Below are 144,179 nucleotides of genomic sequence, written 5' to 3'. Positions count from 1 at the left end.
TTAATTTTAGAGTCTATAAAGCCAAAATATTTTTACTGCGGTGGTTATTCTTGATTTCATTTTCATATTTTAAAAATCATTTTACATATTTCAACTAATGTAAGTAGTATCTAATTTTCCTTTATCAAATTCTAGCAAAGTAAAATGTCTCACAAGTAGTCAATGTTACTGCGTGATTTCAAAATTTAAATTTAAAATGTGAAAACGTTGTATGCAAAGATCAAAGCCTTTGAGATGATACATTGATTTTCAAACTAAATTGCCTGTATTGATTTCCCAGGACTGCTATAATAAACTTGGTGCCTTATAATAACAGATATGTATTATGTGAGAGGTGTCAGCAAGGCTAGTCTCCTTATAAAGGCACCTGGGAACGAACGCTCCCATGCCTCTCTTCCAGCTTTTGGTGACATTAGGCATCTTTTGCTTGTAGATGTACCACTTTAATCCTTGGTCTTCACATAATACTCCTTGTGTGTCTTCACACCATCTTCTTTTTGTGTGTGTTTGTGTTCAAATGCCCCTATTTTAAAAGGACACCAGTCATATTGGTTTTAGACTCACTCTAATTCATCTTAACCTTGTTAAATCTGCAAAGACCGTATTTTCAAATAAGTTACCTTCTGAGGGACTAGTGTTAGAACTTCAACCTATATTTTTCTGGATGACGCAGTTCAGCTGCGTGCCCATGTTGGAATATCATTTCTGCCACTGACCATTTCTGTAGCCTTAAGCAAGTTATACAGTCTCTGTGAGCCTCCATTTATGAGCTGTTATGAGGAATAAAGACTCTAATACAGGTATATGAAAAGTACTTAGAAATATTGGCTATTATTAGTCTTACCCAACAATAATGTCTGTTCTTTTCCAACGGCTTTTTACTATTCAGTTTTTTAAATCAATATTCTACTCTTTGATAGTAGATAAAAATTTATGTTCAACACTTTCATCTGGCTTAGAAAATCTAAGTTACATTGGCTTGTCAGGAATTGCCAACAACAATGGCACAGTATATCCTGACCCAGTTCTCCACCAAATCAGCATAGATCCTGACTGTCAGGTCAGTCACCACTTCAGATTACTTCCTATCCTTTCACTGTATATGGCCTTAGTCAGGTCACCCTAATGTTCTCGTAAGAATGAGACAAAATAACTAGAAATCTAAGTCACGTTTGCCTTTCTGTATTAGTCTTTTCTCACACTGCTATAAAGAACTACCTGAGACTGGGTAATTTATGAAGAAAAGAGGTTTAATTCACTCACAGTTTCACAGGCTTAACAGGAAGCATAACTGTGAGGCCTCAGGAAACTTACAATTCTGGCAGAAGGCAAAATGGAAGCTCGCATGTCTTACCACGGTGGAGCAGGAGAGAGAGAGAGAGTAAAGGGACAAGTGCCATAAACTTTTACACTGTCAGACCTCATGAGAAATCACTCACTATCATGAGGACTGCGTGGGAGAAATCCACACCTTAATCCAATCACCTCCCATCAGGTCCCTCCCCCAACTTTGGAAATTACAGTTCAACGTGAGATTTGGGTGGAGACACAGAATCACACCATATCATTCTACCCCTGGCCCCTCCTAAATTTCATTTTCTTCTCACATTTCAAAACAAACCATGCCTTTCCAAAAGTCCCCAATGTTTTAACTCGCTCTAACATTAGCACAAAAGTCTAAGTCTAAAGTCTCATCTGAGACAAGGCAAGTCCCTTCTGCCTATTAACCTATAAAATTAAAAACCAGTTAGTTATTTCCAAGATACAGTGGGAGTACATGCATTGGATAAATGCTCCCCTTCCAAAAGGGAGAAATTGGACAACTCAAGTGGGCTACAGGCCCCATGCAAGTCTGGAATCCAGCAGGGCAGTTATTCAATCTTAAAGCTTCAAAATAATCTTTTTTGACTCCATGTCTCACATGCAGGCCACAGTGATGCCAAAGACCAACTCCCAAGGCCTTGTGCAGCTCTGCCTCTGCGGCTCCGCAGGGTACAGCCCATGCAGCTGGTTCACAGGCTGGTGTTGAGTGCCTGTGGCATTTCCAGGTGCATGGCACAAGCTGTTGATGGGTCTACCATTCCAGGGTCTGGAGGACAGTGACCCTCTCACAGCTCCACTAGGCAGTATCCCAGTGGGGACTCTGTGTGGGGGCTACCACCCCACATTTCCCTTATGCACTGTCCTAGTAGAGGTTTTCCATGAGGGCTCTGCCCCTGCAGCAGACTTTTGCTTGGACATCCAGGCGTTTTCATACATCCTATGATATCTAGGTGGTAGTTCTCAAACCTCAACTCTTGCCTTCTGCACATCCACAGGCCCAACACCACAAGGAATCTGCCAAGGCTTGTGGCTTGCACCCTCTGAAGACATGACACAAGCTGTACTTTGGCTCCTTTTAGCCACGGCTGGAGCTGGAGCAGCTGAGATGCTGGATGCCATGTCCCCAGGCTGCACCAAGCAACTGGGCCCTGGGTCTGACCTACAAAATCATTTTTCCCTCTTATTCTTCTGGGTCTGTGATGGGATGGGCTGCCATGAAGGTCTCTGAAATGCTCTGGATACATTTTCCCATTGTCTTGGCTATAACATTTGGCTCCTTGTTACTCACGCAAATTTCTGCAGCTACCATGAATTTCTCCCCAGAAAATGGGTTTTTCTTTTCTATTACATGATCAGGCTGCAAATTTTCCAAACTTTTATGCTCTGCTTTCATTTTAAAAATAAGATCCAGTTTCAGATAATCTGTTTATGCATCTGAGTGTACATTTTCAGAAACAGTCAGGTAACATCATGAATGCTTTGTTACTTAGAAATTTCCTCCAACAGATATCCTAAATCATCTCGCTCAAGTTCAAAGTTCCACAGGTCTCTAAGACAGGGGCATAATGCAGCCAGTCTTTTTCGCTGAAGCATAGCAAGACTGACCTTTACTCCAGTTCCCAAGAAGTTCCTCATCTCCATCTGAGACCACTTCAGCCTGGACTTCATTGCCCATATCACTATCAGCATGTTGGCCAAAATCATTCAACAAGTCTCTAGGACATTCCAGATTTTCCCACATCTTCCTATCTTCTTCTGAGCCCTGCAACCAATTTCAACCTCTGCTCATTACCCAATTCCAAAGTTGCTTCCACATTTTCAAATATCTTTATAGCAGTACCTGACTCCTGGTACCAATTTTCTGTATTAATTCATTCTCATACTGCTATAAGGAACTATCGGAGACTGAGCAATTTATAAAGAAAGGAGGTTTAATTGACTCAAAGTTTTGCAGTTTTGCAGGAAGCATTAACAGAAGGCCTAAGGAAACTTAGAATCATGGCAGAAGGTGCAGGGGAAGTTTTTTTTTTTTTTTTTTTTTTTGAGATGAGAGTCTTGCTTTATTCCCCAGGCTGGAATGCAGTGGCGCAATCTCTGCTCACCGCAAGCTCCGCCTCCCAGGTTTGCACCATTCTCCTGCCTCAGCCTCTGGAGTAGCCGGGACTAGAGGCACCTGCTACCACGCTCGGCTAATTTTTTTTAATTTTTATTTTTAGTAGAGACGGGGTTTCACTGTGTTAGCCACGATGGTCTCAACATCGTGACCTTGTGACCTGCCCTCCTCAGCCTCCCGAAGTGTTGGGATTATAAGCATGAGCCACTGTGTCCGGCCAGGGGAAGCAAGCATTTCTTACCATGGTGGAGCATGAGAGAAAGAGCGAGCCAGGTGGAGAATGAGAGAAAGAGCAAAGGCCAAAGTGCCACACACTTTTAAACCATCAGCTCTTTTGAGAACTCACTCACTATCATGAGAACAACATGAGGGTAATCTGCCCTCATGATCTAATCACCTCCCACCACGTCCTGCCCCCAACATTGGGAATTCAAATTCGACATGAGATTTGGATTGAGACATAGAGCGAAACCATATTACTCTTTCAGAAATGTCATTAACACTATGAAAATGGACCAACACAAATGAAGTTTGGAAACATACTTCTTAAAACCATATAAAAATATTAAATTATGAGATATAAAAATAACATGATATAATTTTAATCACTTAATAAGTCTTCCATAAAGAATCAAAAAAGTGGATACATTTTTTAAGGTAATTGAACCAATAAAACAAATCTTCCCAGTTTAAGAAGAGCATAAATTATTGAAATACCCACATTAAACTGAAATTTATTAAAGTTTCTAAAATGTCCCACAGTAACAGAACATCTTTAAATTGACCTGAGTTAAATAAACGTTTATCCTCGGGAGAAGATTTTGTTCACTGTTTCTTTGAAAACAATCTAGTAGCATCCCTTTAATAGCAATTTGAGAAGTGCTATATATATACCTTTGAAATTATACTTCCTATATGACTGAAATTTTGTATTCTTTCCTACCCTTCTCCACCATTCCGATTTATAACTTTCAAAAGTTAAAATTATGGCTGACATAATATTAAAATGAACTTGTGTCAAAACTTTTTCTTTTCAATGGGGTGATCAGACAATATTAAATCTAATTCAAGGAAAATTCAAGGGGAACTACAAAAATAATGCTGGAATAAGCTTGCTGCCTTACACACAAAACTACTTAGTGTCCCACGAATTTGGGGGTTATATTTTCTATTGAACAGTAATAATGTCCTTCCACATATGAACGCAATAAAGAGCAATAACACACTATTTTTTCTACTTACCAGTTACTTTCCTCAATATAAAGTAAGATATATGGACAAAGAGTTACTTGTTAACATTGATTATGCTGATACTGTGTCCAGAATTGGTGGGTTTTTGGTCTCGCTGACCTCAAGAATGAAGGCATGGACCAGCACGGTGAATCTTACAGTTCTTAAATGCGGTGTGTCTGGAGTTTCTTCTTACTAGTGGGTTCGTGGTCTCACTGACTTCAGAAGTGAAGCTGCAGACCTTCGCAGTGAGTGTTACAACTCTCAAAGGGGGCGCATCTGACTTCTTCGTTCCTTCCCATGGGGTCACGGTATCGCTGGCCTCAGGAGTGAAGCTGCAGCCCTTCACGTTTAGTGTTACAGCTCACAGGTGGACCCAAAGAGTGAGCAGCAGCAAGAGGCATTGCAAAGAGCAAAAGAACAAACCTTCCACCTCATGGAAGGAGACCCCACTGGCTTGCTGCTGCTGGCTTGGGCAGCCTGCTTTTATTCCCTTATCTGGCCCCACCCACATCCTGCCAATTGGTCCATTTTACAGAGAGCTGATTGGTCCACTTTATGGAGAGCTGATTGGTCTGTTTTGACAGAGTGCTGATTGGTACATTTACAATCCCCTAGCTAGAAATAAAAGTTCTGCACGTCCCCACCAGGCTAGATACAGAGTGCTGATTGGTGTATACATGAACCCTGAGCTAGACACAGAGTGCTGATTGGTGCATATACAATTCTCCAGCTGGACATAAAAATTCTCCAAATCCCCACCCAACTCAGGAGCCCAGCTGGCTTTGCTTTGTGGATCACGCTCCAGGGCTGTGGGTGCAGCTGCCTGCCAGTCCTGTGCCGCGCGCCGGAACTCTTCAGACCTAGGGTAATTGATGGGACCTGGCGCCCCGGAGCAGGGGGCGGAGCAGGGGGTGGCGCCCGTCGGGGAGGCTCCGGCCGCGCGGGAGCCCACCACGGGGCGGGGGGCGCTGGGCATGGCGGACTGCGGGTCCTCAGCCCTGCCAAGCGGAGGTGGCTGAGGCCCGGGGCGAGAATTCGAGCGCGGCGTGGGCGGGCCGGCAGTGCTGGGGGACCTGGCGCACCCTCTGCAGCTGCTGGCCCGGGTGTTAAACCCCTCACTGCCCGGGGCCAGCGGCGCCAGCCGGCCACTCCAAGTGCGGGTCCGCGGAGGCTGCACCCACCCAGAACTCGGGCTGGCCCGCGAGCGCTACGTGCAGCCCCAGTTCCCGCCCTCGCCATCTCCCCTCAAGCAGAGGGAGCCGGTGCCGGCCTCGGCCAGCCCAGAGAGGGCTCCCACAGTGCAGCAGCGGGCTGAAGGACGGAAGGGCTCCTCAAGCGTGGCCAGAGTGGACACCGGGGCCGAGGAGGCGCCGCGAGCGAGCTAGGGCTGCTAGCATGTTGTCACCTCTCAATATGACAATGCAAATATTAGTTACAAATTATCAAATGGGTGTTTTATTATATTTACCTGGGAATAGACTTTAAAGTTTTACAAACAAATACCCAAATACAAACAAGAAATAAGGCGGCCTTGGTATATAAAACTATGCATTTATTGATTCATTAAAATCCTGTATCTTTCCTGTGATTCAGTATGGACATTGGATTACATATGACTTTATGTTCCAAGTATGCATGTGTCTAACATCAATTACAACAGTTTACGTACATGAAGAGTTCAATGTAAACAGGCATGTTTGTAATTAAACTTATAAGCAAAAAAAAAAAAAAATCTTTCAACTTGTTTAAAATAGGCAGTCTAAAATTGCCTTTAGGTTTTATTCTCTAATATACATAAAATTAAAAAAACTGGTTTCTAGTCTACAAATATGCATTGATTATAATCTTTTATTATGAGGCTTAATTTATATCCAGTAGATATCAGAAGACAGAAGGAATGGAGATTAATGATAATGATAACATAGATTATCTTAATCATTGTTAAACAAGTATTCCTAGGTATACACATATAAGTAAAACCAAGTTTTTGAAAAAAAAAAGACATTGCAATACAGTGATAATATGCTGCTGTTACATATGAATCATGTTATTCTTTAATATATTCTGGGTGAGTTCTCTTACTTTCTATTTATTTTGTTATAATTATAGGTGCAGAGAAAAGTTGGTGGGTTCAGCCTTGCCAGATAAAAAGTAATCAAAGGTAAAAATGAATCAAGATTACTTTTGCATAAACACGTCTTCTTTAAATCAACGTGATCTCTCTTTGAAACGTAATATCTCATATGAATTTAAACATCTTTTTTTCTTGCATTCTTCTTTTCATAGACAAAGGAATTTTTAAAAAGTTTCTAGTAGCAATTCTTTGATATATAGGGTCTATTCTCTTCAAAAATTAAAGTACATAAATAAATTACAAATTTAGGTTATAAATTTAATAAGTTTATCTTCTACTTGTTGGGAAAATATTGAGAATAATCAAAAATTAAGAAGGAATAAATCTGAAAATTATAAACATAGATATTGTGAAGCAGTAAAAACAAAACATAAAAACTTTAGATAGTCTAAAAATTAACTTTTCTCTGAATTTAAAGATGTTAGAACACATTTGCTAAACTAAATGAAGAAGATTAATTGAAAACATATCTAAAGTGGATTTTTTAATAATTTGGAAAATAGCACATGATACCTTATGGCTGGTATATAGCTACACTGACACATTTAAGCCTATTTTGGGAAAAATAAACCAAAAATAGGATATTGATCTATGGCTTAAAGACGTTGGATATAAAGAGACAATTATGCAGCTAAAAACACATGGGTATTTATTATTTGTGAAGTGACTTTATTTCAGAATTGAAGTTTATGAAAATGGCATATCACTTTTATTTAATTAGTTATACTTTACCAACTTTCATTGTGACAGTTTTTCTTCAAATTGTTTCCATAGAAATTGCAAAACATAAATAAAAATATTTAGTATAACTAAAATTCCTACACGTTTAAGTATGTTCTTTTAAATAATTTATTTTTAAATAAAATTACATATATTTATCATGTGCCGACATAATGTTTTGAAGTACATACACGTTGTTGAAGGCCTAAATTGTGCTCACTAACATATGCATTACCTGATATACTCATCTTTTGTGTGCGTGTGTGTGTGTGTTTGGTGAAAATACTTGAAATTTACTCTAGTAGTGATTTTCAAGTATACAATGCATTGTAATTGACCGTAGTTGCCATGTTGTCCAATATATCTTTGAATTTATACTTCGTATATGAGTGACATTTTGTATTCTTTCCTACCCTTCTCCCCCAGTTCTTAGTAACCAACATTATACTCTATCCTTTTGTGAGTGAAACTTTTAAAAATTCCACATATATGTGAATTTGCCTTTCTGTGCCTAGCTCATTTTACATAACATGATGTCCTCCAGGTTCATCCATGTTGTAACAAATGATAGAATTTCTTTCTTTTATAAAGTGAGATAGTATTTCGTTGTGTATATGTACCACATTTTATCCTATGATAGATACTTAGGTTGACTCCATTTCTTGGCTACTATGGATAATGTTGCAATGAATATTTCTTTAAAGTACTGATTTCATTTCCTTTGGATATATACCCAGTATTTGGATTGCTGGATTATATGTTAGCTCTGTTTTTAAGTTTTGAGGAACTTCCTTGCAGTTTTCCATAATAGCTTTACTAATTTACATTGTCACCAACAACATGCAAGTGTTCCCTTTTCTCCACATCCTTGCCAGTACTTTTTATCTTTCATCTGATTATAAAAAACATTGTAACAGGGTGAGATAATATTGGGATTTTAATTAGCTCTGATGATTAGTGAGGGTGAGCATTTTTTTATACACGTATTTACCATTTATGTGTCTTGTTTTGAGAAAAATCTTTTCAACTCCTTTGCCCATTTTTGTAATTGTGTTGTTTGTTTTCTCTCTGTATAGTTGTGTGAGTTCCTTATATATTCAGGATATTAACCCACTATCAGATGTATAGTTTGCAAATATATTTTCCCATTATATAGGTTGTCTCTTCACTTTGCTGATTGTTTCCTTAGCTGTGCAGTAATGTTTTAGTTTGTATAATCTCATTTGTAGATTTTTTTGATTTTGTTGTCTGTATTTTTTGGGTTATATCCAAAAAGTAATTTCCCAGACCAACACCATGGATCTTTTCCCCTGTTTTCTTCTAGTAGTTTTATGGTTTCAGGTCATATGTTTAGGGATTTAATCTATTTTGAGTTGATTTGTATATGGGGTGTGAGATTAGGGCTTAATTTCATTCTTCTGCATGTGGATATCCAGTTTTCTCAAAACCATTTATTAAAGAAAATGTCCTTCCTCTATGGTTTGTTCTTGGCACCTTTGTCTAAAATCAATTGACAACAAATGTGTGGATTTATTTCTGGGTTCTCTATTCTGTTCTGTTGGTCTACATGTATGCTTTTGTGCCATTACTATGCTGTTTTGATTACCATAGCTTCATAGTATATTTTGAAGTTAGGTAGTATGACACCTTCAGCTTTTTTCTTTTTGCTCAAGCTTTGGCTACTTAAATATGGAGAAAGTAGTATGTTCCATTCTCCCTCCATATGAAATATGTTCTTATTCCAGTGCTTAAATGGACCATTCCCTTTTAAATAAAGCATGATCCATGGACTGTCAGCAGGAATATCAGCTGTTAGTGTGTGAGAAAGGCAAAATTTCAAGTCCCACCTCACGTTTTTAAATCAGAATCTGAATGTTAACAAGATGGCCAGTGGTACCTATGTGCATTAAATTTTGAGCAGAGCTGGAATGTGCAATAATTTAAACTGTTGCTCTCACAAGCATCATTTTTTAAACTCTTGATTTTCAATTCTTCATTTTGTGGTGACAATGACAAAAGAGACTTGCAGTTTAACTGTGAGCCTTGCAACATACTTATACATTAATAAATTGATAAGAATTTATTATTATACCCCGTTTGGCTTTTTTTAGTTTCAAACCAGTCTCGCCATATGAAAAAACATGGGCTATCTGCATAATAACTATAAACTAGTTTGTGATTAAAATAAGACAATAAACATAATCTACAGAACAATATCAAAGTTGAGAAAGCATGAGTGAAAAAAAGTGCTCTGAGGTTTTGAAGTTGTTTGAGATTTCATTAGTGATTAAATTAAACGTTTCTTTTTTCAGTGTAATACTTTATTTTCTATTGTAGTAAACAAACGCCAGGAAAAACATTATACATTTTAATAATTTAAGTACTTATGTTGACATTTTTGAGTTAACCAATAAAGTAATATCAATAATTATCCAATTAGTTAACACAGAAATACACGCACACACACACACACACAAAGATTTCAGAGAAAAATCAACTAACCCAAATGAAGAAAGGATAAGAAAGAGAAAAAAAATCAAAGAAACAGAAAGTGAATGCTAAGTAAAAAGCATAAAATAAAATGGTTGGAAAGTCCAAATAATAGTTATTAAGACAGATATAAATGGCTAACAATACAATTAAAAAGAACTTTGCAAAATCCAGCTATTTTAAAGGGACACCTAAAAAAGGAATAAGGATCAAAGATAGTCCAGGAAAACTTTAAGCACATAAGTGAATGTAGCTATTTCAATATTAGATAAAGCCTTAGAAGAAAGGTCCTTAAAAATAATGAAACATTTAATTCAGCCGGTAGATATTACAAATATAAATTTTTATGAACTTACATGCAAAAGCTCAGAGAGTAAGGCTGCTGTTAAGAAGAGCTGCCCAAGTTCTTTAAAGGATGGAAAAACAAATAAATAAATAATAACAAGAATACATTATATTTTTATGACTGAAAGGTGGTACCTGGTTTACTTAGAACTGCATGCACAGCTAGCAGACATAGGGGACAGTTCAGATTGTCAACAAAGTAGATGAGCTAATGCATATAGCTGGAATAGATTTTAAAGCTTTTGTGGATCAAAGACAGACCAGCCAATGGGCTGATACATGGCTGTTACCTGGAATTAATGCAGAGAATTATGGAAACAAGATAAACCAAGACGAAGATAAGATTTGGGGAAATGTCTGAGGTCATGAATCTCTGAAATTAATAAAGGGAAAGAATTTATGAGGCTATGATTTTGTATTTTGTATCTGGACTATATATACTGTTTTTCTGTCAGTCTTTGTGGTTTATGAAGATATTCTGGGTAGTCATCACATGGACATACTGATTAGGATGAATTCATTGACACCTCTGTTTTTGGACTCTATAAAGGTCAGCCAAACATATGGCTCCAAACAGCTTATATTCCTAAATCTTGCCAAGTTTGGAAAATTGAACCTACATTGTATATCAGAAAAAGACAATTTTATTCAGCAACTCATAAGTATTTTGTACAGACCAGGGTACTGTACAATATTATCTTCTAACTTAATAGCCCAGTTTTCTCTGTGGAAGCCAGGTATGCTTAGAGTATTACAGTGATACCAGCTACTGAGGTTTAAACATGAAAAAGGTTGATATTGTTTCAAAAATGTCTAATATCGTAACAGGACTGAAATAAGTCATGCCTAGTTGGAAGTGTATGCAGCCTTCGATCTTGCTAATGCATCTTTATTAGTTCTCTTCAGTTGCCTTCATTAGTCCTCTTCAGTTTGCCTTCACTTGGCAAAGCATATATTATGTGTTTTCAGTCTCCTGTGTGTCGAGCTAATCCTAGCTCAATGAAAAATGTTGATAACATGCAAATATTTTATTATAATGATGATATTTTGCTAAGGGTTTACATTGAAAATACATATTTACATATTACTTTGATTACTACCAAAAGAACTAGAATGAAGACAAAATCAGTGGTTTAGCCTCTCCCAGCCTATGTTAAGCTCTATGTATGCTGAAGCACACAGCCTATTAAGAACAAACTTTTCATCTACAGTTACCAACCACAAACAAGAATTTTCAACTGGAATCTTACATCTGGGAATTTTACTGTGAACTCTATCCTAAGTCATTAGCTAACTACCAAAATTGAGTGCTTCATACAAGTAAAGCACAAAAGCAGTGAAAATACAATAAAACAAGCCTTGCCATGAAAACTGCTACCTTCTCAAGACTCCACAGAATTAGAAAAACATCTGTAGCTAATTTCACATCTTGGTTGAATGTTTGGTAAAAAAATGCTAAGGAGACTGAACACTTCACTGAAATTTCTTCAACTGTTAGGTATAAGTTGGTAGCCTATTTGTGGGCTCAAAGGGAAACAAATTATTTTACTGTCTTATTGATAAAACAAAACAAAAACAAAACAAACGTCATGTCCCTTCAACCCTACATTATTATCTTATAACAAGTCTTTTCTGAAACAAGCTTAAGATTGAACAATACCTCAGATTTTCACTAAAGAAATGACACTTCAGATTAAGAAATAATTCTTATCCAAAACAACTCAGCCATTTTTATGGCCATGTGTCTCTCCACCCATTATATCCAGAGACTTACAGTATTAGTTATTACACTGCTGATAAAGACATACCCGAGACTGGGCAATTTACAAAAGAGAGGTTTAAGTTTAACTGGACTCACAGTTCCATGTGGCTGGGGAGGCCTCACAATCATGGCAGAAAGCAAGAAGGAACAAGTCACATCTTACGTGGATGGTGGGAGGCAAAGAGAGCATGTGTAGGGAAACTCTCATTTTTAAAACCATCAGATCTTTTGAGACATATTCAGTATCACGAGAACAGCACAAGACAGACCCACCCCCATGATTCAGTTACCTCCTACGTGGTTCTTTCCATAATATGTGAAAATTGTGGGAGTTACAATTCAAGATGAGATTTGGGTGGGGACACGGCCAAAGCATATCACTTACTGTTTTATTAAAACTTAAACTTTTGGCGCAAGTTGCACCTTTATTTACAAGACTCATCTGTTGAAAAGAAAACATGGATAAATACAAATTTGTGTCAAGCTGTGTAATAACATCATGATGCTAAACTACTGCTAACATATAACACATATTATCCCTAAGCACTGGAATGGGACTTGTGTGCAATTCTTAGCCATAGAGTGTAAAACCATGAGTTAAATGAAATATATTTTACTTGGATTTATAGGCCATAGTAATTATTTACTATATAATTAGGTCATTGAGGCCTCTAATACTGGATGATAAACACACACCGAATAAGGTACTTCCTTATGAAAACAGGTATGACAATTTAATCATAAACTTATTTATGCTATGTAGGAACATATCCATAGGAAGCAACCCTATCAAGAGTAAGGCAGACAGCTTGCATGTAGTCACCATACTTTCTTCTCCAAAGAAGAGCTCTCCAGGGCAAGCTGACTCAGCCATTCTTAAGTACCTAAACATGGTTATATTTCCCTCTGACTTTGAAACAGAGCCAGTTGTCCCATAGAACTAATGTTTATTGTTTTCTGATAAATGTAGATATTGACCTCCTGGTCTTAAAGCTTGAAACTTGTATCTGTCTTATCTGAGTTCCTTCCTCAGGAAACTGACCATCAAGCCTCCCAGATGGTATCAGGGAACTGAAACTCACCAGATCCTTGAATCTGGACAATGAGATGTCAGACCCCTCACCCATCACGATTGCCTAACTGACCACCTCCTTCCTGTTGGCTAACTTATCTTCCTTAACCCTCCTTAATTCCTGTTTTCCCACACTTAAGTTACAATCATTCCCTGCTAAATCAACCCCCAATTGTAGTCAGTTGGGGAGATGCATTTGAGACTGATCTCCCATTCTGCTTGGCTGCAGCACTTGAATAAAGCATGTCAATATCCATTGTCTTTGTGATTGGCTTTCTGTGGGGAGACCAACAGGACCTAGACTGAACTCCTGGTGTTTAGGTGACAACTTGTCTGAATCTATACACATCTAGTATTCAAGGGATTAGAAACAAGAAGTATTTCATCAGGAACAGTCACAAGACTCTCTCTTTTTCAAATAGCATGCATTTTCAGAAGACTGGTGCATTGTTCTCCCTTTCTATTGCACCTGGTTTCACCACAGCATACAGATAGACTGCTTTGTAGAGCTAATATTGAGGATAACAGGATAGATGACCTGAGACACTGACTTTCATTCAGATGGTACCAGGGCCTTATAGTCATTTCGTAGGATTGCCACAACAAACTACCACAAACTGGCTGGCTTATAAAACTCATACATTTACTTTCTCACATTTCTAGAGGCTAGAAGTCTGAAATCAAGATGTGAGTAAGACTATGCACTGTCATCAAGCTTCTGTAGGTTGTCAGTAATCTTTGTCATTCCTTGGTTTGCAGCTGCATAATTCCAATCTGTTTCCATAGTCATATGGCCATCTTCCATCTGTGTATTTGTTTTCACATGTGGTTCCCTTTTCTGTGTTTCTGTTTGTGTATCTCTTCTCCTCTTATGAGGACACCAGTCATGCTGGATGAAAGACATACCCTACTCAAGTATGACCCCATTTAAGTTACATCTAGTTATATCTCAAAAGGCACTATTCTAGATAAGGTCACCTTAACAGGTACTAGTGAGTAGGACTTCAGCATACCTTTCTGAGGAGCTCAGTTGAATGCACCACAGTGCTCTCTCCACTAACATGAGTACATCCATTATAAAAATAGGTTGACTATGGAGAATTGGTAGAGTTCATCACTTTGAAAAATCAGTGCTCATACAGGCATACCTCAGAGATAATGTGGGTTCAGTTCCAGACCACTGCAATAAAGCAAATAGGACAATAAAACTAGTCCTACAATATTTTTGGTATCCCATTGCATATAAAAGTTAAGTTTACACTGTACTATAGTTTATTGAGTGTGCAGCATAATTATGTCTACATTAAAAGTGTACACACCTTAATTTAAAAATACCTTATTTCTAAAAAATGCTAATGATCATGTGAGCCTTCAACAAGTCATAATCTTTTTGCTGGTGGAGGGTCTTGCCTTTCTGTTAATGGCTGCTGATTGATTAGAACGGTGGTTGCTAAAGGTTGAGGTGGCTATGACAATTTCTTAAAATAAGTTAACAATGAAGTTTGCCTCATGGATGGACTTTTTCTTTCATAAAAGTTTTCTCTGTAGCCTGTGATGCTGTTTGGTAGCATTTTACCCACAGTAGAACTTCTTTCAAAATTAGAGATAATTCTCTCAAATTCTCTTGCTATTTATCAACTAAGTTTATATAGTATTCTAAAGCCTTTGTTGTCATTTCCACAATGTTCACAGGATCTTCAGCAGGAGTAGATTGCATCTGAAGAAACCACTTGCTTTTTAATCCATAAGAAACAACTGCTTATCCTTTAAATTTTTACCATAAGATTACAGTAATTCATATCTTCAAGTTTCACTTCTAATTCTAGTTCTCTTGCTATTATCACCACATCTGAAGTTACTTCTTCCACTGAATTCTTGAACCCTTCAAAATCATCCATGATAGTTGGAGTTAACTTCTGTACTCCTGTTAATGTTGATATTTTGACCTTGCCACACATTATAAATACTCTTAATTGCATCTAGAATGGGGAATTCTTTCCAAAAGGTTCTCAATTTACCTTGTCAAAATCCATCAGAGTAATCTAGTCTAGAGTAGGTATAGCCTTAGAAAATGCATTTCTTAGATAATAAGACCTGAAAGTCAAAATTACTGCTTGATGCATGGGTTAGAGCGTAGGTGTTGTGTTAGCAGGCATAAAAACAGCATTGATCTTGTACATCTCCAGCAGAGCTTTTGGGTGAGGAGGTGTATTTTCAATGAACAGTAATAATTTGAAAGGATTCTTTTTTTCTGAGCAGTAAGTCTCAACAGTGGGCTTAAAATATTCAATAACTATGCTTGAAACAGATGTGCTGTCATCCAGGCTTTGTTGCTCAATTTTTAGAGCACAGGAAGAGGAGATTTAGCACAATTCTTAAAGACCCTATGATTTTCATAATAAACTAACACTGGCTTCAGCTGAATGGCCCCAGCTGCATTAGCCACTAACAAGAGAGCCAGCCTGTCCTTTGAAGCTTTGAAGTCAGGCATTAACTCCTCCTCTCTAGCTATGAAAGTCTTAGATGGCATCTTCTTCCAGTACAAGGTTGTTTCATGTACAATAAAAATTTGTTGTTTAGTGTAACCAACTCCTTGAATTATTTTAGCTAAATCTTCTGGATAATTTGTTGCAGCTTCTACATCACCACTTGTTGGTTCATCTTGCACTTTTATGTTTTGGGGACAACTGATTTTTTAAAAACTCATGAACTAACCTCTGTTCACTTCAGACTGTTCTTCTGCAGCTTCTTCACCCCTCTCAGCATTTATAGAATTGAAGAGAGTTAGTGTCTTGCACTGGATTAGATTTGGGCTTAAGGGAATATTGTGGCTGGTTTTATTTTCTAAATAGGTAACTAAAACTTTCTCCATATCAGCAATAAGGCTGTTTTGCCTTCTTATCATATGCGTGCTTACAAAAATTACACTTTCAATTTCCTTCATTAACTTTTCCTTTGGGCTAACTGGCACAAGAGGCCTAGCTTTTGGCCTAGATCAGTTGTTGACATGCCTTCCTCATTAAGCTTAATCATTTCTAGATTTGTATTTACAGTGACAGACATGTGACTCTTCCTTTCATTTGAACACTTACGAGGCCAGTGAAGGGTTGATAATTGGCCTAATGTCAACAAAGTTGTTCTCAGAAAATCAGGGAGACCCAAGGAGGGAAAGAGTGATGGGGACAGCCCATCTGAGGAACAGCCAGAACAAACACATTTACAGATGAAATTCAACCTCTTATATGGGCACGGTTCCTGGTACTCTCAAACAATTACAATAGTAACCTCAAAAATCACTGATCACAGATCACCATAACAGATATAATAATAAAAGTTTAAAATATTACAAGAATTACCAAAATGTGACACACATGCACAAAGCGAGCAATGGGAAAATGTCACTGATAGGCTTGCTCAACATAGAGTTGCCACAAACCTTCAATTTGTTTAAAAAAAAAAATCACACTATGTGCTAAATGGAATACAGCAAAGCACAATAAAATGAGGCATACCTGTAACTTAAATCACTACTTTTTGTTGCTAATATTATCGTAATGTTTTCAGATTTCGTATGTAAGTCATTTTTTTTTTTTTTTTGAGACGGAGTCTCACTCTGTTGCCAGGCTGGAGTGCAGTAGTGCAATCTCAGCTCACTACAAACTCTGCCTCCCAGGTTCAAGTGATTCCCCTGCCTCAGCCTCCCGAGTAATTGGGACTACAGGTGCATGCCATCATGCCCAGCTAATTTTTTTTGTATTTTTAGTAGAGATGGTGTTTCGTCATGTTGGCCAGGGTGGTCTCAATCTCATGACCTTGTGATCCACCTGCCTTGGCCTCCCAAAGTGCTAGGATTACAGGAGTGAGCCACCGAGCCCAGCGATAATTTTTTTTTTTTAAACAGTCTTGCTCTGTCACCCAGGCTTAAGTGCAGTGGGGCAATCTTGGGTCACTGTAGCCTCCACCTCCCAGGTTGAAGTGATTCTCCTGCCTCAGCCTCCTGAGTAACTGGAATTACAGGCACCCGCCACCATGCCCAGATAATTTTTGTGTTTTCAGTAGAGATAGATTTCATCATGGTGGCCAGGCTGGTGTTGAACTAGGCCTCAAGTGATAGGCCAGCCTTGGCTTCCCCAGGTGTTGGGATTACAAGCATGAGTCACCGCACCTGGCCCTAATATAAGTAATTGAACAGTAAAAGCTAGTTTAAACTTTAAGGTATATTAATACAAAGAAATTCCATCCTAGCTCTACTTTTGTTGCCTCTATTGTATATAGTAGAGTGTAGCAGTGCAAATAAAAAGTTATATATGTATTAAGGTAAAAATAAAGTCTCCCTTTGAAATGCTTTATTTTAAATGATGTGCCATCTTACAAACATTCAATAGTATAGGACTTAGAAGCTTAGTCACTGAAAAAAAACTTATTTAGGTCTAACATTTGGGCCTACTTCTGTTTCTTTCTTCCATATTCCAAAGCCTGAGATTTGTGCAGGTCTTTAAATGTAGAGAATGAAGTATGTGAAATTTTACTGTGCATTTCCTTTGATGAGACAGAACATATCAGAGGCTAAATCAATAGAAAACTTGTATCATAAATACTTGATAAATATTTTTAAAATAAGTTCTAAACCTGGGATTACATTGGCTAGGAAATAAGAAACTAAAACCTTACATCGATTTAATGTTTCTCTCTGAACCTGTAACTGAAACGTGATAGAAGTTTACCATTATTTCTTATGAAGGCCCTGTTTTCTCTTTACCTCAAATTAAGCACTAAACTATAATTACAGATAGCTTTTGTTTTTAATTAAAGAGTTAATGTTACTGATCAAGCATCATGACAGAGATTGCACACTAGATTTTCTGAGTGATTTCATACACAAAGTCTTAATTGATAACATCTAATCTCTTTTTACTTTAGTATCATCAATGTAATTCATATAGGCATGGCAATTAGATGTTAAATGTGTGATTAAAGCAGTCAGTACATTTTATCAAATTTAAAAGAAAATTCCTTAAATCACCATGACGTGTATGTAAGCATGTCTGTTTGTATATATGTGTATCTATTTTCTTCACTATTGTCAACATAGCTAGATTTATTCTTTATTTATTGGGTTATGCATTAGGTAAAGTACATGATATTAAATCCATGTTGCATGAAAATTGCATGTCTGAATTAATGCCAAACTCATAGGCAATTTGTCAAGATGCCCAATTTAGAAGAAGGTTATAGGAAAAAATATTGTCAAAGCAATTGCAACATTTGTGTTTCCATTGGCCAAAGGTCAAACAGCCATTGAAATGTTTGGGACACAGATTAATGATCATTATTTAAATATTTCCTCCTCTCCAGCTTCACATTTTTAATATGCATGTACTTACACATTCACATTTAAAATATTATTAAAATATGTTATTAAATATATTTTACTGTAAAATATTAAAATATAAAGTATTTTAAATTATAAAATAAAGTGTAATTAAAATATAATAACATTATATATAAATGTATAAAATATAATAATATTATATATAAAGAAACCCAAGCACAGACACACACAACCAAAGTTAATTATGTAAAATATATGTCAAATGAAATAGAGAAAATAAACCACTGAGTTTTAGTCCACTTCTGTCTGCTATATGTCATCCTCTTCATCAGTTATGCCCAGCATTGTGGAATACAGCAATCATTTATAGAACTTAAAGTTTGAAGTTACCTAATATTATGTGTAGGTATTAGATGTAAAATAGAAATATAAAATCATACACAAAATATATTTTGAAAAGGTTGCTATATTAACATGAGCATTTAGAATTTAAAATGTACTATATTTCCTATGGATACTTGATTATGCAGAGTCTGTATATCCAGTCTCTGTACAAATTAGTATAAAAGCCAAAAAGCTAATTATGTTTTAATTTAATATAACCTTTCTCCTAATTCATAATTCAACCACGCAACTGCATATAGTATTGAATTTCATATTATTTGTGCTGCTTTTATTACATAACCTAATGTTAAATTAGACACATATTACATAAGTAAAAATATTTAATGAAATAAATATTTAAATAAGACTTATGAATTAAATCCAGCTTTTGGAAATTTCCTCAAACTCCTTCACTAAAATAATGGACTTGAAAGAACAACAAATCCCCATGGGAAGTTTTCTTTATTGTGCTCATATATATTTGGATGATGATACCAGTTTAATGTAAATGAATGATCATTTCAATTATCATTGAAATTTATTTCACTTTAAATATACCTGATATTTATCATTTTATTCAAGGACAAAAATTATGATGACATCTCAGTTCTTTATCTTAGTATTTCTCTTCTATTATTGAATTCAGAAATCTTTGTAATCTATTAAGGAAGATAGTGCTTGACTGAGACACATTTTTATATCCAGGTAGAACATATTTCTCTCCTTGTCCTAGAAAACATTGGTCTTACTTGACAAGATCAAAACATTGCAAAAGCTTAGAAACAAAAACATACCTAGATAGCAATATAAGTCTGGCTTACAGAATTATGCATTCATTTTTTACATATTGAAGCCTATTACTGCACTGCTTATATATAAGTAAACTGCAATGAAACCGCTAGCAAATCTCATGCTCAATTTCTTTATCAATACTGAACATTTACTTTGTTGACTCTTCAAATTAAAGAAAGTAGACTTTTGAAAATTACAAAGGTAACGAGTAAATATTTTATTAGAAGTCAGTCAACATCAAAGCATGTAGAATAAATGTGAAATCAAAGGTTACCTGACCAGGCTGGGTGCAGTGGTTCACCGCTGTAATCCCAGCACTTTGCGAGGCCGAGGCGGCCGATCATTTGAGGCCAGTAGTTCAAGATGAGCCTGACCAACATGGCAAAACCCCGAAACTCTGTCTCTACTGAAAATACACACAAAAATTTAGCCGGGTGTGATGGCGGGCGCCTGTAATCTCAGCTACTTGGGAGACTGAGGCAGGAAAACCACTTGAACCTGGGAGGCGGAGGTTACAGTGAGCCAGGATTGAGCTACTGCACTCCAGCCTGGGCAACAGAGCGAGACTCCATCTCAAAAACAAAAAACAAACAAAAAAACCCACAAAGTTTACCCAACCATATTCATATGATCTCTCTTCTTCAATATTAATGATTACTCACAATTTGGAAAAAAAATGGTTAGAGCTGTTTATATCCAGACAATTACATAATTGTTTGAGAGGTAACTAGATAATAACATTTTCATTCATCAGCTTCCTAGAAGTTCCTTGTGCGTCAGGCACTCTACAGATTTTGGTAATGCAGTAGAAGGCATAATAGAAAATTTCCTACAGGAGTTTACCTGGAAATTGTAAAGGAACAATATAGATATACTAAGTAAACTAAACAAATACAAAGCTGATGAGCAGTGCAAAATAAACCAAGAAAAAGGAATTGCCCATATATATGTTCTCAAAACAATTTGCATGTTCTTGATTACTGTAATGGCTGATTGTTCCTCCTATATTTTGATCCTTTATATATTTTTATGCATCTTTTCATGTTCTTTACTGGAATAAACAGTCTGATTCCATTTTTGTTTTTTATACTGCTATTAGCTTTCAAGCCCAACCACCTTCCCTTTCACTCTGTCACACATCTGAGTGAGATGATAAGAAAGATCAAGTGTTCCCTTATATGCATGGGAACTCTAATACAAGCTCCACCAATTACATACCATAAAATCCTAAAGTAGCCACCCCTCCTGCTCTCCAGTGAAACTCGTTTGCAGACCTGCAAGACAGCCTGCCTGTTCACCCCAGAAAGCCTTTGCATGTGAATCTAAATTTGTTCTTACACTCTTGGTATATACATGGTATCCATTAGTCTCAACATCAGAACCACATTTTGTTGGGGGTGGGAGGTCCAGTTCACCTCCATGAAGTGACCACAAATTCACCCTCTTTTACAAAGGGGTTCTATTATGTTATCTAAATATAAACTCAACATTCTGATATCTATTTCCATCTGTATTTTATTCTTGCTTTGGAAGATATCCTGGTTTGCCTTACATCCACATAGTATAATGAAATTACTTTACTGTTATTTGAACACCATTAATGTGCTGTACCACATCCATTCTCCACCCTGCTCTGTGCTCTGGTAGACTCATCTGTGTGGACAATGCCAGGCATCCTTAGCCTTGGACTTCCATTAGATTTTGGTTAATAGGAGATGCTTGCATGAGATTTCATGCTGGAGAGAACGTTCAGGATATTAATATTTTTAACTTTTATTTTAGATTTAGGGGTACATGTGCAGGCTTGTTATACAGGTAAACTCATGTCACAGGGATCTGTCGTACAGATCATTTCATCACCCAGGTATTAAGCCTAGTGCCCATTCATTATTTTTCCTGATTCTCTGCCTCTTCCTACCCTCCACTGTGTGGTAGTCTGTTGTTCTGGTCTCTGTGTCCGTATGTTCTCATCATTTAGCTCCTATTTATAAGTGAGAACATTTGGTATTTGGTTTTCTGTTCCTGCATTAGTTTGCTAAGGATAACACCCTCCGGCTCCATCCATCTCCCTGTAAAAGACATGGTCTCATTTATATTTATGGCTGCATATTATTTCATAGTATATATGTACCAGATTTTCTTAATCCAACCTATCATTGATGAGCATTTAGGTTGAATCCATGTCTTTGCTATTATTAATAGTGCTTTAATGAACATATGCATGCCTGTGTCCTTATGATACAACAATCTATATTCCTTTGGGTATATCCAGTAATGGCATTGCTGGGTCGAATGGTAGAGTTCTCTTTTTAGCTATATGAGGAATCATCACACTGCTTCCCACAGTGGTTGAACTAATTTACACTCCTTCCAACAATGTACAAGCATTTTTTTCCTCCACAACATCGCCAGCACCTGTTATTGTATTCCCCAAATTTCTGCTCATCTTTTGTAATTAGTCCTTTATTAGTCCATTTTCGTACTGCTATGAAGAAATACCTGAGAGTGGATAATTTATAAAGAAAAAGAGGCTTAATGAACTCACTGTTCCATATGGCTGGGGAGGCTTCACAATCATGGCAGAAGGTGAACAAGGAGCAAAAGCACTTGTTACATGGCAGCAGGCAACAGAGTGTGTGCAGGGGAACTGCCCTTTATAAAACCATAAGATCTCATGAGACTTATTCACTATCATGAGATAAGCATATCATGAGCATGGGAAAACCTGCCCATGATTCAATTGCCTCCCATCCAGTCCGTCCCACAACACATGGGGATTATGGGAGCTACAATACAAGATGAGATTTGGGTGGAGACACAGCCACACCATATCAAGTTCCTTTATTAAACTTCCATTAAAATCCAGTCTAAGTGAAAAATTTGTTTCCTGCCGGTACCTGATATGTAAGCTCTAAATATTTTGTACAGTCTTCCATTAAACATAATTCCTATACCATCTGGATTAGCGGCTTTTTGCATAAACAGTACTAATGCATGTTATTTATTTATTTTATTTTATTTTTATTTTTTTGAGACGGAGTCTCTCTCTGTCCCCCAGGCTGGAGTGCAGTGGCACGATCTCAGCTCACTGCAACCTCTGCCTCCTGGGTTGAAGTGATTCTCCTGCCTCAGCCTCCTGAGTAGCTGGGATTACAGGCACAGGCCATGATGCCCGGCTAATTTTTGTATTTTTAGTAGAGACGGGGTTTCACCATGTTGGTCAGGCTGGTCTTGAACTCCCTACCTCGTGATCCTCCCTTTCAGCAAGATATAGTCCAACTTCAGTTACAAGGATATGTAACCAATTTGACTTAATTTTAGCACTTATTCATTTAATTATAACCATATTTTAACTATTTGTGCTCTCCAGTGTTCTCCGAACTGCCTCATTTCATTCTTTGTGGTGTCTTTGTCCAATGTTGAGTTTTGCAGGTTTTCTAACAGTGAAGCCAAAATTTGTTTTGTTCTATATAAGAAATTATATCTGAATACTTAAAATGCTTTATTTATGACTTAGAATTTATATCCTAATATATGAGAATATTTCCAAAATATTCCAAAATAGCATTATCGTAAGTCTCAGGATTCTAACCCTATGTTCATTATGACTATTGTTAAGTTCTCTTCTATTAAACATATGAAATGGATTGTTTAGAATGTTTTATTTGGCACTCCACATTCTTCACGTACGCCCAATCCAACATTCTTTCCTGATATTTGGGAATAGATTTTTGGATAAACTGCTCAACTTTTACAATAACATCGACAGGGTTAATTTTTTTTTCTTTCCAGCTGCATCTTTTTTTTTACTTTGGAAGATGTCCTGTTTTTTTTTTTTTCCTTTTATCCAAACAGTATTTTAATGTGGTCACATGAGAAACTTCACCAATTAAACTCACAAAAACACAATTTTATGTTATGTGTCCATTAAAGTCTAGTGTATTGTGAAGATATTATCTTAGATTTATCTCTTTGCAAGGAAATGTGAAACGGATCAAACAGTTCTAGGCTCAATGCGAATGGGTAGTTCTCAAATGGCATTTAAAATCTCTTGTATAAAACTTACGATATTCTGCTTAGTAAATAAAGTGATATATAACACTTAATTCTAAGAAAAAATCAGAAACAAAAAATTATAATCAACTGGTATAAAAGGAAAGGCGTAGCGGTATATGTCTGTTACAGAAAGTTAAAAGTAAGAATGAGAGGAATTTGATATTACAATATTATATTGTGTTGCTAAAAATATGAAAGGCCAGATGGGGTGCATCACAGGGACTACAAGGCAATTGGCAGTAGAAATCTTATACTTGAACCATTAACAACATTTGACAAAGTTTACCAAGTAAGTGATATGTTCAATAACTGTAACACAATTATGTAATTCTGGTTGTAGGAAGAAAAATGAGAGCATGATTAGCAATTAAAAAACTGTCAATCATGAATGCTATCTCAGATTAAGAGGAAAAACACACAAGAGATGATCTATGATCCCCTTATGCTGATTTAGCCTAACAATACCTAACTAGATGAAGGGGGCATGATGTTTGACAACTGTTTTTGAATCTTTAATGCACAGTTGGTGACGGACACACCAGATAGTTATCTCTTGACACAGAAAGAAAGACAAGGCTAATTGTTCTTCATAAGGAAACATAATAGAGATTTGTTTGTATATAAGCCATCTTTGGAGAGAATACCAAGTTTCTTACCTCTTCAAGAGTAATTAAAGAAACTATGATTGCCTCTAAAGTTAAATGTCAAAAGTGGTAATCTACTCAGAGGATATGTTAATACAGCTGCTTTGAACATCTAAAACTATTAACTGTGAACTCTAAAAGTGTAGTTTGTCCCAAATAAAAAAATAGAGTTAACTCTGAACACTTACAGGTTATGATATCAACTACAGAAATGTTGTTAATTCATTCATGCCTATAAGAAATATTCAAATACTGAAAGAATTTATGTAGTCACTAGTTTACTAATACTCTCAGTGCCCATAATGCTTGACAGCCTACAGCTTCCAGCTGGGATGACATTGCCAATTATTCTCCATTTCAGTGTAATGAAGTGATGCCTGATAAAGATATGATATTTTATGCTGTAGTAGAAAAGATATGATATTTTTATGCTGTAGTAGAAACTAAGAAGGCAATGATAATCTACTACTTCAATATTTGAAGCCACTATGTCTTTAGGTGACAAATTGATGTCTAATATATAAAGCCATTATGTCCTTAGGTGACAAATTGATGTCTAATATGTAAAGGCACTATGTCTTTAGGTGACTCTGTCACTAATTCTAATATGCTTTACGTATTAGAATTTTCCATTGCTATCTCCCAGTAAAACATGCTATATTTGAAGATTTTTACTCAATGTAATATATTCCATGCTTTAGGCATATTCCATACGTTAGTTACATGATGTACATGTTCCATACATTTGGCAAATAATGACTCTATTTGCTGCACTGAGGTTCAAACCCAGGCTTTTTTTTCTGTTTTTAAAGATGGAGGATGCGCATGTCTTGCTATGTTGTCCAGGATGGTCTCAAACTCCTGGGCTCAGGCGATCCTCCTGCCTAGGCCTCCAAGGTGCTAGAATTACAGGCATGGGCCACCACACGCAGTGATATTTTTTGATTATTCTCACAATCTCATAATCTTTTACTTGTCCATTTTTTATTAAGAAATTTTTCTGTTATCCAAATCATATGTTAAAGTTTATTTTCTTTATAATATTATTCCTATTTCTTTGGTTCTGCTGTTAAAAAATTTGCTTTTTGACATTTTACCTCTATACTTCTTACCAAAGCCTTATAAAGAAAACCAATTTGTTGGACAGTAAATTCAATGAAATAATTTTATTTTTCTTGACTACTGTCTTCAGTTATGTTTTTTCCAACTTCCATTACAGCAACATAGGTATATCCCATTGGTTACTATCCACTTGTACCTATAAAGTAGAGTGATCAAAGTTTATTTTATCTTAAGTTTCAATTTTGTACATTATTAACATCCCAGTGGTAGACAGTCTTGACATTAATGACTAGGCATGGAGAGGAAGTATATCATTATTTTTCGGTTTCCATCAGCTAATCTTTTTTTCACTTGTATCTTCAAATCACAGCACTTAAGTGGGGTAGAAAGGAAAGAGGAAAAAAAATGTCCTACATAAGATGGTATTTTTGCAATTCTTGACTTGACCATCCATGCTCAGATTCTGGCTCTTTCATGAGTGCTTGTATGACTTTAATAGGTGGAATGTCATAGAACATCCCATTGTGTATTTCTCTGACACAGAAAATGTGTTGTGATGTGACCTTCTCTGTGAACACTCTCTATTTCTTCTGGTTTCCTTATGAAAGTTGCTACATTCTGTCCTAGTAAGAAAGCTCAAGCTAACCTTCTTGAAACACTTAGACGTTCGGGAAAATCACATATTCTTTTCATGCCAAATGGCTCTCACTAATGAATCCTGTCTCTTTTCTCTGATATTGTTGACTTATCTTCCTGTAAACAAAAGTAGGCACACAATGCAGATCACCAAGTCACTTAATTTAGCAGCATTCAATTAGAGAATTAAATGTCAGCCCCTTCTTTCTACAGGAACGTCCTAACACTGTAGAACATTTTAAAACCTCCTCACTATGTTTGGGGAAATATAGACCTTTTTTCTCCATGGTAAAGAACTTTTTACCATGAATGAAGTCCTCCTGAAAACTCCAGACTTATCCATCCAATTTTTCAGGTGATACCTTCTGTAAGTGTGAGGAGTAGTGATTGGGCAAAGTTATACTTGCGGTTGCTGGGTTATTCTGCTATTCCTTGTTACATCCAAATAAGTCATATCTATCAGTTATCTTTAGAATGTAAACTTTGTGTTTTCACCTATGGTGATTACTTGGAATGAAACAGTAAAAATTTTGTTAAACATCTATTTACATTAAAACTGTTAGATTAGCCATAGCCTTAAAAAATTACCTTCAGTGATTTTCTCTGCTTCGTTGTAGTGTAGAATGTATTATTAATAAAAAAAATTAACTCAAGATGGATTAATGACTTAAACATAAGACCCAAAACCATAAAAACCCTAGAAGAAAATGTAGGCAATACGATTCAGGAAATAGACATAGGCAAAGACTTCATGACTAAAACACCAAAAGCAATGGCAACAAAAGCCAAAATTGACAAATGGGATCTAATTAAACTAAAGAGCTTCTGCACAACAAAAGAAACTATCATCAGAATGAACAGGCAAGCTACAGAATGGGAGAAAATTTTTGTAATCTATCCATCTGACAAAGGGCTAATATCCAGAATCTACAAGGAACTTAAACAAATTTACAAGAAAAAAACAAACAACCCCATCAACAAGTGGGCGAAGAATATGAACAGACACTTCAGAAAAGAAGACATTTATGCAGCCAACAAACATATGAATAAAACCTCATCATCACTGGTCATTAGAGAAATGAAAATCAAAACCGCAATGAGATACCATCTCCTGCTAGTTAGAATGGCGATCATTAAAAAGTCAGGAAACAACAGATGCTGGAGAGGATGTGCAGAAATAGGAATGCTTTTACACTGATGGTGGGAGTGTAAATTAGTTCAACCATTCTGGAAGACAGTTTGGCAATTCCTCAAGGTTCTAGAACCAGAAATACCATCTGACCCAGCAATCCCATTACTGGGTATATACCCAAAGGATTGTAAATCATTCTACTTTAAAGATACATGCACACATATGTTTATTGCAGCACTGCAATAAACTAGGCAATAGCAAAGACTAGGAACCAACGCAAAAGCCCATCAATGATAGACTGGATAAAGAAAATGTGGCACATATACACCCTGGAATACTATGCGGCCATAAAAAAAGAATGAGTTCACGTCCTTTGCAGGGATATGGATAAAGCTGGAAACCATCATTCTCAGCAATATAACACAGGAAGAGAAAAGTCAAACACTGCATGTTCTCACTCATAAGTGGGAGTCGAACGATGAGAACTCATGGACACAAGGAGGGGAACATCAAACACTGGGGCCTGTCGGGGGGCGGAGGGCTAAGGGAGGGATAGCATTAGGAGAAATACCTAATGTAGATGACAGGTTGATGGATGCAGCAAACCACTATGGCACATGCATACCTATGTAAAAAACCTGCATGTTCTGCACATGTATCCCAGAAAAGTATAATAAAAATTTTTTAAAAAGAATGTATTATTTATTGTGTAAAATTATTGTCTCCATTTCCTCTGCACTGAGAAGTCATATCACATTATTGAACCTATTTCCTTGTAAGTAGCCAATATTTAATTGCTAAATCTAGCGAGTTTATATATTTACTGTTCTCTCTTCCTTCTCCGTGAACACTTCAGGTTCTGTAATATATAATTTTACTTGCAAATTAGCCAAAATTCTCTTGACTAGTCTCCCTGTTGTTCACATTCATGTGGCTGCATACTCACATGGGTATGGGTGAGCACAGCTGTCTACTCCTTTTGTACTTACATCATAGGCACAAGGCATCAATTTTTTTAAAGGTATCATAAATTAATCCCACTATACATTTGAAATCAGAAATTTTAACCAGATTCAAAAACCTGTGCCACATTTCTAATATATTACTTAAGCCACTAAATTTTCCATCAAATAATTCTCCTTTAAATTTTGTCTACTACACTAATCATCCTTGTAAGCAATACTACACCCAAGGTAACAGGACATTCTCTCATGTACAGGATAACAAACATTAAATTAGAACTTTCTATTGGCCTAGTCTCAACTGAGGAATTACTGTCACTTGCATTATCTGGAATACTCATTACATTACAAACTGGATTAAGATTTTTTTCCTGCATAATGAAAGAAATAAGGACAGTTTTTCAGTCTTTCTCTTTATTTTTCGTGTCCTTAATTCTGTTTAAGGGTATTGGTCAGTAGTTTTAGAACACCTCTTAGTTTGGTTTGTCTGTGTTTTCTTATGGTTATGGGGTTTTACGGAAAAAAATCCAGTGTTTTCTTCTGAGATGTCATACTGTATCAAAGGATACGTGATGTCAACATGGCTTATTACCAGTGATGTTAACTTTGATCACTTGATTAAGATGGTGTCTGCCAGAACTCTCCACTGTAAAATTACTATTTTCTCAGTCCATATGCTCCATTTTTCCCTTTTCATGTTGACAGTGCATCACTAAATCTTACCCATACTTCTTGAAGGGGAGAGGAGTTAATCTCCACCTTGCAGAGGAGGATGCTACACGTATTAGTCTGTTTTAACACTGCTATAAAGAACTACCTGAGACTGGGTAATTTATGAAGAAAAGAGGATTAATTCACTCACAGTTCCAAGGGTTTAACAGGATGCGTGGCTGAGATGCCTTAGGAAACTTACAATTATGGCGAAAGTTGAAGGGGAAGCAAGCACATCTTACCGTGGTGAAGCAGGAGAGAGAGAGAGAAGGAGAAAGTGCCACACACACTTAAACCATCAGATCTCATGAGAACTCATGCACTATCATGAGAATAGCAAGTGGGAATTCCACCCTCATGATACAATCACTTCTCCCTAGCCTCCTCCCTTGACTCATGGGGATTACAAGTCAACGTGAGATTTGGGTGGGGACACAGAGCCAAACCATATTCCACTCCTGGCCCCTCCCAAATCTCATGTTCTTCTCACATTTCAAAACCCAATTATGCTTTCCCAACATACCCCAAAGTCTGAACTCATTCCAGCACTAACACAAAAGTTCAAGTTCAAAGTCTTATCCAAGACAAGGGAAGTCCCTTCCACCTATGAGCCGGCAAAATCAAAAATGAGTTAATTACTTCCATGATACAATGGAAGTAAGGGCATTGGGTAAATGTTCCCATTCTAAAAAAGAGAAATTGTCCAAATCAAACGAACTACAGGCCTCATGAAAGTCTGAAACCCAACAGGGCAGTCATTAAATCTTAAAGCTCCAAAATAATCTCCTTTGACTACATGTCTCCCATCCAGGGCATGCTGATGTAAGAGGTGAGTCACCTCCCAAGGCCTTGGTTCTGCAGGGTACAGCCCTCATGGTTCTGCAAGGTACAACCTCCTTGACTGTTTTCACAAGCTGGCATTAAGTGCCTGCAGCTTTTCCAGGTACATGGTGCAAACTGTCAGTGGACCTACCATTCCAGGGTCTAGAAGACACTGGTCCTCTTCTCACAGCTCCACTAGGCAGTGCCCCAGTAAGGACTCTGTGTGGGAGTTCCAACCCTACATTTTCCCTTTGCAATGCCCTAGTAGAGGTTTTCCATGAGGACCGTACCCCTGCAGCAGACTTCTGCCTGGACATCCAGGTATTTCAATACATCCTCTGAAATCTAGGCAAAGGTTCTCAAACCTTAACTCTTGCTGTCTGCATACCTTCAGGCCCAACACCACATGGAAGCCACAAAGGCTTAGGGCTTGCACCCTCTGAAGCAATGGCCTGAGCTGTACCTTGGCCCCTTTTAGCCACAGCTGGAGCTGGAGCATCTGGGACACAGAATGGCACGTTCTGAGATGCCACAGAGTAGTGGGGCCCTGGGCCTGGCCCATGAAACCATTTTTCTCTCCTAGGCCTCTGTGCCTATAACAGGAGGGGCTGTGGCAAAGGTCTCTTAAATGCCCTGGAGATATTTTTCCCATGGTCTTGGCTCTTAACATTTGGTTCCCCATTATTTATGCAAATTTTGGCAGCCAGCTTGAATTTCTCCCCAGAAAATGGGCTTTTATTTTTTACCACATGGCCAGAGTGCAAATTTTCCAAACTTTTTTTTTTTTTGGCTCTTCCTCCTTTTTAAATACAATTATAATTTCAGACTATCTATTTCTTCATGCATATGAATGCACACTTTTAGAAACAACCAGGCCATGCTGCTTAGAAATTCATTCTGCCAGATACCCTGCATCATCTCTCTCAAGTTCAAAGCTCCAAAAATGTCTAAGACGGGGCAAAATGCTGCTAATGCATAGCAAGAGTGACTCTTGTTCCAGTTCCTAGTAAGTTCCTCATCTCCATCTGAGACCACCTCAGCCTGGATTTCATTGTCCATATCACTATTGGCATGTTGGCCAAAACCATTCAACAATTTTCTAGGAAGTTCCAAATTTCCCAAATCACCCTGTCTTCTTCAGAGGCCTCCAAACTGTTCCAACATCTTCCCATTACCCAGTTACAAAGTTGCTTCCTGATATGGTTTAGCTGTGTCCCCCTCCAATCTCATCTTGAATTTTAACTCCCACAATTCCCATGTGTCGTGGGGGGAACCCAGTGGGGTGATTGAATTATGGGGGTGGGTCTTTCCTGCGCTGTTCTCATGAAGTGAATGAGTCTCATGAGATCTGATGGTTTTAAAAATGGGAGTTTCCCTGTACAACCTCTCTCTTTGCCTGCTGCCATCCACATAAGATGTGACTAGCTCCTCCTTGCCTTCTGCCATGATTGTGAGGCCTCCACACCCGTGTGGAACTGTAAGTCCAATAAACACATTATTTTGTAAATTGCCCAGTCTTGGGTATGTCTTTGTCAGCAGCGTGAAAGCAAACTAATACAGTAAATTGGTACCTGTAGAGTAGGGCACTGCTGAAAAGATACTTGAAAATGTGGAAGTAAGTGACTTTGGAACTTGGTAACAGGCAGAGGTTGGAACAGTCTGGAAGGCTCAGAAGAAGAGAGTAAAATGTGTGGAAGCTTGGAATTCCCTCGATACTTGTTGAATGGCTTTGGCCAAAATGCTGATAATGATATGGACAATGAAATCCAGGCTGAGGTGGTATCAGATGGAGATGAAAACTGGGGTACTGGAGCAAAGGTGACTCTTGTTATGTTTTAGCAAAGAGGCTGGCAGCATTTTGCCCCTGCCCTAGAGATATGTGGAACTTTGAACTTGAGAGAGATGATTTGGGGTAACTGGCAGAAAAAAATTCCAAGCAGCAAAGCATTCAAGAGGTGACTTGGATGCTGTTAAAGGAATTCAGTTTTATAAGGAAAACAGAGCATAAAAGTTTGGGAAATTTGCAGCCTGACAATGTGATATGAAAGGAAATCCCATATTCTGGGGAGAAATTCAAGCCAGATGTAGAAATTTGCATAACGAGGAGCCAAATGTTAATCCCGAAGACAATGGGAAAAATGTCTCGGCATGTCAGAGGTCTCCATGGCAGCCCCTCCCATCACAGGCCCAGAGGCCTAGGAGGAAAATATGGGCAGGTCCAGGGTCACCATGCTGTGTATAGTCTAGGGAATTGGTACCGTGTGTCCCAGTTGCTCCAGCCATGACTTAAAGGGGCCAAGGTACAGCTTATGCTGTGGCTTCAGAGGATGAAAGCCACATGGTGTTTAGCCTGTGGGTGCACAGAAGTCAAGAATTGAGGTTTGGGAACCTCTGCCTAGATTTCAGAAGATGTATGGAAATCCCTGAATGCGCCTGCAAAAGTTTGCTGCAGGGGCGAGGTGCTCATGGAGAACCTCTACTAGGGCACTGCAGAAGGGAAATGTGGGGTGACAGCCCCAACACAGAGTCCTTACTGGGGTGCTGCCTAGTGGAGCTGTGAGAGGAGGGCCACTGTCCTCCAGACCCCAGAATGGTAGATCCACCAACAGCTTGCGTTTTGCACCTGGAAAAGCCATAGACACTCAACACCAGCCCGTTGAAAGCAGCTGGCAGGGAGCCTGTGCTCTGCAGAGCTACAGAGGTGGAGATGCCCAAGATCATGAAAACCCTCCTCTTGCATCAGCGTGACCTGGATGTGATACATGACATCAAAAGAGATCATTTTGGATCTTTAAGGTTTGACTGCCCTGCTGGATTTTGGATTTGCTTGGGCCCTGTAGCTCCTTGGTTTTGGCCAATTTCTCCCATTTGGAATGGGTATATTTACCCAATGCCTGGACTCCAGTTGTATTTAGGAAGTAACTAACTTGCTTTTGATTTTACAGGTTCACAGGCAGAAAGGACTTTCCTTGTCTCATCTGAGACTTTGGACTATTGAATTTTGAGTTAATGCTGAAATGAGTTAAGACTTTGGGGGACTGTTGGGAAGGCAAGATTGAGTTTGAAATTTGAAGGCATGAGATTTGGGAGGGGCAGGGGTGGAATGTTATGGTTTGGCTCTGTGTCCCCACCCAAATCTCATCTTGAATTGTAACTCCCACAATTCCCACGTGTTATGGGAGGAACCTAGTGGAAGGTGATTGAATTATGGGGGTGGGTGTTTCCTTTGCTGTTCTCATGGTAGTGAATTAGTCTTGCGAGATCAGATAGTTTTAAAAATGGGAGTGTCCCTGTGCAAGTTCTCTCTTTGCCTGATGCCACCCACATGAGATGTGACTTGCTCATCCTTGCCTTCCGCCATGATTGTGAGGCCTCCCCAGCCATATGGAACTGTAAGTACAATAAACCACATTCTTTTGTAAATTGCCCAGTCTTGGATATGTCTTTATCAACAGTGCAAAAGGAAACTTACACACTTCCATATTTTCAGGTATCTTTATAGTAGTGCCCTGCTCCTGGTACAAATTTTCTGTATTAGTCTGTTCTCATAGTGCTATAGAAAACTACCTGAGACTGAGTAATTTACGAAAAAAAAAGAGGTTTAATTGACTCACAGTTCCACAGACTTAACAGCATGGTTGAGAGACCTCAGGAAACTTACAACCATAGCAGAAGGCAAAGGGAAGCAAGCACTTCTCATCATGGCAAAGCACGGGAGACAGAGGGGAGGAGGAAGCACCATACACCTTTAAACCATCAGATCTCATGAAAACTCACAATCATGAGAACAGCAAGGAAGAAATCTGCCCTCATTACCCAATCACCTCCCACCAGGCCCCTCTTCTAATATGTGGGGATTACAATTTGACATGAGATTTGAGTGGGGACACAGAGCCAAATCATATCACTACCTAAATGTATTGTTTGGAAACTTCTTTATGAAACATATGTCCCTGTTGTTTTCTATTAATTATATCTTAAATGTGTCTCTCTATTCTGTTCATATGTCTTCATTTCCACCACTAAATATCTTTTCCAAACTACCACTCTCTCTCAACTGGATAATTTCTTTAGCTTTTCCCCAATATACTCAGAGTAATCTCTGTAAAACCTCAGTTCATTCCCATTAAGAAGGTTAGAAGCTGCTGCTTGCTTTGACTCCTACTGTCCTTTCCAACTATCACTGGCTTCATAATTCTCTTTTTATTTATCTTTTCCACTTATTCTGACTTTCCATGAGTTCAGATACTTATATTTATTCTTGCAAAGAGTTACACATGTTCATTCCATATGTTGAATACTTCTCCCATTCTATTCACTGAGAAAATGATTGTCCTTTATTCTAATGGAAGGGCACACTTTCCTGAATTTCGTAGTCAGATCATAGCACCTAATGTCTCTCCTTAATTGCAGTTGTGTCATTGCAATATCAGATTATTGTGTTTGATGATTTAGTCAATATGTATTTCCCCACAGAAGCAGGAGTTTTTGTTGTTGTTGTTGTTTTCTAGCATTATACAGAGCATGACACATAGAGTTTGTCCTTTTGGTGTACTCAATAAATTTTGGTTATATTAATTGAATGAATGAATGAAGATTAGCTAGTAAAATTTAGATCAAACTTATTTAGGAATTGTTATCTAGGGAGTATCAAGGAAGGATAAGGTAAATATTAAGTCATTTAATTGATTCGCTATTATAGTTCATATGTTTGTTGCTTTTTTCCTCTTCCTCGTGTTCCAAGATTCTTCCAGTCCCTCACTATTTGCTTAATCTCTTTTCTCTTTATTCTTCTATAACTGTTGTATTAGTCAGGGTTCTCTAGAGGAACAGAACTAATGGGAAATATGTATATATATATAAAGGTGACTTTATTAGAATTGACTCACACAATCACAAGATGAAGTCCCACAGTAGGCCATCTGCAAGCTGAGGAGCAAGGAAGCCAGTCCAAGTCCGAAAACCTCAAAAGTAGGGAAGCTCAGAGTGCAGCCTTTGGTCTGCAAGGCCCGAGATCCCCTGGCAAACCACTGGTGTAAGTCCAAAGAGCCCAAAAGCTGAATAATTTGGAGTTCAATGTTTGAGGGCAGGAAGTATCCAACATGGGAGAATGATGAAAGTTGGAAGACTCAGCCAGTCTAGTCCTTCCATGTTCTTCTGCCTGCTTTATTCTAGCCATGCTAGCCAATGATTAGATGGTACCCACCCAGATTGAGGGTGAGTCTGCCTCTCCCAGTCTACTGACTCAAATGCTAATCTCCGCTGGCAACATCCTTACAGACGCACCCGGGAACAATACTTTGCATCCTTCAATCCAACCAAATTGATAGTCGATATTAACCATCACAACATACCATTGTAGGTTGTTTGCCATTTGCAGCCCATTTGGTTTAGTTCATGATTACCTGCCGTTTGTCTCACCATTTAATAGAAATTCGTATTTCTCCTCAATTTACTTTTTTTTAAATCTTGAATGCCTTTTTTGGACTGTTCAGATTATAAGTTACAAAAGCCAACTTAAAGTACCTACATATAAGGAGGGATATTTTGAAATATAATAGATGTGCAGTGTGACTCTATAAAACACAAGAACCCACAAAGAATGAGTGGATTAAGGACCTCGATCGATCTCCAAATCATGGCAATTACCTCCTCGTGTCTTATCTCCTCTGTGCATATCCGTTATTATTCAGTGTGTGCTCTCTCTCTAGGCACGCCCTTCCTCATTCTTCTTCAGCAGATTTCACCACATAGTAGACATCTTGGATTTGCAATTCCACCTTTCTTTCCTAATGTTAAAAATTATTATAGGTGAAGAAATTGTTTATCTTAATTAATTTGTTGACTTAAGAGAGCCTCTGTCAGGCAGTAATCTGGAAAACGTATTGAGTAAATTCTCAGGAATAAAAAATGTTAATGACAAATCTTGTTCCAATTACAGCTTTCTACATTTCTACCTAAACTCAGTGTTCTCGGATAACTTGACCATTCCATCCATAACATGAGGAGAAAGCATCTTTCACACGGTTATGGATAGAATTAAATTAAGTAACCTATGTATAGCAACTTTTACCATAGCTGAATGAGAGTAACCACCATATATATTGACCATTATTTAAATTAAAAACATGTCAGAATCATGGAAATACATTTTACCGTAAATTATATAGTCACCTGACTGAAAGTGCTTTTGTATATTATTTTGAATATTAAATTGTTTTAAATATACAGAAGAAAAATTTTATGAGAAAAACAAAAACAATGTAGATAAATGATTTATTCATGAGGGTAAATTGGAAATAATATGAAAAATTGAAATAATTACCTTGTTACTGGCAAAATATGTTGCATCTGTTTGCTATCGTCTCAGTGATAGTAAAATGAAGATTGGTGACTTTAATTCCAATTTCAGAATAAAAATGAACTTTATGAGGTGAATATTTTTCACTTTGACACATATAATTAGAAATACAATTTTCATATTTATGGTAATAAATAACTTACATTTCAATGTGTATTCCCTTAAATTCATATTTGTGTGCACTAGTCTTTGTCTGGATAAGAACTGTATTCTGATGCAGCTCTCCTTTGAACTTTATTTTAAATATTTATTTATTTATTTGTTTGTTTATTTATTTGTTTATTTTTGAGACAGGGTCTTACTCCTGTCACCCAGGAGTGCAGTGGCATGATCACGGCTCACTGCAGCCTTGACCTCCTGGACCAAAGAGATCTTCCCACCTCAGACTCCTGAGTAGCTGGGACCATAGGTGTATGACACCGTGCCTGGATAATTTTTTAATCATTGTAGAGATGAGGTCTTGTTGTGTTGCCCAAGCTAATCTGGAACTCCTGGGCTCAAGTGATCCTCCTGCCTTAGCCTCCCAATATGTTAGGATTACCCAGGCATGAGCTACTATGCCCAGCCTAAACATTCATAAACAAAATACCATGGACTCTTTTCTATGGACCCACCTGGAGATGAACATATATCCAGACATTACTAAACAGCTATTTTTCCTAAGGCACATATTCCCCACACTTTGTATTGATTTGAGATATGCCCTGCAATGAACTAGAACAGAAAAGCAAATGCACTTTTACATGAGTGGAATTGTAGTGTTACATAAATTGCTTGGATGATTATCCATTTCATATTCATAGCTCTAAATCTTTAGAGAATCTGTCTCTCAAAGGGTATCTGGTACATTGCAAGGGTAAACAAGTGAAAAAGATAGGAAATAGTGATTTCAGGAAAGTTTCTGGAAACGGACACTTCACAGAGGTTGTAGCTGAGACGGGATGATATTGTGGGAAAAAAGATTAATTAATGTTAGTGAAAATTCCTTTTTGGTGTTTTTGTTTTGTTTTGGTTTGGTTTTGGTTTTTTTTTTTTTTGACACGGAGTCTCGCTTTGTCACCCAGGCGGGAGTGCAGTGGCATGATCTCAGCTCACTGCAACCTCCACCTCCTGCGTTCAAGTGATTCTCCTGCTTCAGCCTTCCAAGTAGCTGGGATTACAGGTGCGTGCCACCACGCCCAGCTGATTTTTGTAATTTTTAGAAGAGACGGGGTTTCAACATGTTGGCCAGGCTACTCTTAAACTCCTGACCTCAAGTGATCCACCTGCCTCAGCCTCCTAAAGTGCTGGGATTACAGGCGTGAGCCACCACGCCCAGCCACATTAGTGAAAATTTCTAAAAGGCATGTGGGTATTATAATTCCACCTGTCTAAGAATCACTATAGGATCTTTTAGTACTTCTATTTAGGTAAAGCCTTTTTCAGATTAATAATGTTAAAAATAATAATGATAATGGTACTAGATTAAAGAAGTCTGGTGAAGTCTGTTTTTAAGACTTTTGGATTGCTTAATTTGCCTCCTTAACATAACACTTCCATCTAAGCTCCATCTAACAACAGTGAAGCTTAATCTGGAATCCCAAAATGTATGTAAATATGAACTCCTGTTTGGCATCCATCTAGCTACATGACACACTCAGAGAATAAATTTTGTTTATTTGCAAATTATTTCCCAGGACAAAGTCGGTCAAAAAATGAGCCTGTGATTTTTACAAGATTGTGCCAAATGTAAAAAATACGTAAAGACAGGTTTCCACGCAAAAGAAAACATTGTACTTAAAAACACACACATTGATATATATAATGGAGAAAAGATAAAAGAAAAATCTCTAAAAAATGTAATGAAGTATCAAAATGGCATTGACGTTTTTTGATTTTCATGTTTTCTAATTTTGTGCACAATTTATGTGTTTTTTTCCTTTTTTTTTTTTTTTTTTTTTGAGACGGAGTCTTGCTCTGTCACCAGGCTGGAGTGCAGTGGCGCGATCTCGGCTCACTGCAAACTCCACCTCCCGGGTTCAAGCCATTCCCCAGCCTCAGCCTCCCAAGCAGCTGGGATTACAGGCACCTACCACCACGCCTGGCTAATTTTTTGTATTTTTAGTAGAGACAGGGTTTCACTGTGTTAGCCAGGATGGTCTTGATCTCCTGACCTCGTGATCCATCCAGCTCGGCCTCCCAAAGTGCTGGGATTGCAGGCGTGAGCCACCGTGCCTGGGCTGTGTTTTTTTACTTAATTGCTTTCACTTTTGTGAAATTAGTTACAAAATCCATATATTAGATTGGAAGTGTGATATGTCTTTTTTTAATTTGCATGACAATTTGGATCCTATATAATCAAAATCTAATAAATCAACAACTTTTGCTATAAGCATACCATCATATGAGTTTTGTGTTGAATTAATACATTGAATAAATTTGGGAGATTTTAGAATTTTAGTCTAAGTATATACTTTTTTTCTCATAAGGAATGTATATAATTCTGTCTAAATGTTGTCTAATGATACACTCTTCATAAATTTCCACTGAAATATCACTATAAAAATGAAACCTCATTATTCTCAAAAAGCATGTGGTGTACCATCTAATGCTATGATTCAGGTTAGTAACCTCCTACTACACAGCCAACAAAGTCAGATGCAGAATAGTACTCATTGTCCTATACACCCTCTCAATCAAAAGAAAATATGTTTGTAAGTAGACAGGAAAAATACTTTGGGCCTTATATACTGTCTATGTGTAGGCACAGAGTTCAATATTTGCCAGACATAAAACCCTGTATAAAAATAGTAGAGTTTTTGAAATAGCCAAGGTTTTCTCCTGTATTCTCCCACCTTAAAAGCTGTCAAATACAGTAACCATACAATTCATCAATCCCAATACTGGGTATATGTCCAAAGAAAAGGAAATCAGTATATAAAAGAGATCTGTGCATTCCCATATTTAATGCAGCACTCTTCACAATAGCCAAGATATGGAATCAGCCCGGATGTGAATGAGGAAATGTGGCCCATATATAGGATTAATACATATATACAATGGAATATAATTCAGCCATTAAAAAGAATGAACTCTTGTCATTTGCAACAGTGTGGATGTACCTAGAGGAGGTTATGTTAAGTAAAATAAGTCAGGCACCAAAAGACTAATTTTGTGGTTCTCACTCATATGTGCAAGCTAAAATTTTTTTAAAACATTGAAGTCATAGAGATAGGGTAGTATGATAGTTACTAGAGGCTGGGAAGGGTAGCAGAGAGGGGGTGGATAAGAGAGGGTTGGTTAATGGCTATGAATACAGTTCGTTAGAATTAATAAGATAGAATATTTGGTAGTACAGCAGGGACTAGAATTAATTATTCGTTGTACATTTTTAAATAACCAAAATTAGAATTAGGAATATTTCCAACACAAAGAAATAACAAATGCTTGAAATGGTGGATACCCTAATTACCCTGATTTAATTATTACGCGTTGTATGTGTTTATAAAAATATTGTACGTACTCCACAAAAATATAAAATATGATGTTTTTATCATAATTACTTTTAAAAAAAATTAAGCTTGCCATCATTTTCTTTTAAATAATACATAAAAATAGGCTTTATTAAAATTAGGTAAATAGATGTATAGTCTATACGGTGTATGGTATAATTCTCAAAGACAAATGCTGGAAGTGTGGCTGCTCATATTTTGCAAGAGATAATTTTTCATATAAACAGTTTTTGTCAAAATCTCAGAGGACCAAGCATGGGAAAGAGGAGATTATAGGATTTTCCTAAATGAAGGGCATTAAGGTATTATTAGACAAAGAGCCATGTTAAAAGTGAAAATTATGAAACACAATTGGTGTGTGACATTTTAACATATCCTATGTTTTAACAAAATGATATAAGAATAAATAAGAACAAATAAATAGAAACTTTTACATTTATAATTAAACCTAATACCACAGAAATCAAGTACACAATTCCTTTTTTAAGCTATTGGTCTCTGATAGTTCTAGACTTTTAGTTTTCCTCTCAAAGTCCGTAAGTAATATTAATCTGTTCTTCATCTTCCTGGACCTCATGAATTCCTCCCTCTTTCATTACCTTGCACATGTATGGGAAGTATTTCCTAAGCAATGCTTACACATCACAAAGCTGCCCTGCTTGTCTTCCTGCCACCTGTCAGTGAACAGGCACTTGATGGCTGCAGCTCTCCTGTGTATTACATAAAGATCACAGGATTGGCAACTTGTGAGCTGCTTTATCTCTCCCTAAAGCCTTTCACAGCATTCGTGGCCATCCATTAAATCTCCAACGCACATCTTATAAGGGATTGTAACGTTTTCAAAACTTTGCTGAAATTTGGTGATAACAGAATTACATCACAGTAGGGAGTGATTAAAGCAGTTATGATTCTCACTAATACCTGTCAAATGTGCCAACTATCTCTCTAGGGTTTCTCCCACTTTACTATCTCCTTAGCCTTTCTATCAATATTACCTTCAACTATATGCTTCCTAACTAAAATCTTGGCCACAAATCCTGTGAACACCAAGAAGAGAGAAACAGTCATCACTGTCTTCCCAATCTCACAGCAGCAACTACCCTTTTAACAAACATAATCTCAGGCAGGCTTTTCTCCCAAAAGAAAGAAAAACCTCCTTTTTCTTTTCTTTTCATTGATTGGAATTTTTCTGAACGAGAAAGTGAATTTTAGCTTGCACAGCGAACAGTTCCATTAAAGTGATTTTGCTTGTTTTACATTGTTTTGTTTTCTTTCCCAAAAATAATAACATTTATTCAAAGATAAGTTTAGCTCTCATCTCTCAATAACCAGGAAATCTACTAAAAGTTTTTAAAGATAATGAAAAGTGCTTGCATATATCTAAAGATCAATATTTCAGAAATGTGAGAATTAAATTTAGGCAGAACACTCAGTTTAGCATTTTTAGTAGAATCTTTACTATAATTAATTATGTCTCATTCTCAGTCCAACGCTATCTCAACACTAGGGTGATACCTTAAAGATGGTGACTCTCTCATAGGAGTTAGTGCTGGACAGTCTGGTATCTTCTCTTCCCCGGAAGTATGGTAAATAAACATGAATACCTGGGAACAAAACAAAGGAGGGGTAGTTATTATTTAAATCAGTTGGTCATAAGAGTTGTCTTTTAGGAAGTAAGTTTTTAATTTTGGTCTAAAAATGCAAAAACATTTACACCTACTTGAAGACAATGCAAAAAAAATGCTAAAACATGTTCACCTACTTAAAGACATTATGGACAAGTCCAGGCATAAACAAAACCATGTGAAAACCCGTTAGAGCAAGAAGGGTTTTTGTATTGTAGAAACTGAGAAGAACACTAGAACATATGAGAGGTAAGGGGGAAGCACAGTATGATAATTTTTTATTTGGGGAGGAAGGAAGATTGTGCTGGGCTTTGAAGTTTGTGATGAAATATTTGAATTCAGTCCAAGTGAAGGGAACGTTATAAAAATTTTGATAAAGGACATGATCTGATGTACTTTTTTAAAAAAACATCACTCTGGCTTCTGCCACTTTTCTTCTGGGGAAGAAATGAAGGCAGGGAGTTTGCTTTGGAAACAACTGTGCTATCATCCACAAGATACAGTAGAATATTGGGCCAGGAAGATTGCATTGGATATGAAGAAGATATTTTAAAGGTAAGATGTACATGACTTATGGATTAGCTGAATATTGATATAAAAAATAAAAGTATCAAGATAATTGCCTCATTTAAGAATTAGATAAAGCGCTGAACTAGATATATAATTTTTGAACTTGGCAACATATTGTTGACATTTAATGTTGTGGAAATAATTGAGAGTACATAGAAGTGCTAATTCATTTTTCCTGAAAATCAGTTGCCTTTTGTGCTTTATGAATTTCCAAATCTAGTTACAAGCTAATGAACACGTGCTAGCATGTAAACTATTTTGCTGTACATTTCATCTACTACTTTAACAGATTGATGTTTTCAATGTTATGGCAACACAAACCTAATTATACTAAATGCTTCCCATCTGTAAATCTAATGCAGTTTCAAATCTTGGGAATAAAGCTTGAACTTGAGACACCCTTGACTTCTATCTTTGCCACTATTCATATGAATATCTGATTCATCAAAAAAATCAGTGGTCTGTCTTCAAAATGTGTTCATAAGTGGTCTAATTCTCATTGTATAACCTTGGTTAAAGCTACAGTTAATTCTTGCTTACACTGATGTAGTCGTCCAAGTGGTGATGAAGTAGTCTGAGTGGTCTCCCTACTTCCACCATTGCTACTTTTTAGTCTGTTAGCAAGAGGGAAGCCTAATTGATTCAGATATGTAACTCCTCTACTTAAAATCTTTCACTGAGTTTAAAATGCAAACTTCTTACAATCATCGAAAAGTCTTTCCCCTTCTATTTTCACCTTCCTTCTCTGTTTCTTCCACTTCAGCAAGGTTGGCCATGGCCAGCATCAGCCATGCTCCTACCTCAGGGCCTTTGTACCAGCTCTTTTCATTACCTGAAATGCTCTTCCCCCAGATATCTACATGTCTGAAATGACTTCTTCAGGTATTGTCAACCATCATTTTCATAGTGAGGTCTTCTGAGACATGCAAATTACAACTGCCACCATATCTTTATCCCATTTTCTCTGCCTTTGCTGCATAACTCTTACTATTAAAACACTTAATTGGGGCCAGGCATGGTGACTCACTCCTGTAATCCCAGCACTTTGGGAGGCTGATGCGGGTGGATCACGAGGTCAGGAGTTCAAGACCACCCTGGCCAAGATGGTGGAACTCCGTCTCTACTAAAAAAACACACACACACACACAAATTAGCCAGGTGCGGTGGCAGGCGCCTGTAATCCCAGCTACTTGGGAGGCTGAGGCAGGAGAATCGTTTGAATCTGGGGGGCGGAGGTTGCAGTGAGCCAAGTTCACGTCACTGCACTCCAGCCTGGGCAACAGAGTGAGACTCTATCTCAAAAAAACAAGCAAACAAACATTTATTTGGATTGTTTCTTTTTACCAACCACTAGAAGTTTAGTGAGTTCCATAAGGGCAGGTATTTTTGCCAGCTTTGCTCTTGGATATAAGCCTAATGTATGGATGAAGTTTCTGCCACCTAAAAAAAAATTTAAGTGAGTGGCTACAGATCTTTCAACTTCACTATTTTCCCCATAATTGTATATTCTTTTAATAACAAGAACTGAAATACAATAAAAATGCATGTAATTATAATTTTTAAATTAAGAGATAATGCCAAACAGTATAAATTAGTAAAAGAGTAGTGTATCTGAAAAAATTACTGAAACATCTCTGTAATAATAATAATGCTAACATGTATTGTTTGCTTATTTAGTGTCTCATGTTTCACTTAGAACTTTTTTTCTCTCTTTTAGATTAATGAAACTTCTTCAAATCCACAGCCAATGAGTTGTACAGTTAGAACACAATCCTCTATTTCTGATCCCAGAACCTGAGCTGGTAAATACTCTTCCATTCTGCCTCATGTTTAAGAATTTGTTTTCAAGCTTGGTTCCAAATAAAGATTAACCTTGGGCTCCTTTGAAAAACATGTTGCTAGTCTTCTTTCCTCACATATGAAATCTGAATCCTTTGGGGTTAGTGAACAGGAGTCTTTTTAAACAGACAAGTAAAAAAAAGTTTCCAAGTGAAACTGATATGTTGCCAGCTTTAAGAATCGTGGATACAGAGCATCAAAAAATAATTCAGCCAGAAAATAAACCATCTAGAAAAAAATGTTTTATTCATTGGAAGATGCAGAAGTTACGGGAACTAGGAAACAATTTTTTTGCTGTCTGATAGATGTATAACTTCACAAAAAACATTTCACTGGTCTCTGAAGTAGCAAACTAATTTCTAACAAAAACTTAGATAATAGGGTATGAAATCAGCAATCATGAAAACAATGTGTATAGTAAGAGCACCAACACTGCCAGGAATGTTTTTAAATAGTTCATATCTACTTTTTAATGAAAATTCACCAAAATATATGTTTACATGATAGAATATGCAATGTAGTTCAAAAGTTTTTTAAGTGCAAGTGGTTTCTTTTTCTATCCTGCCCAAATTAACAGAAAACAACAATAATGAAACTGTACTGAGGAATATGATCACTCAGGCAACAAGTGTATTCATTTTAATTCGTGGTTTAATTAGGTACATATTTTAAGTAGTGTCAGGGAATGTGAAATATATATATGTGTGTATATATATATGCACACACACAAATGTATATATATACATATATACTCTGTGCTCAAAAATTAAGCAGCAAAGGGGAGAAAACAGGGCCAGGGATAATTAATGCTAAAGAACACGGGAATAATATACTGACCATTGGAATCAGATGGGATGTGAGTGCAAAGAAGTAAGTGGAATTAGTGTGGTGTAGAGATTAAATAGCACTGGGAGTTTCAGATATCTGCACTCCCCAACCCACCACCACCATTTTGACTGAAGTATGGTTGACAGCCTAAAGGTGTCCAACTTTATGATTTGATATATACGTATATATATACACACACATTGTGACATAGTCATCACAATCAAGCTAATTAATTAACGTATCCATCACTTCATATAGTTAACATTTCCTTTCTATTTTTCTTTCTTTCTTTCTCTTATCTTTGTTACTTTTATTTTATTTTCATGATGAGAATAATTAAGATCTACCTTCTTAGCAAATTTCAGTTGTCCAATACGATATGGTTAACTATAGTCACATTTTTTTACATTAGATCCTTGTACCCCCGGAACAGCATCTACCTATTTTCTCAATCCCTCAGCCCCTAATAACCACCATTCTACTCTCTGTTCTTATGAGTTTGACTATGTAGATTCCACGTATAAGTAAAATCATACAGTATTTGTCTTCCTGCACCTAGTACATTTCACTTGGCATCATATTCTTTTGCTTCATCTGTTGTATTAATTCATTCTCACACTGCTATAAAGAACTACTTGAATCTGGGTGACTTCAGGTAGTGAAATAGAAGAAAACAGGTTTAATTGACTCACAGTCCTGGAGACTTAACAGAAAGCCTGACTGGGAGGCCTCAGGAAACTTACAATCATGGCAGAGGGCAAAGAGGAAGCAAGCACATTTTCACATGGTGGTAGGAGAAAAACAGAGAGAAGGGGGAAATGCCATACCCTTTTAAACCATCAGATCGCATGAGAACTCACTCACTATCATGAGAACAGCAAGGAAGAGATCTGCCCCCATGATCCAATTACCTCCCACCAGCCCCCTCCTCCAAGTCCACATAAGATTTAGGTGGGAACACAAATCCAAACTGTATCATCTATGTTGTTAAATATGTCAAGATTTCCCCCATTTGTAGGGTTAATTAATATTCCATTGTATAAATACATCACCTTTTCTTTATCCATTCATCAGTTGGTAGACATTTGAGTTATGTCCATTATCTTGGATATCATGAATATTGCTGAAGGGAACATGGGCTAGCAATCCCACTTCTGGGCTATATATTAGGATCAAAATTTTTATTTCAGCTTCCACTGTAGCAAGTCTAATAGTTGTTCACCAATATTCAGACTCCCCTTATTTAATCCTAATACTGCAAAATTTTAGCTGGTTATGTGTGCAATGTATTTGATATTATAGTTTCCAGATCATTTTTCTTTGTTGGGACCACATTCTGCCCAATGAGATGAAAGCAACAATTATACAAGCCTCTTCTGATCCACACCTAGGAAAGAATTATGTGATTACTACTCAGCTTTGCCCTCTTCTTTATGGCAACAAAGGAAATAGCTACCTTGACCTAAGAGGTGGAAAACATATTTGAGAATGGTAGATTGCCTTTATCCCTGGCAACTAATTACCTTTGAACTGCTGTGTGAAAGAGAAATACATATTTATCTTGAATGTGTCACTGTATTTTCAGTTCCTTGTTTTTTGTGTAGCACAAGCACTAACTCATCTGCTTATAAGTTCTGTAAAATTACTCAAGTTGTATATCTATTTTAATTTTTTTAGATTACTCATTATAAAATAGTCACATTAATATTATAGGACTTATAGGACTATATGTACTAATATATGTATAGTACTTGTGATATGGTTTGGATATTTGTCCCCTAAAAATATCATGTTTAAATGTAATCCCAATCTTGGAGGTGGAGCCTGGTGGAAGGTGTTTGGATCATGGGGACAGGTCCATCATGAATGTCTTGGTGCTGTCCTCATAATAATAAGTGTGTTCTTACTGTTAGTTCACATGAAAGCTGGTTGTTTAAAAGATTGTGGCACTTCCCCCCTCTCTCTCTTGCTTCCTATGATGTGCCTGCTCCCATATGCTCTCTGCCATTATTGTAAGCTTCCTGAGGGTCACAAGAAGCAGACACTGGCACCATGCTACCTGTAAAGCCTACGGAACTGTGAGCCAATTACCGAAGCTCAGGTATCCTTTACAGCAATGCAAAAGCAGACTAATACAGAGCATTGGTATCAAGGAGTGAGGCATTGCTATAAAGATACCTGAAAATGTGGAACTGGCTTTGGACTGGGTAATGAGCAGAGGCTAGAAGAGTTTTGAGGACTCAGGAAAAGACAGAACGATAAGAGAAAGTTTGGAATTTCTTAGAGACTGGTAAAATGATTGTGAAGAAAATGCTGATAGTAATATGTACAGTGATGGCCAGGCTAATGAGGTCTTAGATGAAAATGAAGAATTTCTTGGGAACTGGAGCAAAAGTCACCTGTAGTATGCCATAGTAAAGAACTTTGCTGCATTGTGTCCACATTCTAGGGATCTGTGTAGAGTTGAACTTAAGAGTAATGACATAGGGTATCTAGAAGAATAAATTTCTAAGCAGCGAAGTCTTCAAGGGGTGACCTGGGCAGCTACTAATAATCTATGATTAGATACCCAGGAGCAAAGGAATGACTTAAAGTTGGAATTTATAATTGAAAGCAGAGTGTAAAAGTTTAGAAAATTTGCAGCCTGGCCCTGTGGCAGAGAAGAAATCTAAGGAGGCTATGGAGCAACCACTTGCTAGAGAGATTAGCATGACTAAAAGAGAGCCAAATACTACTATCCAAGACAATGGGAAAAAGGACTGAAAGGCATTTCAGGAGGCTTCACGGCATCCCTTCCCATCTGTGGCCCAGAGGCCTAGGAGAAAAGAATAATTTGGAAGGCCAGACTGAGGGCCCTGCTGCCCTGTGCAGCCTTGGGCCGTTGATCCCTGCATTGAGGCTATGCTGGCTCCAACCTCAGTTCAAAGTGTCCCAGAAACATCTCTGGCCACTGCTCTGAAAGGCACAAACTGTGAACACTGGCCGCTTCCATGTTTTGTTAAGCCTGAAGGCACACAGTATGCAAGATTGGCAGCTCCACCTAGATTTCAGAGGATGTATAAGAAAGCCTGGCTGTCCAAGCAGAATCCTGCCACAGGGCTGGAGCCCTCACAGAGAATCTCTACTATGGCAGTGCAGAGGGGAAATGTGAAGTTGGAGTCCCCACAGGGCACTTTCTAGTGGAGCTATGGGAAGGGGATGCCACCTTCCAGACCCAAGAATGGTAGAGTCACTGGCAGCTTGCAACCTAAACATGGAAAATCTGCAGGCACTCAAGTCCAACCCATGACAGCAGCCACGGGGATTGAACCCTGTAAAGCCAAAGAAGTGGACCTGTTCAAGCCTTGGGAGCCCACCCTTTTCACCAGTGTGTCCTGGATGTGGGACATGGAGTCAAAGGAGATTATTTTGGAGCTTTAGAGTTTAATGGCTGCTGTGCTGAGTTTCAGACTTGCATGGGGCCTGTTTGTTGCTTTCTTTTGGGTGACTCCTCCCTTTTGGAATGGAAACATTTGCCCGATGCCTGTACCACCATCTTATCTTGTAAGTAAATAACTTATTTTTACTTTACATGCTTATAGCCAAAGGCGATGATTCTCAGATGAGACTTAGGATTTTGGACTTAATGCTGAAACAAGTTAAGAATGTACTGAACTATTGGGAGGAGATATTGTATTTTGCAACGTGAAAAGGACATAAGATTTAGGATGTCTGGATTGAATAACATGGTTTGGATGTTTGTCCCCTCCAAATCTCATGTTGAAACATAATCACCAATGTTGAAAGTGGGGCCTGGTGACAGGTGTTTCAGTCATGGGAGTGGGTCCCTCATGAGTGACTTTGTGCTGTCCTCATGATAATTACTGCATTCTCACTGTTAGTTCACATGAGAGCTGGTTATTTGAAAGAGGGTTATGGAAACTTGCCTCTCTCTCTTGCTTCTGCTCTCACTATGTGATGTGTCTGCTCCTTCTGACGCTTCTGCCATGATTGTAAGCTTCTTGAGGCCTTGCTAGAAGCAGATGCTGGCATCATACTTTCTGTAAAGCCTGCAGATCCGTGAGCTAATTAAAGATTTTTTTCTTCATAAATTACCGAGTCTCAGTTATTCCTTTATAGCAATGCAAAAAAGCCTAATACAACTTAGTAGCCCATGTACAGCACTGAATAACCAATAATTATTAAGTATGAAAATATAAAAAAACTCATTTATGTTGTCCAGCTTTATTCATTATAACTTTTATAAGTAATCTCTCAGTTTATGGTGAAGACATCTCAAATAGATATATTTTAGTAATAATATTTTTAGAGCTATTGAATTAAGACTAATCTATTTTTTATCTTTTCTTACATTACACCTAGCCAAGTATATATTCAATACCTATTTTATTAATTCTTATCTACATCAAAGTCCATAAAACTTTTGTCTGTATCAGTCTAAAATCTTTGGACATATTGTTTAATTTTTTGTTTTAATTCATTTTAAAATTAATAAATTTAAAGAATAACATAAATGTTGATGAAATTTGTTTTTCAATCTCTGATTTTTCATATATAAACTGATTTATATGATGTATCATATGTGAACTGATTATACCTCATAAATTAAGCATTTTTATGATCTAAAAAAACTGCATGATCTTCTTCTATAATAATACTGGTAGGTACTATTGGTACTCTGCCTTCTAACCTTACTTCTAGTAGAAGTAAATATTCTTCTACTTTAATACAATTATGGTGAGAAGTATGTTTTATATATCAATAAGAAGAGACCCATCACCCTGCTGAAAGTCCATGGTACTTCATTTTTAAAACACTAACCATGTTTTTCTTATTTTATTAAAGAAATCTACAGATATCAAAACATCACTAAACTAGGCTAGATTTTTGGGAAGATGCAGCAAAGTATATAACTTTTCCTTCCCCACACCAAATACATGTGTAGTCACTCAAGTCTTTGTTAAAATGGTGAATATGTGAGTGAGATGAACATGAAGTACCCAGCCCATGCAGGTAGCAGGAGAGGTGGGAGAGGGACTGGCGGTGATAACAGGAGCATTAAGTGTGAATGTAATATTTGAAGTTGTAGCTCAGATAGCAATTTCCTAAAGAGAAACTTTGCCTACTTTGGAATATTTTCCATAACTAAAATGAAGTGGAAGGGAAGCTTGACTACACGTGTTTGTGTAACTAAAGATTAAAATATTGGTATTTGAATAAAAAATATTTTAAATGCATATGTTTGCAATAAGCAAAACATTCAAAATCACTTTTCAAATTTTATTCTCTCTGATTCAGAGTCAACAAATTCTAAATATTTATATTGATTTAATTAATTATTATCAGCCAGCTCAATTCAAACTGCATTATCTGACTAGAACATTTTTATTGTTGAGAAGAACATGAAAAAAGGCTATTTAGATTAGAATGGTCTTGATGTTAGTTATAACGCTTCATTATGCACATTAAACCATTTCTAACTGAATTCATTCAGTTGAATATAAAAAATAATTGAATAATCAGGGAATAATTTAGCTATAGTCTTGCAACTATGAATAAATATCCTGACATATTAACCAAAATATAAACAAGTTTAAACAAGTTTATTTAACCAAAATATAAACAAGTTTTATTAGAGTACAACCAAATGCTAACTATTTACAAATCTTCCTAAACAATTTAGGAACACATATCATATAGAATATTTTTAAATGTGTTAAGGAGCTAGGTTTATCCACAAACAAGAGAGTCTGAAGTCAGGTCCAGTAGTTATTTTAGCAAGGTTCTCCACTCTTCTTCCAGTACAGATAGGTAGTCTTCTAGAAAATCAACTGTCTAATCTTTTCATCTGAGAAATCGCCTGTTTGGGATGTTAAACCTTCTGGATATTTTTATTATTTTGTTCTTAAATATGACCACTGAGTAGACTTATTTGGGTTTTAAGGTAGCCATTATATATTTCCCCAAGTATTTTGGCCTGAGAAACATAGCTTGTTGTTTCTAAAATATAAACACAAAGTTTAGTGCACGTACTAGCTTTCTAATGATAGCCAGTACAGAAATACAGTGAAAATAAAATAAATCCTTTTGGGCATAAGTTTAGAGTTTTCCTTCCTAGCATTTATTTTTTGTATGGTAGGAATTAGTAATGCTTAGTAACTTTTTGACAGTCATCTGAAGACTAGTTTTATATGAGGCTTTAATACATTAGTGAAACTGGAACAAAATATTCATGGCTATATAAGCATCTGACCTACTTCAACATTGTGTTACAGCTTTAAATAAAGCTTCTCCACTCTCCTTCTTCATTACCCACACATAGGAGGCCAGGGAAACTAACTTTGTAATCTATTGATCAATTCATTTGCTACAAATATTACCACTGTGAACACTGTAAATTATATTTAAATACGGTTTAGCCATCTGTAGGCGGCTTGTGTTAGTCAGCTCAATTAGACCCCTGCCTTATCTCAAGAACAGAGGGCTTTCTGTATCCCAGGTTCTTGTCTTGGTGTACCGGAAGAATTGGATCACACGTGGGCTTGGGGAATGAGTACAAGGTTTTATTGAGTGGAATTAGCTCTCAGCAGATGGGGGAGCCAGAACGGAGATGGTTTTCCCCTAGAGTCGAGCTGCTCAGCGGCCCGCGCTCTTCTCTGACCACCCCAGCCAAACTCTGCGTCATTCCACGGGTGGATGGCCTGCTGGTGTGTTGCTGTGCTCTTCCACAGGTGTGCTCCCCTCAACATCTAGCCGCTTCTGTCTTCTTTGTTGATGTGTTCCTCTCGATGTCCAGCAGCTGTGTCTTTGCCTGCTAGGGCCTTGGGGTTTCTGTAGGCACAGGATGGGGTCCTGGTGGGCCAGGGTGGTCTTGGAAAACGCAATATTTGGTCATGAAGGCAGGAGTGCTTGTCCTCACCTAGGTCCGTGGACAGAGGCCCGGGGGTAGACCCCTAGCCAGGGAGCCGCCTTTCTCTACCCAGCACTTCCCTGCCCCACTTCTGTATCAATAGGAGTTGTACTGAATCTGTAGATTGCTTTGGGTAATATGGTCATTTTAACAATATCAATTCTTCCAATCCATGCACAAGAGAAATCTTTCCATTCATTTGTGTCTTCTTCAAATTCATTCATTCATGTCTTATAGTTTTTTTTTTTTTTTTTTTGGTATAGAACTTTTACCTGCTTGGTTAAATTTATTCATAAATATTTTTTCTCTCTGACGCTATTGTATATGGAATAATTTTCTTAATTTTATTTCTAATAATGTCTAGCTACTATAAAGAAATGCAACTGATTTGTATGTTGATTTTGTACCTTGGAACTTTGAAAACATAGGAAAAAATCTCCCTTACATTGGATTTGGCACTGGTTTTTTTTTTTTTTTTTTGGATGTGACATCAAAAGCACATGGAACAAAAGGAAAAATGAAGTGAGACCATGTCAAACTAAAAAGCTTTTGCAAGCAAAGGGAAAAAATACACAAAATAAAAAGGCAGCCTATGGAACTGGTAAAAAACTTGCAAATTGTATATCTGATAAGGTGTTAATATTCAAAATATGTAAGGAACTCCCGCAACTCAATAACAGACACACAGACACACACACACACACGCACACACACACACACACACACACACTCCAATTAAAAAATGAGCAAACGCTTGAATAGAGAATAGGGAACCCCGTACACCCTTGGTGAGAATGTATATTGGCATAGCCATTATGAAAACAGTAAGGAAGATTTTTCTTACATTAAAAATAGAAGTGCCGTATGTTCTAGCAGTCTCACTTTTGGATACCCAGTCAATGGAAATGAAATAAGTGTATCAGAGAAATATCTGCACCCCCTGCACCTCTCATTTTCATTGAAGTAATAGTGATGTTGCCAAGATGTGGAAACATAGTGACATTGTCAAGATAAGTCCCCCCACTGGGAAATGGGGGAAATAGAAAGATATTAGTCAAACGGTATAACCTTTCAGTTATAAGATGAACAAGTTCTGAGTATCTAAGGTACAGCATGGGTGGTGATGGATGTGTCAACTAATTTGGTTGTGGTAATCATTGCATAGTGTATATGTGTCAAGTCATCACATTGTACACTTTGAATATGTATAATCTATATTTTTCAATTAAATGTTTCAAAAATAAATAAAATATTTTTAAAAAAGAAAATTCAATGTAGAAACTTCATCTAATATATAAAGAATGACAATATGTACATGACAATTGCAGTCTATGTCTACCATTCATAATCAAATTATTCCTTGCCATGACACTACTTCAGGTAATTGTAACACTCAGATACCTATGCAGTATTTCCCAGGGTGAGATCTGTTGCAATAGGAAGCCAAAAAACGAGGGGAAAATAATTACCTGAAATGCTGAATACATCCTAAAAATGGTTAAAACATCATGTATAGTTAGAAAGAATATTTAAAGAAATAAAAAAATTGAATTTTGTGTCATTTATGGAAACAGAAACAAAAATATTAATGAATTTTATTCGGCTCTGGGAAAAATATAATGTAATCAGAGGGATAATAAACTTAAGATCCTTCCACGAAGGACCTAACATTATGATGAAAGAGGGAAGTAAACGGAAAATTATATTTTGGCATGGTAATGATTCATGTTATAATCCATACAGACTATGAGTGGTGTGGAGATACAGAGAAAAAACAATTATTTCCCCCTGCACTGGTCCGAGAAGTCTCAATATAATATGACATTGACTTCTGTATAGAAGGGGGTCACAGATGCAAGATATTAAAAGTTGAAAGAGCATCAAATTCAAAAGCATTTTGTACTTGTGTTCAGTCCACAGTGAATGCTAATAAAGAAAGGAATATTTGAATTATTGTGCATCATTGTTATTATATATATGGTACACTGTGGTGTGTTTGTGTGTGCACTTTTTTCAGCATGATTAGATGCCTTTCTATTCTAACATATTAAGACTCTGATAAATGTCTAACAACAAACAGCAATTACTGCTCCAACAATTGACTATATCTACATCATGGCTGTTTCTGGACTGTAAAGTAAATATATCTATTTGCTTTATTTATATTCAACTCAAACTTTGTCATTTATTCCAGACTCCCATCTATATTAATTGAGCAGAAAAATATATGTGTATACATGCAGGTTTTTATATGTGAGACAGTGTGTGTGTGTGAAAGAGAGAGTGAAAAGAGAAACGCACAGTTACATAGAACAGAGACCCAGAGAAGCATGCTTTTACCTTTGCATTTTCAGTAACAATTGTACACCTTGAACTGCCTGTTTTAGTAAAGTAGATAAAGAACAAGCAATTTTTATGGATTACATTAAAATTCCCTATCGATTCTGAGTAATATTTCTATTATTTTAAGTGAATAGAAGTTTTGATAAAGGCAAATTAAAACTACTTGGCCTTGCTAAATTATATGGAAGAAAATAAATTGGCATATGAAATTTACCATAAATTTTCTACAGATTTTGGAACGTTAAGCTGGGTAAGCGTTGTGAAATTGGCACTTGGTTTAATCTTACTTTGTTAACAAGCTAGTTTTGCACTGAAATAGGAAAGCCACCCGTGGTTTCATCTTAACAAAAGGATACTTGGCTTGTTAATGATTTAATCCTATTTCATTTACTATTTGAATACAGTCATGTATTGCTTAAGGATGGGGATGCATTCTAAGAAATGCATCATTAGGCAATTTTTTCATTGTGTGATCATCATAGAGTGTACTTACACAAGCCAAGGTGGTAGAACCTACTACACACCTAGACTGTATGGAAGAGCCTATTGCTGCTAGACTATGAAGCTATACAGCATATTCTTCTATTGAATACTGTAGGCAATTCTAACACAATGGTAAGTAGTTGTGCATCTAAACATGTACAAATATAGAAAAGGTACAGTCAAAATATAGTCTTATAATCTTATGGAACGATCAAATATGCAGACTGTCATTGACCAGAACATTGTTATGCAGCTCATGGCTGCAGTTCATACAGAATATTTAAAATTTTGTTTATATATAACTTTTTATAACTGGATAAATGTGGCAGAAGTTATTGGCTTAACATTAAAGACAGTGCTAACCAATTTTCGGGAATTTTGATAGATATTTGCAATAGGTAAAATATACATAGACTATACATATGCATATATTAATACATCTGTACGTATTTTCTTCTCTTCCATGTCCATGAAGAACAGAATAGAGAATAACAGAAAGGGACAAGCCATAGTACAAAAAAAGTTATATCGTTAAGGTATATGAAGAATAGACTTGGCCAGGCATGGTGGCTCACGCCTCTAATCCCAACACTTTGGGAGATCGAGGCGGGCAGATCACTTGAAGTCAGGAGTTTGAGACTAGCCTGGCCAACATGGTGAAATCCCGTCTCTACTAAAAATACAAAAAAAATGACCCAGGTGTGGTGGTGGGCATCTGTAATCCCAGCTACTCGGAGGCTAAGGCTGGAGAATCACTTGAACCTGGGACATGGAGGTTGCAGTGAGCTGAGATCATGCCATTGCACTCCAGCCTGGGCAACAAGAGCAAAACTCTGTCTAAAAAAAAAAAAAAAAAAAAATAGGACTCAAAGAGCTCTCAAATTTTGAACAGAGAGCTTGAGTGTGCTCTAAATAATATGTACCTATAGAGAATTTCTAGAAAAAAGATAATCAGTCCCATTGTTGGAATTCAGGACTCAAACAGCAGAATATATTTTAAAGATTTATAATATTTGACAGGTTTTTCAGTGGATATGTTAAATCTACAGATAATTATTGATTTATTTAACTTATGCATTTACCGGCAATTAATCTTCTTATCTGTGTTATTATATTACTTATACTGACAAGAGTCACCTAGCTTATTTTACAAAACATATTATTAGAGTTACTGAAATAAAAAGAAAATCCACAGAAAGGTACTATTTCAAAACATTGATTACCTGGGTTGCAAAAAGAAATACATGTTTGTGGATGGCTAGCTGGAAAGAAACCTGTATTTGTGGCTTTAACATAACTATTCTTTAAAGTACTAAAATAAACTTGCTTCTTTATACCGTTTCTGTGCACTGTCTGAGATGAAACTTCTTTATAATCTACATTTCTCGTCCTGTTACAATAGTAGGAGTTTATTTTTGAAGTCATATGTATGTCTGTGTATTCCTTTTATTATGATCACTTTGGAATAATGTGATAATATCAGAACAGAATTCGATTCTGTGCTTTTTATATCTTAGTTTTTTCTGCATTATCTAGATTTTCTGTTGAAACAGACACACACATACACACACACACACACACACACACACACACACAACAGGTATGTATGACTTTTGTTTTTACCTCCAGCATGGAAACAGCTTGGAAGCTGCCATTTCCATTCATACAATAAGAAAAAGCTAAACAAACTGAAAATAGAGTACTTTTGGGGGGTGCATCAGGGAACTAAATGAATAAACAAAACAAAACAGATACATAACAATGTAATGCTGCTCAACTATAAAAAGAAATGAGCTATCAAACAACACAACGGTATGGGTGAATCTTAAGTAAATATTAGTGAGTGAAATAATCCAGACTGAAAAAAATTACATAATTATTCCTAGTATATGATTTTTAAAAAGAACATTAAAATATGAGAGATTATTAGGAGGTAGTAAAGTTGAACACGGAAAGTATAGAGTATTTTTTAAGGGTAATGCAGCTATTCTGTATGACACTATAATAGTGGATACATGATATGATACATTAGACAAAACGCATAAAATTTTACAGCTCAAAAAACGTCTTAATTCATACAAATTTTCAAAGAAGTTTAGATAGAAGGGATTCCAGGATGGCATTTAGAATTAAAAAAAAAAAAAAACTGTAAGTATATGAAATGGCCTCACTAAAAGAAGTGGGGAAAAAGACACTCACCTAAGTGACTTTGGAAACAAGTGGCATATATAATATTAAATACTAAAGGAATTGAACATAAGCATTCTATTTGGTAAAGTTATCTCCCCCAAGGAAAAGGCTTAACAATTCTGATACTGCTATGCATCTATACTGAAACTGAACATTTAAGTTAACCAATGGTGGATGGTGGGAAACAAGTTTTTTGCTGTTGAAGTGAAAGATTATAGACAAACCTGAGAAGAAGACTAGAATTATTTGGAAATTGATTAGAAATGGAGATTTTAATATGAACTATGTTAAATTTAACATAAATATACATAATTACATGTAGAAATAGATTTGCATCTTCCTATAAATATGGGTATAAACATGGGTTAATACATAAATACCTAAATATGTATGTGTGTGTGCATGTTCATATATATATTTACACACACAAACTCGTGTACATATATTCGACACACACGTTTTCATATATGTGTGTGTGGATATAAATATGTCTGTGTGTGTGTGAAAATCTATTCCTTGCTCTGTTAGGTGAGGGGCTAGCAACAACGGGAAAGCGGTAGCAACAAACCTGATGCCAGGATTTTGATTTATTATACCATGATCCAAGGAGGAGACATAGGACTCTGTAGAGAAATGACAGTCTCAGACTACTGCAAGTAATATACAAAATGATCCTGGAGCATCTTCTCATGTCATAAAGCAGAAACTACTCGGAAAACAAAACAAACATATACACACAATGATACGGGTATGTCAAAGGGGCACAGGAGCCAAAAGAAAGCTGTCAATGGTGGAAGCTGGATGAATTTTGAGCAGCAAAACAAAGTAATACTGGATTAAGTAAAAAGCATAAAATAAATATCCATGAATCCACACTGATGTAAATTATTGAATAAATATATGAAGAAGAGACAGTCTTCAGTGCAGAAATACTCCAAATACTTTAGGTAGATACTCTGCCATCAAGGAGGTGGATTATAACTCCCAATTCCTTAACTATGGGCGTGTATAGTGACTTGCATTCAAAGAATATATGGAAATGGGAAGAATCACAAGTGTAATTAGCAGCGGGACACCTAACAAAGAAACACTACATCAACCAGGTTGAAGGTGATGAAGGTTAACATAAGTAGTGATAAGTTTGGGTGATAATAGGTATTAATATTGTTGATACAAGTGATAAAAGAACACGTCACTTTCGTGGTCTGCCTCCCCAAAACAGGTAAGCTCAATGTAATCATGAGGAAAATATTAGATAAGTTCCATTTGAGGGGCATTCTACAAATTATCTCTCCAGAATTTCATAAAACTGTCAAGATCACCAAAAATAAGCAATTCTGAGAAACTGTTATACCCAGTATAAACTTGAGGAATCAAAGCAACTAAATGTCATGTAGTGTCCTGAATGGGCTATTGGGTCAGTAAAACGACATTAGGTAAATCTTAAGGATATCTGATACAGTAGAGGCACTAATTACTGCTAACATTTCAATACTGGTTCATTAATTGTAACAAGCGTACCATGCTAATGTGAAATGTTAATGGATGTAAAATATCAATAATGATAATAGTCATTAAAAATAACTGGGTATGTATTGTATAGATACTTTCTGTACTATTTTTGCAATTTTCCATCAAACGTAAGACTATTTTAAATTAAAAGTTTATTTAAAGCCACAGATATTATATTATGCTAATCTTCACCAGTCATCTTTGTATTTGACCACCTAATATCTGCCTAGAATTTTCACATATTTATAAACTCGAATAATTATCTCAAAATATTGTAAATACAGTAATTTTAGCAGACTGTGTACAAATGCAGAATGCAGTTGTTTGTGGCAAACCTGGTCTGTGGTGCCATTCATGTTTCATGGTCCTACATCACCACCACACACAACTTACCCCTGGAGGTTGAGAGTATATCATATATAGTAAAGTAAAAACTGTTTAGAAACAGTTTTCAGAGTCTTAGATGTTGTTAGCCATGCTGGTGGTGTTGTATGTATGGAAACAGAGTATGTATGATGTGGTGTGATTTTGTGAGTGTTTCTTTGGCAAGGAAAATAAAAACTAATAAATCAGCAGAAATGTTGAGGCTGGGAATCATGGCTTCTACCTGTAATCCCAGCAATTTAGAGGCCAAGGTGAGAGGATTGCTTGAGTCAGGCAGTTTGAGACATCAGCCTGAGAAACATAGTTAGAACCCATCTCCACAAAACAAAAACAAACAAAACAAACAACAACAACAACAAAAATTAAAAATTAGCCAGGTGTGGTGGTGCATTCCTGTGGTACTAGCTACTTGAGAGGCTGAGGGAGGAGGATAGCTTGCTTCAGCCTGGGCAACAGAGCAAGAAAAAGGAAGGAAGAAGGAAGGAAGGAGAAAGGAAGGAAGAAGGAAGGAGAAAGGAAGGAAGGAAGAAGGAAGGAAGAAGGAAGGAGAAAGGAAGGAGAAAGGAAGGAAGGAGAAAGGAAGGAAGAAGGAAGGAGAAAGGAAGGAAGAAGGAAGGAGAAAGGAAGGTAGGAAGGAAGGAAGGTAGGAAGGAAGGAAGGGCTCATCACCAGTACTGTAACTTGATAGATGAATGCACTTCGGCTTCTTACTAGAGATTAGTTTGAGGTTTTGTTTGAAAAAGAAGTTCGCCTACTAAAAATAAGGTTTAAAGTCAATTTGGTCAATTAAAATCTTATGAAAATTTATTTATTATTTTAATGAAAAGTATTTTATTGAAAGTAGTTAATATTAAACACAAGCACTTTGAGGAAAGAGAGCAAAGAGTCATATATTAACGGGGCGTAAAAGTTCAAGGCAAAAAAAAAAAGAAGTGAGAAGCATGCAGACAGGAGATTACTTACACATGCATTCTAAATTATCTTTGGATTTCCAGTGACCTACCTAATATGGACACATAATAACTTTATATTTTATGTATAAGCATAAGGCTAAGACAGTACTATGACAATGGAAAAGAAATATGAGATGGAAGTAGAACAAATTTTTTCTAAATCTGTTGTTTTGTTATCTAAAGATTATTTAAGTATTCAATTTGTAATTTTTTTGTGTCAAGTTACCATACAATTTTTTAAGTATTTTATTTTATTATTATTATTTTTTGAGACAGAGTCTCACTCTGTCACCCAGACTAGAGTGCATTGGCACGATCTCGGCTCCCTGCAACCTCCCCTCGCTGGTTCAAACAATTCTCCTGCCTCAGCCTCTGGAGTTGTTGGTATTACAGGCTCCCCACACCATGCCTGGCTAATTTTTGTATTTTTAGTAGAGACGAGGTTTCGCCATGTTGGCCAGGCTGGCGTCAAATTCCTGGGCTCAAGTGATCCGCCCGCCTCAGACTCTCAAAGTGCTGGCATTACAGGAGACAGCCACCAAGCTGGCCAAGTTTCTGTACAATTTTCAAATGTTATATTCAATTTTTGTGCATACACTTTCATTGACCAAAACAAAGATCATGGACAGTGATGGTCAGTGGAACACATCTGGAATATGACTGCTGTAATACAATACCTAAAAAATAATAAGTGCTTGGTAAAAGATTTCTATTATTAACACCTAACAATAGGTCTGAATCAACCATTAAATAATCATCTTTGTGAAACCATTATTGAAATTGCATAGAAATTTCATGTAAATAATATTAAAATTATTCTAAAATAATAGAAGCAATAAAAAAGTATACTTGTAGAAAAATAAGCATTAAACTTGCCTCATATTTCCTTCATAAATAATAAATGTGACAAAATAAAGAATAAGGTTCATGACAATGTTAGTAGAAAAATTCTATAGTCTAATATAATTGTAAGAAGCATTTTTTTAATAATTGTAAGAAGCATTTTTTTAATTTAAATATCTTACATATGCAATCGTTGGAACATAGCTTATAATTAAATTCTGCTAACACAAGTTAAAACAAAACTGAAGCATCAAAAATAATGAAAACGCCTAGCTATGCTTTCCAATTTGCAGCAAAATAGGAAAGCAATGGCACATTTCCAAATAGAAATGATGGGAGGTAAGAGTGGAGAAGACAGGAAAAAAAATCTAAAAACTCAGATATAAACACAAGCAAAATGACAACCATAAGATGAAATAAAGCATTAAAAAATAAATGTATATATTGTACATCTTCATAAGATGCAGAGATAACTAAAGGGTTACAGAAACAAAGCAGAAAAACTGAAACAGATCAGTAATCTTGTATTAATTGAAATATCAAAAAGTAAATTCAAAAAGTAGATAATTTGAGTTTTTATAGCATTCAAGATTCTAGGAAAAGAAAGAAACATTCAGTTCATTTATTAAAATATTCAATGTGTGACTCTAAAGATTGAAGAAATTAATAGAAAAACAATAATAAAACAGTATTACTTGAATAACAATGCTGAAATAAAAATCCTAAAAAGACTGTAATGGAATACATATTAAAATAGCCTACTACATACTTAATATATATTTGGGCAAGAGAAAAAGGAAATATGGCCAAAAAGTTTTAAAAATATGTTATAAATCATAAGTGGTCATATAAATGTGACTTAAAATAGTAATGTGAATTTTTTCTCTTACCTGAAAATATCTAAGATTTTTAAAACCATGTTTAATGCCTTAAATTTTAAATTTGTGCTCTAATGAGGAGTATATTTACTGCAGCTAAGATTACTCAGCTCAGTAGACCCAGTTTCTATGGGGGCTGAGGAAGGAGAATTGGTGGAGCCCAGAAGCTTGAGTCCAGCTTGGGCAACATAGTGAGACCCCCATCTCTAAAACACAAACTAATAAACAAAAAATTAGTCACTTCAGTAAAAAAAAAAAAAAATAAAAAAATAAAGATATATATATATATATATATATATATATATATATACACACACACACATATGTATTCTGGAATACACATCTTTGAATACATCAGACATTAAATTACAGTTCCATACATATTTATAACTTGGACTCTGGAAATACTTTTGTAGGAATCATTTATAGGAAAATTATATGAAAAGAGATATGCTTTAATATGAAGTTTTAAAATGATTGTTTGGCTGGGTGTGGTGGCTCACACCTGTAACCCCAGCAGTTTGAGAGGCTGAGGTGGGCGGATCACTTGAGCTCAGGAGTTCATGACCAGCCTGGGCAACATGGTAAAACACCATCTCTGCAAATAAAAAAAAAAAAAAAAATATATATATATATATATAAAATCAGCTGGGCATGGCAGCACAGGCCTGTAATCCCAGTTACTTGGGAGGATGAGGTGGGAGGATTGCTTGAGCCTGGGAGGTTGAGGCTGCAGTGAGCCAAGATCACAACACTGCAGAGCCTGGGCAACAGAGCGAGACCCTGACTGGAAAAAAATAAATAAATAAAATAAAATATAAAACAAAATAAACGGATTGTTTGTAGCATTCCTTATTTACGTTTTAATTTTGTTGTTATGATGTTTTTTGGTCTGACACATTGCATACATATTGTCAAAATTTTAAAAATAGACATTAAAAATGGACAAAAAATATAACATCATTTACAATCTGACCATCTAGGTATATACAAATGCTGTTCACATTCTCCCGATAATTATTTGTTTTTGCAATTGTGACAATTATATACATACAAATACATATACAAACACATTTTAAAATGTTGTTTCTTAACAGCACATGAGTTTAACATGTTATAATTCATAAAATTAAAATTTTAAATAAACAGTAAAAAATTAAACATTAAATTATAAAATTCATTAAGCCACATTATTAAATTACAGATTAATTATCTATGTAACTGAAATTTGTATGCAACCTCACATTGTTGAAATTACAGCTAAGATATTTTATTATGATAATAAATACTGGGAGAAACATTTTATGATTTAGGTGAAATATCAGAAAGGTAGTTGAAAATATAGTAGAAATTATTCATTTTATAAATTAATCCAAGAAAGCAGAACTATGAAAATTTATTAGTAAATCTAGAAATAAAACGAAACATGTATAAAAGTTAAAACTTTTAAATAAATCTCAAAATCATTTAAAAAAAAGTTTCTTGTTTTTCGACAACTGTATTTATCTATTTCTGTGTAACAAATAACCCCCAGAACTTAGACCCTAAAATAACAAACATGATGTCATAGTTTCTTTGGGTGAGGAATCTGAATGTGACTTTCCTTGGTCCTCTTGTTCGGGGTCTCACAGGCCGCAATTAAGGTATCAGCCAGGACTGCAGTCAGCTCAAGCTTAAGCAGGGAGGATTAGCTTCCAAGCTCACTCATGCATTTGTTGGCAAGATTCCATTTCGGGTTGTTGGAACAAAGGCCTCGAATCCTTGCTGGCTGTCCTAGTTCTTTGCAGCATGTACCTCTCCATAGGGCAGGAAACACATGGCAGCTGGGTTCAGCACAGCAAGCAAGAGAGAACCAGAATGTGTAAGAAAATGCTAGCAAGGTGAGAGCCATGGTGTTTTTGTAACCTAGTAAGTCACATACAATCACTTTTGCATTATTCTATTCCAGAGAAGTGGGTCATTAGATGTAGCCCACACTGAAGGGGTGGGGATTATCCATCTTGCCTGGATACCATGAGAGGGATCACTGAGGACCGTCTCAGAACCTGTGCACCACTGTGACATATTTAGTGAGAGTATAGTATGTGATAATACCACTCAAAATTCTGAACAGTTTTTGGTTGGACATTCTCATGAATGACAGAGATGGTAAATTGGTACAACTTTCAGGATACCAATCTGAAAATAGATATTAAATACCACGTTTTATTTTAATCTGACCAAAACTGTGTATTGTTAGGTCTTTAAAGACATGAGAATGCATGTGCACATATATGTAATTATAGTAATGGCCATCGCAATGTGGTTAAGATTAACAAGAAGAATCATTTTGAATTTTTGCAATAATGGATCAGTTAAATGGCTGCATACTTAGCATTGCTATTTTAAGTGATGTTTAGAATAGTTCCTATTAATATAGATAAAAACAAATTACAGAGTAATGAAATAATGTATGATCCTCTTTTCATTACTCACTATCTGTGTATCCTATCCATGTATCTATCTATGCATGTATATATATAAAATGTTTATCTACAGGTTCTGGGATGGCAGTTGCTTTTTTTTTTTTTTAACTTTAGCTTTTACGTAATTAAAATTAATTTATGGCCAGACACGGTGGCTCACTCCTGTAATCCCAGCACTTTGGGAGGCTGAGGTGGACGGATCACGAGGTCAGGAGATCGAGACCATTCTGGCTAACACGGTGAAATCCCATCTCTATTAAAAAATACAAAAAATTAACAGGGTGTGGTGGCGGGCGCCTGTGGCCCCAGCTACTTGGGAGGCTGAGGCAAGAGAGTGGCGTGAACCCGGGAGGCGGAGCTTGCAGTGAGCCGAGATAGCGCCACTGCACTCCAGTCCAGGCGACGGAGCAGGAGGACTCCGTCTCAAAATAAATAAATAAATAAAATTAATATAATAAAAATTAAATTTACTTTCATGAGAAACGGGTAACATATTTTATTTTAAAGAAGCTATAGAATTGAAACATGTAAAAAGTAGCAAATACATTTGCTTTTCAAAACATCTGCAAAAGTAAGAATAATAAAAAGAAAGGAAGGAAATAACGAAGGCAAGAAAAAAGGAAGAAAAGAAGGACGAAGAAAAAAGAAAGGAAGAAAGGATGACAGAATAGGATGAGGGAGTGTGGAGAAAGTAGAGAAACAAAGATTATATTACCATATTTAACTCTCCATTCTACTTTACCCTGGTGAATTTAATTTTGTATGTAAGGCAGTAGCTTGGATTTGTTCACAAGTTACTGTGTGCTCATTTTCTTTAACTGCATAAACACTCACATATGTTGAATGATAGATTGAATATTTTATTACTTTCTTTTTAGACAAAAAATTAGGAAGTCATAAAACAGAAATCGATATTAAACTTTAACAGAATAAAAATATCTTTATTTTTGCAAGTATTTATGTGTGTGTTGGAGGAGTGTATTCTCTAATAAATGATGTATCATTTTCATGCTCTGATGTGATGCAAATAATTAAAAATTTGGTAACTACTGACTTATTGGACAATGTAACAATTTTGTACACTCGATGATAGTCTTTTGTTTCTTATGAAGATATTTTATTGCTTAATTAAGTGCAACTTTTTAAAGACAAAATCATGCATATATCATTTAATCAGTTTCACTGTATAAGCAAAGTGAAGTCGAGAAATATTGGATTGGAGACTGTAGGTCTCTGTTCCTGTTCCCAGATATAAGGCTGACTGAGGACATAGCCTTGACATTTGACTATCAGTTGGAAATGGAGTGAATCATAACTACCTCTCAGAGTTGTTAAAATTTAATGAAACAGTATACAGCAAAAAAATAAATTGTAAGCAAATAACTCAGATTGTTCCTAGGTAATTCCATCATTTATGTGCAATCAGTATGTTCTCTATTAGAATTATAAAAATGCTCTGTAAACTTATCAGCATAGTTATTTTAAAAACATGTCAAATTTAATTAACATTTTACAGATGTTTGAACCGGTTATTGAACATAACTGAAAGAGTAAGAGTACGTAATTTTAATTAACTAAATTCACTATTAAATGGGCAGGATTGTGTGAACACATCTGTGAACAGAAGCTTCTTTATAAAAGAATCTATTGCAACCACAAAACCAAACAATATTTGTGTGAGCATATTGTAAAATCAATGAAAATAATTATCATTTTAAAATGTTGCTATGACATTAGTCTCTAAAATCATATTATGGCTGAATAGAATTCATTGAATTTTTTAGCAGATAATTGTTATGCGCAAAAAAAAAAAAATTGAACTACAGCCAGGTGCAGTGGCTCACGCCTGTAATCCCAGCACTTTGGGAGGCCAAGGCTGGGAGATCACAAGGTCAAGAGATCGAGACCATCCTTGCCACCATGGTGAAACCCTGTCTCTACTAAAAATACAAAAATTAGCCGGGCGTGGTGGCTGGCGCCTGTAGTCCCAGCTGCTCGGGAGGCTGAGGCAGGAGAATCCCTTGAACTCGGGATGTGGAGGTTGCAGTGAGCCAAGATCGCACCACTGCACTCCAGCCTGGCAACAGAGCGAGACTCTGTCTCAAAAAATATATATATATATTTTACATTCAGAAAAATCTATATGTTTGGACCAAAGATAAATTACAGATAATCTCTTTGAAATTATGCTATAAGGTAAAATTCCATAAAAATTGTTCTCTCAATAGAAATAATATGAAGATATTTTGGTATAGTATTTTCAAACATTTTATTTATGAAATATATTTCCAGTCAAAAATGCATTGAATAAAGTATTTCAATTCAGTTTTTTTATTTTATCAAATTTTAATACTTTATTTTATCAAATTTTAATATCAAATTTTAAAGAGAAGCAACATTTTCTTAAGTATGGAATCATGTGGTAATTTGTAATTTATTTTACTTAATATTAAATATTAAATCTTGACATCATGATTGATATAATTTCTATGCCAAATTCAAAATCTTAAATTAATTTAAGTATGAGAATATGTTTATTATGACACCAAAAACAGGTATATTTGAGTTTCACATTTGATCTTTGAGTGGTGAGAGGCATTTACATGAGCAAGTCCTTTATTCTTGCTAATACAACATTCTCTTTTAGAATACAGTTTGCCTTTTGTGTTTGTGGATTCCTGTGTATGGATTTAATCAACCACTAATCAACAGTAGAGACTCCAAAAAGTGGTAAAGAAGAAGGGGGACAAGCACTAAAAACTACCTACTGGGTATTATGTTTACTATTTGGCTGGTGTGTTCAATAGAAGTCCAAACTCCAGGATTACACAAAATATTCATGTAACAAATTCATACATATATTCCCTGAATCTAAAAATACATGTATATGTTCAAAAAATTGTGTCTGTACTGAATATGTACAGATTTTTTCTTGTCATTATTTCCTAAACAATACAGTATAACAACTATTAATACAGTATAACAACTATTAACAACAGTATAACAACAACAATACAGTATAACAACTATTTAATACAGTATACTGTATTAAACAATACAGTATAACAACTATAAATATTAAGTTATTAATTATAAATAATTATAGATTATTATAGTAATCTAAAAATTAATTAAAGTATACAGAAGGATATGCATAGGTTATATGCAAATATGATGCTATTTTATATCAGGAACTAGAGTACCTGCAGATTTGGGTATGTGCAGAACATCCTGGAAACAATTCCCTGCAGGTACCAAAGGAGGATTGTAGTTCAAGAATTTAATCAGAGCTGGATTATCTGCTCCTTATAAATAATTACAATTTTTATTCTTTGGATTAGAACAGCAGTGATCATCCTCTGCTTCATATGGGGAAAAATAGACTCTAGAATGCTTAGCTGGTTGAATGTATAAAGAAATGAATAGTCTCTATAACTCAGTCATTTGAATCTTCATTATTATCATGCTCGCCATCAGTTTGTGTATAGATATAAAGTCATTTTGAGCATAGTGGTGCCTCAGATAGAACAGACATCTCTTAAACTACAGTCATCTCTCTAATTCTCAACATTTTTGAATCTCTTCTACTCTATTAGTCTATCCCTCTGCTCATCAGTTTAGTCCATTTACATCTATTATTTGTATGTATAAATTGAAAACATAATACATTTTTTTGCTTAACAGGATATCCACAACTCCATTAACCTCAAAACTCTGCTTTATAGAACTCTATAATCACATTATATTTTTTCTAATGTTCAAAAATAAATAGGCTGGGCATGGTGGCTCAAGCCTATAATCCTAGCACTTTGGGAGGCCAAGGTGGGCAGATGACTTGAGGTCAGGAGTTGGGGACCAGCCTTCGCAACATGGTTAAATCCTGTCTCCACCAAAATACAAAAATTAGCTGGGTGTGGTGGCACGCACCTGTAGCCCCAGCTACTCAGGAGACTGAGGCAGGAGAACCGCTTGAACCCAGGAGGCTGAGGTTGCAGTGAGCTGAAATCACATCACTGCACTCCAGCTTGGGCAACAGAGCAAGATTCCATCTCAAAATAAATAAATAAATAATAAAAATAAATACATAATGTTTTGGGGAAAATTTCCTATAATTTTAGAAAAATTACATATGTACTATTACTTTATTCAGTGAAAAATAACCACTGTTTTTGAAAAGATTGCATGCTTTTTAAAATGTGTATTTCCAAACTTTCACAAAATATGAACTAAGTGCATAGTTCTAATATTCAGTGACTCTCTTTTTAATGGCTTGGCTAACCCTTACTCTAAAACATCTACATCTATTCTCAGTCTTTTTCTCTTCTCTCCTTTTTTTAATGTCTCAACTATTCTTTCAATTTTTTTGTTTCTTTCAATTTATTTTCATGTTTTTACTTTTCTTTTGGATGACTTGAGTGTATCATTACAATCAAATGATCATTGCTTATTGCCAGTGAATGATAATGGCTTTGTGTTACCTTTCTCCAAAAGTAGTGGGCTTTAGGATATGTTTTGTCTTATTCTACGATAAAACTTGTACCATATAAAAGCTGTACCTCCATTGTAAACCTCAAATCATTTATGTTATCATCAGCTCATGCTGAGTTCTTATTTTGTGGCAACTCAATATATTTTCACAAATGTAAGGTTATTTTCCTTGTTCCTTTTTATGGCAACATGCATTTCCTTAAATTTAGAGCTATAATAAAGAAGCTGGTTGAACCACTTAATGTCTTTTTATCTTCACCTCTAGGATCAAGATAAGCTATATTAAAGATTGATGTAGTCTTTATAAAAAAGTGCCTCATTAGTTGGCCGCAAGAAAGTCATCCAGCCCACAAAAGGAAAAAGCTATGTTGTAGCTTTAATATGTGTTTAAATAAGAAAAATTTCCCCATAGCTAATTCTTAAACATAAATCATTAAAAGCCCTTCACTCTTGAGATGCAATTATATTGAAGTGCTCTAAGTGGTGAGCTATATGATAATGGCATTTGAAGGAAATTTTTGTCTAGCATGTAGAAGAGTAAATCAAAGCCAGTTGAGAAGGGACTACGTTTACGGAAATATTTCCTTATCATGAGAAATAAACACTTCCAAGTACTCACTATTTTTATGACAACCAAAGGCATTAATGCTTGTGAAAGCACTTCACAAATTTTTCAACCTATGCAAATTGTTCCCTTGTTATCTAAAACATAGTATGGAAATGGTTTGCATAGACTTGGAGTCCCTATTATCAAGTTAATAACAGCTACCAGGAAGAGCAGTTAAATGAGAGTGGTTAGGGGGAAGTTAACTTTTCTTAAAGAGTATCTGAAAACAAACAAGAGTAGACACAACTATGAATGAGTCTTGAAGAAGTTAATCATATTTAAATTTCATTCTAGGACACTGCTATCCTTTTTCCTTCTTAGAACTTGGGTATCATGCTGCTTCTAAGTATAATTAAAGCAATTTATGTGCTATATTCTTAATGAATCATTGTCTTTCTATAGCATGGTTACAAGCTAGTGGGTTATGTCTTATGTCACAGGTTTTTAAAATGCGTTTTATGCATATAGAAAATCTAATTAGATACAACTCCTATTGGACTGCTGTGAGCCCAATATGTAGGCATAGTGCATAGAAATAATGATTTACTTTTCAAAGAAAAGTGGAGACATTTTATATCCCTGCATTTTTTACTCACACTTTTCACTTTTGAGGAATATTTTATCTATATTAGATCTTCTTGAACAAACAAATGCACTCTATTCCATATTTTGAAATCATTAGTGATTCTGAGAGATTATTTTTAGTTAGCACTATTTGGGGGTATTAATCCAAAGTAGCACATTAAAGCAAGTTGCACAAAGAAGTGACCCCATGCTGATACAGCAACGACAGCTGTATTCAATTGGCAGACACTTTCAAGGCATAAGAGAAAGGCAAGTGAATGAAAGACGCAGAAAGCTGGCGCACAGGGCTGCACAATAAAATGCATGCTTATCTCAGTGTTGCTGGATATAATATCCCAGGAGTAGCCTAAAATCTGGAACTTCATGTGAAATACTGTTTTTTTTTAAAAAGAGTGTCTGGCCCAAGCAAAGCATGTCTGCAGTTCATATGTGCCTTGTCAGATCTAATTTTTTTCAGACCAAATGTAAAGCATTCTATCAGAACTTTATTAGATTGCATGTAATAGATAAAGTCAGTGTTATTAATTAACAATATCTTATTTTTTCACATAAAGAGAATCTTCATATAGGTAGATGATGATATTAAGTTCCATATAATTTGTTTCCTTCCGTCTGTTTTAGTCTGACATTCCTAAACAGTGGCTCCCACCTTGTGGTATGTAATGGATAAATATAGTTAGTAGTTATTAATTAACAATATCTTATTTATTCACATAAAGAGAATCTTCATATAGGTAGATGATGACATTAAGTTCCATATAATTTGTTTCCTTCCATCTATTTTACTCTGACATTCCTAAACATTGGCTCCCACCTTATGGGCCAAGATAAATACTGTGAAAGAAAATCGAATCTTTGGGACACAAACTCACATACACTGAAGGGAAAGTTAAGCTTGGGAACTGAGTCACGCAATACTACCTTCCTTTTGTTCCCAGACGATAGCTGTCATTTAACAACCCTTGTGTTGTTAGCCTCATGTGTGTCATAGTCTCATCCATAAGCCAGGTTCCCACAATAGTAGAAGGTCACATATCTCCTTTGATGCCCTCCCTCAGAAATCTTTCAAGATCCATATCCCACCTATAAACTAGCCCTGAAACTGAGTTCTGTTGAATCTCACCCTGACGATGTCAATTACTAGCTTATCTTCATAGGTACAGGACAAGAACAAGACCAGAAATCATCCTTCCAACTACACTGAGAGGAATGCATGATTGACTTTCCTCTACTCCCTCTTTTCACATCCTTATCTTATGTAAAATGTAGATGTACTGAGTACCAGACAAATGCATAATTGACTTTTTCCTCTGCTCCCTCTTTTCACATGTAAATTGCAGATTTACTGAGCCCTAATAAGAACCTCACAATAATGTAACCATTTGCCTCACTGCCTACCTTCTTTTTTGCCCTCCTGCCTATTCTTTCCTTTTTAAATATGGAAGTCCCCAAAAACCTCTTTGGAAAAAGCACAGATCACAGAGGCTCCTGAACTTGTGTTTTCCCCATTGCATCTTCAGTCTTTGACTAAACAAACCTCTTTCATTCCAGGCATCTGGCTTCGTCACTTTTTGGTTAACAATCTTAAAGCTCCACCCATTGCATTCTTGTTCCAGACTATCCTGTCAGGTTTCAATCAGCCTGGTTGTGGTAACTCCTCACAATGACTCAGATGTTATATTAGTCCATTTTCATGCTGCTAGTAAAGACATACCCAAGACTGGGGTAATTTATAATGAAACAGAGGTTTAATTGACTCACAGTTCTACATGGCTGGGGAGGCCTCAAAATAATGGTGGAAGGTGAAAGAGGATCAAAGATATGTCTTACATGGTCGCAGGCAAGAGTGCGTGAGCAGGGGAACTGCCCTTTTATAAAACTATCAGATCTCCTGAGACTCATTCACTATCATGAGAACAGAACAGGAAAAACTCACCCCCATGATTCAATTCCCTCCCACCAGGTCCCTCCCACGACATGCGAGGATTATTATCATTCAAGGTGAGATTTGGGTGGGGAGGGGACACAGAGCCAAACCGTATCAGTTGCCAATGAAATGCTTTAGAATTGAAGGTTTATTGAAAGGCTTTTACACACCACCAATCATGCACACATTCACCCCACACACAGTCAGTAATAAGAGGAGGGGTAACAAGCCCCAGCAAGTAGCATGGGAGACCAGCACACTGAGTGATAAGCTGGGCAGCTCTGGATTTCCCATGACATGCTGACAGGGCTTGGGGAGGGGGTTCACTGCTCTTTCAAAGAAGAGTTTTCTGTGGCGTCTGAGGAGAGGAGGCCTCAGAGTTTTCATGGGCAGAGTGTCTGCAGGCATCCTGGCCATGATCAGTTTATTTGATGTGTTATGGCCCTCCATAGGAATGTCCATGGTCGTTATGTAAGCCACCTTTTAGCTTCACTTTCTTGTTTGGTCTTGGGGGGTGCCTGGGCACAGCAGGCATTATCATCGCCTCAGTCCATTATTCATGTTTTTCACTTTGAGGGGTCGGCAGTTCCACTGTGGGCTGAGTCACTTGTCATAAGTAACTCCCTTTTGATACATTTAGGATCACAAAACTTTATTACATAGCACAGAAAGAAAGTCAGAGGAAGGTAAGATTTTAACACTTCTCTGTTGAGAAATTTGATTGATATCACATGACACGTGTGCTTTTGTCTAACAGGGCAGAACTTGTCACATGGCCATTCGATATGCAAGATGGAAGTGGGGAGTGCTATCTTATTTTAGGTCACCATTAGCCCAGATAAAAATTAAACATTTTATTATAAAAGAAGAAGAGGAAATATATAATGTCATAAACAACTATGAAGACTTTGCCACAGAATCTTTTAAAGACAGGAAGTTGCAGAGCCTGATTGGCTTGAATAAAATTTTCTTTCTTCAATTTATTAACCATGTGTCTTTAGGCAAGTGGTATTAGCATATAAGCATTAGTTGCTTCATCTTTAAAAAACTGATAAAAAGGTATTTACTCATATGTTTATTATAAGATGGGAAAAATTTCTTAGAATGATGCCCATCACATAATAACTGTTAGAAGGTATCAGCTATTGTTTAACAATATTGACATAAAATAGTGAAGAAGAAGCTACTTCAAGAAAGCAGAAAGAAACATCTGATAGGACTCTAACTAAGAATGGCCTTAATCCACAGATTTGGAGAGAGCTAGTCTGAAATAGGCCATCCATGATTTATGATGCACCTACTTTCCTAAGGATTTAGGACTGCTTAAAAGAGCAAACATATTTAATACCTTAAAGGAACTTAAAATGGAATAAATTCAAGGTAAGAAGAAAATAATACTCCAAAAAACTCTGTGGCTAGAGTTTATAAATTTCTCTATTCTATAAATTATTACACTAAGGCAGAGTGTGCTTAAATAATCTTCCTAAGGTCACCTGGCTAGGAAATGTTGAAGCGAGGGTACCAAGTCAGACAGTCTGAATTTCTAAAAGCATAGTGTTAGTTACAAAACCAACTCAAAGGGAAGACTGTCATTCAATAGACATGGGGGTTGAATTAGAGATCAGGCAGCTTTCTCTATCATTGACTTTCACAAGGATATGCAGAAGAAAGAACGTGTGTTAAGCATCAGAACTATCTGCAGGCCTAGTGGTGCTAAGGTGACAAAAATACAGAATGTTGCTCTTTTTTGTTTGTTCATTTCGGTTTTCTTCAAAAATATATGTTTCTTTGAAAGTTATCGTAGTTTTATTATTTTTTTGAGGGAAGAAAGCATTAGCAAAATTGTTAGGAATGCTTAAAACTTTTAGACTTGCCGGCCAACTATTTTTGCAAAAAAGATTTAAAGAGAATCCAATTCTTATATGTCAAATGAAAAGACAATTCAAACTTAAATGAACATAATCTGGGAATGACCCTTATTTGGTTGTGAATATTATCAAATATTGCTGCTTCAAAGACATCATGTTCTGACATGAATAGCATACTTATTTGTCTTACAAAAAAAAACTTTATTCATAACATTTAGAAGGTTGTTTCTTCTTTTGTTTTCTATTGTGGCAAACCCTAAAGCTGTGTGCGTGTCTACTAAAGATGTAGACAAGATTGAAACTAATTTAGCTTTTTTATCTCCATAGGCACTTTATAGAGAGACTTCATCAGTCAAAACATTACATTCTTTCCACTTTGTTCAAGCCACGATGCTTATAATAAACCTATCCTCCAGCTATTTTCCGTGTTCTTACTGTACCCACTGTTACTGATTATATATAATGGCATGCTGACGCCTATATTTAACCCTCCTACAGTTCATTGTTAAAATTAGTCATTATGGAGCAGATCACATCTTATCTTTGTATGTTTAAAGCTTGCTGAACAAAGACAGCAGGCTAGTCCTAAATGTTATATGACAAGAAAAGCATGGTTTAAAGCAATAATGTCCCAATTATGTTTAATCTAAGAAGAAAAAATTAGGATGCCTGAACAAGGTGTAATGTGCCTTTTTGTAAAACTGTCAAAATCCTTGTCATTTTTTTCCCTTAGAATTACAAAAGAATTGCTGTGGCTTAGTTCTTTTAACAGAAGCTTTGATTGCAAGCTTTGATTTGCAAGCTATTGCTCTTAAGGAAGAGAAAAAATCACATTAGAAAATTATAAAAGAAGAATATGAAATAGAAAAGGAAAACTGATACTAATTTGTAAAAGTATTTCACCAGTTTTCTTTTTAGTGTGTAGCAAAGGTGCGATGGAAATATAACGGTAGATGAGAGCACATAATTTTAAATAAATAAATGTATTCCTCCATATAAAGAAAAATGGGTGTGGTCATTACTTGAATCTATGAAGATGGTAAGTTATAATGCCCATTTATTCATTCAAACACTCATTTGGTCTTGCATTGAGGTATTTTGTAGATATGATTAACTTCCACAATCAATTGACTTAAATAAAGGGGATTGTCTGCATAATGTGTGTGGGTCTCATCCAATTAGTTAAAGGTCTAGAAAACAAAATTTAGGCTCCCTGAGAAATAAGAATTTCTGCAATATCAGCTGACTTAGAGCGTCCAGACTGCTGGAGTGATCTACAGATTTTGAACTTGCCACCCTTCACTAGATAAACAAAATCAATCACTCTCTCTATATATATGTAAGTATACACACACACACACACACATACATATATGACATATACACACACATATACATATGTGTTTATATAAATACACATGTGTATTTTATATATATATATAGAGAGAGAGATTCTTATGCTGACCTACATAAGATATTTTGCATATCCACACATATGTATATGTATATATCCACACATATGTATTTTTGTATATGATTTACATAGCAAGCTAAATTATTATATCAGTCAGGGATCTCCAGAGAAAGCAAACCAGTAGAAAAAACATATATATATATGGTATATATAAAACACCCATATATATGTTTTTTCTACAGGTTTAGACATAGATATGTGTATATATATGTATATGTATGTGTGTATATATGTCTATATATGTGTATATGTGTATTTATATGTCTAAAAACATATGTACATACATATGTATGGGTGTGTGTGTATGTGTTATATGTATGTGTATATATATGCATTTTTTTATTATATATACTCCCTTTTAATATATATGCATATGTGTGTGTATTAGATTATAAAATGACTACTTCATCCACTCTACCTTACAGTGAAAAGTGCCTGGCATATAATAGGAACCCAGTAACAATTACTTTTCTTCCTTATTTAATTTCATATATCATATTGTTCACAATCACTGTTTTGCATGTGAATACATTTTACATCATTATAAGATATAAGCAATATGTAATATTAAAACAAATCAATTTTTAAAATGAATACATTGCATTCTAAAATTTTAAAGTTCTTTTATGATGTTGATAGGTCCTGTAAATTACTTAAGTAAAAATGTAATAAATACTAAGTGTAAAATTATGACAATTAACATTTAAATCTAATTTTTATATAGAGTTAACAGTAAAATTGAAGAAAACAGAGTGACTATATTTATTCACTGTTTAGGATTGGGGAGGCAAGGGGTCTTTGACTGACAAATCAGCATAATGCTGTTGCTACATCCATTTCTTTCCAAATAAATAAGTTAAAATGTTTCTATTAAAGAAATATGTCTCATCTTACTGGTCTCAGTAACTTCACCCTTAGTCTAGTGCAGTAATCAAGAGGGCAGACTCAGAAGCCTGAGTTTTAGAAAATCTTGTAGGACTTTGTGCAAATTGACTTGAATGTACCATTACTCTCCACCCCCAGCATCTCTCCATGTTAGGATCCTCATGTGAAAAATGAGGATAATAACATCCTTCCTCATTGAGTTGCTGAGTGTATTTCATGGCTTAATACAGGAAGATTCTAAGAATAGCGTCTTGCACGTAATATCTTTCAAAATATATTAGCATATTTTTGCTAAAATGATATAATGGAACATAATTACATGGGGCTTAGTTTTATCAAATATAAATATTTAAATAAGACTTATAATGAAGAAAGCAATTAATTTTTTTCCTATCTCATGTATACACTTAGCTGTTTTATGGTTTGACATCACAGGTCAAGAATATGTTATTTTCAGCATTCCTAATGGTTTATGGAAAGATGTAAATATATTTAATTCCAAAAGCTAGTAAAGATAAGATCCTGAAAGTGTGACTACAAATGGCAAAGGGAACACTGGTAGTTTGTCTGCTGAAAAACTCCCCAATGTCTTCTATAGCCTTTGCTTCACCACTATGCCATGGGGAAACTGGGATAAGGGAAGATATAGGGAGTAATTTTGAACTGTAGTGAGTTTTGATCAACTAAAATTATCAAGATAATTCCTTTTTCTCTTGTCAAAATAGTAACATCTAAGTTTTTTCCAGTAAGTGGATTTTGTTTTTATCCTACCTGTGTCAGAAAGAAAAATGGCCCCTACCCCAGATATCCACATCAAATTCATAAAACCTGTGAATGTGTCTTGTAAGATGAAAGGCGTGATTAGGTTAAAAGTCTGAGGAGAGAGCTACTTTGGGAGGCCGAAGTGGGCAGATCACTTCAGTCCAGGGATGTGAGATCAGCCTGAGAAATATGGTGAAACCCCATCTCTACAAAAATTACAGAAGTTAGCTGGACATGACAGCTGGCACCTGTAGACCCAACTACTCAGGAGGCTGAGGTGGGAGGATCACTTCACCCTGGGAAGTGGAGGTTGCAATGAGCCAAGATTGTGCCATTGCACTTCAGGCTGGGTGACAGAGCAAGATTCCATCTCATAAAAGAAATAAAAAAAAAAATGAAAAATAAACTAAACAGAAAGAGCTAGATCCGGAGTATCCTGGATTATCGAGGTAGATCCTAAATGGCATCACAAGTGTGTTTATAAGAGAAAGGTGAAGGGTGATTTCATGCAGACACACACAGAGAAGGCAATGTGAAGATGGTGTCAGAGATTGGAGTGATGAGGCTACAAGCCCAAGAATGCCAGGGCAACCACTAGAATCTAAAAGGAGCAAAAAATAAATAAAAAACAAACGAACAAAAAATCAGATTATTCCCTGGATCCGCCAGAGGGGACCTGGGCATGCTGGATTTCATGGCCTCCAGAACTGTAAGACAATACATTTCTGTTGTTTTAATGACCAAATTTGTGGTAATTTGTTAGAGCACACTTAGGAAACTAATACAATACCTTATGACTTTAGAAGTTAAGAATGTTTAACAAGAAAGAAAAAGATCTCCATTCTGCTAGGCTCTTGATATGGTTTGGCTCTGTACCCCCACCCAAATCTTATGTCAAATTGTAATCGCCAGTGTTGGAGAAAGGGCCTGGTGGGAGGTGATTGGACCATGGGGGCTGACTTCCCCCTTGCTGCTCTTTTGTGAGTGAGTTCTGACAAGATCTGGTTGTTTGAAAGTGTGCAGTGGCTGGGTGCAGTGGTGCATGTGTGTAATCCCAGCATTTTGGGAGGCTGAATTGGGTGAATTGCTTGAGCCCAGGAGTTCAAGACCAGCCTGGGCAACATGGCAAAACCTCTTCTCTACCAATACAAAAAATTAGCCAGGTACAGTGGCATGCACCTGTGGTCCCAGCTAGTCAGGAAGCTGAAGTGGGAGGATTGATCACTTGAGCACAAAAGTTTGAGGCTTCAATAGGCTGTGTTCACACCACTGCACTCCAGCCTTGGTGACAGAGCGAGACCCTGTCTCAATAAATAAATAAATAAATAAAAACAAGTGTGTAGCACCTCCCTCCTCGCCCTCTTTCTCTCCTGCTGGCCATGTGAAGACGTGCACATTTCCTACTCACCTGCCACTATGATTGTCAGTTTCCTGAGGCCTTCCCAGAAGCAGAAGCCCATATCACCTGCAGAACCAGGAACCAATTAAACCTCTTTTCTTTATAAATTACCCAGTGTCTGTGGGCAAAGGATTACTCAGGTGCCGAGGCAAGAGACTGAAGGCACAAACTATTTCAGTATAATAAAGAAAATAGTTAGAATGAAGAATAGTTATAATACAAATTAGATATAGAGATGGTCATGGACATTATCAATCATTAGTATAAACATTATTAATCATTAGCCTTTAATATTACTCTTTGTTGTATTACTCATATTACCAAGGAATAACCGGCGAGTATAGGGTGAGGTGCTAAAGGAACATTGTGAAGAGTGACCAAAAAGGCAAGAGGTGAGCCCTCTGTCATGCCCGCATAAGGGCCACTTGAGGGCTCCTTGGTCAAGCGGTAACTCCAGTGCCTGGGAAGGCACCTGTTACTTAACAGACAGGTTAAAAGGGAGCAAAAGGGAGTCTCCCGTGGAGTCAGAGAACACTGTGCTCCAGCAGCTTCTTGTGGGAGGCTGGATATTATCCAGGCCTGCCCGCAGTCATCCAGAGGCCTAAACCCCTCTCTGTGGTGCGGTGCTTCAATGGTCATGCTCCTTGTCCACGTTCATGTTCCTCCCATACTCCTGGTTCCTCTTTAAAGTTCTTAGAAGATAGCGGTAGAATAAATAGTAAGTCTTAAAGTCTTTGATCTTTCCTATAAGTGCATAGAAGAAAATGCTCACATATGTTGCCTTCCCTCTCTGCTTCAGCTACCTAAAAGGGAAGGGTCCCTTGTCCCACGATCACATGACTTTCTTGACCTTATCAATCACTTAGATGACTCAGCCTCCTTACCCTGCCCCCTTGTCTTGTATGTAATAAATATCAGCGCACCCAGCCATTCGGGGCCACTACCAGTCTCCGCATATTGGTGGTGGTGGTCCCCCGGGCCCAGCTGTTTTCTCTTTATCTCTTTGTCTTGTGTCTTTATTTCTTACAATCTCTCGTCTCTGCACATGGGGAGAACACCTGCTAAGCCCCATAGGGCTGGACCCTTCAAGTCTCAAGTACGTCTTCATAGAAGTGTGAGAATGGACTAATAAAGCTCTATAATTGAGGCAAATATCTTGATCAAGCGTGGGTATCAAGATTATAATCTAAATTAAAGCATTCCAACTATCTCCAAACATCATGGCATATAACGAAATATTCTGAACACTATGATGCTTTATTAATAGCTTAATAATTCAGAGGTGCTGGCACTTTTCATTCCACCCATAAAAAGAAGAAGTAAACATGTGAAGGTGCAGTACTTTCTCTTGGTATAGAAGGCTGCTTCTACAGAATTCTTTCAGCCCATAAACAGTGGTCAAGATAAAGCACACACACTCAGGCTAAAGACACTTGTGTGCCAATGAGTAAAAATAAATGAGTCTGAGTATTGCTCTGAGTATAAAGCAACACGAACCTTAAGCCTCCTACCACCACAGGGTCAAGAGAGGGCCTGTGCACTGAGGCAAGACTTAACTAGATCTTTTGCCTCCATTATCAAATGAGAAGGAGGAGTCCAAGAAAACAATCTTCCCTGCCCCCAACACATAAACCTTGTCACTACTATCAGTCTTGAAGTCACTAGGATTCATGTGTCTTTTATCCTAGGTCATAACAAGCCCCGGCACCTCCTGCATTGCTATTTCCATAATGCTCTGTGCAGCTACTGTTCTCTCTCCTTTTCCCACCCCTCCCCAGCTCTTGAAACGCTACCTCACTAAACTTGTCATGTGTTTATTATGTTCTTTATTTCAATTTTTCACACTAGAAACTCTACAGAACAAGCAATCTTCAATCATTTTGTTTACCGATGTATTCTCCAAATCCCTAGAACTATGCCTGTCTCCCAGTCAAGGCAAAATAAATATTTGTGAGATTAATAAATCAGTGAATGGAGGACTTAGCTTTCTGGCCACTTTTATTTTTCTTCTCATGAGAAAATAATGCTAAATTTTAAATATAATGACATATATTTAGATATTCCCCCCTAGGTAACTGTGGGACCTAGAAAGAATAATAGCTTCAATTTCTTTGCTTTCATAGCACTATAATAATTAGCTTATTGTAGATTTTAATGAGAATTTAAATTATTTTAAATGCTAAAATAAATTATATTAATATAGAGTATGTTTTATCTTTATTGGGGGTTGGAGAACAATAGCAAAGAAAAAGGAAAAAAAACATTTAATAAACAATAGTCACGCCAGTTAAGAAAAAAACAACTACCAAGTTTCAGTATGTCTCTTTTCATACTTCAGTATTATATGAGAAATAAAAATCTTGCTCTTATTTCTCAGATCATAATTTTAGTTTTCTGTCTTACACACACACACACACACACACACACACACAACTAAAAACTTAATTCCATTAGGACTTGTCCATACTTTGCTATTCAGCTATCATTTTCTATGTTTGCAAAACAGATTGTAGTTGTTAAGAAATTCCCAGTAGCAGGAGGCAGCATTATTTTAAAGTCAACTCTTTATGTCCTGTAAAGGAACAGCCCAGTATTCCTTCTTGACAGTGCTATCTGAATACACAGTTTGGTTCTTCGTCGCAAGAGGCCACCTTCTCCATGAACAACACCAAATAAACTCCTAGATGAAGGGTTTTCATTTGAAAATCTCAGTCAGTATTTTCTTGTCTTCTCTTTCCAAGTTTGAGATTTTATCTCCACATCTGTGTAGTTCTTCCCAGCCACTTGAAACTCTAATGAATCATGATAAAAACAGAGATTAGAACAACTTGACAAGTTGATGCTCGGCAAATAACTTTCTGGGCAAGTAACAGTGGTCATCACCCCCACTGGTAGAGGAGCAATAGTGAAGAGTGCTTGAGCTTTTTTACAGTTCCTCCTCCACATTTCTGATGCTGCTGTCTCTGTTAATTCTCCTGTTGTATTTGCTAATCATTTCATTAGAATTTTTCAAAGACATTATCATTATTCTTTTTCGTGGATGACAAATGGTTTTTCAGGGACATTTTATTTGTTCAATAGGAAAGAAACAAATTTCATCAGATGAAAAAGGCAAAAAAAGCCACAAACTCATAGATCTTGCAATCTCCCCCTCTATTTTTATTTGTTGATGGGCAAAAAGGAAAGAAAATATATCTCTGTCAAGTAAACTTTCCATCATAATTAAGCCCTTAAACTGCCTTCTCACCATGAACAGACGCTGACACTCGAGACAGCAAGCAGTACCCACAATCCTCCCTGACTCAATGGCTTACTGGATGACTTCCAGTGGACTCAAAGTAGGATTTGAGGTATTCCTTCCAGGTTACCACCCGTTTATGTTATTTGTACTGAGGATCTCCAATTCTGATCTGATAATTTATTTAGAAAAATACAATATATTTTTATTTTCAGCCCTTGCCAATAGCTCCATCTCTAAGGAGTCTCAAGAATTCTAAAGGCAAAGAGGTGGTCATACACTCATGCCTCACTGCTATTTCCACTCTTCTTTTTACCCCTGAGTCCCTAAATTCCCATTGAAAATCTACTAAACCTTTACTTATATCTTGTTTTTTTAATGCATCTTTACAAAAATTCAGGTAAGTGTTTTTTCTAATAAATATATTTAATGTATAACTTTCTAGGAAAATGAAATTTTTACTACAGAGAAAATATATATTTGCATGACATATTAGGCCTTAATTCAGCCATATTTCTCATTGCATTCTTCATGTATACTTCGAATTACAGCTATATTTTTCTCCAACAACATGATATGCTGAACTTCAGGTGTGAAAATTAATTAGTTGATGTAACAGATATTTATTGAGTGTCTACTATTCTCTAGCCTCTGTTTTGGCCCCTTAGTATATGTGATTGAAACAAAAGGGTAAAGATACCTACTGTAATAGAATTTACCTGTTAGAGAGGAGAGACAGAAAATTTTATATACATGTAATTTTGAAGTGCTGTTGAAAGTACTATAGAAATAAAATCAACAAGATGAAAGATAAAAGGATACAGGCATTGGTATAGATCAGACTATGGGAGTGAAAGAATGCAGTTTTATATGTATTTGTTAAGATAGACCTCAGTGAGATGGAATTTGATTGAAGGGGCAAGGGATTAAGTCCGTGGATGTTTGTGTCCATATTTTAATTTTAACTTATTTCTGCCTTTATATTTAAAGAGGGTTTCTTACATATAGTTTAATACTGCTCTCTTACCCAATCTGATAATCTCTGCCTTTTAATTGGGGTATTTAGAAAATATGGTTTAACAGTACTTTCTGGGTTGATGGAAATGTTCTATTCTGCACTGTGTTACTACATGATAGCCACTGGCCACAGGTCACTATTGAAAACTTCAAATGTAGCTAATATTGATGAAGACTTGAATTTTTAATGATTTTAAAATTTCAATTATTTTAAATTGAAATAGCCACATAAGGCTAATGGCTAGCTACCATGTTGGACAAAACAGGAGGCCTTTGAAGTTTTATGCAATTATGAATATGTTTTCATTTTCATCTACCATTTCACTATTTGTTTTCTATTTACCTCTACTGTTCTTTGTTAAATTTTCTATTTTAAATTTTTAAAAGCACACCATTATACATATTTTTTGTGAGAGAGTCTCTCTGTCACCCAGGTTGGAGTGCAGTGGCACAATCATGGCTCACTGCAATCTTCACCTTCCGGGTTCAAGCAATTCTCATGCCTCAGCCTCCCAAGTAAGCTGGGATTACAGGTGCATGCCACCATACCCAGCTATTTTTTGTATTTTTAGTAAAGACAGGGTTTCGCCATGTTGGCCAGGCTGGTCGTGAACTCCTGACCTCAAGCGATCTGCCTGCTTCGGCCTCCATTGTGCTAACATTATAGGTGTGAGCCAACATGTCTGGCCCCATTATAAATTTTTTATTATTATTATACTTTAAGTTCTAGGGTACATGTGCACAACATGCAGGTTTGTTACATATGTACACATGTGCCATGCTGGTGTGCTGCACCCATTAACTCATCATTTACATTAGGTATATCTCCTAATGCTATCCCTCTCCCCTCCCCCCAACCCACAACAGGCCCCAGTGTGTGACATTCCTCTTCCTGTGTCCAAGTGTTCTCATTGTTCAATTCCCACCTATGAGTGAGAACATGCGGTGTTTCGTTTTTTGTCCTTGCAATAGTTTGCTGAGAATGATGGTTTCCAGCTTCATCCATGTCACTACAAAGGACATGAACTCATTTTTTTATGGCTGCATAGTATTCCATGGTGTCTATGTGCCACATTTTCTTAATCCAGTCTATCATTGATGGACATTTGGGTAGGTTCCAAGTCTTTGCTATTGTGAATAGTGCCACAATAAACATATGTGTGCATGTGTCTTTATAGCAGCATGATTTATAATCTTTTGGATATATATCCAGTAATGGGATGGCTGGGTCAAATGGTATTTCTAGTTCTAGATCCTTGAGGAATCACCACACTGTCTTCCACAATGGTTGAACTAGTTTACAGTCCCACCAACAATGTAAAAGTGTTCCTATTTCTCCACATCGTCTCCAGCACTTGGTGTTTCCTGACATTTTAATGACCACCATTCTAACTGGTGTGAGATGGTATCTCATTGTGGATTTGATTTGCATTTCTCTGATGGCCAGTGATGATGAGCATGTTTTCATGTGTCTGTTGGCAGCATCAATGTCTTCTTTTGAGAAGTGTCTGTTCATATTCTTTGCCCACTTTTTGATGGGGTTGTTTGTTTTTTTCTTGTAAATTTGTTTGAGTTCTTTGTAGATTCTGGATATTAGCCCTTTGTCAGATTAGCAGATTGCAAAAATTTTCTCCCATTCTGTAGGTTGCCTGTTCACTCTAATGGTAGTTTCTTTTGCTGTGCAGAAGCTCTTTAGTTTAATTAGATCCCATTTGTCAATTTTGGCTTTTGTTGCCATTGCTTTTGGTGTTTTAGACACATAAAGTCCTTGCCCATGCCTATGTCCTGAATGGTATTGCCTAGGTTTTCTTCTAGGGTTTTTATGGTTTTAGGTCTAACATTTACGTCTTTAACCCATCTTGAATTAATTTTTGTATAAGGTGTAAGGAAGGGATCCAGTTTCAGCTTTCTACATGTGCCTAGCCAGTTTTCCCAGCACCACTTATTAAATAGGGAATCCTTTCCCCATTTCTTGTTTTTGTCGGGTTTATCAAAGATCAGATGGTTGTAGATGTGTGGTATTATTTCTGAGGGCTCTGTTCTGTTCCATTGGTCTATATCTCTGTTTTGGTACAAGTACCATGCTGTTTTGGTTACTATAGCCTTGTAGTATAGTTTGAAGTCAGGTAGCATGATGCCTCCAGCTTTGTTCTTTTGGCTTAGGATTGTCTTGGCAATGCGGGCCCTTTTTTGGTTCCATATGAACTTTAAAGTAGTTTTTTCCAATTCTGTGAAGAAAGTCATTGGTAACTTGATGGGGATGGCATTGAATCTATAAATTACCTTGGGCAGTATGGCCATTTTCATGATATTGATTCTTCCTATCTATGAGCATGGAATGTTCTTCCATTTGTTTGTGTCCTCTTTTATTTCATTGAGCAGTGGTTTGTAGTTCTCCTTGAAGAGGTACTTCACATCCCTTGTAAGTTGGATTCCTAGGTATTTTATTCTCTTTGAAGCAATTGTGAATGGGAGTTCACTCGTGATTTGGCTTTCTGTCTGTTATTGATGTATAAGACTGCTTGTGATTTTTGCACATTGATTTTGTATCCTGAGACTTTGCTGACGTTGCTTATCAGCTTAAGGAGATTTTGGGCTGAGACGATGGGGTTTTCTAAATATACAATCATGTCATCTGCAAACAGGGACAATTTGACTTCCTCTTTTCCTAATTAAATACCCTTTATTTCTTTCTCTTGCCTGATTGCCCTGGCCAGAACTTCCAACACTATGTTGAATAGGAGTGGTGAGAGAGGGCATCCCTGTCTTGTGCCAGTTTTCAAAGGGAATGCTTCCAGTGTTTGCCCATTCAGTATGATATTGGCTGTGGTTTTGTCATAGATAGCTCTTATTATTTTGAGATACGTCCCATGAATACCTAATTTATTGAGAGTTTTTAGCATGAAGGGCTGTTGAATTTTGTCAAAGGCCTATTCTGCATCTATTGAGTGATGCTGGCCTCATAAAATGAGTTAGGAAGGATTCCCTCTTTTTCTATTGATTGGAATAGTTTCAGAAGGAATGGTACCAGCTCCTGCTTGTACTTCTGGTAGAATTCTGCTGTGAATCTGTCTGGTCCTGGACTTTTTTTGGTTGGTAGGCTATTAATTATTGCCTCAATTTCAGAGCCTGTTATTGGTCTATTCGGGGATTCAACTTCTTCCTGGTTTAGTCTTGGGAGGGTGTGTGTCTCCATGAATTTATCCATTTCTTCTAGATTTTTCTAGTTTATTTGCCTAGAGGTGTTTATAGTATTCTCTGATGGTAGTTTGTATTTCTGTGGGATCGGTGGTAATATCCCCTTTATCATTTTTTATTGCGTCTATTTGATTCTTCTCTCTTTTCTTCTTTATTAGTCTTGCTAGTGGTCTATCAATTTTGTTGATCTTTTCAAAAAACCAGCTCCCGGATTCATTGATTTTTTTGAATGGCTTTTTGTGTCTCTATCTCCTTCAGTTCTGCTCTGATCTTAGTTATTTCTTGCTTTCTGCCAGCTTTTGAATGTGTTTGCTCTTGCTTCTCTAGTTCTTTTAATTGTGATGTTAGGGTGTCAATTTTAGATCTTTCCTGCTTTCTCTTGTGGGCATTTAGTGTTATAAATTTCCCTCTACACACTGCTTTAAATGTGTCCCAGATATTCTGGTATGTTGTGTCTTTGTTCTTATGGGTTTCAAAGAACATCTTTATTTCTGCCTTCATTTCGTTATGTACCCAGTAATTCATTCAGGAGCAGGTTGTGCAGTTTCCATGTAGTTGAGTGGTTTCAAGTGAGTTACTTAATCCGGAGTTCTAGTTTGATTGCCCTGTGGTCTGAGAGACAGTTTGTTACAATTTATGTTATTTTACATTTGCTGAGGAGTGTTCTTCTCAGCACCACATCGCACTTATTCCAAAATTGATCACATAGTTGGAAGTAAAGCACTCCTCAGCCCATTATAAATTTTTAATTCCACTAGTGCTACAAAATCACAAAATCTAGGAAAATAAGCTTTAAATAATCTGCCTAACATGATTCTACAGTACTCTTTTTCTAATATTGTATTCCTGAATACTCTTCAATCTCATTTTCAGTTTGTGTTTATTTTTAATATTATGATCTGTAGAAGAAAAGTAACTTAGTATTTCCTTTAGCATGGTTGATTGAAATTTGTTTTTATTCTAAATAGTTGGGATAGGCGAAATGTGTGACTTACTGACGTCCTTCCAGTTTTTAGGAATGGAACAGGTTTGCACTGCACGTATACAAAATTCTAATCATTGTAATGAGATTCCATTAAAAAAGAAAGTAAATATGTATACGCACACACACATACACACACACACACACGCATATATGGTGTTATAATGGCATTATATAATAATGCACCATTATTATTGAACATTGACCCGACAGAATAGAGGGTTTTTTTTGTTTGTTTTTAGAGACTAGGCTTTGTTGTGTTGCTCAGGCTGGGGTGCAGTAGTGGCAGGTTGTCTTACTGCAGCCTCTACCTCCTGGGCTCAATCTTCCTGCCTCAGCCTCCTGAGTAGCTGGGACTACATGCCCAGCTGGTGGCTCATGCCACCATGCCTGACTAATTAAAAAAATGTAGAGATGGAGTCTTGCTATATTATCCAGGCTGAGAATGGAGCTTTTTTTAATCACTAGCCTTTGACAAAGTTCCAAATTCTTGCAGTTTTATAGTTAGAAGAATTCTCCACAGGTTAGTGCTGGTTTTATACATTTTAAACACTGTTTTCCTTTTATACTGACATATTTCCACTTGCAACGCCAGTGCAAAAGAACCCATTTATGTCACCCTCCAACCTATACCCCTTACTTACACAATGCAATGCTAAGTGAGTTGGTGCAATGTGTGGTAATAGTAGTAATACCTTGGTTCTCAAAAATGCAGTAGGTTCCCTTATGGGATGAGAGGATACTGTCAATGAAGTTAGAGTGAAAAGACACTGCAGTTTTACCCAATATTGTATAATTATTGTACTTTTATTATAGATTTTTGTATAACCATACAATCACTTTAACACATTACTAGTGTCCCTCCCATAGGACTGAAGGGACATGTACAAGTGAGGGGCTCTGAATTTTAAACTTCATTAACTTCTGCTTTTAAGAATGGGCCAGAGTTTTTTCTTATGTTTTAGTCTGGATTTTTAGAACCATGGCCAGAAATGAGTATCCTTGTGCAAGATATTTTTTAAGTGCTGTCTGGACACAAGGAGTAGAAGTAGTAGGATAGAAAAGATGCATATATCTAAGCAAGAATGAGGTCTTACTTGCCTGAATCCACCCATGGGCAGCTCTAGTGCATGAAGTACACCCAGAATTTGTCCATTTTTCTATCCTTTATGCATTCATTGACAGTCATCTGACCCAGTGACAGTGAGTTGTTGGCTGCATTCTCTGAGAAAGGTGGATAACTGATGTGTGAAGCAGGTTCTCTTTCTGCTTATCCCTTTTGATTTCACTCTGTAAAAAAGTCACTATGAACAACCAACAATTAAGAGTGTAGAGTTATTTGTTCACTTATTTTGGGCAGAGTATATGAATATATAATTTGGAATATTTCTGATTTCTGCAATAGAGAGTTGTCCATTCTTCCTTATTTATTTATTTAAAATATGTATTCATATTACTACTAATTCGTGGATATTTATTTATATGACTTGGGGTATTATTGAATTTTATTTATTTTCATGCTTGAATTGTTCCAATTTTGGACACTGGGGGCTCTGTCAGTTGGTTTCTGTGTCCTGTTGATATAACTTTATCCATTTTATTTTGAGTAAGTCTTACTTTATGTCACTATAAAATGCTCATCTTGTACAGTCTTGCCCCATCCTAGATTAAGCCATTTCTCCAAGAATCCCTTTTTCCAAAGCTATAGCTATAGCTTTGAAATGAGAGAAGTTTTGAATGATCTGTGTGGTAAAGGGTTAGAATTGGAAGCAATTAAACTCATTCTGAGCTTAATATAGATACAGATAAGTACATATAGAAATATTTATACATGCATGTATATACAAGGGTTATATACATATATATTGTAGCTCTGTCATCTGAGAGGGCCTAACAGCAATAAGCATACCTATTGCACAATTATTGCAATGTACCATATAGGTATTATATATAATTCCATAATCATTATATATTATACCATAATATATATAGCACCATAAGTAGTGTTACTGGGAATTAATTATATGTGTATATATGTTGTGGGTATATATGTATACACACATAATTAATTCCAAATAATATGATGTGGCTTCTCCATTGCCTTTAAGGACCTCTTCGCTCTCATAAACATGCCTGATCTGTTTTCAAAGTTACACTATCCCCAGACTATCAGTTTAAAATATTTTTTTCCTGAACATTACACACACTAAGAGACTCCAGTGATAAATGATGGAAATTTCTACCTACCCACATCCATCACCATTAGTGTTTGGACTGCTATTACAGCTAGGATCAAGTGTGCCAATGGTTTATATGCCATGGCATTTAGCATATCTTGACTCAATTCTGTTTTTCAAGTATAGGCAGACACTGTATCAAAAGAGTAGGATAATTTTTTAATAAAATAAATTTTTAAAAACAATTTCTGGTAGAAAAAAAATTTCTCCAGCTCCTCAATTGCACTGTGTTACCTTTGTTTCTACTTGTGTCTGGTACACTAGTATGTAAGAGCATACATTTATTAATCTTTTAATAAATATATATTTATGTCCTTACTGTCAGCATGAACTGTTACTAGGAAGTGTGTGTGTGTGTGTGTGTGTGTGTGTGTGTAGGAAGAAAAAACTGGGGTGCAATGAATGCCATCATCCCTATCCCTGCATCATTTTCTGCTTTTCTGCAGATGGTTTTCTTTTCCTTTATGCTAGGGTATTTGGGAATGTGTTAATTTTGCATCATTCTGAACATTTTCAGGTCGTAATACCAGCATTTTTAATATTACCGCTGGAAGGCATAAAAGTATGTCTTTGCAATGACAAAATACATTGAGAAGCAATTTACATCCTAAGTAATTGTGGCTGAATGAAAATGGAGATTGATAAAAAGGTATATCGGATTTTTTTCTTTAATTGAGTAAATTTCCAGTGATTTATTTTGTGCTATTTTTTGATAAAAAGAATGTTTTCCTTGCCAAGCAAATTTGACAGTGTAAAAGATCCAATTTATTGAAAGAAGTTCATGTAATAGCTGCATAGAGAGTGTTGGTCTCCACCCATTTTAGCGCTTTTCTATGACCAGTTCTCCCTCGTGCCCTTCTCTTCTCTATGTTCACATAAACAACACTGCTTGGTACGTAGAGTGCATATAAATGTTGTATATTAAACTAAGTCTGATGAATAGAAGTACTGGACACATCAGATATACATACTATTTTAAGCTGTCTCAAAACTTTTTCTAACTTATACTAAATAATTTAATGTCAAAATTAATTATCACATAGAAGCAGCTCCCTGCTCTAAGCTAGCAGTTAAAAATAGTGCTTTATTTATTTATTTATTTTTGCAAAGAGATTCAAGGAATTGCTAATACTAATATTGGGGTATTTTTTACTTTAATATCTAGGGCAAGCAATCATCTATTTTAAACAACATTTACAAAAATCTATCAGTAGTTCGTATTTTCATTAAAGTATCTTTTACTGGATTTTTTTTATTATACTTTAAGTTTTAGGGTACATGTGCACAACTTGCAGGTTAGTTACATATGTATACATGCGCCATGTTGGTGTCCTGCACCCATTAACTGGTCATTTAACATTAGGTATATCTCCTAATGCTATCCCTCCCCCCTCCCCCCACCCCACAACCATTTTTAAATGTTGCTGGTAGTAATAACTGGGATTGTATTAAACTTACTGTGACATAACTGTTCAGAACATCAAGTTTACTCAAAGATTTTTGGGAGAAACACTGAACATTAAAACAAAGTAGGACATAGAGAGTACATGTGCATAAATGTTAAGAATGAATTGTGAAGATCTAAGTATGTTTTGACTTTGCACTCTAAGCAGGTGAGGTAGACCATATTGTGCTGTGCCAGCTTTCCATTCCCCCTCCTTACTGCTGAGGGTGCATTCCTGGAACATGTTTGAGGAGCTCTATAGAGGAATGGCCAATTTAAGAAAGCATATTGCAAGCAGTATAACCAGCAAAATGGACCACTTGTTGAATACAGGCCTAGGCAGCGTGGTTGGTTTATATACAAGTATTGAGTTTAAATATTTCAGACTATGGCCCCAGGGAAGTGTAGTTTGCCAGTGGATGGTTTGCAGCATGAATCTAACCAGGGTATTTTTATTTACAAAAAAAAAATTTAAAAACCTTTGGGCTAGAAATGAAAAACAAATGACACACATACACTGTGCTTATACATGAAGAATTTCATTTAATCTAATAATACTGTTCATAGAGCCTATGCTGACAAGTTTTATGTTGATGCAAAAGTAATTTCAGTTTTTGCCGTTGACAGTAATGGCAAAAACCGCAATTACTTTTGCATCAACTTAATACTATATAAATAAATCTAGACTATAGCTACTTTCCTATTAAGAAGTAAAACTTTTTTAAAAATAGATTATTTCCTAATTAACTTTAATATTCATTCTGTACTTTTATTTTTCTAAAATATATATTCTATATAAAAATTCTACATATTTCTATGTACAGTGCATAAGGAAATAAATACATTATTTCAAAGATCATTTGTTTGCACAGAAAATACTAATATTAAAGATGTAACAAGAAAATACTACTCTAAATGTAGAAAAAGAAAAACTCATGAACAATGTATTTGTCTTAATGTAGAGTTTGCAGAAATACCTATTAACTCCGATTTCCAAATGTCTATTACTTATTGCTTCTGAATAATTATTCATTAGTATTTTTGTATTTTTCCTGTTTTAAAAATAATTTTTACAGACCCTCTGCCTTTTTTTAAAGGCTATTCCATCTTTGGGGAGTTCTTTAGCCAAAGTCTTCCATGGAAAACAATGTTAGGAAGAATTTGTGGAGAAGATACAGAATGTATAGATCTCTGTAATACACCAGTGGTTTTGATATATCCTTATCCTCTCTGGAATGCAGAGTAGGTAGGAAAGAATCTACTCTTTTCATGTCTTTTGATGTAAACACTCTGATTTAATTGCATCTAATTGGACATTTCAGTCAAATTGCAATTTCAATTTCCTGAATCATCTTCAACATCTATGACATGACATGCAGAAGTAAAAAATTATCAGATTTAGTGCTATTTTATTGTTAGAAATAGCTTTCAGAAGTACATCAGTCAAATGTGTATTTCTGCTTGAATGTGTGTGTGTCTCCACTCCAAAGGCTTAAGAAGGTTGTTACTTCCAATTAAGTAGAAAAATGTGAAAAGATATGATGTTATAATTAGCTATTAAATTTAACTGCTATAATTAGATAAAATTAATTATGTGATTTTAAAGTAGCAAGTGAAGAAATTAGCCATAAAAGGTCAATTTTACATAACAAAATATAAAATTAGTCTTCTACATTTACTTAAATTTTAGAGCGTTAGTGAGGTTATCACCTAAGAAAAATTATTTTTAGAGGCCCACAATTTTTTAAAGTCTTACGAATATTCAATGTATTCAAAAACAATGAGCAAAGTGAATTTTTTAAGGGTAAAAGATCCTAAGTTTTATAAAAATGATTATTTTTGAAATATTTCCTTAAGTATAAAGGCACCAGATAGTCCTGTTTATATTGATACATTTCTTCCATTTCTTCAACAACTATTTAGCATTTAACCAACATTTATTTATTTTTAGATTCATTTATTTTTTGAGACAGAATCTTACTCTCTTGCCCAGGTTGGAGTGCAGTGGCATGATCGTGGATCACTGCAGCTTCGACCTTCTGGGCTCAAATTATCTTCTGACTTCAGCCTCCTGAGTAGCTGGGACTACAGGCACATGCTGCCACCATGCCTGGCTAATTTTCTTTTCTTTTATATATTTCTTTCTTTTCCTTTTTTTTTTTTTTTTTTTTTGGTGGAGATAGAGTCTTGCCATTTTGCCCAGACTGGTCTCAAACCCCTGTGAGCAAGTGATCCTCCTACCTCGGCCTCACAAAGTGCTGTGATTGATTACAAGTGTGAGCCACTGTGCCCAGCCTTTAAGAAATATTTATAGAACACTTCCTTATCTTCTAGTAATGTATCAAGGAGATGTAATGTTAAGCAGAACAGACATGTTTCCTGAACTCATGGGAATAAAGGCATGAGCAAAATAAATAACATAAATGCAAATAGTATAATGCTATAATGGATTTTTTTTAGAATGCTCTATTTGAATATGACAGAAGGTTTTTAGGGTGGTCTGGGAATGCCTTTCTGAGAAAATGAGACACAAGTTGAAAAATGGGGGCAACCAAACATCTAACCATGAAATGTGTGAAGAGAAGAACAGAGCCATGCAAATGGTCAGTTTGGAATTGTTAAATTTGAAAACTATATTGGAAGTCCGAAGCAGAAGTTTGAACTGTCAGGCGAGACCTTTGAGCATGTTGATTGCATTCAAAATGTAAAAATGTATTAGAATAATTATGGCAAGAATAATTAGAAAAATTGTGGCATATACACACATATGTACATACATACATACATATGCATACATATATTTATGTGTGTAATATACACACACAGATGTACGTACACACATCTGTGTGTGTATATATGTAATGTATGTAATATACACACATATGTAAAACAAACAACAACTTGTGCCCAAAAAGACCTGAGGGAAAAGAAACCAAAATTTGGACACTTGCATAGTTAAATAAAATTAAGAAGTAGAGAAAGGATGCAGGAAAGGATGTAGAAGTAGAGAAGTAGAGAAGGATGTAGAAGTAGAGAAGGATGCAGGAAAAAAAATAAAAGATAATATTTGAATAACAGAGAACATAATTCAATTCGGAGTGTTATAAGGACTCAAAAGATGTATTTTAGTTTGTATGCTTAGTTTTTATGGAATGCAGTTTCACAACACTTTTCTGAAGTCTTTGGGACAGATATAATTCAGAAACTTGAATTGGTCAGGTGTCAAGTTAATAATACGCTTCATAAGCTGTGTATCATGAAACACCTTTAATGAGTCTAAAGTAACACTCTAATAAGATGTATTAATATTTCATCAACAAAATGTAAAGATATTCATTCTAAGTAAGGTAAAGAATGTAAGTGACTTTGCATTAATTCAGATCTGGTTTGAAAGCTTTTTTTTTCCTTTTTAGATCTTATCAGTTTTTCTGTTTTGGAAGTTGAGGAAGATTTGTTATATTCCTATATTAGAAGATCTATTTGTGCTGATTAATATGAGCCAGAAGAGAAAAGGGATGGATGATGCAGAAGACACATAGAGATCTGATAAAGTGAAAATTCTTACAGTGGCAAAAAGATGGGTTTCAGTATGCTTCTGTACATTAGGGAACTCATTTTCCTCTGGGTGGTTAAAAGATTGCCAAGGAGAATTTTAGCATCGACAGTTTTAAAGGAATCAATTTTCAGCAACTCAATTTTCATGTGAACTTTTCTAAAGCGATGTCGCTGAAAAATTTATCTATACTCAGGATACACTTTTTTGTTCCCAAAAGAATGGCATCATTCAAAATCTTAATGTAGTGCATTATCTTGTGGTGGATTACTTCTGGAGTAACAAATAGCAAGGCTATCTAATGATAATTCAATATTTCAGTCTAAAGTTTCTCATTCTTCATGTTCCATCTACATTTATCTCTCTCTCTCTCTCTTTATCTATCTATCTATCTATCTATCTATCTATCTATCTATCTATCTATCTAATCTATCTAATCTATCTATCTACCAATCTATCTACCTTTCTATCTATCATCTATCTGATCTATCTCTAGTAAAGTGAAGCCTGGCATTTAGAAAAGTAGCATATTCATCCATGCTGAGATGTTGTGAGTTAAGATATAGGTAGGAATAAAATGGAAAACACTTTCCTTAAATATATTTTATATTCTGCTACTATTGATTCTGTTACAACTATTTCAATTTAAGAAGAAAAATGTCAGATAGTGTGATATGAATCATGTTTGAGAAATATTTCCTTGAGAGTTTGACTAGTGCAACAAAAAATATCTGTAAGGGAAAATGAATGTTAAAAATGGTTTTATTCCTGTGCTTGAGCAAAACCTACTCTTTTTATGTATTCTCAATTTTCAGCCCTAGAATGTGTTATTAACTTGAAAGAAAAACTCTCCCAAAGATCTAAAAGTTATGCTGATTTTTTAGAAATAACTGAAGGTTTTCAAGACTACCAAAATTTCAAGCTACGTGGGACAATTACCAATGTATGGTGTGTGAGGGGAGGACTGTAGTAAGTTTAGATGTCACTGAATATTTTTCACTAAGGGATTTAAAGCATTTTATACTATACAAAACAATAAAATGTCTATTTTATTTTCAGTGAATTTATTTTTCTTGGAAAAATATTTATTAAATTCTACCTCATTAAGAAACAAATATCACAAGCATTTATAGATTAACAGTATATTGATTTGTTTCCTAACTAAATATATCTTTCTCATTCAATACATCTACAGGAAAAGTTTATTATAAGTCTAATTTTATCTATAGAAAAATATGATTTTTTGCCTACTATTCAATTACTTCCAAAATTATAAACAAATTAAATATATGCTCAAGTAATGATGTGTGCACAAATATATACATATAGAAAAACAATCAATGACTTTAATCCTATCTTTCTTTTCTCATTTTAGGCACACATCATGCAAAATTATTTGTTTTAATAATGTCAAACAAAATATTTCTCAGGTTTATATAAAACATTACTAGAATTATTATTTATATTATATCTAAGTGGTTTCAATATTGCTAGATTTTAATTATTCATCATATAATTTTTGCTCTAGAATTCATTTCTTGTTTTTAATAAGCTCCTTTTAAAATGGGCCTACCCTCCCTTAATTGTTTTTTTTTTTCACTGTCATGCCCACCTTTCAGTGGTGCCTTTGTTTTAGCCTTTTTTGCATACTCACAAACCAATCAATCAGCATACACTTTCCCATTCCGAGCCTATAAAAGCCCTGGACTCAGTCGCACTTTGGGATTGCCTGCCTTTGGGCAATGGGGGCAGCTACCCGACTTCAGGTACAGTAGGGGTTGCCCTCTCCACAATATAACGAGTATATTAAAATAAATTAATTGGGCTGGGCATGATGGCTGACTCCTGTAATCCCAGCACTTTGGGACGGCATGGCAGATGGATATTTGAGCCCAGGAATTCCAGACCAACCTAAGAAACATGGTAGAACCCCATCTCTACAAAAGAAAAAAAAATTAGCTGATCATGGTGGCGTGTGCGTGCCTGTTGTCCCAGCTACTCAAGAGGCTGAGGCGGGGGTATCACTTGAGTCCAGGAGGTTGAGGCTGAAGTGAGCTGTGATTGTACCACTACACTCTTGCCTGGGCAAAACAGCAAGACCATATACCAATCAATCAATCAATCAATCAATCAATTTAGTCATTTTGTGTTAGAAAGCAGCTTTGTTTTAGATGAAGTGTTTGAGGTTTGGTAGCTATGGCCCATATGTTGAATGGGTTAAATAGAAATTCCAGGTTTGATAAAAGTATATTTATAGCACACAAAATACAATAATATTTAATAAAAAGATTTTAATAGTATTTAATGTAGTACAAAATATTTTGGTTGAACTAAAATTTATTGTTGATTGGTTTCAACATGCACCTTTGAGTGACAGAGCTATGTAAAAAACATTTTGAAAGTCTCAGTAAATCAGTTCGGGAAATTTTCCAGAATTCCTAAAAGAGGATAATTCTAATCATTAAAAAAAAAAAAGTCTTTGAGGTGAAATGGTGTCCAATTATTTGCATTCAAAGACCTAATTATGTCATAAGCTGATAGAACATTAGAAATAACATTTGATGATAGATCACCATGTGAAGTTTATTGTATAACTAAAAAGTGTATTTAAATTATTGACTAACATTCATATAATACATAGCCCCTTGTTTAATTATGTATATGTGTATAGAAATATATGTTTGTGACATGTATACAGTTTGTTAACATTTATAGATATTGAAAAATAGATCATAAATTGTAACAATTTTATCAATGGCAGTGTCACATTATTTCAAGGATGCATGAAACATGAACCAATTGGAAAATAATAACCACATTCATCTTTTTACAATGTGAATTTCCAATAAAACATTATGTTTAACAACTGTTTACTAAATTGCAATTTAGCTATGCTGTTTTGATAAATTGTGAGTTAATAAGAATAAATCAATACATCTTTTTACCTCAATCTTGAGGAAAAAAAGACAAATCAATTCACAAATTTTCAACTTATATTCATTCAACTTATATGTTACATGGGAAAATATTTTATATTCACATACCATATTCCTTGTAAATACACATATACAAATTAATTTGTTGAAAAAGTATAGAATTCCATTGAGAAAGTGAAAGTGAAATGTATATATACAAGTTTTATGAGAAAAATTGTGCAAAATATAGGAATGTTAAAGAAAATGCCTCATAAAGTTTTCAAATACATAATAATTAGTATAAAATTATCATATCACTGAAATTTCACTGTACATTTTTAAGATATTTACTTTTAAAAAAATATATCAATATTGTTAATATCTCATAAATATCACTTTCTCAACTATTTAAACCCATAGTGAAACACATAAGATATCAACTTAAAATATCTAAGTGGGATTTTCTAAATTAAGATGTTATGTGAGCAAAAAATACTTTTTTCTATAGTGGGGGACTGATCTTAGAACTGATAGCAGCAGAAGGCAGACAAACCCTAGGCAGATAGGGATGGGCCCCCTGTGAAACTCCACCTACAACCCAAAGACAGTTTAAAGCCTGAACGCCAAGCTACAAATCTCAGATAAATCCACAGACCAGACTGACAACCTCTCTTCCCATTTGGTGCACTTTCCTCTGATTGATCCCCACCTTTCACCAATTTTACCTGCATGTACCCTTCTTTAATTGTTTTTTTTTACACTGTCATGCCCACCTCTGAGTGGTGCCTTTGTTTTAGCCTTTTTTGCATACTCACAAACCTATCAATCAGCATGCACTCTCCCATTCTGAGCCTATAAAAGCCCTGGACTCAGCCACACTTTGGGATTGCCTGCCTTCAGGCAACAGGGGCAGCTTCCTGACTTAAGGTGAAGTAGGAGATTGCCCTCTCCACATCCCCTCTCTGCTGAGAGTTGTTGCTCAGTAAAACTCTCTCCCCTGTTCACCCTTCAGCTATCAGCATAACCTCATTCTTCTTGGATGACAGACAAGAACTCAGGACCCATAGAATGCAGGTATGAAAAAGGCAGTAACACTGTAGTCCTCTGCCCTCCATTGGTGCTTGGCAGCCACCCCATGCAATGGGAAGCTGCAGTGAGGCTGGGCCAGCCCCAGAGCTGCAGGCTGGAGCGGGGGCCACAGGACTGAAAGAGCTATTAGCACATTCCCATTAGCCAGGCTGCAAATGGTGGGGCTGTTAACATGCTGTAACACCTCCTTTGGAGCCTTGGAGTGCTGGCATCCCTGTTCAGCCACCATGTGATTCCCTCATCTAGATGCTGGTGCACAGGGCAGAGGCAGGTCGGGGCATGCCTGGCCCAGCTGCTGGCTGAGTGCAGATTCTGTGGTAAGCATGGGATCTGGGCAGAAGTGTAAGCCAGGTGCAGTGCTTTGGGCCAACTGGGCATGGTGCTTCCTGTGGCAAGCCCAGGGCTGACTGAGGCCCAGGCAGGGTCATTGCCAGCCACTGAAGTCTCTGGCTGGCGAAGGGGCACCAAAAAGTCTTGTGTCAGAAGTAAAGATAATTCTTCCACTGTATCTGTGGAGAGGAAGTTTAGATGTAGACTCCAGTAAGATCGATGATTTAATTTGGTTAAAGTGAGAGGGTTCCTTTTCTGAGGGCATTAATTTCTCAAATAAGTATTATATATTATATGTAAATTCACTCCAGATTCCCCATGAACATATTATATAAAGCAGGGGAGAAGCGTAGAATAGGTTTTAATTTCATAGAGAAATATTATTGTCTTGACATTTGTCTTTGTGTCTTATATTCCCAAATCTTAATCTCATAGTGGAAAGAATAGTAAATAAAGCTGATGACAGAAGTGATGGTGGTCATAAAGTGAGCTGAATCAATGTATCCAAAACACTAGGACTCTGTGTCTGTGTCATTTTTACAAACCATTTATTACAACTCTACCTCAATGTTCTCACTTGTCATACAAAGTATGCTCTCAAAACAATGTGATTCCAAATATGTGAGTGTTTGGAGTAGTAGTAATTGGCTTAATTCTAGAGATGTTGAAATATTATAGGCTAGAAAATAGGAAGGCTATTCATAACTTAGAAAGAAACAATGTGCCACAAGATTAAGATCTGAAAAAGGAATACACACACACATGCATGCACACACACACGTGTGTATATAACAACATGTGAGACTGTTTTTCTGAGGAAGTGTTTCGAATCAGAATAGAAGAAATGGAGTCATCAGAAGACGTATGATATTTGTAGCAAACTTAAAAGTAGCATTGTATTGCTTAGGGATAAATGCATTTATAACAAGCCTACAAAGCATACCAAAGTTAAATAAGAACACCAATTGAAAGTAATAGTTACTTCTTAGAGGGAAGGGAAGATGAGATACAGATGAGTAACTCAGGCACAGCTTGAGTGATTACAAGGATGTATTATATTTTAAGGTAGATAGTGGGAAAATAAATATATGTTTTATTAATAAATGTAAATTAATGTGCTGTCTTTATCAATATGTCTGTGTCATATACTTCATCTTTTAAAAAACTGAAAACATAGTTTTCAGTCCATAGTTCATCCTTTGTACCATAGTCTATGCTTCACTACAACTTTTCAGTTTATGAACTCTCACGCAGATTGAGCTAATATTTCTCCAAAGGCACTGTTTACACTATTTAATCTAAACAAATCTACTGATAAAAAGCAATGACTTGCTTAATTGTCCAAAGCCAGGTAACTGGTTTGAACACATCTCTTTTTGAGCAGATTTGGTGTTATGGTCTTCTACCGACATGGTATGATTACTAAGTGTCAGGAACGAGGTGCAGACGTGTAAAAATTTAGTTACAGTGGGTGAAATTCTGGTTAGTGGCCCAGGAAGATTAATCCACCTTTTCCCCATTAAATAATTACCAGAAAATAAGATAGACATTATAGAGAATACAGACTATGATACAATGCTTTATTTTCAAGTAAATAATAAAGCTATTTTTGGTATTATTGGCACTACTGTATTTTGGAATGAAAAGAGCCTATTTATTTAAAAGTGAAGAGTATATGCTCTCAGCCATTTTTCCAGAATCACTTTCTCTTTATTCTCTTCTTGTCTTTCTTTTTTTGTGCTATACTTCCTAAATGTAAATATCATAATGGGTTCTGCTGTATACACTTAAATAACAAAGAAAATTATTTTCCATCTAAATGAAGCAGGCTCTTTGGGACTCTAATTCTTCCCAGATTCCTCTTTGTACATTAAGTTGACTTTTCAAGTAAAATATACCACATGTACCAAAGCTCTGACGTCTACTGCTACATGTGTTTCTTCAAAGGCAGCACCTCACTTGTTGATCTCTTTGCCATTCTGATGCTGTCCCAGGATCCTTTCTATTGGTCTTTTTGAACATCCTTTGAAGTGCCACATGTAACTGAAGAAAGTCCTGGGATGCATCAGCACATTACTAATTCCAGCTGCAAGCAAGCTTCCTGCTGGAGCTTAGGAACTGGAAAGAGATCATAATATGCCATCCATCTTGTTAAAATAAGGGCAAAAAGAAAGTTGTTAAAGGAAAAAATGTAAGGGAGATGACTCTCGAAATAACCTGTATGCAACTAATCTAAAGGGATCTGTCACAATCAGTTGAATTTAGTATTAGCTACTGTATTCTTTTAGCAAATATCAAACAAAATAAGGACTCTGAATCACTGGTTTTAATGCACATCAGGATGTTTGCTCCTTTTGTTCTTTACAAATCTCATCTCACCATCACCTTTACTTCACTTTTGGATATAGGATAAATATATATTTTTAGAAAGCATCTTTGAAAATAACAAAAACAGCAAACCTCTGTAGGTTGCATATTAAAAAAAAATAGCCAAACATTAGCACCGTTAGTACCTGCTGATGTTTGTGAAGTTAGTAGGCAGGCTAGTCCTTAGTGTGATGAAAGAAACATTTTCAAAATCAAGCTAACAAAATGATCAACATACTGTGGTCATGTTCTACTTGGCCAAAGCCCAGATGATTCTGTTGAATTATATAGTGTTTGATTTGGAGTGCCTGCTTCTCTTCTTACTGTCTTTATTCTAGTTATACAAAAGTGCTGTCACAAAGTTTAATTTCTTTTAATGCAGTAAGTATGTAAATTGATCATGTGAATTCATATTCAAGTTCCTCCTACCACTCTTAAAAGGATTTTATTGTGGGGAAGGTGAATGCAGGTTTATTGTCTTTGTCAAGCTCATTTTCCTTCAAAATAAAATTGCTCACTTTTATTTATTAGTTTTTCTTTGTCATTTTAGATGTTCACAGAAATCTGGACCACTTCAAATCCCCATCTTAGAACTCTTCATCATAGCCCATTGTTGGAGGAACTAGAAACATCTTGTGAGCCATGCTCTGGTTTTGATTACAAAGTTTTGGACTTCTTTAATCTTAGTACATAGCTATCGTAAAGACATATTACCTTTTCTATCAGTCTGAGGATTCCTATTTTCTAACTCCTGTATTAGAGGTTCCATTTTGGGGTGTTGTGTATGCTGTTTCACGCCTGTCTTGGAAAATAAATCTTCCAAGAGCTTGCTCTGAAAGGATCTGTTTGAATTAATTTGTGTGTGATCATGTATAAAAAGCCTTTATTCCACTGGGCGTGGTGGCTCACGCCTGTAATCCCAGCACTTTGGGAGGCCGAGACAGGTGGATCACGAGGTCAGGAGATCGAGACCATCTTGGCTAACACAGTGAAACCCTGTCTCTACTAAAAATACAAAAAATTAGATGGGCGTGGTGGTGGGCGCCTGTAGTTCCCGCTACTCGGGAGGCTGAGGCAGGGGAATGGAGTGAACCCGGGAGGTGGAGCTTGCAGTGAGCTGAGATCGCGCCACTGCCCTCCAGCCTGGGCAACAGAGCGAGACTCTGTCTCAAAAATAATAATAATAAAAAGCCTTTATTCTACACTCTCAGCTGATTAATTGATAGTACAGATGAGTTTAAAATAATAAATTGTAAAGAATTTCACTTCAGAAATTTTTATTTGCTTAAAAAATACATAACATAAAACGTATCATCTTGACTTTTTTGAAGTGCACAGTTCAGTAATGTTAAGTATATGCAAATTACTGTGAAATAGTTGTCTGCAATTATTTTAGCTTGCAAATCTGAAACTTTATACCCGTTAAGAATAAACAACTCATCTTTCCCCTCTTTCCCCAGTCACTGGTAAGCACCATTCTACTTTCTGTCTCTATATATTTGACTACTTTAGATATCTCATATATGTGGAATTGTACAGTATTTATCTTTTTGTGTTCTACTTACTTCACTTAGCATAATGTTTTTAAGGTTCATCCATGTTGTAGCATCTGACAAGATTTCCTTTGTTTCTAAGGCTTGATAATATTCTGTTACATGCATATACCACATTTTGTTTATCCAGTCATCTGCTAATCAACATTTGAGTTACTTCTATCACTTGGCTATTGCTACTAGTGTTATCATTAATATGGGTGTGCAAATATACTTTGAGACCATGCTTTCAAAAATGTTTTGGATATATGCCCAGAAGTAAGATTGCTGTTTCATATAGTAGTTCTATTTTAAATATTTTGAGAAAACTCCATGCTGTTTTTCGTAGCAGTTGCACCATTTTGCAATTCACCAAGAGTACACAAGTATACTAATTGTTCCACATTCTTGCCGATTTTTTTCTGGATTTTTCTTTTGTTTGGTTTGGTTTTTGTTTTTTTATTCTTATAGTAGATATCCTAATGGATATGAAGTGCTATCTCATTGTGATTTTGGTTTGCATTCCTCTGATGATTAATGATGTTGAACATTTTCTCATATACTTGTTGATCATTTGCATATTATCTTCAGAGAAATGCCTATTCAAGTTTTTGAACCACCATTTTTTAAATTGGGTTACTTGAGTCTTTTATTGTTGAGATGTTGTTTCTAACAAATTCTGAATATTAGTCCCTGAGCAGATATATTATTTGTAAATACTTTCTCTCATTCCATAGATTATCTTTTATTCTGTTAATTCTATCATTTGATACACAAAAGTTTAATGGAGGTCCATTTGTCTATTTTTATTTTTATTGCCGGAGCTTTTGGTGCTACATATATTCACTGCCAAGTCTAATGTTAAGGAGCTTTTCCCCTAGAAATTTCATAGTTTTAATTTTTATGTTTAGGGTTTTAATTTATTTTGAATTAAATTTTGTATATGATGTGAAGGAAGAGTCCAACTTCATTCTTTTACATGTAGTATACAGTTTTTCCAACACTAATTCATCAATAGATTTTCCTTTCCCTATTGAATGGTCTTGGTATCTTTGTCAAATCATTTTACCACATACAAGTAGCTTTATTTCTGGGCTTTCTGTTTTATTCTATTGGTCTATTTGTCTTTATGTCAGTACAATACCTTTTTGATTACTGCAGCTTCATAATATGTTTTGAAATCAGGAAATATGAGCACTCCAGCTTAGTTACTCTTTTTCTTGTTTTGGCTAATTTGGGCCCCACAAAATTCCAAATAAATATTTGGTTAACTTTTTCCTTTTTTGCAAAAAATTGCTGTTGAGGAATTGATTGAGGTTGTATTGACGCTGTAGATTGCTTTGGATACTATGGACATCTTAACTATGTTAGTGTTCCAAGCCATGAACCTGGTATATCTTTCTATATATTTGTGGCTTCTGTAATTTCTTTTAAAGATATTTTGTAGATTTCAGCACACAAGTCTTTCACCTTCTTGGTTAGATTTACACGTTAAGTATTTTTTTTCTCTGTTGCTCTATTACAATAAAATAGTTTTGTTAATTTCCTTTACTGATTGATGACTATTCATGTACAGAAATGCAACTGATTTCTTCATGTTGATTTTGCACCTGGCAATGTTGCTCTATTTGTTTATTAGTTCTAACAGGTTTTGTTGTTGTCGTTGTTGTCGTTATTGTTGGGGAGGAGTGTTTCTTTCTAATTTCCTACTTATAAGATTGTGCTATCTATGAACAGAGGTAATCTTACTTCTTCCTTTCCAGTTTAGATGTCTTTTATTTCTTTTTCTTGTCTAATTGCTATGGTTAGAATTTCCCATAGTATGTTGAATAGAAGTGGCAGAGTGGGAATTCTTGCCTTGTACCTAATGTTGGAGGAAAATCCTTCAGTCTTTCCCATTGAGTATGACAGTTGTGGGTTTTTTCATAAATGGCCTTCATCCTGTTGAAATTGTTTCCAGCTATCTGTAGTTGGTTTTTATCATGAAAGGGTGTTGAATTTTGTCAAATGCTTTTTCTGCATTAATTGACATTATGATGAGGATTCTTTTTCTTCATTATGTTTGTGTGTATTACAGTGATTGATTTTTGTATCTTGAAACACCTGTGCATTCCAGGAATAAATCCCACTTGGTCGTGGTGTATAATCCATGTAATATGCTGCTAAATTGGGCTTGCTAACATTTTATTGAGGATTTTTGCATCAGTATTTCTAAGGAATATTGGTCTCTAGATTTCTTTGCTTGCAGCATCTTGGGCTTTGGTATCAAGGTAATTCTGACCTTATATAACGAACTTGATAGTGTTTCTATTTAAACTTGTTAAAGAGTTTGAGGAGAATTGGTGTTAATTCTTCCTTAAATGTTTGATAAAATTATTCAGTAGAGCCATCTGGTCCCGGCTTTTCTTTGTAGGGAGATCTTTGGCCATTGATTCAATCTCTTTACACATTATTAGTCTGTCCAGATTTTTTATTTCTTCTTGATGCAGTCTTGGTAGGTTGACTGTTTCTAGGAATATACTCATTTCTTTTAGGCTATTCAAATTATTGGCATACTTTTAGGCTATTCAAATTATTGGCAAAATATTGGTTTATGACATTCTCCGATTGTCCATTTTATTTTGGTGGCATCTGTTATGTTATCTCCTCTTTCATTTCTGAGTTTTTTTAAATTTGAGTCTTCTCTCTTTTTTTCTTAGTTAATCTAATTAAGGGTTTGTCAATTATGTTTATATTTTTAAAAACTCTTAGTGTCATTGAATTTTTAATTGTTTTTCTACTCTCAATTTTGTTAATCTCTGTTCTTTATTGTTCCCTTCCTTCTGATTTTTAGAAGTTTTGGGTTCAGTTTATTCCTCTTTTTCTAGTTTCTTAAGGAGTAAATTTAGGTTATTGATATTAGCTCCCTTTTTGTATACATTCACAGTTATAAACTTTCCTCTTAGTACTATTTTTACTTCATTCCATAATTTGCTATGTTGCATTTTCCTTCTCATTTGGCTAATTCACCAAGAAGATAGAATAATCGATGTATTTTACAACTTTCCTTGTGTCTTTTTCCTTGACTTTTTGGTCATTGAAGAGTATGTTGTTTAATTTCTACGTATTTGTGGATTTTCCCATTTTCTTTATGATATTGACTTTTAGTTTTATTTTATAGTTATTATCAAAGATACTTTATATGATTTCAATTTCTTTTGAATTTGTGAAGACTTGTGTTGTAGCCTAACATGTGCTCTCTCCTGAAGATTGTTCCATAGGCACTTGTGAAGAATGTCTATTTTGGTGGTGTTTAGAGGAGTGTTCTATGTATCTGTGTTACATCCAATTTGACTGTAGTATTGTTCAATTTCCCTATTTTTTTCTTTTTCTAATTTTTATTTATTTATTTATTTATTTATTTATTTATTGAGATAGAGTCTTGCTCTGTTGCCTAGGTTGGAGTGCAGTGGCGCGATCTTGGGTCACCACAACTTCTGCCACCCAGGTTCAAGTGATTCTCCTGCATCAGCCTCCCGAGTAGCTGGGATTACAGGCATGCACCACCACGCCCACCTAATTTTTTTGTGTTTTTAGTAAAGACGGGGTTTCAGCATCTTGGCCAGGCCAGTCTTGAACTCCTGACCTCGTGATCCAGCCATCTTGCCCTCCCAAAGTTCTGGGATTACAGGTGTGAGTCACCGCACCCAGCTGAATTCCCCTATTATTTTCTTTATCTTCTGTTTTATTTATCTGCTATTGAAAGTGTAGTATTAAAATCTCCTGCTATTAGTATGCTGCTGTGTATCTCCAACTTCAGTTCTGTCAAAATAGTTTCATATGTTTAGGTCTAGTATATAAATATCCATAATTGTTACATCTTCTTGGTGAAGTGACTCTTTTATTGTTATATAATATCATTTTGTCTGTTATAAAAATGTTTTATTTAAATCTATTTTTGTCTGATGTAGCTTCTCCTGGTATCTTTTGGCTATCATATAGATAGATTGATTTTTCCCAACTTTTCGCTTTCAAGCTATGTGTGTCCTTAGATCTAAAATGAGTCTCTTGCAGACAACATATACTTGGATACTGTTTTTGTTTTCATTTTTTTAAATCCATTCAGCCAATCCACAATTTTTGTTTGGGAAGCCTAATCCACTTAAATTTAAATTAATTACTATTAGAGAAAGACTTACCCTTGCCATTTTGTAAATTGTTTTCTGTAGATCTTATAAGCTTTTTGTATCTCCTTTTATCTCTTACTGTCATCCTTTATGATTCATTGATTTTTTTGTAGTGCCATACTTGGATATCCTTTTCATGTCCTCTTGTGTATGTTCAAAGACATTTTCTTTGTGGTTACCATAGCAATTGCATAAAATATCTTAAAGTTATACCAATATATTTTAAACTGAAAACAAATTAACATACAAAAACTCTTCCCTTTAACAGCTGTACCACCACATATTATGTTATTGATGTCAAAATTACATCTTTATATCTTATATACTCACTTTCATACATTTCTCATTTTTAATGCTTTGCTATTTATATTATATACACCAAAATTACTATAGTATAGGTTACTGTATTTCTCCATTTGTTTAATTTTCCCAGAGAATCTTATATTTCATATGACTTTATGTTGCTGTCCACTGGACTTTCATTGCAACTTGAAAGACTCCCTTTAACATTTCTTTTAGAGAAGGTAACATGATAACAAACACTTTTGGCTTGATTATATAGAAAAGTCTAAGTTTTTTTTTTTTTGAGACCGAGTCTCGCTCTGTTGCCCAGGCTGGAGTGCAGTGGCCTGATCACAGCTCACTGCAAGCTCCGCCTCCCAGGTTCATGCCATTCTCCTGCCTCAGCCTCCCAAGTAGCTGGGATTACAGGTGCCCACCACCACACCCAGCTAATTTTTTTCTTTTTTGTACTTTTAGTAGAGACAGGGTTTCGCCATGTTGGCCAGGCTGGTCTCAAACTCCTGATCTCAGGTGATCCACCCGCCTTGGCCTCCTAAAGTGCTGAGATTACAGGCATGAGCCACCGTGCCTGGTCAGATACAATATTATGTTTTGACAGGTTTATTTTTTTTCTAACAGCTTTTTGAATATATTATTTCACTCCCTTCTGGCCTATAATGTGTTTGCTGATAAGTTTACTGATAATCTTATGGAAGTTCCCTTTTATGTGATGAATCATAATTTAGAAAGTAACTTTCCAGAATACTGTAGTGGGATATAGTCATCCAGTGTCATAAACTGGAAAGGGAACACATGAATCTAACTTCTTTTTAATCAAAAATCACTCAAGTCTCCTTACTTAACACAGTTCCCTCAGACCAATGGCAGAGATAACTGTCCGTGTTGTTTCTGGAGCCTTCTGAGGATTCTTTATTGTAAATTGGGCTTGCAGCTTTATCCACTACTATGATAACACTGTCTTAATCATCTACTAACCAACTTTCAAATTTTGTTGCTATTATCGTATCTCTTGTTCTTCATTATTCTTCTGGGTTATTATTTTTAATGTATTTTTCATTATTTTATTTGGGATTATAAAGGAGATATTATAAGCATCTATAGAATTAGTTATCTTAAGTGTTAATATTTCCATGTAGACTCAAGTGAGGACTTTTTTATACAACTCAATATTATTTTCTATGGTGTCAATAAAATATATTATGTATTTCATTTCCAGGGTCTCTATTATCAGTTCATTACCAAAAAGAAGCCATTTAGTTAAAACATTCTGATTACCACTCTAGTTCTTCTTTCTATTAAGTGGTCCAGGACCACTGTTTGAGTTTGGATTGATTGATTGATTGATTGATTGATTGATTTTCTGCTATAAAGAACTGACTGAGACTGGATAATTTATAAAGGAAAGAGATTTTGGCTCCTTGTTACTTTTGCAGATTTCTGTAGCCTGCTTGAATTTCTCCTCAGAAAATGGGGTTTTCTTTTCTATTTCATTGTCAGACTGAAAATTTTCCAAACTTTATGCTCTGCTTCCTTTTAAACATACATTCCAATTCCAAACCATCTCTTTGTGAATGCATAACTGAATGCTTTTAAGAGCACCCAAGACACTTCTTGGATGCTTTGCTTCTTAGAAAGTTCTTCCACAAGATACCGTAAATCATCTCTCTCAAGTTCAAATGTCCACAGATCTCCAGGGCAGGGGCAAAATGCCACCTGTCTTTTTGCTAAAGCATAGCAAGAGTCACGTTTGTTCCAGTTCCCAACAAGTTCATCATCTCCATTTGAGAACACTTCAACCTGGATTCATTGTCCATATCACCATCAGCATTTTGGTCAAAGCCATTCAACAAGTCTCTAGGAAGTTCCAAACTTTTCTACATTTTCCTGTCTTCTTCTGAGCCCTCCAAACTGTTCTCAACTTCTGCCTGTTACCCAGTTCCAAGGTTGCTTTGACCTTTCTAGGTATCTTTATAGCAGCACCCTACTCTCTGTGGTACCAATTTACTGTATTTGCTTTCATACTGCTATGAACAGCTGCCTGAAACTGGGTAATGTATAAAGGAAAGAAGTTTAATTGACTCACAGTTCAGCATGGCTGGGGAGGCCTCAGGAAACTGACAATCATGGCAGAAGATGAAGGGGAAGCAAGGTACCTTCTTCAGAAGGTGGCAGGAAGAGTGCCAGATGAAAAAGAAACAGCCCCTTATAAAACCATCAGATCTAATGAGAACTCACTCAGTATTATGAAAACACAATGGGGGAAACTGCCCTCATGATTCAGTTACCTCCACCTGGGTTTTCCCTTGACAAATGGGGATTATGGGGATTAAGGCATTACAATACGAGATGAGATTTGTGTAGGGAAACAAAGCCTAACCACGTAGGCTACCTTGCCACTTATAATTAACTGTTGTCATTTGTCCTTTGCCACAACATGTTTCCATTATTATTTCTGGAATTTTTAGAACAATTTTAATGGCAGAATCCTCCATATTCATCCATGACTTAAAGAAGAAATTACTAGAGAACTCTTTATAGACACTAGTTTTCTTCACACCAATACATTTGTCATTACATAGTGAAATGGGGTTTCATCTGACACCTTCACAGATATTTTGAGGTAAGTTGTTGATTTGTATTTGGTAAAAGTCCTTCACTACTTCTATCTTCTTAAGTCTTAGACTCATTCTAATTTTCAACAAATAATATCTGGCATCTCAACTTCATTTAGCATAGGTATGAAATACACACTCTAATCATCACTTTAGCAAACAATTTGCACCATTCCCACTCTTGAATTTATATGTTTAAAGAGTAATTTTAAGTACTTCCATATAAAAAAATAGTTCCATCTAAGTTTGACTTATTTCCTCCTTAGCCTGAGCCTCTTTCTTCTACTTTGGTGCCAGACTTTGTTCTGTTCCCCTGGGACATACTCTTATCTAACTCTTTTAATAGGTCAGGACATTTGTCTCAATGCAACCATGACAGAGGGTGTAGAATTCCTACTGCAAGGTAATACTCTTGGATTTGGATAAAGATATGTGTTGTTTCAAATAAAATTATAATGGGTGCATCAGACAAGGGGAACAGATCCGTTTTTGTTGTCAACAAAAGGTTCAGAAGGATTCTTTAGTTTGCTTTATTCATAGTGTTCCCAATTTTCACTGAAAATGCAATTCCAATTCTCCGTGTTCAATGTTGTTCCAATTAATACCTTGATGGTCACATAGTATTTATTGTGAAGCTGCAAAATTAATCTAGGCTTTAAATGGCAATTTGAAGGGACAGATTCTGCATCTGATTTTTTTGCAATATGAGACTTATGGTTAAATGATCAAAGGAAACAGAAGCTTCCTGGTCAAGTGAAAATTTTTAAACTGAAAATTTAAAATCATTCGTTTGTAATTTTCTTTCCTTAAATTGTGTGTGTTACTAATCACCAGTTCACTCCACAGACCTCCATATTTTTTCTTTTGTTAACGAAATGGCTTATTGCAGAGGCCATACACTTTACTAAAGTATGCCTTTTTAATACCCTTTATTTCAGGCAACCACAGTGATAATGTAAGTACCCAAGTGCCTAAGACATCAACACGTGGTAATGACTACCAGTAGCCATAAACCAGTGTTAACAAAATTCTGGCTGTTTTCAAAATCATCCATCTCTGAAATAGAAAACCCAGATTTTTTATTTCTTGTGTATCTGTAGCTTGCAACAGCACTGTACAATGACTCCGTCAGGCAGATCTGTCAGTACTGAAAAGACAATTCACTCTAGCTAATTTTAAGGAGACATAATTGCTATTATAAATTAAGTTATTAATCTAATATTAGGAGATCTGGGAGACAGGAATACATACTAAATTAAATATTCAGGAAACTCTTCCATTGCCACACTACAGAATGAAGCTATCAAATAGAGGAGCCTACTTTGTGTAAGAAACTGTGGAATATAAAAGCTGCCTGTTGAGATAAGAAGATGTCATCACTGCTTCTGGTCCCAGAGTCACATCCACCATGACCTGATTCATATCAGCAAAACTGATGCATTTTGCCTTCCTCACTGTCTCCATGACTCAATTACAAATTCAAGTCATGTACCAGTGAAACTGCTTAACAGAATATAAATCATATCTAGAATCCTAGTATACTGGAAGAGAGTTAGAGGGAACCTTGAGCAAACCAATCTAAATTATCTGCTTCATCTGATCGCTTCAGAAAAAAAAAAAGAGAGAAACAAGCATATTGAGTCAGTTTACAGGTAATTCAGCTGGATATGTCAGCACAGTGTCAAAGTAAGCTTCTCTGTCATTACAGCCTTACTAAGCACTGGCACTAAAGAATACTAGAGCAGGGAAATTCTCACAGTAAGTAGAACTAGAAATTTTCTACCTTATTTGCTTTATGCCTAAAAGAATAATTGCTCTGAGGTCAGTATCTGTACCAGTTCCTATCATGTATCTGATGGTCAGGACTTAGGTCAGAAATTTGGAATGGCAAAAGCTGAAAAACTGGAATTAAAAGGCTGAGCTATACATACTGGGCCACAAAGCTGCATATGTACATAATTTACGTTAATGCTTTTCAAATGGTGTTAGGATACTATATAAAAGATACGTGACTGTGTTTTACTGCTGCTACTGTAGCTCCAATCTTATATCTTAATATTCTCCCAGGAGTGATTTACTGCTTCCAAAGTTGGGAAATCATTTTTTAAATGCTTATTTCTCTTGACAGAAACCATATTTACCTTAATATAATGTTTCAGATGTCAAAACACTGGGAGGGAGAGGAGTGGTGCATGGCATTTACTAATAAAATAACTTACATGGTAGGGTGAACATTCACTGTAGGCCAGACATTGTCCTAAGTGCTTCACATATTTTACTTATCTAATATACACAGCATTCTGTTAATATTCTGTTCTGCCCAGGCTGAAAAGGCAGGATGGATACTCCTACATCGAAAATTCAGTTTAGATGTTGTGACTGATGTTGCTACATGCTCACACCAAGAGGATAGGAAAAGGTTTTCTGCAAATATAATTGAGTCTGAAGGAACACGAAGGTCTCTCAAAATGTCTTGAAACTGCAAAGAAAGAAGAATGGCTTAAGATTATTTTATGAATAGGGGTACGACTGGGGGTAAGAGCTCCTCTGCATGGGCAGGGGCTTAGATGATGTGATTCTTTCATCAGCAGCAAAGGACGGAGAACCTAGACTTTCTCATCAGCTTGTGCATGTGTGGGGAACAAGGAAAAGAAGGTGGTGCAAAATTAAAAACTGATAGCAGTCAACTATGAAAACATGGTTACAGATTCTTTATTATGCTTCATCCTTGCTTTTTGACTGCTGACTGTAACATGCCATGTTGCATTTAATTGAATTTGGATATGTTTAAATCAGCCAATACGATGCTCTATGATGCCTGCATTCTGAGGCGAGTAAGGAAGGTGAAAGTTCCCACTGAATGCCTGATTAAGATCTCAGCATTGTGTCTTTCGATAAGTGAAATGAGTGCCTTGGTCACATCAATAATATTTAGAACTCTGAAATAGACAAATGTGTTTTGGTGAGATCTCGTATTTTGGCTTTAGTATATGTAGCCTATGTAGAGATGTTTGTTATATTGATTTATATTTTGGGTTTCTATAAGGCAGGAGATTGCCAGAATTCTTCTCCTTAATGGAGGTAACTTTTATTCAGTGGCTCGAGAATCTGTAAAAATGTTCAGGTGGGGCTAATTGTTAGCCAGGGCGTCTAGCGCTGACAGCTGCCTGAGGTTTGGCCAATTGTGTCATTTGGGTCTGGTCTTTGATCAGAAAATTCTCATTTATGGGATGAAAAGCAGAAGGAATGAAAAGCAGCCACTCTTCACTGAGTTCTATCACATTCATGGGTTCAATACAATCCACAAAGTATAAGAACTCATTCAAGTAATCTCAAGAAACTCCCCAGGTAGCCATGAGGTGTGGCAAAAGCTTACTCCTTCAACACCATGGAATCTGACAAAATACTAAACTGAGGGGAGGCCAACCACTTCCCATAAAAGGGATATACCGGAAGGTACAGGTTTGGTCCATCTGGTATCAAGGAGGCCTTGGCGGCCATGCAGAATGTGTGAGTCATTGCTTCCATGACCGAGGCACACGGAACAGCAGGGTAGGGAGACTCACAAGTTCAGGGACTGTGAGAGCTTCTTTTTCCAGGAGAACATAGTGTGCAGCCAGCAACCGCCTCTCTAAGAGCATATATCATGGGAAAAGAAAGATAATGTTGGGTGGGGCAGGGGGAGGATTCCCCGCACATGGGAGGGTTAAGGGAGACAACTGGAAGATATTCAAAAAAAGCAAAGGGAAGGAAAAATGATTACGGAAAAACAAACAATACAGGGATAGAAGGATCAATGGTATGAAAAGGATAGAATGATGTACCAAAGTTTTTTTTAAAAAAGAGGGTCATTTAAGTACAGGAATGTCCTGAAAGATAATGTTCAACATGAGTAGAAATAATTTTATTAGAAGTGGTAGATGTGGAAATAGGTTTTGATTTGAGGTATAAATGTTGAATAAGCAATTTAAGAATAAAAAGATAAAAATCAAATTATATTTAAGAAGGACATGGATTTCAGTAAAGATTCCTTGTATTTTTTTCTTTTTGGGGTGTATATATTTTAAAATAAATTTTATTGTATATATTTAAGGTATACAACATGATGTTATAAGATACATTTTTTATTACTTACAAAAATTAAAAAAATTAATGTTTGCTTTAGACATATAGAAAATACAAATTAGAAATTATTATGAATTCTTTTCTCAAACTTAAACACTGCTAACAATTTGTATATATCTTTCCTGAAATACATTCTCATTTATGGAATCCTATTACATATACTGCTCTGAAAACAGATACTTCTGACAAGCTATGAGGGCCAGTAGATACTAATACATTATCATTTCAACATACTTTTATTTTGTTAGACTTACAAAATATATTTTTTATTTTTATTTCTCCTTCCTGTGTTTTTGTGATAATAATTATTTATAGATCAAACCTATTAGCCTATTTTCCCGATTATTCACTTAGAAAAAAATCAACAGAGTGCATATACACCCACATATGCCGAGGTGATAATTTTTTTTTCACTACAAGGAGCTGTGAATGCTTATAAACTGAAAATAAAGATCCAGAAATGAAAATTACTCTTGGTAGAAGCAATAAAATACATACAGTTAGGTCTCTGAGGGAACAGGTGAAATTCTGATTCATGAAATAAAGGAAAAGACTAGGCTTAGATAGAAAGAGGATATTATTTTACTGAAAGGTGAGAAACGGAAGAAAAATGTAAGTGGTTACATGTGCATACAAAAACTTGAGAGGATACTTGAAAACAATATTCTCTGCAAATAGCAGTTACATAGTTAGGATAGATATCTGAGGAAAAGTGAAATTTTATTGTTGGTAGACAGGAAAAAGGTAGGAAGAAACAAGAAAACTGGCAATTAAAATGAAACGAGAAGTCATGGGATAAGATGGACTTGAAGCTTCACAAACCCACAAAACGAAACGTTGCTTTTGATTTTCCAAAGTGTTTTGAGGACCTGGATTTAGGAACATTGATACAGTTTATAGGTGAAGGAGCACAACACAATTTTTCTCTTTGGAGTATAGTCTGGAGAACAGTTGATGTGATATAAATGTAGTCAAGGCCAGAAAAAGGAGAAAATGAAAAAAAGAAGACTATAGGATTGGGAGAATGAAGGAAAGACAGAATTTAAAAGTGGGATGCTTTCATCCATAAATATAGAAAAATTAGTATGCAGAAGAAAGGAATTGTATGGCCTTCCAGACGCTGGGTAAATTAATATGTCGTGGAGCTTATAAAAAAAAAAGGAAATAATCACAGATCAAAATATTTGGTTTAAATGTTGAGCAACACTCTGTTTCAGCAACCGTAAAAACTAAATTTTAAAAATCAGATGTGTAAAAACATGTAAGAGTCAAGGAAACAATAAAGACAAGATGAACAAGAATTCCAGAGAAGGAAGGGTTCTTTCTAGGTGAGCTGGCAATCACCAGGTATTTTGTTCCTAGGAGTACTGCAGAATCTAGTCATGAGCTGATCTGGTGCGCCCAGACAGACTCCACTTGAAAGGGAGAGAAACCAGTAGAGCTTGTGGTAATCACTCGGAGCTAGCTGCCATTTGAAAATGGAAACCACGAGGCCAAACTCATAATCATATTTTCCTTTGCCCAAAACACAACCCTTATTTTAGGCTGTGGGTGAAGTGTTTGGTTAGAAGCTAAAAGATGAAGTTTTCTGCAGTCTCATAGTGCTTGGCAAGCAAAGGCCCCACAGAGGGAGGGATTCTGCCACAAGCACATGGCTAGTCTTCCTGTCCAGGCATTTGCCAGAGTTTGAAGCTGCCTGAAACAGGAAATTAAGAGCTAAACTCAAAAATTCCAAAGGGAACAACTAAATCTCTTTCATTCTTCCAGGGATGAACAGCCACAGCACCACGCACTGCTGAATCCAATGTCCAGGACACCTTCACTTAAGGGAGAGAAGTGAATCCCCCTCTGACCAAGGTTAGTGTTAACGTAATCAGCAAAACAAATGATATTTAGTACAATTAATCTTATTGTAAAATGCAAGTAATAAAACCAACCTCATCAACTTTTGTAAAAATTAAATGAGAAAAATATTGTGTGTGTGTATATATATATACACACATGTATACATATACATGTATCTGTAAGCATATATATGTTTAAATAGAAGGATAGTTCTTATCAGGAGAGCTCTGCCTCCTAACCTAAATACCTCTAAAGGCCCAACCTCCTAACACCATCATATTGGGAATTAGGTTTAAACATATAAATTTGGGGGAAGCACAAAGATTCAGACGATGACACAGACTGACCTAACAAAAGCACAGCGAGGTTTCCAAAGATGAGTATTGAAGAACCTGGACGATGTAAGATTCACACTTCATTCTAAAGAAAGACTCTTTCAATGAATTATATCCAAATAAATATCTTCAAATTCCTTAGAAATTAATAGGACACTGGGCACAGTGGCTCACACCTGTAATCCCAGCACTTTGGGAGGCCGAGGCAGGTGGATCCCTTGAGGTCAGGAGTTCCAGACCAGCCTGTCCAATGTAATGAAACCCCATCTCTACTAAAAATATAAAAATTAGCTGGGTGGATGTGTTGTGCACCTGTAATCCCAGCTACTAGGGAGGCGGAGTCAGGAGAATCATGTGAACCCAAGAGGCAGAGGTTGCAGTGAGCTGAGATCACGCCCCTGCACTCCAGCTTGGGCGACAGAACAAGACTCTGTCATAAATAAATAAATAAATAAATAAATAAATAAATAAATAAATAAATAAAGTTTGTTTTAAATGTGTGTAGCAAAATGTACAGGCATACCTCCTTTCATTTCACTTTGCTTTATTGCACTTCACATATTTTGAATTATTTACCGGTTGAAGATCTGTGGCAACCCTGCTTCCAGCAAGTCTATCAGTGCCATTTTTCTGACGTGTTTACTTTGTGTTAATATGTTTACTTTGTGTTTCTATTACACATTTTGGTAATCTGAGCAATATTTCCAACGTTTTTGTTATTATTACATCTGCTATACTGATTTGTAATTTGTGCTCTTTGACATTACTATTGCAGTTGTTCTGCATGCCATACCCATGCCCATATAGGATGACAAGCTTAATTGATAACTTCTGTATGTGTTCTGACTGCTTCAGAGAATGATCATTGCCCCACCTCTCTACTTCCCTCTCTACTTCTTCACAGGCCACCTATTTTATTCCTAAAGACACAGCAATATTGGAATGAGGACAGTTAATAACCCTACAATGGCCTCTAAATGCTCAAGGGACAGAAAGATTTTCATATCTCTAACTCTAAATAAAAAATTAGAAATAATTAAGATTAGTCAGAAAGACATGTAGAACTCCAAGATAGGCCATGAGCTAGACCTCTTGTGACAAAAAGTGAGCCAAATCTTCAATGCAAAGGAAAAGTTCTTGAAGGAAAGTATAAGTGCTACTTCAGTGAACCCAAGAGTGATAAGAAAGTGAAACGGCCTTATTACTGTATAGAGAAAGTTTTAGTGGTCTGGATAGATTAAATCAGCCCCAGCACTATCTTTAGCTAAAGACTAATACAGAAAAAGAGCCTAACTCTCTGCCATTCTCTGAAGACTGAGAGAGGTGAGGAAGCTGCAGAGGAAAATTTAAAGCTAGTGGAAGTTGGTTCATGAAGCTTTAGGGGGAAAAACAAAAAACTACCTCTGCTAACATAAGAGTGCAAGGTGAAGCAGCAAGTGCTAATGTAGAAGCTACAGCAAGTTATCCAGAAGACCTAGCTAATATAATTGATCAAGACAGATGCACTTAACAACATATTTTTAATATAGATGAAACAGCCTTATACTGGAAGAAGATGCAATCTAAGACTTCCATAGCAAAAGAGAAGTCAATGTCTGGCTTCAAAGTCTTGAAGGATAGGTTAACCCTTGGGCTAATGCAGCTGGTGACTTTAATTTAAAACCAGTGCTTGTTTACCATGCTGAAAATCTAAGGGCCTTTAAGAATTCTGCAAAATTCACTCTAAAATATAACAACGAAAATCCACACGACAGCACATTTGTTTACAGCTTAATTTACTGAATATTTTAAGCCAACTAGTGAGATCTACTACTCAGGAAAAAAAAATAAAAGATTGCTTTCAAAATATTACCACCCACTGACAATACACCTAGTCACCTAAGAGCTCTGATGGAGATGTACAAAGAGATTAATGTTGTTTCTATGCCTGCAAACACAACATCCATTTTGCAGCCCATGGATCAAGAAGTAATTTTGCTTTCAAGTTTTATTACCTAAGAAATAAATTTTCTAAGGCTATAGCTGCCATAGATCATGATGGATTTGATGGGTCTGGTCAAAGTAAATTGAAAACCTTCTGGAGAAGAGTCACCATTCTAGATGTTATTAAGAACATTCATGATTTGTGGGAAGAGGTCAAAATATCAACATTAACAGTAGATTGGAAGAAGCTGATTCCAACCTTCATGGTTGACTTTGAGAGAGGTTCAAGATTTTTGTGGACGAAGTAACTGCAGATGTGGTAAAAATGGCAAAATATCTAGAATTCAAAGTGGAACCTGAATATATTACTGAATTTCATCATCAAATATTAATGGATTAGAAGCTGCTTCTCATGAATGATCTAAGAAAGTCATTTCTTGAGATGGAAACTACTCCTGGTGAAGATACTGTGAACATTGTTGAAATGTCAATAAAAATTTTTGATTAGTACATAAACTTAGTTGATGAAACTGCCCCAGAGTTTGAGAGAATTTTCCCCAATTATGAAAGAAGGTCCCCGCAGGACGCGGTGGCTCACGCCTGTAATCCCAGCACTTTGGGAGGCCGAGGCAGGCGGATCACCTGAGGTCAGGAGTTTGAGACCAGCCTGGCCAACATGGTGAAACCCCGTCTCTACTAAAAGTTCAAAAAAGAAAAAAATTAGCTGGGTGTGGTGGCGGACGCCTGTAATCCCAGCTACTTGGGAGGCTGAGGCAGGAGAATTGCTTGAATCCAGGGGGCAGAGGTTGCAGTGAGCTGATATTGCACCATTGCACTCCAGCCTGGGTGACAAGCGCGAGACTCCATCTCAAAAAACAAAGAAAGAAAGAAGTTCTACTGGCTGGGTGCAGTGGCTCACTCCTGTAATCCCAGCATTTTGGGAGGCCAAGGCAGGTGGATCACAAGGTCAGGAGATGGAGACCATCCTGGCTAGCACGGTGAAACCCCGTCTCTACTAAAAATACAAAAAATTAGCCGGGCGTGGTGGCGGGTGCCTGTAGTCCCAGCTACTCAGGAGGCTGAGGCAGGAGAATGGTGTGAACCCGGAAGGCGGAGCTTGCAGTGAGCCAAGATCGCGCCACTGCACTCCAGCCTGGGCGACAGAGCAAGATTCTGTCTCAAAAAAAGAAAGAAAGAAAGAAAGAAAGAAGTTCTACTTTAGGTAAAATATTATCAATCAGCATTACATGCTACAGAGAAATCTTTCATGAAGAGTCCATCAATGTGGCAAACATCATTATTGTCTTATTCTGGAAGTTGCCACAGCCACTCTAAGCTTTAGCCACCACTACCCTAATCAGTCAGCAGCCAATAGCATCAAGGTGAAATCATCCACAAAAGAAAAGATTATTATTGCTGGAAGTTCAGTTGATTGTCAGCATTTTTTACAATAAAATATTTTAAAATTAAGATATGAATATTGTTTTCTAGATTATGCCATAGTACATTTAATGTACCGCAGTATAGGGTAAATATCATTTTTGTATACACTCAGGAACCAAAAAATTTGTATGACTCTTTTTACTTTGACATTGGCTTTATTGTGGTGATCTGAACTGAACCTGCAATATCTCTGAGGTATGCCCGTATGGTGTTTTTATTTCGTTGTATGTTTCATCATGTACAGCAGTATTTTATTAGTGTAATAGTAAGGACCCAAACAAAGAGTCTCTCCCATTATTATTGTTCCTCAGTTGGGCAAATCCTTTAGGATAATTGCTGTTGAAATTATGGTTTTTAGATTTGAGTAGCTCCCTCCAAAGAACCTAGGTATATCACAATACATATATGTATTATTAGGTCATCTGTGACCTAATAAAAATGAAGCCAAAACATATAAGTTGTAAAAAAGGATTTATGATCTATGTCATTTCTGTGAATGACATGCTTTATAGTTGGAGACTCAGAGTAAGTAGAAGCAGTGAAATATCCCTGATCCCTTCAGACTTGTTTTTTTCAACTGCACAAGTAAAAATGCTTTGTTTTTAAATTTTTGTCAACTACATTTATCTAATATTCCAAGAGGCAGGACATTGATGAATGAAGCAGTTGAAACAAGGAAACAGTTTTTTCTTTTTTAAAAAATAATTTCAACTTTTATTTTAGATTCAGGGGTTACATATGCAGGTTTGGTACCTGGGTATATTGCATGGTGCTGAGGTTTAGGGTAAGACTGATCCTGTCACCCAGGCACTGAGCATACATAGTACCCAACAGGTACTTTTTCAATTTGTCCCCTTCCCTACCTCCCTCCAGTAGTCCCCAGTTTTTTTTGTTGCCATTTCTGTGTGCATGAGTACCCAAAGTTCAGCTCCCACGTATGAGAATCTGTGGTATTTTATTTTCTATTACTGCATTTATTCACTTAGGATAATGGCCTCCAGCTACATCCATGTTGCTGCAAAGGACATGATTTCATTCATTGTTATACCATGGAGTATATGTACTATATTGTCTTTATCCAATCTGCCATCGATGGGCACCTAGGTTGATCCCACGTCTTTGCTATTGTGAATAGTGTTGCAATGAATATGTGAGTTCATGTGTCTTTTTGGTAGAATGATTTACTTTCTTTTGAATATATATCTAGCACTAGCATGAAATGTTTTTCTGTTTGTATCATCTGTGATTTCTTTCAGCTGTGTTTTGTATTCCTCCTTATAGAGACCTTTCAACTCCTTGGTTAGATGTATTTCTAGGTGGTTTTTTTGGTGGCTATTCTAAATGGATTGCATTCTTGATTTTATTCTTAGCTTGAATATTATCAATGTACAGAAATGCTAGTGGTTTGTACATAGTTTGTATCCTGAAACTTTACTGAAGTTACTTCTTCATTCCAGGAGCCATTTGGCAGAGTCTTTAGGGTTTTCTAGGTACAGAACTATATTGTCTGTGAAGAGAAGTAGTTTGTCTTCTTTTCCTATTTAGATGTCTTTTATTTCTTTCTCTTTCCTGGTTGCACTGGCTAGCACTTCCAGTACTATGTTGAATAGAGTGGTGAAAATGGGCATTCTTGTCTTGTTCTAATTCTCGGAAGGTGACTGCTTCTAACTTTTGCCCATTCAGTATGATGTTGGCTGTGGGTTTGTCATAGATGGCTGTTATTATTTTCAGCCATGTCCCTTAAATGCTTAGTCTGTTGAGGGTTTTTATCATGAAAAGATGTTGCATTTTGTCAAAAGATTTTTCCACATCAAGGGTATCAGAATCATGATATCTGATATTTAAGGCTAGAGCAGCGTGGATAATTGGTTCCAGACAATGCTTTGAGATTCAACAACTATATATTGGAAATGAAGTGTCTTCATATTACCATCCTAGTACAGCTTACAGCTACAGAAAATAATGTTCACACCTACTTTCAAATGAATGCTTGAGTTAGATAAAAATAATTTGCATGAAATGAGTAAATAATTTTTTCATTGCTAGCATGTATATACAATATATATAACATTATCGCTTGTTTTCTATTTTTATTGACTTAATATGAATTATTATTTGTGCCATGGCGATTTTGTTTTTGCTCTTGTATACAGAAATGTTATAAAATACATAATGAACAGACTTACATGAATGGCATTCAACATACATTTTACCTGCCTATCCATTAACTCTGTGAAATCAGCACCTTAGATTCTTAGTTTCATTTTATAACTATAATCTAACTCCAAAAGCAACATAAATGTTCTCATATATTTAAATCTATCATGCTTAAAATTGAATCCAGAATTCTGGAACAGAGAAATAAGTAGGGTGATTTCTGAAAGCAGAGAGACCAAAATTATACTACACACACACGCACGCACACACACACACACACACATCATAATCCAAAAGGGGTTAAAACTACTTATAATTGGCAGGGCATGGTGGCTCACGCCTGTAATCCCAGCACTTTGGGAGGCTGAGGCGGGCGGATCACTAGGTCAGGAGATTGAGACCATCCTGGCTAACATGGTGAAAACCCGTCTCTACTAAAAATACAAAAAAAAAAAATAGCCGGACGTGGTGGCGGGAGCCTGTAGTCCCAGCTACTTGGGAGGCTGAGGCAGGAGAACGGCGTGAACCTGGGAGGCGGAGCTTGCTGTGAGCCAAGATCGTGCTACTGCACTCCAGCCTGGGCGACAAGAGTGAGACTCCATCTCGGGGGAAAAAAACAAAAAACTACTTATAATTAACAATAACACAATAAACATAAAAATGCAAAGCATTTTTATTTGGACACTTAAAAAAACCTAGCCTGAGGGTTAGAAACTATGTGGTATGATACTTAATTTACCTTGATCATGTAACATTTGACATAAAGCAAACTCTTGTTGAAACTCAGGGGTTGCTTTTTATGGATGATCAAAGTAAGTAGTTTCTTGAGAAGGAATCTATTATTGGTGAAGATGAACTGAACATTGTGGAAAAGTCAACAAAATATTTGGAATATTGCATAAACCTAGTGGATAAAGCAGTGGCAGGGTTTGAGAGGATTTTCTCCAATTTTGAAGGATGTTCTACTGTGGGTAAAACGCTATTAAACAGCATTGCATAGCGTGGTTCAGAGAAATATTTCATGAAAGGAAGTGTCAATTAGTGCTGCAAACTTCAACGTTGTCTTATTTTAAGAAATTGTCACAGCCACCTCAACCTTTAGCAACCACCACGCTAATCAATCAGCAGCTATCAACAATGAGGCAAGAACCTCCATCAGCAATACAATTCCCACTCAATAGAGTTTCACATAATTGCTAGCATTCTTTAGCAACAGGCAATAATTTATTTCTAAATTAAAATATTTATATTGGTTTTTAGACATAATGCTATTGTACTCTCAAAAAACTACAGTATAGTGGCCGGGCGCGTTGGCTCATGCCTGTCATCCCAGCACTTTGGGAGGCCAAGGTGGGCGGATCATGAGGTCAGGAGATCGAGAGGATCCTGGCTAACACGGTGAAACCCTGTCTCTACTAAAAGTACAAAAAATTAGCCGGGCGTGGTGGTGGATGCCTATAGTCCCAGCTACTCAGGAGGCTGAGGCAGGAGAATGGTGTGAACCCGGGAGGCAGAGCTTGCAGTGAGCCAAGATGGTGCCACGGCACTCCAGTCTGGGCGACAGAGCGAGACTCTGTCAAAAACAACAACAACAACAAAAAACACTACAGTATAGTGCAGGCATAACTTTTATATGGACTAGAAATAAAAAAGATTGTGACACACTTTACTGTGATATTTGCTTTATTGCAGTGGTGGGCTTAACTAGCAATATCTCTGAGGTTTTCCTATACTTGGTCGAACATATGGCAATCACCTTATCCTTCAGGATGTTTGATTTTTGCAGGAGCAAGTCTGGCAAATTAATTAGAAATATAAGTTACTAGTACTTTTACATACTTTAATATTTGAGGATGACATTGTTTCCTGGCAGTTTCTATGGGATTGTTATTATTTTAATTTAATACCCATTTCAGAGGCTTCAATCTAGCCGTTCTGTTTATATTAGCTCATAATCTGTGGCACAAAGAACCAAAATGGTGGGATTGTATGATTTAACAAGTATGTTTATTCTAATGCATTTGGGGACTGGGTAAATAAATGACTACCCTGTAGTTCTGTAGATAGACCCGGTTTACCAACTGTGATCTGGGCCAAGGGTGACATTTCATTTATTACCTGATTATCATATACCACAACATATCTTCCCAGGTCAGGAGCCAATACTGAAATATTCCACCTATGAAATATATCTTATTACACTGTATATTTTGAGACTGGATAATTAACCACAGGAGATATGTAGTGCCAATGGAACCACTGTGAGTCAGACTCAAGCCAGAATTAGCTTCAACTATCATCTAATCTGCACAAGTTGTCTCTCTGATTCATGGCCTGTGTTGGATTTTAGATCATTGAAGATCAGTGTCAATTTAGAGCCAGCATCTAATAATCCCTGTATTAGTCAATTTTCACATTGCTATAAAGAACTATCTGAGACTGGGTAATTTATGAAGAAAACAGGTTTAATTGACTCACAGTTCTGCAGACTGTACCGGAAGCATGGCTGGGAGACCTCAGGAAACTTACAATAATGGCAAAAGGGCGAAGGGGAAGCAGGCTCAGTCTTCACATAGTGGCAGGAGAGAGAAAGAGTGAAGGGGGAAATGCTACACACTTTTAAACAACCAGATCTTGTAAGAACTCACTGACTATCACGAGAACAGCATGGGGTAAATCCCTCCCAGTGATCTAATCACCTCCTACCAGGGCCCTACCCTAATACTGGGGATTGCAATTGAACATGAGATGTGGGTGGGGACACAGATCCGAACCATATCAACCCCTAACAGCTCTGAGCATTTCATGTCTCTAATGTATAGTGGATAGGACAAATTTACGGTGTGCATGAGGTATGTTACAGAGTACCTTCAGAGTTTCTGGATTACCCCTTATCAAAGGTCTGTTGGTCTGTGATCTGTTTAAGTGAATGGGTAAGAAGCCATGAATCTCCACCCTATTGGTTCAACTTCTTTGTCTTCTTATTAAACTTATAATAAGCATCATTTTTATTATTTGCAGAATTTTATGGGAAGCCATAATTTAAAGTTTTTCTATTTCTTAGGTATTTCTTGACACTATAACCAATTAGCCATATACTCAGATGCCTGATGGCTTGCATTTATCCTTGCCTTTGATGGTTAACAGTACCATTTGGCCTCTACTGTGCTAGGATCCCATTATTCCCGTTGATAGCTGGAAACTTAATTCATTGAGACATCGTCCAATATCCCGTATGACCTACAGAAGTCAGTAAGCTCAGGTGACTGTACATCTTTTCAAGGATGCTCAAATGCCTTTGGAAATATTCACTCCAAATTACTCCTTTTCAGTTTGTCATCTGTTTCCTTCTGAGAAATTTACCTTTGCCTATATAAATAGGTGAGGGCAAACAACTTTTTTAAAAATTTATTTTTATAGCCTATCTTCTTCCATACTATGTTTTGTATTTCTGTGACTGGGATATTTTGAGATCTACATTGCACTCTAGGCTGGAGGTAATTAGGGCTTGTGGGTTGGGATCCTGAAGAGTTTTGGTTGTGTGGCAACTGCAGCTGGTGAAGTCCTTGGAAGTTGTTATGCAGGGATGGCAAGTTCCCTCCAATAGTGATGCAAAGACTGTTTGGCTGAGGAAGGAGTTTCAAGTGTCCGGGGGGCTTACGGTTTTTAATCTTATCTGATTCTTTACAAATGTCCCCCTTCCATGTATCAAGGCCCCACTCCTTACTTGCCACTGACCTTATATTAAATAACTTCAGAGGTCAGATAGGGTTGAGATTATTATTAATGCCACAACTCTGAAACACTCAAAAGGCCCTGGGATTGCTATACATGTATCCATGCTTTCAATACAATAAATAAAGCATTCCTTTACTAATACTGTCAAGGCTTTTTAATAGTTTTTGTTGATGCTGTAGTTGTTGCCTTCACTTAGCACTTCAGGCCTCAGACTCAGAAAGATGCCTCGTAATTAATGTTAAGGTTCACTGTGCAAAGACGAATTGGGAAATGGAGATCCATCCTCAGAGAAACTGAATGGTTTAGATTTAAACGTTTTGTGTCTGTGTCTTTCTTTGTCACTAGCATATAGTCGACCAAAGCACATATTGGCATTTGAAAAAAGTGGTATGTGTCAGGAGTTTTCTCAGTCTCTTTTCATGAGGTGGGGTTTCTGTGGGTCTCCATCGGATCCAGGCTTCATGCGGTGAGCTTAACTTTAATCCTGTTTCTGGCCATGGGAAGCAAACCAGCACAACCACTGCACAATTATAGCTCAGAGATCTGTGACCTTAAAATCTTATCTCCAACTCTTGTAGGAATTTTTCTGTCATACACAGTTCTATTTTTCTTTCTGTAGCTCAGTTGTCTTAGGTATTTTTCTTCATTGCATTTAAGTAAACATTATATGTTGAGACATAGGGGATTATTGTCAGAGCGGGAATTTACTGATCACTTTGATTGGAGGTATGTACATACGTTTTATTGATGGTTGGAAATTCATAATTTTTCATTCAGAATATTAAAATAAAATTCAGTTTCATCAATATGTTCCCATCACAATGTGACATTTGTTAACTGCATTCACCATTTATAGTTACTATTAAGATTAAATAAACTACCCAGGTTATTAGTTTTCTATTGCTGCTGTAACAAATTACTATAAACATAGTGGCTTAAAATAACCCAAATTTGTTATCTTTCAGTTTGCTATGTCAGGAGTCTGAACTAGGACTTACTGCCTAAACTCACCATACCTGTAGAGCTGCATTACTTTCTAGAGGCTTTAGGGTAGAATTCATTTACTTGCCTTTTCAGCTTCTACAGGCCACTCCTAGTCCTTATCTTGTGGCCACATTCCTTTATCTTCAACACCAGCAAGATTAAGTTGTCATTTTCTCTGAGCCTCCTTCTCTCCCATCTCTCTGATTCTGACAATTCTACCCCTTCTTCCCCATGTAAGGATCCTATGATTACATTGGTTGCACTGGGGTTAGCCAAGGATAATCTTCTGATTTGAAAGTAATCAAATTAGCAAACTTAATTCCAGCTGTAACCTTAATCTCCCCTTGTCATGTAACAGAATGTAGTCACAAATTCTGGAGATTAGGACATGGATATTTTTGGGAGGCCATTATTTTTCCTATCACACTATTTTTGGGTTCGCTCTTATTAGTTTGAAACATATAAATAGGAAAATCTAAGGGTCGTTAATATTAAATCCACATTCAATATAACTTCATTTTTAACTGGAAAATTCTTACACAGATGTATCCAACAAAGTAATCATAGCCTCCCTGTTAGACAATCATTTTTATATATTTTCCACATTTGCAGAAGAGAGGCTTTGCAGTGGGAGAGCAGAAAATGCCAAAGAAACAATGGTTTCTTTTTTGGGGATAGCCTTTTCATCTGACATCTCTCAGAAAACTATTCCTTTTAAATCTAAATTACAGAGGACCACAATAACCTTATCGCATTGTAGTTAGTTGAATCACCAAACTGCTGCATGTTCTTCCATTAAGAAATTACTCTATTTTCTACAATTGCACCAAATGTAATTTAAGACGAAGCAAAGAATAAGGATGTATTCATTCATTCATTCATTCATTCATTCATGCATGCACTCAATTGTTTTTAGCATGTATTGCAGGCCTAAGAAACTTTGCTATTTACTATGGATATTGTTATGAGAAACAAATACTTTTTATCTCACTGTAATTTCTTTCATTTTGTTTTAATCTAGGTATTAGTAATCAAACACACTTGTTGAAATCCATAAATTGTGCTTGAATTTTATTTTAATTTTTTGTTTGTTCTAGTGGTGATATTGATTTTGGTTTGCCCAACTTTGCCTGTATCCAACACAGTTGATACTGTTATGTTGATCCTCCGACTGTGTTAACCATTAACATGTTTAATTATTGTTGCTTCAGTGCTTTGTGGAAAAAAATTCTATTGTATATTGAAAAATTTTTTCTGTTATTATACGATTGAGTTTTTATTCTACTTCATTGAGTGAGAGTTCTAACTTTCTAGAGTAACATACGTAAAATAACAGTAAAGAAAACTTTATCTATGTCTATGAATATATATAACATGATTACAGCACAATACACTGTACTGCCCGTTGAGATATTTTAATTGATTTCTCATTCTGTAAGCCACCACAAACAGCCCTCAGCACTACAGCAAAGTAGTAGAAGTTATAAAGGTCCACATATATATACCCTATTCACCTGCAGGGGAATGAATTAAATAGCACCTGAGCTCGTGTGTGGCACTTGGGCAAATTTAAACTCAGGCCTAGCAAAAAAGGCCACAGAAATATAGAGATATTATTTCTTAGGAGTTAAGAATTTGGATTTTTAGGATGGAAAAATATTAGTTTAGTAGCATGCAGTAGAAATGCACAAATAAATATTGATGATGTAATGTTTTATATAATAATATTCTCTTGCTTTGCATCAGTTTTACACGTGTCTATATCTTTGCAGAATGTTTCTTAAAAATTATTTTCTTTGTTTTATGTATAAATTATGGTTACTTTAACCATAATATTTAGTTTATTTCTCATCTATAAAGAAGGTTATATAATAATAATAACTTAGATTTCCAAAGAATTGTGTGTTTACATAGGTTTTAAAAATATATTGTTCTATAAGATTCTATTTCCTTTTGCTATAGATTATTTCAAACCGCATTTTGATTTCTTCTAATTGCCTTTTCTCCACGTGTGTGTATTTTTAAAAAAACTGTTTTGAATATTCCGGATTCTGATTGTCTTGGTGGAATCTTGGAAAAGCTAAGCAGCTTCGCTCTTAATAAACAGACCTTGATCAGCAACAAGTAGTGCAGAGGGAGCTCCTTACAACTCGACCAGTGAACCCAATTTGAGAACTGAAGGAGAAATCAATATCTATGCAGATCAGGTGTTGCTAAGAGAGTGCTGGTATTAGAGCTGAAAAGGTGACCTTGTTATCTTTGAGAAAATTAATGAATATCAACCTACCTATGGTTTATCAAGAAAATTTTCCTGGATTAATTATATTCTTGCTAATTTTAGTCAAATAAAATTCTTTCTGAAATTTCTTTCATCCATGAATATTTTTTACCAGAGATAGCTGAAATTAATTATGACTTACTCAGCTTCTAGACGTTGCTTATCCTTACTAATTATCTCAAATATAACTAGCTTAAAAAGGTTACATGCTAAAACTCAGTTTTTCAATATAAGCTAGTTATTAAAACGTCTTTTTGTCTCTATTTTCTCAGAAAAATGATAAAATTAACTTATCTTCAAATTGGAAACATTTTTGTATTGCAAATAAATATGAAAAAAGGGAATGACTTCAAATACTACCAAATAAAAATGATTAGACAAGATTCTCCATGCCGAATAGATGCTCGATAATGTATATGTTAACACAAATAAACAATGCTTTCAGCAAGGCTTAACTTTAGATAGTTTTGTTTTCTCAAGACATAAACAATTTAAAAAATAAAATAGGTGATTAGCTGTTGGCATATTTGCAATGAAAAATAAAGTAAACCCATTTCATTACTGTCTATCTTATGCTTGAAATAAAGCATACTAAGCCTGATAATTTCATAGAAAAATCCACGTATTAATAAAATATGCATTCATAAAACTACACATAATTTTGCTCCAAATATTACTAAAATTAATGCATTTATATTTTTATAAGAGTTTTTAAAAGTTTTCTTATGATTCTATACTATCTTGGATATTGTGCCTCTCTATTTTAAACCAATTTATGATGTATGAACACGAAGCAATCAAGATTGTTTTGGAGAGGTTGTTAAAGAGGTTGGACTTGATTTCAGGTAGGACATCTGGGATTTGGAAGGATACCAAGATGATCCACACCTCAGCTTTAAAGTAATTATTCATTTTAACTGACCTGATGTTAGACATCCCCTGGATAAGGTAACATTTTGCTGATTTACTGATTTATAATCTATTATTTACTTTCAATTTTGTAAGAAATAGTTTCAACTCTGAAGGAAAATATAAGTGTCTTTTTCACAACAAAGCCTCCCTGAATCAGTATGGTTACTATGTATGACCTTTGTACATGTTTACTTCAGAACTTGCCATGCTTTTTAACCCTTGACAAACAACTGTATTCCATGTATGGTTTAAGAAAATCAAATTTGCAAGCACTATAAGATATATTAGGACAATGAATATAACACACAAAAAAAGCCACATCTTCATTCTCCCTCATCAATTTCAGGTCTATCCTTTAGGATACATTTAGAAAATCCAGTACTAGTTTTGCTGCCCTGATTGATGTCTTCATAGGTAGTTTTCTGCATGTAATCTGAAAATATTTCCTACACAACATGAGGATGAAGTGTGAGAGAATGTTAGAGCAAATCAAATTGAGCAATACCTTTTGACTGACAAATAAAATAAACCATCTTTTGAATACCTTGGCTTTTGTGATCATATGCAGGGTTTTTTACCTGTCCAGGTAAAAAACCTGGACAGGTTTTTTTTTTACAGGGTTTTTTTTAGCTGTCCAGCAAACCATTGCTATACATTTTTTTAACTACCACGCTCCTATTATTTAAAATAATCACAATAGAATTAGCACTCAATTAAATATGCTTCTGCACAAAGCTTTTACTCCACTTTACAGTTTAATTTTGCATACAATTAATAACCATAATTAGTTCCACAGGGAAGACATCCTATGGGGACGGTTTCTTCCTGGGATGAGTAGAATGGAAGCCCTATGCATAATTCAGTTCGTGGAGAAGAGCAAAGGATGGACTTATGGTCCCAATTTGGAGATGAAGCATGGTGACAAACGTCAATGGGAAGCATACACATTGCAAAGTGGCTTCTCTCAGGTAATCTTAGCATTTAGAAACAAGAACAGAGTCTCTGAAAGTCAGAAAACTAGGAGTCCTTGGTTATCAGCTTCTCTAAACTAGGCTGCAAAATTAACTTCTTAAATAATAGGTTTTCATTTTAGCCTCTCGCGTTTTACATTTTCAAATGCACATTTATCACATCCTTACCTGGCATTTATTATGATCTTGGCAGTGTTTTAAATACTTTCAGATTATAAATTCAATTGTACCCATAAGAACTCTAAGAAGTAGATAATATGTTATTCTCATTTCAGAGAAAACAAACTGTCAGGAGGAAGTTATGAAGGTCACACAGCTAGTAAATAGCAGAGCTGGGATTTCAGAATCTGTGATTTTAACCCCTGTATGTGCTGCCTCTGTGATTAAATCGCATTTCTCTTAGGAATAATATAAAAATAGCTGACATGGTGGGTTTTATGACCTAGAGTGATCTTGTCTCTGCCAACAACTTCATATTCATCTCACACTGCACCCTCCATTAATTTCTAAATGCTGGTTGGTTTCTCAGTTTCACAAATCTCTCATGTTCCTTCCCTCCTTGTAGACGAGTCCATGCTGTTTCTTCTTTTCATTGTATTCTTCTCGAGCCTCTTTAAAATTACTTACCTTTCAAATCTAGAATAAACAGTTATTTCTACAGAACAGCCGCTAAAGCCCTACCCCAATCCCTATCCTAATTAAGATTTATTTATTTTCATTTACATGAATGGTTTCTTTAATAGTCAAAAATCTCAGTTGGTAATCATGCATTTATGATGATTTGTGCATAATTAGATTCAAGTGTCTCCCAACAGAATACAGTCTTTATGAAAGCAACAATTATTTGCCTGTCTACTAATATATTCCAATATACTGGCCATATTAAAAGAAATTGATTGATGTTTAATAGTGGCAAGGCACTGAATATTTTTCCAGGAGATATTATAGTTTATTGGGTAGAAAACACTTGAGTACAAATACTTTTTTACAACCATTTATTCAATTAAAAAAAGCACTAATTTTATTTAAACTTCTTGTGTGACATTCTATGTCAAAACCATTCATTTATCAAATTTTAAGTCTTTATTACCATTTGTACAATCCTTTAATATAAATATAGAAGTCCTATTAAAATTTTTTTTCTGGCAAGCATTAGAGGACTTATATTATCATTTAAAATTATACCTGCAGTTACAGAAAATAAAACATATCTACATGAGAAATTTTTCAGTGAAATGAAAGCATTTCTACTTCTTAATGTTTGGTATATATGTTTGGAAAGTTTTTAATGAAGTATACTGCCCCTTTAGAAATAAAAATGTAAATAAGCATACAAAATAGTACCTACATATATTTAAGATCTGACTTTGACTTGCTAATTTTGACATTTTTAGTTAATCTCGTACCTCCCAAATTGCAAATTCTGAAAGTTGTACATGCCAATTTCTTTTTTTCGCCATTTTCATAGTGTGAATTTATACTGGGCTCACACCTAGCTAGAATACAGATGATATACTCCAGTTATTTGTGTTTATTTTGCAGCCAGGTATGGGTATATTCTGGCAAAGAATATAGGCGGAATTAATGTGTACAATTTCCTGGTTGTTTCCTTAGAAGGTGGGTCTATGTCTTTTATTTTCTCTTTTCACCTCTCAGCGTCTGCTGTAAACACCGGGTCGTGAGTTGTCTGTGAGTGTGTGAATGAAAACATTCCATAGAGATTGTGTGGCCATAATACACAAGGAGCTGGACTCCAGGTAACTTTTTGAAATAGCATGCCTGACAAGCTCCAACTTTTACATGACAGAGAAATAATTTTTCTTTTTAAAAATTTGTTTTTCAATTTTTTTAATGTTATGGGTTCATAATAGTTGTATATATGTATAAAGTATACATGATGTTTTTAGACAGGCCTACAATGTGTAATAATCAAATCTACCTACCATTTTTTAAGCCACTCTTGTTTTATGTCTCTTGCACTTATCTGATGTCTTAGTCTAACTAAACTATTTCCCGTTGGGAATAGTTTGTAAGTTTACAGGAAGAGGTTTGCAAGTCAGCAATAAAAATGCATATGCATATTTCATATATATATGTCATGTAATATACATCAAATATTTCCCTTGAAGTAACTAAGATGATTCCGAGCTTAGATTTAATGAAATCTTTATTTTCTCAGTCACTGATATACCTGATAATTTGCCACTAGATCACTAAATTTGCTATTTTGCTTATATAAATTTTTATCAGGATTTTATTTAATGTGTTTTATTAAATATTTTATACCTATAGAGTCTTGGAGTTTCCTAATCCATCAGTTTGATTCAATAAATCAATAAAATTCCAATTCTGGCCAATAAATTTCACCTGTCCTCCAATACTTTTAATTACATTTGGAATATATACTGTGAAATGCCTTTTTTTTTGACAATGGATAAAAGTTTTGGATGTGCTTCCACAGAAAGAGAAGGAGTCTGATCTGTGTGAATTTAATTCCACTTTCCCTCAAAGCATTATCTAATACCTCATTTAGTACCGGATATCTCAGTCTTTTCCTTTATAAAACAATGTCATGCAAAGATTTCTTGGCATAACTTCCCAAAAGGGAGATGATGTTCCTCAAGGCATTTATGAAACTGTAAAATGCAATTAAATAATATTTTGATTTTTTATGGATATAAGAGAGATATGCAATTCTCCAAAATTTACGAATTAGAATAAAAGGATTTATTTTCAATGTTGAATTATAAAATAATTCATGGCAAATAAGACAAAAAATATTGAAAGATAATAGTTAAAAACTGCAATTCTGGCCGGGCGTGGTGGCTCACCCCTGTAATCCCAGCATTTTGGGAGGCTGAGGCAGGCGGATCACCTGATGTCAGAAGCTGGAGATCAGTCTGGCCAACATGGTGAAACCTTGTCTCTACTAAAAATACAAAAATTAGCCAGGCGTGGTGGCGCATGCCTGTAATTCCCAGCTACTTGGGAGTCTGAGGCAGGAAAATCACTTGAATCCGGAAGCTGGAGGTTTCAGTGAGCTGAGATCATGCCATTGCACTCTAGCCTGGGTAACAGAACAAGATTCCGTCTCAAAAAACAAACAAACAAACAAACAAAACCCCTGCAATTCCTACACAACACAATATTTCATTAAACGTATTAAGTTGTATTAAAAAATAAATGTTTAAAAAATTGACTAAAAGTTACATTGGAAAAGCATCAACTGCCAACCTGGGCTTCAGAGCAGGATCCTGTCTCAAAAAAATAAAAATTAAAAAAAAAGAAGAAAAGGAGTCACCATTGATGACAAGGTTTGAGGATAGCGGAGCCTCAGAAAAATTATTGCAGGTTGTGAAAGGAAAATATCTTGGGCCCCCAAGATCACTAAGGAAAACTCCAGCTGGAAATTGCTTAGGGCAGACCTGCCTCCCATTCTATTCAAAGCCACTCCTCTGCTCACTGAGATAGATGGATATCTGATTTGCCTGCTTTGGAAAGGCTAATCAGAAACTCAAAAGAACTATTTATGTATCACCTATCTGTGACCTGGAAGCTCTCTCCCCACTTTGAGTCTTCTTCCTGCCTTTGCATCAAGTTGTCTCACCTTTCCAGACTGAACCAATATACTTCTTGTATATATTGATTGATGTCTTATGTCTTCCTAAATGTATAAAACCATCTGTGCCCTCACGACCTTGGGCACATGTCATCAGGACATCCTGAGGGTGTGTTGTGGGCGTGTCCTCAACCTAGGCAAAATAAGCTTTTTAAATTAACTGAGACCTGTCTCAAATTTTTGAGGTTCGCAAGGCGTATCAACAAATTTATCAACAAAGGAATGTGGTAGAATTGCTGTGATCTCCAAAGTACGTGTATAAAGATAAATCTAAGACTATTAAGGCAGCAGATTGGTTGAGATATTTTCAGTTATCTCATTTTCCAAAATGCACTCTTTCCTAGAGGAGTAATGTCTGAAGAGAGTTTTTCAGTTCTGCTTTTCTACCTCTTTCACAATCATCCATTTTTCTCCACAAACACACAAAACATTTCAATTATTAACTTAACATAATGCATTTCTGGATCCTTCTAGGATGACAAAGAGTCAATTTGATTCTAAAATATATCCCCCATAGAGGCTAAGCAAGAAATATTAAAGGGGACAGTAATTGATTACATAAAAATGACAAAATCATGGCAAGTCTTCATGCTTTAGCTAGTTGATAGTTATATTAGAGTCAAATTTCAAAAGTAATGTGTTTGTCATGAGGGCATGTATTAACGTTTCTATTCAAATTGAAAAATGATGTAAGACACTTTCTGACAGAAAGTAGGCCTGATGTAGCTGATTGGTTTGACTATGGAGTCTGGCCTTGCCAATTCGTTTACATAACAGACATTTTACACACATGAAACAAGAAAAATATGCTGCTCTGAAGTTTTAATGAAATCTTATTTAAATTTTATTTAAGAATTTATATGATATACAATATGGCAAAAATTACATCTTTGCAATTTAATAAAAGTATAAAAATTTCATTTGTCAACTTAAAGGTGTGTTAGGGAGTTTATTCACGGGACTATGAAAGTAAGAAAGAATGAAGAAAATTGGTTTTTATGGATTGCTCTTTTGCCATTTTTATGTGAGTGATGATGAATTAATAGTAGTACCTGTTTTCACACATTATGATTTATTCCCAGAGAACTCAGCTGCTTGAGTGCAAGCAGAGAAACAACAGAAGAGTATGTTCACCTAGGTGTTTTGTTGTTGTCGTTGTTGTTTTTAATCATGGAAGACAATGAAATGAGGAGAAAGACTATTGAGTTGTTAGGGTATTAAGGAGGTTAGGGTATTTAATTAGAAAGACCGAATAGATAGATGAAATGTGAAATCAAGTGGACGGATTTCTGATGTTATTACATAATGTTTCTGCTTAGGAAAGAAGAAGGTGATTGAAGAGCTCATTTTAACCCTTAAAAGTACTATTTATATTGGGGCTTTCTAGGAAAAGGTAAAGTTGCTGAGAACATGGTTAATCCATATAGTGATGTCATACTTTAATGTAATCATTATGGAATCTGTGATCTGCAGTCATTATTAATACACAGGAATCCTCTCAAATTGTGTCTCAGTTTTTGGATTGGGAAAATTTTACCCAGCTTATGTTCTTTCAGGGTAAGAGTTTAATTTCCTGTGTTGAATTTTGTCAATTTTAGTACCTATATATATAATATATAATATATATATTAAAAACTATTTTAAAAATGCAGAAGATTTGTACAACAAAGACATGGAATCAATCTAAGTGCCCATCAACAGTGGATTGATTAAGGAAACTGTGGTATATATATATCAAGATGTCATAACATTTTTTCTGTGGAAAATAATATAGTCATAAAAGACCATGTGTTGTATATTTCAATTTGTATAAAAGGTCCAGAATAGGAAAATCTACTGAAATAGAAAGTAGAATCGTAGTTGCCAAGGACTGAAGGAGTCAGTGAGTTGGGGAAAAGAGATGTTGGGCCCCAGCTAGTAGGTATAGGATCTCTTCTTAGGAAGATGAAAATTATCTAACCTAATGTGTAGTGATGATTTCACAATTTTGTAAATGTCATGATGCCACATTAAATTGTAACCTTTTATTTGATACACTGCCAAACATTATCTGAAATAAGCACTTGCATTTAGTATTTGAAATATTGCTCCCTTTTGATTCTAAGGCACCTCTTAAGCAATAAAGTTTTTGTATCAAGTTTCCAAAATTGGCCGCTGTAATTTTAAATTATAGCATTTAAAATATCAGTCTACCAATATGAGTTATAGCATAAATACATTTATGAAGTAGTAGTAAGTCCCAGAGGGAACACTGTCTAAAATTTGGACTAAAATAAACCCACTGAAATTGTTGCTAAAATAGTTGCTATGACTTCATGTTTTGGGACCCTCAGCCTAATGTCTGGACTGTGACCAACTAATTTGTTCACCCAACTATTTTGCACTTTTTGTTAGAAAGTATTGTTAAGGGATCTCTCTCAGATTCAAATGTTCACAGACAAAACAAGAAAACACTGTGGAAACTCGTTAGAAAGTTTTGATAAGTGACCTGAGGTAAAGTTGGACTAAAGAATGCTAGTATAAGGAACGCTGTGAATTTTTTATTCACTAGGTTTGGTTTGAAGAGTGGGCTTACTGGGGTCTATGTCTATCTTCTTTCTTGAGTACTTTCCTGTTAAAAGACATGTAACAAAAAGGGGCAGGGGGGAGAGAGAGACAAATAACAGTGTTCTTAACACAAAGAAAAGAACGGAGGTTTTCACATCTGATCAGATGATCAAAGGGTCTCTAGGAAAGGTTTTTTTTAACACAAGGATAGGAAATTAAATTGGTATTTGAGGAGCTTTGATACAAAGAAATTAACATTCAGACACAATCTAATTAATTACCGATAATTATCATGGTCTGAGAGACACTCAAGCTACATGCCCAAGGACTTGCAGAAGCAAGTGCTGTTTCTGAATGGAAAGCATTGTGACATAGAGAGGAAAACAGCTTAATTTTGTTCTCCTTGGACCTCCAAAATTGTCAAATTCTGGCTTCCCAATAGTAACACTTAAACAACTTTATAAGGTTTTAAATTTTTTTAAATTTTCTTTTTTTGAGACAGAATCTTGCTCTGTAGCCCAGGCTGGAGTGCAGTGTCGCAGTCTCAACTCACTGCAGCCTCCGTCTCTTGGGTTCAAGTGATTCTCCTGCCTCAGTCACCCGAGTAGCTGGACTACAGGCTCCTGCCACCATGCTCTGCTAATTCTTGTATTTTTACTAGAGACGGGGTTTCACCATGTTAGCCAGGCTGGTCTCAAGCTCCTGACCTCAGGTGATCTGCCTGCCTTGGCCTCCCAAAATGCTAGGATTACAGGCATAAGCCACCACATCTGGCCTTCCATAAAGTTTTTAATGGCCTTGGAGGATTAATTATTTGATACTGTCTATAGAAAGTTGAACATTTTGACTTATTTAAAATGGGGTTATGAGACTGGAACAGAAAACCAAACACCGCATGTTCTCACTCGTAAGTGGGAGTTGAACAATGAGAACACACAGAAACAGGGAGGGGAACATCACACACAGGAGCCTGTCGGAGGGTCGAGGGCAAGGGGAGTGAGAGCATTAGGACAAATACCTAATGCATGTGGGGTTTAAAACCTAGATTATGGGTTGATAGGTGCAGCAAACCACCAGGGCACATGTGTACCTATGTAACAAACTGCACGTTCAGCACATGTATCCCAGAACTTAAAGTAAAATAAAAATAAATAAATGAAGAAAAACAATGGGATTTGAGACAGTTCCTGAAATGAGCAATAAAATGAGCAACTTTTATCTACCTTAGCAAGAATTTACTGGAAAAGTTCTGTCAAAGTCATAAATCACATCAATGAAGAGAGTAGAGTGGTATTTGTAAAGACAGCTAGCTGGTATAATTATGTTAGTTGCCAGCTGGGTGCAGTACATACTTTTTGTTCAGTGATAAAAAAAGAGAAAAAAGTTTGGAAATGAAAGCCACAAAAGAGAAACAGACTGTAATAAATATATGGACACCTCTTAAAAGACACCATCAAGCAATATGAAAACAAAATCTCTTGAATAAATCTAACAAAACATCCACTAAACCACTGGATCCTTGAGACCAGTCATTCTTTATTGTCAATTGTTATAACTTACTGTATTTAGCACATATACACACATACATATATTATAAACACATTTTAGCAAATAAAACTTAGTTTACTTCCTGGGGATGTGATTGGGACTTGGTGATAAGAGTAAAATGCAGAAGCAGAGGTTAATGAAAGATTGTCCATACAAATTGTTATGAGGCAAACGCCATAAAATCTTACCGATTAACTGGATGACAAAAACTGCAAGCTGAGCTTCAGATGCCCACCTCAGAAAATGTCTCAAAGTACATTATGGACTCTCTTAAGAATGTCTGTTTATAAGATAAGAATAATAAATCCTTTATCTTATGGTGTTAGGATTTCACTATTGTTTTAAAATGTGTCAACAGCATAATATTACAGGTTATATGCGAATGATTATGCTATCCATAAGATTGGATGCATCACAAAGCTAAATAGAGCTACAAATGGCATAAAAATTTTCATCAACCCAGGTCTGAAAGTAATTCACACTTTTAACCTTGGAATCCCACAACCAATAGTTGTCCAAAACTGTCTCATGTTTGGATTTTTCTGTCTTTTTCCTTCACTTCTCCTTTTCATGCGTGTGTAAGAAAACTCATTCATTTCACATCACAAATAGATTAAGCTGAGCGAGTGGCATCAAAAACATGGAAAAAGGTGAAGTGAAGGGATGTTATACAAACAAAGCATTCAAAGCAGATCTGCAAATATATGACAGCTGTCACAGCATAGCACTGATGCATCAGTGAGAGGTCAAGAACTGTCTTCAAGGAAGAAGTCAGAAAAACAACCACTAAAAAGGAGATCCATTTCCATAAAAATGGGGGTGCGGTGGAATGGGGTGGGGTGGGTAGGGCAACAGTGTGATAGTAAATCTGGGGAATAGGCATTTGAAGCTAATAAAATGTCATAATCACATTAAAACTGCAAAGATAAGCATTATATAATACAAGTGACTCTAAAACATATAGTGAGATTGTATATGAAGCACAAAATTGTATTTAAATTATCTCTTCATTCTTGAGCAAAGTAGTTCCATTATCTCTAATACAGCAAACTCTAAAATGCATTTTCTGCCTCATTGCAATTCACAGCAAATGGCCCAGATCAACATTCTGAAATTGTAAGTAGCTTCTTTAGCCTTCTAATAGGATTTAGCTGTATGACTTCAGTATCCAGATTTCTGCCTCAGTGAGCAATAGCTCAGAGTTAAAATATTAAATAGACTAAATATTAAACACATAGTTTCTCCAGGGACATATATAACAACACATGGTACTTTAGGAAAGGAAAAAAAGCACAAGAAAGATTGCCTGCTGGGTCATCAGTTTCACTATTTTGACCTCTCTAACCCAAAGGGTTGATTTAAATGGTTTAGCTCATTTTTTTATCATACATAAATAATAATCTGGTAGATTGTTCTGATCTTCATAGGGTAATATGAAAAAATATAATCCTTTCTTTCTCCATTTCTTCCAGCTGTGCTATAAGTACCTACAGTTTTCAAATGCAGTCAGACATACATTGGAAGGGCTAGGAAGTTAAGACACAGTCTCTAGGCTTGGCTCTGCCAGCTCTACGGAAGTGCACGGAATATAACCATGAAGAAGCCTGGGGCTTTGGCATCAGTGAGACTGGGATTAACATTTAGGAAAGTAACTTAACCTTTTGGAGGCTCACTGATCTCATCTATTGAATGAGATCAATACACCTGTTTGATTTTTTTTCTGTACAATTTAATTCTAGATAATTTGAGGAGTCTAATAAAGTGTTTGGAACAGGAGAAAAGGCAGGTATTATTCATTGTCATCATCGTTACTGGACAGGTCAGAGAATAAGGAAGTAATAGTAATATAAATCTCAGTTAAGGAATTAGTAAAAATTTGATTCATAACTTCTTGACATGAAGTATCCAAGAGCCCAAATGAAATAAAAACACTCTAAGAAAATTATTTAAAAAGTGACTCTAAAGGCAGATGTTAAAACAAAGTGAAGAAATACAAATAGATAAATGAGAAAAATAGTTACAGGGAAGGAAAAGCCTTAATAGATTAAAGGTAATGTTTAAGAAGGTATAGGATATCAGCGCATATTGCATCTAGAAATAATCTATCTTTTATTTTGGCAATTTATGAACATGTTTTTTATCCTAAAACCTGAGTATTATAATTGTATTCAGCAACAATACAGGTATAAACCTTACCCATTCTTCAGTGCTGCCTCCTCCAGGAAGGTCTTTCAAATTCCCTGAAAATGAATTTATAAAGACATTTGCTTATACCTTGCTTAGGACACCTCTCTCTACCTCAGATAGGAACAGTGTGCACACTGTTCCCTCATACTGGTCTGCAAATCCTGCATGGGGGAGCAAGTCAAACCAGATTCAACTTAGTTCCTCTATGTGGCCTCTCATGAAGACATATGTGGCTTCACAATGGGCAACAATTGGACTTGTTCATGAATCCTTTTGCTCTTTTTCTATGGCCTGTGTTACCATCCTACACTCACTCCCTTCTTATGAGCTACCCTTTGGTATTTTTATCATTTTCTCCTGCTTTTGTGTCTTGGTCATAGCCACCCTGAGGGAAATGCTAGAAGTACTCCCACTCCAAAGTGGCCCCAGCCTACTTAGCGGAAATTGGCCAATCTCTCCTCCAGATATTTAATTCATTCTTACTTCATTATATGACTGCATTATAGGACTCAGTTTCAGCTGCAATATTTTCTCTATGTGTATAATAAATGAATTTAACAAAAGTAAGTTTTCCTGAAGGAGTTAATAGGTATATTTTGAAAACAGCAACTTGATTTTCCTGAGTGGTATATTCAACATGCCGTTTCATTTGTGATTTCAGCTATTCTATTATCTAAACAAACTGTGCAAGACCCAGAAACAAGTTATTTGAAATACAATCCATATAGTGTTTTGGAACCCTGAACTATTATAGAAAGTCTTCATCCATGCCATGGTTCAACATCATAGGAAAGGAATACTTAAAAAGAAACAATTACTTTAAAGATCATGTAAAATAAGTGTTTTGAATAATAAACTACTCTCATTTCACAATCTTAACTTATAATTATTATTATTTATGTATGTTAATTTTTAAAGCTTTATTAATGGAAATTTAGTATATTAATACTTCATCTATTCATATGATATGTCACGATGTTTAGATTATTTTAGTGCAAGTATTAAGTTTATGAAAAACAAATGTCCTTTCTTATTACATGTTTTATTTTACGTATGTATTTGACTAATCAAACCTATACGACCTACTCACTCAAAATATAATGATATTGATTATTAGTCTCTCTTTTGTTTTAACCAAACAACACTAGACTACACTATTATTGAAGATACTGAAAAGTGATATCTTTGTCTTAGATTTGCCATCATTTGTTTTCCAGCTACTTGCTTCTGGTAAAAATGAATTTAAATATCATGGAAACACCACTGAATTCTAGAAAATTGCATAATCATCTCTAATAATATGTTTCTATTGACATCATCTGAGTGTCGTTACACAAAAACACTGCAGTTAGCATAATAAACCAACTGAAAACTTTAAAATATTTTATTTAATGTGAAGAGTTATGTGTGTAAACAGTATAATTAAGAACAATCAGATGAAGGTGGCAAGGAGCCACATACTAAGTCTACAAAAGCAGGAGAATAGAAATACAGCATCCATGGATGTAAAGTTCATGATCTAATGTAATCCTTATAAAAGGAATGTATTTGAATTAATGTAATTCTTATAATAGGAACATGTTTGAACTTAATTTTAGTTGTGCGTCTCAGAGAGTTCAGAGAACTATTAATGTTTGCCTAAATTAACTATGTGAATTCATCTTAAGGGTTTTATTTATTCAAAAACGCTTTCATTTTCTGTTGTTTTAAGGAACTTAGAAAACTATCAGATATCTGGAAGTGAAGTAAAGCTTATGAAGAAAAAAGCAGTGTGGAACTGCAGTGATTTAAAAGAAACAAGATGGGACCCATACACTCAGCATTAAAAATTTAATGTTTTAATTTAAAAAGATGTCTATCGAAAAACCAAACTTGGCACACCTTGTGAATTTTTAAAGAATATTTTAACACACCTGTTTCATTTTTAACAGTTTTCTCCATCCCAACTCTATGTCTCTCTTCATCTCTTTCAATATCACTGAGTTTAGTACTGAAGAATGTGTCTATAAAACAGCTGCAATAGGATCTTGCTTTGGTCAGACACTCAAACTTGCCATTAAACAGATGCTGGAAGGCCACAGTCTACAAAGACATGCCACTCCACAGTGAGTCTCTGAAAAAACTAATGAGCCCACACAACTTCAATGTACTCCTTAGCCCATAAGTTGTAAAACAGCTTTTTAAAAGTTAATGCCTGGCTGGGCGCGGTAGCTCACGCCTGTAATCCCAGCACTTTGGGAGGACGAGGCGGGTGGATCACAAGGTCAGGAGATCGAGACCATCCTGGCTAACAAGGTGAAACCCTGTCTCTACTAAAAATACAAAAAAATTAGCCGGGCATGGTGGTGGGCACCTGTAGTCCCAGCTACTAGGGAGGCTGAGGCAGGAGAATGGTGTGAACCCGGGAGTTTGAGCTTGCAGTGAGCCGAGATCGCGCCACTGTGCTCCAGCCTGGGCGACAGAGTGAGACTCCGTCTCAAAAGAAAAAAAAAAAAAAAGTTAATGCCCTTTTCAGTTACCTTTCTTTTTTACTAATACAAATATATTATTAAATTTTAATTCTCAGCATCAAGATTGATTGATACTATGAACAGATACATGAATGACATTTTCTTAAAGATAAGATTACATATATACATATCTATTCCTATCACTGTAACACTGATTTGTAAATTTAAACATTGCTCTTTTCCGCTGGGAGAGGTGGCTCACGCCTGAATCCCAGCACTTTGGGAGGCCAAGGCAGGCGGATCATCTGAGGTCAGGAGTTCGAGATCGGCTGGGCCAACATGGCGAAACCCCCGTTTTTATTAAAAATACAAAAATGAGTAGGGCATGGTGGGGCGTGCCTGTAATCCCAGCTACTCAGGAGGCTGTCAGGAGAATTGCTTGAATCCGGGAGGCGGAGGTTGCAGTGAGCCAAGATCGCGCCACTGCACTCCAGCCTGGGCGACAGAGACTCAGTCTCAAAAAAAAAAAAAAAAAAAAAAAAAAAAAAGAAAAAGAAAAGAAAAAAAAATTGCTCTTTTCCTTTGTTAGAGTTACAGCTTTCCTAAATGAATTATGCTGGGTCATATTATCATAATCACAGTAACCAAGAAATTGACTAATAATTTAAGTATCTACTGGCCGGGAGTGGTGGCTCATGCCTATAATCGCAGCACTTTGAGAGGCCATGGCAGACGGATCACCTGAGGTCAGGAGTTCAAGACTAACCTAGCCAACATGGTGGGCCCCATCTCTGCCAAAAATACAAAAATTAGCCGGGCATGGTGGCGGGTGCCAGTAATCTCAGCTACTCAGGAAGCTGAGGCAGGAGAATCGCTTGAGTCCGGGAGGCAGAGGTTGCTGTGAGCTGAGATCGCGCCATTGCACTCCAGCCTGTTGACAAGAGCAAAACTCTGTCAAAAAAAAAAAAAAAAGCCATAAATAAATAAATAAATAAATAATAAAATAAAATAAAATCCATGACTTGGTAATTCAATAGATTTGTATGTGTGATCTTTTGTATCTTGACTAAAAGGAGGTGAGTGTTAAGATTCAGGGATATCATTCCTTTTGACTCTTGTATACTCATGACATAATAGGGCAATAAGAGATATATTGTTCCTTTCCAAAACAAACACCCAACTGAAATGTTGTCTTTTACAGACATATCTATCTTGAATTCATGGAATCAGAATTATGCTAGTGACATTTTTGCAAAATAAATCAGAAATATGTTAAATATTATTTGCTTTTTTCTCTACTTTATTGATATACAAATGCTTTCTCTTGAAGACCAAATTTACTAGCAAAAATGTAACAAGTTATGTATCAGTTGATAATTTCTAAAACTGTACTGTAAACCATAATCTTTCCTGAAAACTCTCAACTCTAATATTCTACCAAGGAATATCTTTATTTGGATGTTTGTTGTGAAAACACAATTTCAAAATTAACTCTTTTGGCTTCCTGACAAATTTTTTTTGCTCTTAAATTTTCTACAGTAAATTGTATGTTTCTATATCTCTTTTGGCAATCATCAATTGTTAAAGAGTTAAAAGAATTACAAGTATATATTAGCGGTATTATGTTAATATTTGGATTTTGAATGTAAAAAAAGGATGCATTTACTACTGAGTGACCAAGGATTTTCCAAAAATTGCATATCTTTTTTGGTTGGACAAAGTAATAAATACAATAGCAGAATATTATTGAAGGATTCTCACAGGCTGTGATACTGTAAAATAAAAAATTTATATTTGGTTTCTGCTCCATTTCTGTCACAGAGCTTCTAAAACCCTTGTAATTTCCTGAGCAGTAAGGGTACTGTACACATATTTTTTGTCTAATATGTGGTCTTTGGGCCAGGTTTCTGTCACAGAGCTCCTAATCCTTTGGAAATTCCTGGATAGCAGAAGTGTCTTTTGTTCTAACAAGGCAACTCTTACTGGGTTTCTAGATGGGGGCTGATCACCCTAATGACCAGGCTTTATGAGAAAATTGGAAATTTTAGCTCCATCTTGCATTTCTGGAAGGAGAGAGGGGCTGGAGATTTTGATAGTAATTGGTCATTCCTGTGTGATCAATTGTTATGAAGCCTCCATAAAAATCCCCGAAGTATAAAGTTTAGAGAGTTTCTGGGTTGCTGGGCACATGGAGGTGCTAGGAAGGTGGCACACGTGGAGAGGACATGGAAGCTCCCCACCCCTTCCCATACCTTACCCTATTAATCTCTTCTATCTGGCTGTTCATCTGTATCCTTTGTGTTATCCTTTAGAATAAACCAGAGAAAGTCAGTAAAGCACTTTTTTGAGTTTTGTTAGTCTCTCTAGAAAATGATTTAGCCCAAGGAGAGAGTTGTGGAAAGCTCTGATTTCCAACCAAATAGGACAAAAGCTGTGAAAAACCTGGAGCCTACTCTTGTGAATGGCATCTGAAGAGGGGGACAGTCTTTGGGGACAGAGCCCTTAACCTGCGGGTTCTGACACTATCTTCAGGTAGTGTCAGATTGAATGGAATTACAGGACACCCATCTTGTGCTAGAGAACAATGATTGGGTCACAGTGGTATTGTCTGTTGAGTATGAGATTAGGAACAACAACTTTTTTCCTATTTTATACACAAGGCTTCCTACATCATGTTTGTGTGTTTGTGTATGTGCTCCTACAGAAGAAGTTCATGTATCCCTATTTGTATATATTTGT

The 144,179-nt window shown here is 35.9% G+C and overlaps 2 long non-coding RNA genes across 2 annotated transcripts; one reads left to right on the top strand and one right to left on the bottom strand.

The window, feature by feature from the left end:
* Window positions 1–41,091: 41,091 nt before the first annotated feature.
* On the bottom strand, window positions 41,092–61,149 carry LOC129526233 (uncharacterized). The gene is made up of 2 exons (XR_008670831.2): window positions 61,027–61,149; window positions 41,092–41,181 (listed from the first exon to the last, which is right to left on the bottom strand). It is a non-coding gene; the product is annotated as an uncharacterized lncRNA (long non-coding RNA).
* A 1,566-nt stretch (window positions 61,150–62,715) lies between these two features.
* LOC109029357 (uncharacterized) lies at window positions 62,716–140,861 on the top strand. Its single transcript, XR_008670830.1, has 3 exons — window positions 62,716–62,815; window positions 114,271–114,360; window positions 140,702–140,861. It is a non-coding gene; the product is annotated as an uncharacterized lncRNA (long non-coding RNA).
* Window positions 140,862–144,179: the final 3,318 nt, after the last annotated feature.

Source organism: Gorilla gorilla, chromosome 14 (assembly GCF_029281585.2).
Source record: "Gorilla gorilla gorilla isolate KB3781 chromosome 14, NHGRI_mGorGor1-v2.1_pri, whole genome shotgun sequence".
Taxonomy (NCBI): Eukaryota; Metazoa; Chordata; class Mammalia; order Primates; family Hominidae; genus Gorilla; species Gorilla gorilla.
This window is presented reverse-complemented; position numbering and strand designations above follow the sequence as displayed.